The 132,500-nt window shown below is 38.9% G+C and overlaps 4 protein-coding genes and 2 long non-coding RNA genes across 6 annotated transcripts in view; 3 read left to right on the top strand and 3 right to left on the bottom strand.

Moving 5' to 3' along the window:
* Positions 1-3,919, top strand: part of LOC136832927 (serine/threonine-protein phosphatase with EF-hands pef-1-like) — a 410,969-nt gene extending 407,050 nt beyond the window's left edge. Inside the window, exon 8 of the mRNA XM_067094587.1 lies at positions 3,785-3,919. Within this exon, the coding sequence (XP_066950688.1) occupies positions 3,785-3,919 (135 nt within the window). The remainder of the gene's footprint in view (positions 1-3,784) is intronic.
* A 9,298-nt stretch (positions 3,920-13,217) lies between these two features.
* On the top strand, positions 13,218-31,980 carry LOC136832773 (protein cueball-like). The gene is made up of 8 exons (XM_067094311.1): positions 13,218-13,441; positions 20,085-20,339; positions 21,017-21,218; positions 23,320-23,449; positions 24,177-24,793; positions 24,984-25,138; positions 26,014-26,153; positions 27,890-31,980. The coding sequence occupies exons 1-8, from the start codon at positions 13,381-13,383 to the stop codon at positions 28,010-28,012; spliced, it is 1,683 nt and encodes a 560-aa protein (XP_066950412.1). The 5' UTR covers positions 13,218-13,380; the 3' UTR covers positions 28,013-31,980.
* A 2,405-nt stretch (positions 31,981-34,385) lies between these two features.
* LOC136832775 (uncharacterized) lies at positions 34,386-88,084 on the bottom strand. Its single transcript, XR_010851313.1, has 3 exons — positions 87,805-88,084; positions 74,368-74,482; positions 34,386-34,588 (listed from the first exon to the last, which is right to left on the bottom strand). It is a non-coding gene; the product is annotated as an uncharacterized lncRNA (long non-coding RNA).
* On the bottom strand, positions 66,471-71,363 carry LOC136832774 (uncharacterized). The gene is made up of 2 exons (XR_010851312.1): positions 67,952-71,363; positions 66,471-67,918 (listed from the first exon to the last, which is right to left on the bottom strand). It is a non-coding gene; the product is annotated as an uncharacterized lncRNA (long non-coding RNA).
* Positions 88,085-90,175: 2,091 nt separating the features above from the next.
* kud (oligosaccharyltransferase subunit 5 kud) lies at positions 90,176-119,989 on the bottom strand. Its single transcript, XM_067094309.1, has 4 exons — positions 119,836-119,989; positions 95,850-96,005; positions 94,955-95,067; positions 90,176-90,236 (listed from the first exon to the last, which is right to left on the bottom strand). Exons 1-3 carry the CDS (start codon positions 119,836-119,838, stop codon positions 94,984-94,986), a joined length of 243 nt encoding a protein of 80 aa, XP_066950410.1. The 5' UTR covers positions 119,839-119,989; the 3' UTR covers positions 90,176-90,236; positions 94,955-94,983.
* A 4,726-nt stretch (positions 119,990-124,715) lies between these two features.
* Positions 124,716-132,500, top strand: part of LOC136832926 (uncharacterized) — an 8,694-nt gene continuing 909 nt past the window's right edge. Inside the window, exons 1-6 of the mRNA XM_067094586.1 lie at positions 124,716-124,801; positions 126,249-126,338; positions 126,549-126,652; positions 127,157-127,348; positions 129,730-129,947; positions 131,352-131,440. Coding sequence (XP_066950687.1) covers positions 124,716-124,801; positions 126,249-126,338; positions 126,549-126,652; positions 127,157-127,348; positions 129,730-129,947; positions 131,352-131,440 — 779 coding nt within the window. The remainder of the gene's footprint in view (positions 124,802-126,248; positions 126,339-126,548; positions 126,653-127,156; positions 127,349-129,729; positions 129,948-131,351; positions 131,441-132,500) is intronic.

The following is a 132,500-nucleotide window of genomic DNA, read 5'->3' as shown; positions in this document are numbered from 1 at the left end:
AACTTTTTCTCTTTCCTTAATAAACGCTCCAAGAAGAGGTTCACTGGAGGACGGTACTGTTGGGCATATTCTCACAAAAACACCTTTCATTTTCCTACATGGAATACAACAGAGTATATATATATGTGTGTATGTGTGTGTGTATGTATGCGTATATAAATTCGTATGTATGTATACGCACGATGTTGTTTTATATTGAATTTTTAGTGTTAACGTTTTTTATTATTTAAAAATTTGCTTAAAGTAAAATTCCTATAAAACAGTGACTCATATTGTCCCACTTAAATGAAAATGAAAATATGTTTTCTCTTTATTCAAAGTGACAGGGGAACAAATAACGAAAGGGCGTGTGTATAATTCATCGGTGCTTCAATTCTAAATATTCATCAAATATGATGAGTTTTACCCACTCATATCGATATCGGATAACTAGTGTTGAAGGAACCAAGTAAAACCATTTGAATTGATATCGACTGTACTTAGATGACTATTTAAAAGTGCATTAGGTTTGTCCACGTGGCGTTGAAAAAATAAAAAATAAATGCTGATATTGGTATAGGTGTCATAAAACTTCTGTTCGTCACCGCGCACCGTAAGAATAGGGTATATAAGATAAAGTTCCACTCAAACCACCATCTCAAAAAATACGGACTATATATATCTATATATATATATATATATATATATATATATATATATATATATATATATATATATATATATATATATATATATATATATATATATATATATATGTGTGTGTGTGTGTGTGTGTGTGTGTATAAATATATGTATAAATATGTGTATATACATATATATATATAAAATATATATACGTGTATATGTTTCTATGTACGTGTGAATTTTTGTCTTGTATACACGCGTCACTTTTTATACGCACCACTATTAAGCTACAAATGTCGTTTAATATCGCCTTTACTAAACCTTGAGAATAACTTACACCCAAGGTAATCGCTTTTTCTAAATAAGGCAATGGTTCGAGTCTTGCCGGGGACGAAGCACGTATGAGTTATAATTCCCTTTGGTCTAAGTCATTCCTAAGGATGAATTCGATATTAAACGATATTGGTGACGTAATATGTGTATATATATATATATATATATATATATATATATATATATATATATATATATATATATATATATATATATATATATATATATATAATTACCTTCTGGTCACAGTATGATATGATCTTTCCTATGAAAAAATATTCCAAACAGATTCATGACGGACTTCTAAAGTGGAGGAGCTATCAATTTCGCCTGAAGGATTTTGTTTGGTATTGCAGACTCTCCTCAATGTCATGTTTAAAGAGATCCTTTATGTAATATGTAATTCGTCTCAGTCGTAATGTAAGATGCATAAATTTTTTGAAGGACGGTCTAAAGGGATTTAGGATGTTATGACAGTCACGCTTAACGCTGGTAATGTAAATATTCCCAATAAGTGCATGATGGTTTGGAGCGAACGAAATTTCGTCATTGGTGGTACTATAAAACTCTACTGATAAGATGCTTTAGGAAAGATTTTCTTAGACCTTGAGTTATGAATTTGTCTTCAGAAATCCTTTAGGTAGTTGACGACGAGCACCAGCAGAATTGCTGTGGCATTAATCTATCAACAGCTTATACGATTTTAATTCAGGAACTTCATTGTCGATTTAACAACAAGAGCAAAGTTTGTAAGCTGAAATCTCCAAAGAACTGTTTCATTTCATCTCATACTGTATAACCGAGTTCAAACATGTCAGAAGAAAAATGTCAGCAATGATTACACATACAGCGAACGTACGACTATACAGTAGTAGAGACAACAAGTTCGCTGAGTTTTCGAGATCAATAGAGTCCTTGTACAAAAAGAAGTTCGGTCTCTAAGCGCTAATGATAGTGTATAGAGCTGCTGCCAGGGTCGTCAGAAAATTCGAGTTTTGCTCTTTCATTGTTTCTTACTCTTTTATTTTCGTCCTACCCTTATAAAAATACTGACCCCTTACAAATGAATTTTTACTCAACCTCCATATTGTCGTTTGTACTGAAAACACTGAATGGAGTATTGATATGATTTATGAAATTGAGGATGTCAAGCCAAGCACTGGGCCGCTTTCGGCCATTCAGCGCTTGAGACAGTGGAGAGGGAGATGGATTGGTTGAACAGCAAGATAAAAAGACCATGGAAATAAAGGAGATGAGGTACATGAAAATAAAGGAGATGAAGTACAAGGACCTAAGGTGGAACTAGAAGAAAACCTGTAAGCCCTTTATTCATAATGTATTATTAAAAGACTAGCATAACTGTATATACATAACTGTATATACATAATGATGCTTTTGAAGGAGATTCGTATCATCAAGTATGTTCCTGAAGTGGAGAATCAGAGAGAGATGTCTCAACCCTCGGGGAATGAGCATGTCGCCCCGTGGTGCAGCCAGTGGCCTTGAGCAGTCTGCACGTCGACCAGAGCTTCACTGTTCGTAAAGTGACTCTGGGGAGTCTAGTCCTCCTTCCCGTAACATCTAGAAGACCACCACCGAGTGTTCATCGCTTATTCTGCCTTTGTCTGCGTCATGACTTCGTTCGATTTTTTCTTTCTTTTTTTATGACTTGCGGTTGCTTCTGCATCTTCCTCGTTTTTTCTACCTTCATCCAGCTCTTTCTGGTTATGAAGTGTTTGTTAACGTGAACTGCAGTCTGCGGTTTCTCAGTCTGTCTTACGTCATCATCATAATGTCGAAACTTCCGTTGCTAAACGTATGCTCGTATATCTATTATACACATACACATATTATATGTATATATACATACATACACACAACACGCACATTATATATATATATATATATATATATATATATATATATATATATATATATATATATATATATTATATGTGTGTGTTTGTGCGTGTGTAAGAGATGTTTATACTACACGTATCGTCACGAAGATGCAAGTGTAAGAGGGAAAACTTGGTCGCAGGAGGTAAAAATGTCATTCCTCGAGTAAATCAAGGATACAGATGTCATTCCTGGAAAAGCCGCCAAGGTGAAATCCGGATTTTTTATATGGGACATCGGCAGCACCATATTGCCTGTATATGCAGCTGAAAGTGAGGCAAATTGCCGGTAAACGCCTAACTTCTCGATTTGGTAATATTTTTGCATGAACATGTAACACAATTTTATATATATATAAATATATACAGTGTATATATATATATATATATATATATATATATATATATATATATATATATATATATATATATATATGAGAGAGAGAGAGAGAGAGAGAGAGAGAACGATGTTTATACCGGATGCATCGTCACTATGATGCAAGTGAATACCGGAAAACTTGGACGCAAGTCACCAGATTAAGGGATACAAATGTCTTTCCTGTAAAAGCCACAGTGATTCAGGTGAAGAGGCTGAAATCCGGAATTTTTATATAAAATATCGGCAACACCATTTTGTGACTGCTAGGCGTCCTTGACAGAAGTAGATGAGGTTATGCAGTTGCCAGCGAGGCAAATTGTTGGTGACTTCAAATTTTACAATAACTCAGTAAAGAGATCTCAAGAGTGGTTATACAGTTTTACCAGCCGATTCTGTAAAAGTAAAGATGAAATTAAAATAAAGAGAAGCCCATATTATTATCAGAATAAATGCGAAATATAACTTTTGCTGGAGATTCCGCAAATTGAGGCAAATTTTTGCAGCTTTGAGATGGGTGTATAAAAGACTAAAATGCTTTATGACAATTCAGTATATTTTAAATTACATATTGGAAAGTCTCTCGTCTGTAAAAGGCCAAGTAAAACCTCAGAGTGTAGACATTGAGAGGAAAGAGAAAAATGCTAAAAATGAGGCCATGAAAATCAACACTGAACTAAGACACTGACGTCTGATATAATATTTGGAGCTGGTTGTCTTTCTAGTTTCCTTTATCTGAGTTCCTGACGGGAAACTAGGTCACAGTAGTGTCAGATACGCCGGATTCTACACTTCAATACGTACACATACACCTGATGCGATAAGGCTCGTCATATCTAAGATGAGATTATCGGCTCTGCGGAATGTCTCTTTTATCCATCCTGGGATGTTCCCAACCCTTACGCAATCGGCTTCTTACGCACACACACTCTCTCTCTCTCTCTCTCTCTCTCTCTCTCTCTCTCTCTCTCTCTCTCTCTCTCTCTCTCTTAGCGAGAGAACTCTGATGCTTATTTTAGTTACTAAACCGTCGTTTGGCTTACGTACTAAGTTCACCTAGTTTAAAAAAGCTTTTTATAACCGAAATTTGTTCCAGATCTTTTCTCGGTCACTAGATTCATTGCCAAGAGAACCGGGCTCATTATCTGATGGAAAGGTCATCAGGTCAGCGTTGACCAACCACGGGAATCATGAGGAAAAAATCGATGTAGTAGGAAATAACCAGTATCGCGAGTCATCAGCACAAAGTAAATATTACACTGTTGCTGGGAAACAGCAAGAATATTTACCTTTCAATTGGTTAATAATCCTTGTGACTGATGAATTCAAATTTCTCTGTCTTCTGTCATGTTTTATTTTCGTCTCTCAGTTTAGGTAATTCTAGTTCAAGGACTTTAATTCACATGAGTTTTTTCATGTGAAGGGAATTTCTAGTTTGCTGAAGGTTTCGCTAAAAGTTATGGTGACCATCTCGTGGAGTATTTTTAAGATTTGATGACCATATTGTAGAATTATTATATACAGACATATTTTTTGTTGATGTGGTTTAGTATGGATGAGATTTTAGAATCACTAAGTTACTGCGCGATTCAAGGCTCTCTGCCTTAAGGAGCAAGTCTATCAAGTGAGGTGAACATGTCCAAATCTTCCAACAGACCAACACTCACCATCACCTTTGCCAGCCAAAAATGTGGACACTTCTGCTCCTGCCCTTAAACCATTAGTTTTACTCCAGTGACATCCTTTGTCCACGTAGGGTACAAGTATTGTAATCCATTTGTCTGAGGTGCAATGATGATAATTGAAAATCTTCTGGCACGTAATGATTCTTACACCAGATATACTTCTGTTAAAAACATGGGTTGAGTCCACCAAACAATAAGAAAAAGAGATCTTGAAGAGCTGCAAGGGAAATTAAATAAACTAGAGGTAGGTTTGGTAACTAAATATCTTGATCCATTGTGGCTACTAAAGAAGCTGTGTAGAACATATAGAGGATATCAACTGCTATACGGTGGCCGTTACGGTGATCTGCAAAATGCCCTTGCGCCAAGTATGGATTTAACCCCAGTACGTAATGCTAATGCAGCATTTTAAATCTAGTATCTGCTTACCGAAAAATTCCTTTTTCCAAAGAATCTGTGGCGTGGTGGGAAGAAACTCCTTTCTGAGGAACATAATTGTATTTTCTTTTTGTCATGGAAATACCAGGTCCTGCAGCTTTCCTAGAAGAGCACGTGTGTTGAGGTCCCGGTAACAAGTACAACAGGAATTGGTTGCAAGGCCTGTAGATTATTTTCCTTGTTGGGGTAGCTCTCCCGGGGATTTCAGACAGTTTACAAAAGAATTTAAAAAACATTTCATAACTACTACAGGGTTTTTTTCTACAAAAACTGCCGTATCCCGTAAATCCTTGACAGTCCTCTGGCAACTTTGAGCAGATCAGATACATGAAGCCTTCTGCTTATTTAAATCATCCTAGAGTCTTTTGGGTTCTGAAGGAGTGTTCATGACTTTTTATGTTACACGTAAGGTGTTGTTCTTTTTAGATTAGTTTGATGTTGGTTTTGCAGTCAAGAAAAAATCTCAGAAAGCTCTTTTCTCCAACAAATTATTGATCACAGTCACGTTTTCATAAGTAGAAAACTTAGTGAATTTCTCGTTTGCCAAGCCTCCGAAGCATCAACTTAAACACACGCGTGTGTGAGCGTGTATGTGTGTGTGTATATATATATATGTGTGTGTATGTAATATATATATATATATATATATATATATATATATATATATATATATATATATATATATATATATATATATATGAGAGACAGAGAGTATACATATGTGTGAGAATGAAAATACAATGGCCATGCAATAAACGCGTAACCTCGACTTAGTAATATTTTCATATACAGTACGTGTAAACACATATATACAATATGTTATATATATATATATATATATATATATATATATATATATATATATATATATATATATATATATATATATATATATATGTGTGTGTGTGTGTGTGTGTGTGTGTGTGTGTGTGTGTGTGTGTGTGTGTGTGTGAAGCGCGTCGTCACGATTAAGCAAGCGAAAAAGGAAAACTTGGATGCGGTTCGCGTGATCAAGGGGACAAAACAATGTCATCCCTCGAAAAGCCACGGCCAAGCAAGTGGAGCGGTGATATCCAGAATTTTTATTGTGAGAGGTGCCGTCTGCAACATATTGTTACTTGCTGTTTATGGTCACTTCCAATTTGACAATAACTCGATAAAACGTCACGGTAATGGTAATGCAATTTCAAGGTGCGTCCACACTTCAGTGAAACATGTCATGAACACACTATATAGCAACTTGCTGCATACGCATTACAGACAGGTTGACGACAAGTTAAGATTTACTTGCTATTCTAACCAGTACCTCATACGATTATCCTGCATTGGACAAGATTCGTTCTCCAGTTACTGTCTTGGACTTGTTTTCAACTTGCTTGTTATATGTTTGCTATATGTTATATGAATGCCGTACAGTACGCATGCAGCCATAATGCAGGAGTATAAACAAGCCCTTATCAGACGATTCCATGAAAATAAAGAAGAAATTAAAGATGAATCCGCTCTAGACCCAGAACAAACGCAAATCACAGCGTTTTCAGGAGATTCCGCAAATAAAAAAAATGGTGATGGTTATATTGGTGTACAAAGGACAAATTGCATTATGACGGCAAATATACTTTAAATAGTATATTAGAAACTGTCTTGCCAGCTGAAGGCTAAAGTGAAAACACAAAGGAAATATACTAAACCCTTGCCAAGAAATTCATCACTGAACAAAGGCACTGATATCCGAGTAGTATTTGGAGCTGGTTTCCTTACTGGTCTCCTTTGCCTGTCCTCTTCACGGGACAGTGGGTGACAGTGCTGTCAGCTACGTCTGAGTCTACACTGGAACACGTACACATACGCCTGATGCGATTACTCGTCATACCTAAGATGAGATTATCGATTCTTCGGAATCTCTCTCTCTCTCTCTCTCTCTCTCTCTCTCTCTCTCTCTCTGTAATTAAATATACCTTCAAGTTTATTAAGTATAAATGTTTTCATAGTTTTACCCGGATGATATCACGGCATGTGGAAGATTATAACCAGTTTTAATGCTACAAATGTCCTGATGCAGGAAGCTAAGTAGACCTTAGTTTAACCAGACCACTGAGCTGATTAACAGCTCTCCTAGGGCTGGCCCGAAGGATTAGATTTATTTTACGTAGCTAAGAACCAGTTGGTTACCTAGCAACGGGACCTACAGCATATTGTGGAATCCGAACCACATTATACCGAGAAATGAATTTCTATCACCAGAAATAAGTTCCTCTAATTCTTCATTGGCCGGCCGGAGAATCGAACGCGGGCCCAGCACAGTGCTAGCCGAGAACGATATCGACCGGTTGAAAGAGGAACTAAAACCACACTTCGAAGTCTCATGTCTAATACAGCAACCAAATGCTGAGCTGTAAGCCTTGCGCCTACTCGGCAGAGGAAACGAAGTTAATCTGAAAATCGGAATAGATAAATGATTAGCTCACGGGATGTTACTTGGACCGGTTATTGATTTATCTGTTCCGATTTTTAGATGAACTTAGTTTTCTCTGCCAAGCAGGCGCAAGTTCTGGTTGTTCAATATTTTGTCCCTGTATTAGACATGAGACTTTGAAATGTACCTCGTGCCTCTGGACATTTGTAACAGTAGAACTGGTTATATTCCTCCACATGCAATGATATCATCCGGGTAAGACTTTGGAAACATTTATATTTAAATAATAAACTTGAAGGCATGTTTAATATTAGAGAGAGAGTGAGACTTGTACTGCACTTGGAAAAGTACATGTTGTATTAGATGCGTCCACACAATAGTAAAACATGTAAAACACCTAAGTCAGCCACTTCAGGTAGGGAACGTATATTTGGCAAATGCTGGATAACCGTATGAAGCAGTCAGTTGTCTTGAAATATAAGTAGAAACAAAGTACGTTACGCGTTGCAGTAGAGTCGAAAATGTTGGGGTTTGCCATAGTTGGCCCCGATCATCGATTCTCTCTTTCGCATCATATTTATACATAATATGTGTATATACGTGTGTTGGGGGCCGTGAGTGTGCGTCTGTGTGTTTCCGTGACCGAAGTCGATGTCTCTTCTTTTGAAACAGTCTCGCAATAACAAGGTCTCTCTCTCTCTCTCTCTCTCTCTCTCTCTCTCTCTCTCTCTCTCTCTCTCTCTCTCTCTCTCTCTCTCATTTGTTGCATTCAGGTCATTAGAGTGTGCAGCCAACAGGATGTAAAGACTAATGGCCATCCTTTGACCCTCACAAAGATTTTCATCAACGCCACGTAGTAAAGACACTCATTCAGAATTTGGACTCTTTAATTAAAAGAAATTTTGCTGACTGACGTCAGAGTCCAGAGGAAATGTAGGTAAAAGTCGTGTAATGATTTATGACACTTTCCCACTTCATGACGGTATCCGGTTGGCGAGGAGAGAAAGGGAGGGAGGAAGGGACAGAGGGAAAATAAGTTCTTAGCTTCTGGAGATGTGCTCACTGCAGTGCACATGTAGCGTAGTCCCAGACTCCTTGATTTGGCGTTATACATAAATACCGAACTCGCGTGTTTCTGTAATGGCGTAATTTGCACATTTCAAGATCCCGCGTAACGTCTCGGTGATGTGCTTCTTTTTCATTTTTTATTCTACAGATATTAATACTTCGGATTTTTTTACAGTGCAAGTTTTGCATTTCATTACCTGCCGTCCTTCAAATATCTGATCGCCTTATCGGTTTTCCGTTAGCATCTTGCATAGTATGGGAAGAATTCTAAATAGATTTGGTCAAGGTTTGGCAAATATTATGCTGGGGGTGTTCAGTTTGTATTTGTATACCAGCACTCTGGATTGACTCTTTCTTGTAGAGTTACTTCTGTAGTAAATATGATTATTGTCGCATAAGTAAATTTTGTAGTGTTATACTCTGGCTTCCCTTTGTTTGTGTGCGTGCGTATATACATGCATACATTTTATATGTATATTTATATACATATATATATGTATGTATATATATATATATATATATATATATATATATATATATATATATATATATATACAGTATATATTTACATTCTCAAACACCAGAGCTGCAGCTCTCAAAATCATACTTGTAGGCGTCCAGGGAAAGGCACTCGATACAATTTATAATTTATTGCTAATGCCGACGGTACAGTAAATTATAAATTGTATCGAGTGCCTTTCCCTGGACGCCTACAAGTATGTGTATGTATATGTATATGTATATATATATATATGTGTGTGTGTGTGTGTGTATATATATATATATATATATATATATATATATATATATATATATATATGAAAATTTTTACGTTTGTAGAATCTTTCATAAAAGTTCTCTTCGTTGTGTTGTAGATGAAAGTATTGTGATGGGGCTTGACTGTAACCCACAGTGATCTAATGGAATTTGAAGACACCCCACAAGTAAATCAATAGCGGTTGACATCCTCCTCTTTTTTTTCTTTTTACAGTCATAAATTGCAAGGTAGTACTCTGAGAGTAGCTGATCGTATGGATCAATAACAGTGACCTTTCTTCGAGTCGAGAAGAAAGTCCACTATAGTACGTTGAGTTCACTTCTTCTTCTTTGGTGTTTGGAAAAGAGGAAACGATGAAGATGCCATCAGAAAACATCCCATTTACCTCCATCTCTACCACGTCCCCTTGCTATATGTGCTACTCTTTTAGGCGGGCATTTACAATATAACTGACGTATCGGGTGCTACAATGATCATATGTTTGATTATATCCATTACATCCAAGGTATCACCTTTTCAAGACAGTAACGTTTGTATTTTCATAATAAATATGAAACTTCCCTTCACTCTGTAGAAGTGCCAAGTCATCCAGTTGTGTTTCAGTGAAGTTTTTCAGTTGATTAAAAGCAGTTGTCTTGCCACTCGATCTATCAGCTCTTGACTGGATTGCTTATTTCATTACGTCAGCTGGATGAGCTATACATCTATTTCAGAAAATTACACAATTTTGTGTCACTGGATCGGCCGTCATTCAGGTTCGATATTATTACAATGTCGCATGTGCTGCAAGATCAAGAACATCATTGAAGCATAAATGGATAACTTAGCATTTCCAGGTAGTAAAGGAAAAGTTTTATATTTGTAATGAAATTACAAACAGTGTCTGTAGAGGGTGATCAGCTTGAATGCAACGGATACATACCAAATTTCCCGAAACAGTTACTGAACTAATTCTTCATTTTTGGGAAATCCGTTTATTAAAAGTACGAGCCTTAAGTCGCGTATTGGAAGTTTATATATTTTCCGTTTCTTCTTATCAAGTAACACTACCTTCTCTCTCTCTCTCTCTCTCTCTCTCTCTCACAGATGTTTAAGGGATCTCTACCTGATTGTAATCCACTTTCTAATGCATTTGTTCAGCTTCAGTGTAAACACGCCATTTTCTTTTCTTTTCTTTTGTGTATGTTAGCCTTAAAGAACAAAAAAATTCAGAAGGAAATCTTGAATAACCTTTTTTAATTGTTAATTCAAACTGTCTTATGAAAAAATAAAAAAAGAGAACTTCGTACACTTTCAGATCTCTGTTAAATAACAAAATGTAGATTAAGACATCAAGGGCCCACAAGCACTGAAAAGTTTATGGTCTCTCTCTCTCTCTCTCTCTCTCTCTCTCTCTCTCTCTCTCTCTCTCTCTCTCTCTCACACACACACACACACACACACACACACACACACACACACACACACACAAATGGCAGTGACGCTGGACAAGTACTGTTTGTCGCACTGAACACGTTCTAAAGCGAGTTCAGGTTGCAATCTTGGACCACGTGGTTGTTGCAAAATTCCAGTTTTGGTGTTTTCCTAAGACTGAAGTATAGTATTAACCTCTTCAGTGCTATAATAACATTAATTGTAACATTTTATTAATATTTAAATTTTTTTATACCTTTTTTTTCATTTGTTGTGGCCCCGTTTTTGTGGGCCATGGTTCAGCTGCAACATTTGCACCATGATTCATTGTAAATCTGGCACCGGAAATAAAAACTCTGTGAGGCCTTTCTTATCTTGAAGCCTAGGCTAAGGACGTGCTTATCTTGCTTAATGGTTAATCCAGAGAAAGTGTATGAAACTAATATTGAAAATATGAGACTATAATAATTTATAGATTTATAGGCATATGCCAAGCACTAGGGCAACTAAGGCCATTCAGCGCTGAAACGGAAATTGACAGTGAAAAGGTTTGAAAGGTGTAACAGGAGGAAAACCTCGTAGTTGCACTTATGAATCAATTGTCAGGAGATGGTAGACAGTAAGATGGAAGAAAGAGAATACGAACGGAGGTACAGTAAAAGCAATGAATGCAGCTGCAGCTAGGGGACGAAGAGACGCTGCAAAGAACCTTAAGTAATGCCTACATTGCACCGCATGCGGTGCACTGACGGCACTACCCCCCTACCGGGAATGAGACTATAACGAAACGGTGTGTGTGTATGTATATATATATATATATATATATATATATATATATATATATATATATATATATATATATATATATATATATATATATATTGTGTGTGTGTGAGTTGCATTTTCAACAATGTATGAATGTTGAGGCTCAACTTTACAAATGATGTGGTTCAAACAGGTTGTGAGCGCATGTATTTTGCGAAAGGTCAAGTATGCCCTTAAATTCATTAATGTAAATGATAACATTATTTTAAGGTCACAGAGAATGTTATGAAATTTGTTATCTCAATGCCTTATCTAGTAGGTGAAATATTGCATAATGGTGACTTCTGATAATTCTTATCAATTTGTATGTTGAGATTGAGCTCAATATATGAGCCAGGACGTTTTGAATAACCAAAGGATAATGAAATCTGGTAGTTGTGGCAATGACAGGTAATTGTAAATCAAAACAGTACCAAACCTTAAGATAAAATTTTGATTCGAAATGAAACAAAACTTACAGTAAGGTTTATTTACAGTAAACGTTACGCCATCAGTATTAAATTACAATAAAAAAAGTGACATTCGATTGAGAAGAGAGAGGCGACTCTAAATCCTATAAAGGGACAGTCATTTTCATTTCTTAAATATATTAGTATATATGGGGAAAACGCTGACACAAAAATTTACTGAAAAATTTTTTTTTACAGAAGTCGATGTTGTCCATATATATATATATATATATATATATATATATATATATATATATAATATATATATATATAATATATATAATACACACACATATATATATATATATATATATATATATATATATATATATATATATATATATATATATATATATATATATATATTTCATGAAGAAATATCCTTTGAATGAAATAACACCTTTTATCACATTGTTTCCTCGCTTGAAGATACGTAGCATTTTAACTTACATGGAAAAAATGCAAAATAATGTTCATTGTTGCTTGTACGTTCTCTTCTTTCTCAATTGTTAATCAGAATTTGGCAAGGGCTCCTACTGTGCAGGTTAAATTAAGCTGTTTCTTATCGAAACACAATGGCTGACCCTTTCCAAGGGCAATTGGTGAGATGAGATAAGCTAATTCTTCAAGTATCTTTTCATAAAATATGAAAAGTACTGAAAGAAATTGTCAGACAGATTAGTCAGTCAAGTGCAAATATCAATTATTTTCGCGTAGGGGCAGAATATCTCGGCACCATAGATTACCACAACACCGCGGTAACAGACCGTAGAGTACTTTTCACTCAGTGAAAGTGTTGAGATATGCTGATGGACTTGCAGGTGATATCTGAAAAGCGACGACGCTGGGTGCTTACGGCGGGAGAATAGCGCCAAGGCCAGAGAGAAAGAGAGAGAGAGATGGCGCGGTGGGGAGGTGTCGCACGTGATGGGATGGGGAGACGGACCAGCTGCCTCCTCGGCAGAGAAGCAGACGACGTAAGGGACGACACGCTGGTCGTTCATACCGAGCCGCTCACTCGCTTGCTCAGTACCCGCAGGAAAGTTGTGTGGTGTACTCTATCTGGGAAAAACGGGAATGGCTTCCACAACAAAATGGATTTTATTTGTCGCTTTATTCGCCCTCTCCTCCTGTACCGGTAAGTAATGTGCTCGTGAATGTTATTTATTTCTTCTTCTCCGGAAAGAAATTATTTTAAGGCAAAAACACTTTATATTGAGGTCGCCATTCCTCTTTTGGCGCCGGTCACGTACACCTGATTCTCTACCGCCACGTTCGAATGCAACGAATAATAGTTAGCTATAGATAGCTAAATACGTATTCCTCAGAATTTATACATTTCTCCTCCTCGTTGTGTTGATGGCGAAGATTTACGGTGCACACAGAGAAGAGACTTGATCTGTTTATTGTAGCATGATTGAATATAGGTAGCAGTACGATAGTATTAGAACTTGAATTACGTAATTTTTTACTATTTAGGTTAGGTGTTTAGTCACGGGTGGTCATCGATTCTTGTGGTTTTGCCAAAATGTATATCAGTGTGGTGAAACTTCGACGGTAAACCAGAGATGCATGAGGATTTGGGTTACGTAACTCTGTGCCTAAAATTTTATTGCGAAGATTGCTTCATCGTCCGACCGTTGTATATATAGCTATATTTTCTCTTCTCTTGGGGAGAAAGTAAATGAAAGGGAAATTACTTCACGGGCACGGCACGGTACGTAATGCGTGATAATAATCAAATAGCATATCATAAACAACAGTGAATGGCCTTATAATGTTTGTTCGTTAGAAACCATAGAAAAACGTACTTACAGCTTCAGTATGATCAAATTTTGAAGTGCTTTATTTAAAGTGGAGAAATTGTCTTTTTCGTTTAATATAAAATTTTAGTTAGTATCAGATATGCGTGGGACATATTGTTTGCGTTCGTAATATATTAACAATATATCAGAACTTTTGCATTAACCTTAGGTAAAATGAAATGGAAAAAAAGAGGAAAAACCATCGGGTGTGGAGTGATACCTCCAGTCCTCCAACCAACTTCTCATAAAAAAATTTTTATTCCACGAACGTTGAAGTTTCCTCGCCAATGTAATTAGTATTAAGTAGCTTATTGTTGTAGGTGTATGGAAATTAATAATTTAGGGGGCCGGGTTACTAGAATCTTCCCGAATGCGATTGTATCATTATTAAGAAGTTTAAGGATTTGAAAAGAGATTTAAAGTGGATCAAGGAACAGGACACCTAGTGCTATCGAGACCTATGGAGACAGGTAAGTAGGTCGAGGGAGAGTTCCTCATTGGCAGAATCGATATCGTACTCGGCTAGCACTCTGCTAGACCCGCGTTCGATTCTCCGGCCGGCCAATGAAGAATTAGAGGGATTTATTTCTGGTGATAGAAATTCATTTCTCGCTATAATGTGGTTCGGATTCCACAATAAGCTGTAGGTCCCGTTCCTAGGTAACAACTGGTTCTTAGCCACGTAAAATAAGTCTAATCCTTCGGGCCAGCCGTAGGAGAGCTGTTAATCAGCTCAGTGGTCTGCTTAAACTAAGATATACTTAACTTGAAGGTCGAGCGAGGGTAATGCAGCTGGGGTCAAAGGTACGCTGCCAAGAGTCTTTTATTACAGTCAGCAGTGAGCCACTCAAAGCATACTGTATGCTGTACATTTCTATGAAGAATGCGCATATGTTCATGTATTATTCATTTTATATTAAAATACATGAGGGGAAATATTATTGAGGGGTCTTTTGTAAATAGCCTTATTTATGCCCTTTTTTCCTCGACTTCGAGCCGTTTCCTTGAAAGGATGGTTATCAAGAAAAACAACACATTTACAAAGCACTTTAATACTTTAACCGGTAAATCGTGGATACATCGCTGTGCAGGAAGCTTCCACAACATTAGCTGTTCATACACTTACACAGAAGGCTCATTAGCAGCACATCAAACTTCCCCACACACCTTCCATTGTTCACTTTCCTCGTACATGAACTCCCAAGCTTCTGGGATATGGGGCACCCACCCACCTTTGGTTCCATTTTTCAAACCATCTGTCCAAGACACTGTAGGTCAGGGGTGGACAACCTTTGGCACTTGTGCCACGCTTACGCCAATACTGAAGGCTTCTTTCTGGCACACGAAACCTGATGCTCACGTTGAAGAATAATAAGTAGATGAATTTTCAGTTTTTCTTTTTGATGGTAAGTGAGCAAATTTCCACATTTATTCCCCCATAACAGGGTAGTGCTGTCAGTGCACCTCATGCGGTGCGCTGTAGTCATTACTTAAGGTTCTTTGCAGCGTACCTTCGACTCCTAGCTGCAACCCCTTTCGTTCCTTTTACTGTACCTCCTTTCGTATTCTCTTTCTTCCATCTTGCTGTCTTTAATCCTCTCCTAACAATTGATTCATAGTGCAACTGCGAGGTTTTCCTCCTGTGACACCTTTCAAACCTTTTACCGCCAGTTTCCGTTTCAGCGCTGAATGACCTCAAAGGTCCCAGTGCGTGGCCTTTGGCCTAAATTCTATATTCAATTCAGTCCACATTTTCTTTCTGTAGGTTTGATTTGATGTTTTATGCTAAGGTAAAGATTTGCCCCTGGCGTTGCTCGATGTAATATCTAATTTTTTAGGCAAAATGACTTCACATTTCCTGTGTGGCTTTTTTGTATTATTGATAGGCATTACTCCTTGATTTTATTATCATTTTCTTATGTTTTAGTAAAAATGATAAAACGACTGGTGTGAGATTGGACTTTGTAATGTTTTGAAAAATGTTGAAAACTAATGGCTGATTTATTTGATAAGAATGCAAGCGAAATTCTGAATTAATGGTTCGTCTTTTGTAGAACTTAAAAAAATAGTCTTTAAATTGTGTTGATGTATATATGACAACTACAAATCCTTTTAAAGGCTGAAAGAAATATATCCCAATATTTAAAGACACCAGGTATGTTCATCTTCCATTGCCTCCTCGAGTCTTAACCACTTGAGGGTACACTGATCCATCCTTTTACATACACAAACATATTTATGTAGGCTATCCACATTTCACACCCTTCTAGTCCTTTTACCACAGAACCACACCAACAGTTCATCACAAAAGCTTCAGTCTTTTCTTTTAGTTTGCATTCAGTATCCACACTTCACAGCTATGAAGGAGAGTTGGCACTGTAATACAATCCATTCGCTTATTCTAACCTTGACTTCTATAGACTTTCATAGTGCCCTCCCAATGTTTTGCACACACCATGCAATTACCTTCCTTGCTTCGCCGGTTCTGCGGCTCATCTGATTTCATATCTTATTATCATCTGTTATTTATACCCAAATAGCTTACCTATACAAATCAACAGCTTCCATTCTTCCACCCTCTACACTCATTTCTCCCACTTCTTGTTTCCATTTACTTATAACTGTCTCCTTTTGGAAATACATGTACCTCCCAACGCTTCATTCACAGTTCATTTTCTTATCACACTGTACCTGCGCCTACCGGATAGAGGTATCTGCTGAAGTGTGCTTGAAAGTGTCTCTTAACACCTCCTCAGTTGTAGTATAACCACTGGGTTTCCGGTGTTTTGGGTATATGCTATAACAAATAAGAACAATTCTTAACCTATCTGAAACTTTATATTTGAGAATGCTTGAATCTAACAGTGTTCATTCAGTTTTAGGTTCGTTTCTTTTTCGCGACATGCGTCATCAGCTGTATTACGTAAGCGTAATGAAAGTTTTTCAGTGCCTTGCATTCCTAGCAGCTCTTGAGTGCATGCGTTGAAATAGTTTTGAACAGGACGCGCAGTGTACTTACTAACAATGTTGCATAAGATACCTTCATTCACGTATTGAAGTGCGTGATGGGGGGGACTATCGTCAGTCATTTCCTGTAGTGATCTCATGAAAATTTTTATGAAGAGTTTTGCTTGGTTTGAGTTACTTTGAAAACGAAACTTGCGTCTTTTCCGCCCTAGGAGAGTAAAAGCTTGATGAAAAGGACAGTTAACTACTTTGTTATACAGATGAAAAATCAATATGATATTAAAGTGAATGCAGTTACTATGCATGATATGCAGATGCAAAATCAAGAGCAAATTATACCCGATAGTCATCTCAGACATTCGGAAATTTTAGCGCTGGCGTTAAGTTGTTAATTTATTTCCACAGCGTTCGTGCAGATGTGGATTAAATTACTTGGTTGGATGTGTGACCTTTAAAATTAATGAGCAGTCAAATAAGAGAGAGCCTAAAGTGTACCGCAAGTTAGTCAAGATTTTTAAAAAATACGGTGAATGTTTTACTCCTGTACATTGCTGCAGCGTGAGAAGACTAAACAGTAACAGGAATTTTGATAAGAAAACGTTTAAACTAGGTCAAGTCCAAATTTTTCCCAGTATGTCCAAGCCTTGTTTACATGATAATGATTTTAAGATTTTTAATTATTATCTATATGGATGGAAGACCGAGATAATCTCGCCCTTAGATTTAACGATTCTTGTTATCTTTGAATAGTAAGGGTATCTTTTTCGATAGCATTTTTATTTATCTTAGTTCTTTTGGTCTCGAATACAGAGGACAGTCATAAATTCGTGTCATTTCCAAACAACCGCAACTACAATAATAATAATAATGATAATAATAATAATAATCCCTTTCAAACTAAAGTGTATGATAATAAGAGATTTTTTAATTTTTATATTCTCTACTAGGACTATGTGCAGTTCCATCTTATATACTGTAGGTTACCTCTTGTGTTACTTGTTCACAATTCTGCATGATTACAAATGGTTCTATAAAAGGAAAGGGCTATCATTCAGTTGTTAGCTCTATGTAAAAAAAAAAAAATTTAATATATATTTGCCTCATGGACTCTACAAAAATTTCCTGATAATTTTGATTTTAGGAAAGCCCGATCAGCTTTGATAGGGAACTCAAACTTTCGATCAAGTTTGAGTAAATTGAATTCATTCCATTTAAAAAGACATGTTTCCATTAGTTATACATTTTTATGAATATATTTATTCAAAGGCCAATTCCTTTGCCTTCAGCGATTTTATTAAGTTTTTATGAGGGATCCATGTTCCAGAGCAGTAATATATATTCATGTATTTATTACCATATGCAGTTAGTTTTTATATTTATATTTATATTTTGTTCTAGATGGATGAAGATTACATTAATTGTTTTGCAAATGCACCACACAGTTTGGTCTCTTTCAACAGTATATTGGTTAGATACTATAAATGCAAACCTTATGATGGATAAAAAATTGTATATACTTATTCCCTACAGCTTGCATAATACAATCCATGGTAATCCTTCATTTTACAATCACTCCTACTTTCATTCTACATGTAAGGAAACAAAGTTGTTGAGAGTATGTGAGGAAGTGAAGGTGGAATATTCCTGAGAGGCCTTAACCCACAACCTGGTCCTAGGTCCAGGTCCACATGTTTCGTTGTAGCTTTGATGTCTCCCTTTGATTTTACTTCTTTTTCTAATTTTATTGTCCTTAAACTGTCTGCGTAATTCATCTTTCCTTTTGACATTTTATCATTTGCGCTTTTTCCTGGAATGTTTTGCATTTCATATATACACAAGCACACCTTTGCACACAACACAAAACTGCTTTGCATAACTAGGGATGGTCCAGATGAATACCTTGTGTAGGAAAATCCTCAACACCACCTGCTCCATATACCTGCAAAGAGGGCTTAGCAGCACATAGAAACCCTCCTGTACACCAGGGCTATTCGCCCATATCTTGTGTACACTGTAATGTTTCCCTAACATCAAGGCTCTTTCTTTGCAATACTGCTTTCACACCATCTATCCAATCCTTCTTGGGCCTCCATCACCGCCTTCCCCACACACTTCTGAAGTACCGGTATAGGCTACATTATCGCCAACCTGTCGTCATCCTTCCTTTTCAAATTACATGACCATCTCAAAATGTAATGATCTCTCCTTTTAACTCCACTAGTCCTTTACCTCTTCTGTATATGACAAAATTTCTCACCTTAGTTGTTCTTAAGCTGCATATACTCTGCAAATAATTCATGTCAACTACAACCTATTTTCTTTCATTTACAATCAACATACACAATTCACTTAACATAAAGGAGAGTTAATGATACATTCCCAATTTGGCTTCCATAGGTAATTCAAGTCTCTTGATATTTTGCACAAACCCCGCTGCCATTATATATTTCTTTACGTGTTCTGTGACATCTTTTCTCACATCCTCTGATCATCTATCATATTTCCTCCCAAATACCTTTATGAGTCAACAAATTTTATTCTTCGTGCTACCTATTACCATTCATTGTTCCATCTTCCTCATTTTCGTGTACCCTCATAACCCTACTCATGCTCACATTTACTCAGCTTTTCCTCTTGAAAGTACTTTCAGACTCTCAAAACTCTTTTACTATTTTCTGCAGTGTTCTTCACTAACCCCTGTCAGTACAGCATTATATGCAAGCAGTCAACCATTTACACTTCATTTAAGGGACATTTTCTTATTTAAAAAATTTGCACTTCCATGCTGCCCCTTTATCAATCAATTATTTGACCAGCATTTTCTGTGTGCATAAACGATGTACAAACTTGGAGATATGCATGAGTGATAAAAGAGTTTGTGTAAGTGAAAGGATATACTGTATCAGATTTTTTTGAGCTTATGCTGCATACAGCCTTTCCATCTTAATTTCAGATTTCACACAAAATTTTTTCAAAAGAAATACATTTTGATGACCTTATCCTTGGCAGATTTGGTAGCTGTATACAAACACGATATTCTCCTTTTGCGTGATGTGGATAAGATCCCCTTAGGCAGCCCTCCCGTCAGTTGGGAGTCTTACGTTTTGAAAGTTCCAAAGCCTTTCTCCTATCCAGTGGGATTGACTTATGATCCCAAAGGACGTCGATTGTTTGTGGCAGAAGCAATCCATGAAGACAGCAAGATTTTCTCTCTCAATCTGGATGAAGATTATATTGTGAAAAACATGCAGTCCGTTGTCCGAAGTAAGTGGGGGATATTTGTCATCTTTTCTTTATCTTTAATTGCAAGAGCCTTTGGGATATTGATACAGGATCATTGTTTTCTGTAGACTTTTAAAAATTTGCTTAAATGTAAATGAAAGTGTCCAGGCCAAGATGCTGTATACATTTTTTTTTTATCAAAAGGCACTCAAAAATTAAAATTACTTTTCATTTTTTTTTGTGCCTGTTAATGAGGAAAGTTGTATTGCAGCTTTCCTATGAGTGAAGGATGAAATAATGAAGTCAAAAAACATTTTCTGTATTGACATGCCAGAGTTGGACAGCAAACAAAGATTAATGAGCTCATAATTATATTTGGTAATTGTCTGAATTGGAAATGTCATTTCAGTAAGTGAAAATATGCAACTGGTAATAGTAAAATTAACTTGCAAAGTAAAGTCATATACTTCATTCGCCAGTGAATGATTTTACCCCTGTGATGACATGTAACCTCTTGCATCAGCACTTTTCCTTTTACCACATTGCAAAACAATTTAGTACTGATTAAATATATGGATGGGCTTGATAAAGCTGAGTACAGTAGTAGATTACGGAGGTCAGTGCATGCAGTAATACAAAATTTACAAACAGCTTACTGTAATGAGATCAGTTGAATAAGTTTTAATATTATGTTTAATTTAAACAACTTTTTCAATCAGCAACAAACAACACCATAATGGAGGGCTTGACCTACGATCCAAGAACAGAGCACTTATACTGGACTGATTCGTACAATCATGGTGTGTATAAAACACTTGTATCCAGTGAACAAAAGGAAAATCCAGCACCTAAACCTGAACCAGCTCACATGTTTGGAAATGTGATTGAACCTCGAGGAATAGCCATAGATTATTGCAATGAGTAAGTACCATACTATCTATTTTAAGTAGAATGTAATGATAATTTTAAGGCTTTCATGTTGAGTAGGTTGGGATCTTTGTCAGAATTCTGCTTTAAGCTATTTTTAAGGTACTTTTAAAATGAATTTCATGGCTTTTATTAATAGTTTTTCATTTATTTACAAGGACACTTCAACAACAGTTTCAGTGTTTACAAAGTGCAATCTTTACAATGTATTATATGCTAGAAATCTCTGGCATATAGTACATTCAAAGAATTCAGCTAAGTACTGTAATTTCATCCACAAGGAAGCAAATCAGTGAAATTATAGCGAATTGCCATGAAATAGTATAAAACCTAAAAACTTGTGCAAAGCCCTTTCCTAATTCAATCCACCCTGCATTTAAAGTTTAATGAAGTTTTGAACATTTGCTTGGAGAATTTTTTTTATCCTTGAGTATACCTTAATTAGGTATAACCATGCCATCTCCAGGGAAATGCTTTGATGCAAGTTTGTTTATATGTTGTTCATGTAAGGAGCTCCTGCACCAATATAAACCTTTTTACCTTATTTTTTGGTCAGTCAACAACTATTTGTTCTTCTAATCGTAAAGATGAATAATTTATACAGATCCAGTATTTATGGACCATTATTTGATACACCAATGCGTTTAGTTTCATGTACCTATATTTCAGAATGAGATTCTTTAATCGTTATTTGCTTCTAATATTGTATAAACTACATAGCGTACCTTTTATGTTTACCCAACACTGTCATGCTTTACTGGGGTATGTTTGTATCCTAGTGTTATATGTATGAATAAGAAAACTGTTCTTAAACACATTGGCAATGTAGGTTTTTCCGTATTATTAGTCCTCACATTCGAATTTTTCCGTATTATTAGTCCTCACATTCGAAGGCATTTTTCAGACCACATCATGTGAGCAATTCCCTTATGTTCGCAGTTGTGGTCAGAAAAGCTGCAAGTTGATCTGGGCAGTGCATTTTCTGGGAAAGTGTAAGGAGATTCTTAAAGATCAAAATGTGATCAGCCTATCTTGGGGTGAGGATAGACATGGTCTACGCCATTGTTATTCTGTAGTGGAAGTGGACTGACCAACTCTGCAGCCTAATGAGAGACAGCAGAAGGAGCTCTTAAACCCTAACCTACAGTTATTGCATAGATGATTTTGTGGAATGACTTGCTGAATCTCCTGCAGGAGCCTATATGGATGGAAATTCCCTTCCAGGAATTCCTGTCCATTGATAATTATTGAAAATTCAATACACCCTCCTATTATACATAAAATTGTCATGCTTGTGACCCTTTAAAACCATGCCTCATGGGCTGACAAGATCGCTTGCAATAATGACCAGCAACATTGCTGCCTTTCAGATAAACCAAGAAAGACCATAATCAGGCATGCTGTACAGTATGGCTCTCCATATCCTGTGTTGGCAGTGTTCCTAGATGTTATTTTGTTTTATATTTTACCCACAGATTAATTTAGTTTATACATTTTCATTGCTTAAATTCATAAACCCTGGGCTGTCTATTATCCAGAATTTTGACAGTTAATTTTTTACATTCAGCGACCTCTCCATTAAAGAACATTTTCTGTTAGACTTGTGGTTGTGAAATCAAGCATGAATCCATCGAAAGAGCCTCACCAAAGGACCTCCCATTTCCCCTTCTTGGTTTGATTAGTGAACACATCCACTTTATCTTACTATACTTGTCCTAGAATTTATTCAGGTTCATGGAACAAAGTACAAACTTGAGACTTGTTAGTCTGCTGTTGCATCCTACCTTTACAGCAACCTTTGATTTGTGAAATAATTGAAGTATTTGTACTTCATATACTATTTTTCTTCTTTCCCACTTCTCATTTTGCTCTACAAGGAAAAATTGAAGGCTTCATTATTGACTGATGGGTTTATAGAAAGGAATTTGTGAGTCAGTAGTTTGTATCGGGAGAGAATGCATTTTTATGTTTTGCAAATGTATTTATACATTAAAGTTTCTGGTAAGAGTAAAAAAAATAGTTTTATCACTTTCATCTGGTAGTCTTAGAAGTAAGTAATTCATGTACAGCATTTTGATATAAAGTTCATCTTCAGGTTAATGTATTGGAGTGAACGAGATGCATCAGGAAATGTACCAAGCAGTATTGAAGTGTGTGATCTCCAGGGCCCAACTCACACAGTCCTTATGCAAGATAAAGACCAAAAAGTGAAAATATTTTACCAGGTAAAACTACTTTTGAATATTGTTGAGTTTGGTACTTTTTTGAAGAAATTATTACAAAAGATAGCTGTCTACAGCTATCTTTTGTTATATTAACTGACGTTTGTGAATTACAGTAATACATTCATGAAAGCAGTTACACAAAACGTTAAAGATTATCTCTAGTTGCAGACTTTGTGTTTGTAGTTGATTAACTTCTTGCTGTCACTGTAGTAAAGTAACTTGTGTATTATTTCTGCTAGGGATTTCTATTAAGGAACCCATTAGTTTGGTATATTAGAACTTTAAATTCCTTGAGAATACAGAGCACATGGTTATTTTACCATTATCATTGAACCTTTAAATTAAATACAAGTCTGTAGTTTATGTAAGAAATGATATGGAAAGCTTTAAATTTTTGGAAGTATCTAAACATATCCAAGTTTGAAAGCCAGTTGATTTTAGAGGAAATTTTATCGTTGCTATTAAATCAGTATATTGTAGTAAATTAATTGTTGTATTAGTGTACAGTATACTGGAACTGGGTTGTGCTATTAGCTCAGTATATTGTAGGATATTAACTGTTGTATAATTGTACAGTATACTGGAACTGGGTTTTCCATAACTTTTCCGAATAACATATTCTAAAACAACAGACTAACTATGCATTTCTAATGTTGCATTGATATCACCCTATATGCATTCAATTTTTCTATATCAGTAAAATATTTAACAAATATTTTTCTCTTAGGGCTTAACTTACGATATTCGTGGAGGAAAGCTACTGTGGGCTGAGACAGTTGGAGATGATGTTGAACAGAGCTACTGTAGGATTATTAGTTATGAATTTGGACAAACATTACCAGAGCGAGAAGTTCTTGTTAGTCTGGAAAACTGCTATCCATTTTCTTTGACAACTGATGAAAACTTCATTTATTGGGCGGACTGGGGGCAGCAGGGAATAATGAGAGCATCTCGCAAAAATCCTGATGATGTTATAAAACTTGTCCACACTCCTCAGATTGATTCTAAATATGGAGAACACCATGGAGTTTATGGTCTTGCAATTTTAGGTGGCCTTACAGATGATTCTATACAGGAAGCTTGCAAAGGAAAAATTAACTCCCAAAGGAAAGCCAATGAAAAAGAGGTTGATTCTGGTGTATTTACACCACCCACAGTCCTAGAGCAGACAAAAGAGGAATTCGATTCAGAACAAAAATCTCATATAAAAAACAGTGAGAATAACAAATCAGACAGACAGATGGAAGGAAAGTCAGAAGGACATTTTAGTGAAGATCATCAAGAAGCTGAGGGAGGTCTATTCACAACTGATACAACCCAACAGCTAATGATGCAGTCACATATGTAAGTGATTTTCCATCCATTGATATGTATTTAATTAAAGTTGTGCTTTCAACAAAATTCACAAAAATCTTGCATTAGCATGGTATGCATAAATGTAGGCTGTTTGTTGTGACATAAAATTTCATAGTATACCTACACATTAATACTCTGTTTTTATTACTCTATTTATACAATATTTATTTATTTCCAGGTGCAGTGAAAATCAGCTGCTCATTATCGTTATCGTTTTGGGTCTCTTTTGCATTATATTCTTCTTGTCAACTCTTGCCCTTGTGTATAAACTTTGGTTCCAACGTAAAGTAACGCGCGTCAGAAAAGAGCTTCCAGTTACAGTTTCTGAAAGAGGTAAATTACTGGTCTAAAACTGTTTCTTTGTAATATAGATCCATTTATCTTAAAAACTGTATTAAGCTAACTCAGATGTACCTCCAAACTTGGTAATTTTTGCTTCATAAAAATGTCTTGAGAAGTATTTCTTTATATCTCTACACCATTGCCCCATCAAAAGAGAAAACACAAAAAGATATAAGTCCTGTGAGCAGTCTTAAATTACCTTGGAAATAAAGGCATGATATTTTGAACCATTTTTTAATTTTGGTATTTTTTAGCATGTTATCATTGACACAAAAAATATTTCTCAACTGAAAAATGGTCTCAGTTCCACTAAACAAAGTAACTGCAATACATAAATAAGAAAAAAAATGCAACATGAAGACTGAAATTTTGTCATAATCTTTATTTTCAATTAACACTATTCTAAATTTTTGAGAAAACTTTAATTTGATAAAGCAATTCTAACCTTTACTATTGATGAAGACAAATTCTTTGGGACAGTCCTTGGAGAGCTAAATACATTCCCTCAGTGATATGGTTAACCTGCTTAATATGTAGTAGTAAGAGTCTATGTACAGCCCAGTTCATCTAAATTATCATTCAAGTTTGGTCTCCACCTGGTGCAGTATGGTTACTGAAACCGCAGTTTTGTATATAGCATGAACTTCTTAATAAATTAATCAGTTCATACAGATATCATAGAATAATAATACTGTACTATTTACTATTTAGTTTGTTTCTTAAATTAAGGCAAAAACTTGCTCCATATTCGGCTTTAATGATTTTTAATTAATACTTGCACTTATGGTTATAGTACCTTGTTGTTGTATATTGGTAAATCTTAGTAACTTCTTGTTGTTTTAAAATCTTTTCATTTAATCCCTTAGCTATTGAAGCTTTACCACATCAACCAAAGCGCTTTGGACCCAAGATCAGGCCAGATTTGAGAGGAGGAGCATGCAATGCAGAACATGATGGTGTTAGCATCAACATTGAAGATTGTTGCCAAATGACACTATGTGATACTGTAAGTACTGTAAATATGTGATTCTTTACATACTTTAAATAGCCCTGTATGTTTGGTACCCTTTCATAGTTTTTGAGACAGACAAAAATTTTGTTTGGTTTGAAATGGTATCTTCCAAGCTCTTTATTAATGAACTGTATGTTCTTGCATGAAGACAAACCATAGTTTTGTGAGTGTAATTTCAAGATTTGAATTCAAAGTCAACTGTAAGAAGTGTGTTTGTAGAGAGAGCTAATACAAACAATGGGAGAGCCTCTTTTTTAACTTTTTGCACAGAAGACACTTCTCTGTTATACTTTAAAAGTAGAAATTAACATTGTGTGAGGAGTTAAGTTCTCATTCATTGCTGTCATTAGTTTTGTCACACTGCTGGCATGTCTTTCTTTGAGGAACCAAACTACTTTACAGCTCAAGCTGTCAGCCGGGAAAGAACAGCCACAAAGATCAGCTGGCATATGAAATCATACCATCAGCATTAATGTTTCAAGAACTGCTTTTCATATAAACAACTTTACTCATTGTCAATTTTCAATAAGTACACTTGTTGATTCACTGTCCTCCCCCTCCCCCGCCCTTGCTTGCCATTAGTAATTGTCATTTAATTCTTGTATCGTAAGAGCTCATTAAGTGTGCAATTCATCTTGTTTCACTTGAACTTGTGGCTATTATTGCCTTAGGATTTAGGCTGTTACACAATCTTTGTATCCAGAGGCTTTTTTAGTGCTTTGATAGTAGTTAACTAAATCTAAATGAGTAGGTTAAATAATCTTAAAGAAGATATTTGACACTGATGAAGAAAGAGTCAATGAAGGAAGTGCTAAAAAATATGCCTAATACCCATGAAACTAAAGAGGGATGGATTTTTTGTTAAGGCCCACAAAAATATGGTGGCACTCACTGAAGTCATGGTGCAGGATAAAGATGCATACTTTTCTTTATGTGTACATGTGAAATGTGAATGGAATGCAGTCAGTTTAACACAGGATACTGAAAAACAATTTCCCATATGAGAATGTTTTTGGTAATTTTTTTTCATCTCCAGAATATTGTAATGAATGTTTGCCACTTACCTAGTAACTTTCAGTCTGAATTCATAACAGAAAAAATACAAAGCCTAGTGCTTTCAAGTTATTTGCCAGAATTTATTGTAGCTTACAGAAACTGTATACAGTAATTGGAATAGTCACATTTAACTTGGAATAAATCTTGGTTAATGTTTCTCCTGACTGCTGGAATTTATATTAGTGAACAGATTACAAGACCATTTTTTAGGTAATATAGTTCATTATATAGTGATAAAATGCAATACATGGATAAAGCTTTTAGTCACCAGTACAACTGGTAAAAAACAAAATATTAGTTCTCACAATATCAATACCTGAAATTATTTTTGTAACATCAGATATTCAATACTGCATTAACCAGTGCGCTTACATATTTTATTTTGATTGTACCACTCATTCTGTCCAGTGTGCCTAGTGTCAGTAACTACTATAGTAAAAAAAAATTTGGTGGAACATAATTTTAGCATGACCATTGCCATACTTGAATAGAGAAAAGATTTTTTTTTCAACTGAAAACAGTAGTAATAGTACTCCCTAACAATTACACCATGGTTAACAGGCCGTGCTATATAAATAATGAACTTATTGGCTAGTTTTACTTCTTATTTTTTAATAGGTAATGAATCTCCTAGTAAAGTAGGAAATTAAACTCTACCTTTCTGAATATTCCAGCCGTGTTACACCACTATCAAGAAAGAAGGGCGAGGCTACAAGGTGAAGAGCATGTGCAATAAGCCCAAGACTGACGATAAAAAGGGATTACTGGATGACATGGATGACCTCTCTAATTTGTGATCTTCTTCTTGGGTAAAGTACTGAGGAAATATGGTCCAGTTTTACTCAAGTAATGTTCTTACAGATTCTTATCAAGTATGGAACTTGGTAGGAAATGGTCCTTCAAAATTTTGCCTACATGTGTCAAGTGTAGCCATAAGGTTAACTTGAATTAGTACCTGGCAAATCTGAGAGCAATTACAAGGAACCTAAGACAGCTGTTGATAAATATCTTAGCAGAATGTTGTTAAATGCATTATTTTCAATATACAAGATGCAAATGTAGTTTAAAATGCAGCAGGTGCCATACTGAACAAAAATTGAAAGTATCATTGTAATTATTTTTATTTTATTGATGAGAGACTTAATGGCAGGTCTTTTGGTATGGTGAAAGATTGTCACAAATTAATGTTATGATCGTGAAAAGGTGAATTGTTCGAAAATAGCTTTAGACTTGATCTGGATTATAAAGTCAGTTTTTTTAGTTGAAGAATATTCTGCTATACCATGATAATTTCTGAATTTTCACTTCGGGATCTTTAGTTGTTTTTGACAGGTTGTTAATGAATTTTATCCTAAAGAGCCCTGTGCAAAAATTTTTTGCTAGTCATACTTAAACCACACTAGTAGGTGTGGATCAGGAAGATCTTGAAGTACCACACAAGGAAACATAGGTACTAATGAATACCATTCTCAAAGTAAATTTTATATACTAGAGGCTGTAAATTTAATGACTGGATATTAACTGACCAGAATGTACAGTAGTTGTGATCTTTGATATCTGTTAGGCAATGATGTAATGAGTATGATGATGGAAAGCAATTTTACTCACACCTGAGTGCAGCTTGGAGATTTATTTACTTTAAATTTGTCCAAATAGACACACTCGTCCATCAAGTGTTTTTCAGCTATTGCATATTTTATGAATTGATGTTTTAACACCAATTTAAGAAGATAAATGTAGCCAGAGCTCTGTGCACCTTAAAGGTTGATGGTCATTGTTTCAATTCAGTCTGTCAGTATCCAAAGTCCTGTACTTGATACTGAAAAGGTTATGACACATCACTGTGTATCAGAATAATTTTTACTTGCAAATGTGCATTATATCTGTGAGCAGATCAAAGTTCAATTTTTTTTCCCACTAGAAAATTAAACCATTTTTGCATGGTTAAAATTAGTATTTCAGATGTTATACGGATAAATCGGGAAGGAACTGGTGGAAGGCAGAATTAAGAGAAATTAAAAGAAATAGGAATATGAATAGAAGAATACTTGGAATTATAAATTCAGTTTGAAAAGAGATAGAGAAAAATCTAAGGAAACAAATAAATATGTTAGGTGAAACGTATGTATTGAAATTGAAATACAATTAATCTGTTTCTTTTACATGCTGTGTTGCAGAGCAGCACACCTCACCTATTATTCAGAAAACTTTAGCTTGAATTAAGTTGCCGATTTTACCATGTCTGGGTGAGTTCTGTATTGCTTTGGTTAATTCTAAGTGATTTGTAGAAGAAATTGATGCATATTTTCAAGTAATACAACAATTATCATTGTAGAAATGACATAGTTAGTGTTTGAGTTTACTGCACATGTATTATTTTTTGTCAAACTGCACAAATCTAACCACGTTTTAGCCTGACTTTTTTTCTGACTTGCATTGGTAAACATTTTCACATGCTAGTCCTGTCACTTACAAAAGATAGCGTGTTATAACAGCAATTTTTAGTTGGATATTGTGTACATGTTTTACTTAACGGCATAAACATGTAGAGTCTACAGTTTTCTGTCACTTAGAAGAAGTCTTTAATCATTTCAGAACCTTAACGATTACTTTCCAGTCATCAAACAGAATTACAGTATATACAGTATCTAGTTTTCACTTCTTTTGGCCAATTGGTCTTAAATAATTAATCTTGCTCAGTGAGGTTTCCAAACAGAAGTGAGTTGCTCAAGCTCAAGTTTTAAACTCCAATCACTACTCTCAAGGGAAGTGATTTTACTCTATAATGACACATCAGGGATTTTTTTTCTGATCATATTGCTTTGAAATGGTACATTTCATCAACAAAAATTATACATTTCTGAGATTCAAAATGTGAACATTAGAGAAGCAAAGTTCTTCCAAGTTTTATTTTTACTGGTACCATGCTTTATTTGCCTACCTAATAATTATCAGCTCCTTGCAGGGGCTTCTTCTTTAAACAGTAGTGTATTCTGAACTGGACAGTATACTTAGACCATTGTGTATTTGTTTTCCTCTGTTTGAAGTACTGTAGTTTCAGTACTGCAAGATTGATAATCTTTTGTGTAAAGCCCCTTTGTAATTGTTTGTTGAGGCATTAGGACTGGCCATTTGTTGCTCGCACGTTGAAAGATAACTTTCTTACTGAATGACCTACAGTGACTGATGAAGGAATCATTTGCCTCAGATTTATCTTAAATATCTGTAGCAGTGCTGATGAGTACACATAAAGACTATTTTCATCTTGGGCTGTGATTTCTCATCTGACTTATTAGCTCTTATCTAAGTCTTTGTTAAGATTGATAGAAATAACGATAAACTTCCAAGGAACTGTTAACTCCTATTAATATTTTCAGTGATTTTAAAGACTGAAGGAAATAGGTTGATAACCTTCAAGTTAAATTAGAGTAGCAGATTTTTTAACTACTTCATTTTTTTTATTCTTTTGATTACATTACTAGGAAAATTACCCAAACACTGTAATATCTGCACAATGCTAGATAAAGTTACACATTTGCACAATACACTGGTCTGTTGGTATGCATGATTGCTAGACACATTGCAATTATCAAGTGGCACCAATTAAATAACCAAGCCTAATAGTGTGAAAGACGCTATACATGATTTGTATACAACTTTTTACTATTTCAGAAAAACTTAATATTCTTAGACTTTTCATTACTCACATGCAGTCTTTCAGTGGATCATTTGCAAGCAACAAGAATGATCAATTGTCATGGTTCAGTATAATGGATGTATAGTAATAGGAAGTCTTCCTTTACTTACCTAAGTTAATTTATACAGTATTCCCAATTAAAAGTGTGGTTTCTAGTTTCCATTGTAGTAGGTCCTGAATGCAAAATGGTTTTATTAGAATGAATCTCAAGGTTTTTAAGTTTGTATGCGGAGTTGAGTGTAGGATAAGTACCAGAAGTGTGTGGTGTCAAGTGTGTATGTACCAAGCGTTATAAAAGGAATGAAGTGCATCAAATGGAAAACAAAAACTGCAATAATGAATCACTTTGTATGTGTAATGACTCATTTATCTGTTCATAAAACATTTTATGGAAGCTATTTTAAGTATTGCAGTGTGTACATCTTGTGTGCTCTGAGCAACTAATTGTGGTCATTGTTCACATAAAATCATGAGTAATTTCATTTTGACCGTCCATTTATTTTGAGTAGACAGAGTTTGTGTATTTTTATTATGTATATCATTATAATTTTGGGTGTCTGTGATTATGGTTTTATGACCCTAAGATGGGGTATAAACCATTAGGGTACAATTAATTTTAGTAAGTTAAATAATTCGTAAGTGTGCATTGTGTTCTTATCCTGGGGTAATGATAACTACTGTATCTTGTGTTATATACAAAAATGTATTCATAAAGTTAAAAGTTCAAGTGGATAACTCAACACATATTCACAAGATATGAATACTACTTATTGGTTAATGTTAGCAGTAACTTTCGTATGTGTACTATTAAAAGTAGATTGCAATGCATTCGTGAGTCAATTGACTTGTATTCATATGGAAAACAAAATATTATCTTATTAGAGCCCATGACTTTCATATGAAGAGACAAGCAAGTAATAATTCATGAGGTCTTGTTCTTCTAAGGAGTGAGAGTTTTGTTTTTGGCTTGTGTTGGGTTTGTGCCCACATTTTGAGTCTTGGTATTCTTCCAGGAATTTGCTTTTCCTGCAGCTGAAATCCCTGTAGACTACACCTTCAATTGCAAAATAGCATTAACACATGTGTTATGTAAAAAAAAAAAAAAACTATGTATATTCTGTGCTATACTGTATTGTATGAAAAAACATCAGTCCATCCTTTATTGCACATAATGAATAGGCATTTAATCTCATAGCCTACATTGAGATTACATGTTTGCATATGACTCAGTTATTTTACATTCTGTATTTTATGAATAGTACTTGTTACTTAGTCAAATTTGTGAATAATTTAATATTGGATGTTTGTTTTTATAGAAGACAGAAAGTGCATGGCTTCTCATGCTCTCCTCACTACTACCCTTTCCCTCTGTCTCTCTCACTCATTCTTATTATTAAGTAGGTTTTAATGAGGCTCTGATAGACTTGCTGTAAATCTCATGATTGCACATCCTCTGCATCGTCAACTCCTCTTACACCTGAATGACATTCATGGCCTGTTTAACTCCAGATCATTACTTCACTCACTCCCCTTAATTCATAACTGCGCATGACAATGGAACTCAGAAGGTCATCCTCCTCTCATGATTCTTTGTATATGTCTCAATTTACCCCTTTAAATAAGCTTAAGCTCTCATTTCAGAAGATAGAACATTTGGTCACATTTTACTGAAAACAGCATCTTATCCTACTGTAAGTTATGCAACAATGATTTTTTTCTGACAGAGCTATTAGATGCCCTATCTTCTTCTGCCCTATCATACCCAACAAATTCTCCATCCTTCAATAGTACATGGCTGAAACAGGTGGCGTTCACTGGCTGTTAGTGATTAAGGGATTCTCTTCTCTTTGCCAGCATACTCTTACTATTGAAGTTCATCACTTCTAGAAAACATGTCAGAGACCTCAGAATTGTCCCTCCCAAGTCGTCCTCTCACAGCATGCTTGGATATTCAACTAAATAAAGTCGGAATTTTTCCATAAATTTTGACAAAAACCTTTGCCCTCAAGAGGATTGCCTCACTCCCCTCCTAATGGCCTGGCCTGGTAACCATCAACCTGAGGGTTTAACTTCATACTGAATAAGATACTCATAGAGATACAGATACCTTACTTGGGAATATCTCCACTTAGAAGAACAAACAAACCGTGGTAAATTCGAGTTGGCCATAGAAGTAAAGTCATTGGCTCTATTAAGGTAATGATTGGTACAGCATCTGTAAAACAGTAAATGTTTAAATTATTTTCTTGTCTCGTGCCTGCTAGTTGGTAACAATGCAATGGCAAAGTGTCACCAAGTTTAATATGCACAGAATTTAGCAGTACTTCACAGCTTTGTTATTTTTGCATTTCTCATATAATGAAAAGCCAGAAAACATTTTTGCAGTAAGCACAAGTAAAATTTTAGTGTGCAAAATCCTTGTAGTTTGAAGGCAATTTCAAATATGCCATAGCTAGCTTGTTTTTCATTTTAAAAATTGTCATAAATGCAATAAAAATTTACTTGGCACTCTCCTGTAGTCATTTGTACTGTAGCTTTCACAGTACAAAATTACAATGTTAATGAATTATGGTTTGCTGTTATTCTTGCCATATTATTAGAAAACTCAGTGTTTTGCTTTAATAATTAAACTTTAAAAAGAAAATTCACACTTCAAGGTAGAATTTAAAGTCTTTTAGGTGCTTGCCTCCAACTTCCACAAGCAGTACAGGCAGAAAATGTTTTTTCATGTTTTTATTTTCAATTGCATTGTTGAGAAGTTAATTTTTGCATTGTATCTAGCTCTGTCATCAAGATTATCAGGTGCAGTGCAATATGATGTTAAATCTAGTCGTTACTCTGGCTAGTAGAAAAGTATTTTAATATGCAGTACTTGCATTTGTTTATGATTTGGTCCCTGTGGTTATAGAACACATTTCTAAGTTTAAACTTTGTGATTAAAGAAAATACCAATGTAAAGAGAGATATTACAGAATGAGGCAATATTGACATTGCAAAAATGTATTGGCTATAATTAAAAACCTTTTTGGCATGTTAGCAAATTTCTCTCAAAAGCATTTGTATTTGCTTTGAAAGTATTAGTTCTATACCAAAATAATGGTGCAATTTTAAAATGATTAATAGTAGATTGTTCTTTCTACTCTGGATAGTTGTATCTTCACAAAGTAAGACCGTTGTGCAATTATATTAAAATACATTGTCATTGTCAACATGTAAACTTGCTTTCCTTTGTAAAGTTACAACTCATCCTAAATAATGCCTTACCTCGCTCATCCTAAGAAAGGATAGTGATATTTTTTTATGCAAATGTGTACAGAGATTTTTAAACGTGGGTTGGGGTCTTCCGTGGATACCGAGATGGATCACTTAAGACTCTATAGTCAATTGTTACCTATTTGTGGGCTCTTAAAGGGAGACATAATAGGAAATTTATTTATTTATTAGCAAAAATAAAATTACAAAAAAATATGTGTTTTACTTCAGAACTTTACTGACAATTCTGCTCTTGCATAGGAATTACTCTTGCTTCAAAGCAAATGTTGTGCTATGTTCAAGACTGCCTACATCATTTGAACTTTTTCTAGAACATTTTAATCCACAGAGGCTTACATCTATTTAATAGCTCTTGGTTATGGTGGGCCTGGGGACTCCGAAAGCATGAGAGATGACTGGATGACTGAAAAATAAAAATGTCCAATTACTATAGTTGAGAAGGAGCAAAGACCTATGATAGTTACATGAGGCTTGTATTTTATGCAAGAGAAGCATGGGTAGTTGCAAGAAAATGGAGGTTTTGGAAAGGTAAAACCATAGAATGTTACGATTCATGGCCAGATTGTGTCTTAAATTTCTTGCATTCATTTATTCTTGGTTGGAATGTCCCCTTGGGGGGGATAGTGTTGTCAGTGCACCTCAAGTGGTGCACTGTAGGCAGCACTTAAGGTTCTTTGCAGTATCCCTTTGGCCCCTAGCTGCAACCCCTTTCATTCCGTTTTCTGTACCTCCTTTCATATTCTCTTTCTTCCATCTGACTTTCCACCCTCCTAATAATTGATTCATAGTGCAATTGCAAGGGTTTCCTCCTGTAACACCTTTCAAACCTTTTATTGTCAATTTCCGTTTCAGCACTGAATGACCTCATAGGTCACAGTGCTCGGCCTTTGGTCTAAACTCCATATATCCAATTCAGTTCAGTTGGAAGGTCATATAAATGAGGAATTGGTAGAGATGAGGTATTAAGAAGCTAACAAGAAGAATGAGATCCCAAAGATTGAAATGGTTTGGACTTGTGATGAGAAAGGATGTGGAGCAGTTGGCCAGAAAAGCAGTAGATTTGGAAACAGCAGGACAAAGACCTGAAGGAAATCATGGGGAAGAGGATAGATGAGAGCTTGGGCAGGAAGAGCACAGGACACAGTAGACTGAAGAGAACTCCCTTTGTAAGTCTAACCTCATGAAGGGAAAAACAGAATGTAAAAATTTTTATGATAATGTCTATGCATCGCCAGACAATTTTACAACTTGATTTCTACATTACATCACCAGAAAGCTTTTCAGCTCGTCAAGGACTTGTCACAAGGTCTGAATCTTTGTAAGTAATGTCAATAACTCTCCCAGCAAGTCTTTATCTCGGATCTCTCTGTTCTCAAAAAAAAAAAATTAAATTACAAAAAAGTTTTTCGGTTACAGCCAAATCATTCTGGGTTATTCAGTATCAACTAAGTTATTGCTTTTAATGAGTAAAAGACCTTCCTCTTGAGCAAAAGTCCTTAAGTAATTAGATCATGAGCATCATTCTTACTTCAGCAAGCTGTAATAACCCTGAGAAGAATCCACTCACCTCTATCTAGTCAAAATACATTTGGTATCCTGTCAAAAGGTTTAAACCGTGAGGTGTTGTGGGACAGCATGAAGCTGAATTACTGTACCAAGATTATGGTACATCACCTGTAGGGCCAGAGTGTAATAACAGTGCAAAAATGGTGATGTAGCTTGCTGAAGATCAACCTCACCTAGCCAGCTTCACTGTACACGATATGAAGATATAGTGAAAGCTTAGCAATGAAGTACAGTATGGCAAAAGTTGAGGCATGTCCTCATCATGTAAAATGCATAATGGATGAATTCATGATAATACTTAGACCCATGAGACCTGACTTTAAAGGTATAGCTGTCATACAATGTGAATTTCATTGGTTTCAAAGATAATTTTTATTAAATTATTGCCCTCACAACTAAAGCTGCAAGCAAGCAGTACACTGAGCACACATTGTCTGATCACCTGGTTCTTGCAGAAAAAAAAAACGGGCTGAAATACTGAGACAAGCATGAAATGAGGCCTTATAGTAAATGAAAAGTCATAGGACCCTCTAGTGTTGTATTTCCCATCTAGGATACAATTTTCCTTTTCACAGAATCCCTTTCCTGGTTTGCAAGGCAAAGAAACAAATAAAAATATAAAAATTTTATAGGCATGCTTTTTTAAAATGCACTAAAAAGTAAAAAATAATTTTTTTAAACCAGATTTTCTTATAATTAATCATGTCTAAAAAATTAAAGCATGGGCCCCAAATATGGAAGGGATTGCTATAAGAAATAAAAAACCTATTTCTTTTTTTGTAGCATATCCTTCCATGTTTGGGGTCCATGATTTTATTTTTGTAGACATGATTAATAATTGTAAAAAATCCTGGTGTCTCAAAAAATTATTTTTCACTTTTTAGTGCATTTTAATAAAAGCATGTCTACAAAATTTTTATATTTTTTTTTTATTTTATAATTAGTTTTGACAGAAATTGCAACCAGTTTATGATTGTAGTTAACGAAACTGATATCCATTTACGTAGTATGGTGAGGGAAGGTAGGGGGAGTAGAAAGGGGAAATGGGAGGGGAGGGGAGGAAAATGGGAAGGAGATAGAGGGGAGGGTTAGTGTGAGGGGTGGGGAAGGGGAAGAGGAGAACACAGAAAAATTAACACTTGATCGTGTTCTGGAAGGGGTTACGGGAGGGAGGAGGTGGAAGTGGAGGGGGAGGACACAGCTAAATTAACACTTGATTGTGTGCTCTGGAAGGGGGATGGAAGAGGGAAGGGGAGGAGGACACAGCTAAATTACATTTGATCGTGTGCTCCGGAAGGGGGAGGGGGAAGCGGATGGAAGAGGGAAGGGGAGGGGAGGACACAGCTAAATTAACACTTGAGTGTGTGCTTCGGAAGGGAGAAGGGGGGGAGGGTGATGGAAGAGGGAAGGGGAGGGGAGGACCAGCTAAATTAACATTTGATCGTATGCACCGGAAGGAGGAAGGGGAAGGGGAGGCCACAGCTAAATTAGCTCTTGATCTTGGGCTTCGGATGGGGGAGGGGGAAGTGGATGGAAGAAGGAAGGAAGGAAGGGGGAGGACACAGCTAAATTACCACTTGATCGTGTGCTGGGAAGGGGTGGGATGAAAGAGGGAAAGGAGGGGGGGGCAGCTAAATTACCACTTGATCATGTGCTGGAAAGGGGAAGGATGAAAGAGGGAAGGAAGGGGGAGGACATAGCTAAATTAACACTTGATCGTGTGCTGGGAAGGGGGAGGGGGATGGAAGAGGGGAGGACACAGTTACATTAACACTTGATTGTGTGCTTCGGAAGGGAGGGGGGAAGGGGATGGGGAGGACAGCTAAATTAACACTTGATCATATGCTGGGGAAGGGTTATGGAAAAGGGAAGGGGATGGAAGAGGGAAGGGGAAGGGTTTTGTGGAAGATAGATTCTACCGAGTCAAAGAAGTGAGAGGTCACTGTAGGGTCACTAGAGGTCACTGCTGACCTGCTGATCATGTAAGGTTGTATTGTAACCGGGATTTAGTAACCATGCAAAATTGCAAGTCCATCGAACGAAGGGAACAGGTCGAAAATTGAGTTACAAGATTTGAAGACAGACAGACAGAAGTCAAGTAAAATATAAGCATGTAAAAAAAATCACTCTGCCTAGAGGAGGATCCCAAAGGCTGTGCCGTATAAATTCCCGACTCAGATCTCACTAATTTCAGTGATGATGATGTCTCTGAAGAACTAGAATGCGGTTCGATGAATATCCGGTAGTTGTAGTTAGAACACCAATTTGATACATGCCAGTTCAGATTCAATTAGCTAAAACAAGTTGTTCTCAAATCCTAAAAATATTACAGGTTCTTTGCAGTATCCCTTCAGTTTGTCCCCCTACTTAACTTTCTTAACTTCTCTGCCTTGTCCCATTTAGAACAAATCCTTTCCGCAAGCCCCGGGATTCTAGTTACCTGACCGACTCTGTTATCTCATTAAGCTGCTTAGTAATAATAATAATAATAATAATAATAATAATAATAATAATAATAATAATAATAATAATGCTTACACATATACTGTCCTGTCTGCATGAAAAAATTTATACTGACTGCTTGCAAGCCGACTTAGCTAGTTTGAAACCAGCTGCATTACGGACGACACACTGATTGGTTTAGAACCAACCTCCTCGCATTTTGAGGCGACTGAAACTCGCTGCTCAACTATATAGCAGTGCTGGTCGAGTCTCGAGTTACTCCTTTCCCAGCTGCATTGTCGACTAGTTGCGGCTAGGGAGTCCTGTGTAGTTGTCTGTAAGCGACTGGAATACACTTAGTGTGTCCTATGTGGCAACACTGGCTAGGGTACTTCAATTCCTCCAAGTGCAAGGTCCATGAATGCTACTTGAAGTTCAAGGGTGCGTGACAAGTAAGCCAGAGACATTAAATTTGTACGAGAAATGGGAAAAATTCCTGTGCTTTTACAGGCAAGGCTGCTACAGGAAAGCATTGCTCAAGTGGTAAATGAAATAGAAGGTATAGGTATGTGGCATTTTATTATTTTCGTAAACAAAGTAGCAATGAAATAGACCTGCATGTATCGTGCATCATTTCCTGCATAAACATAGACATAAATGAACACAGATTCAGAACAGCATGTACGCCATCAACTTCTTTAGTATATTCATCTTTGAGCCTCTCCTTCATGACCATTATGTTTGACGTTTGGGTACACCAATTAATATGCAAAGTATAAAGCATTCACTTGTTATTTTGCTTATATTTGTAAAGCTCCTTGTAAAAGTTGCCTTTTTTCAGTAGATAGTTGCAAGCCAAGTTAATGTCGTTCTTTGAACATTTTGAATTTGTATATTATGTTTTCACCCTTTAGTTATTATCACTGTAAACATCGATTGGTATAATATATGCAATGATATTTTAAAGTCCATTAAATTTAGTCGGATATACGTTTTTTCTGTCGCAGCCATCGTTTACTTCCTTGGATGGTTCCAATACGCATTTAAGAAAATATCGTGTTTTTATTTTGCATTAATCAAATGAAAAGGCATAAAAATGCTTGTAATCAAAACATTGTTTATTTTATAAATTGTAATTTCTTGTGCATGCGAGGAGCACACTAACTACTCACATGCTTTTAAGCAAAAGAAAAAAAGTTAAATAAAATTAAAAAGTAAATCTTGGCAAGTTTCCCACGTCATGTTGAACTAAGAAGCCGGCGCAAAAACCTGCCGGACTGTAGGTAAGTGACCTTAACATATGGCAAATATAGTTTTTAATTTAATAATATTTTAACTCCATAATTGTCGGTAAGCTGTGTCATGTAAGCCCTGTTTGGCCAAATAAAGCAGTGTCATCAAGTTGGAGTAAGAACTGAGGGAAAATGTCCTCTGTGAGCAGTTGAATCTTAGACTTGGGTATGGCCAAGAGGTCTGCCAAGGTCAAGGTTAGTCTTGGCCATATATTAAAGACGAATTTAGCCAAAGGCTTAGCCAGATATGTAAGTTCTGTTAAGATAGTCATTTTAAATTGCAACAACCCAGCTTGGGCTCGTTGTCTTTGACGACAACTCTGCCAATGGTTATAATAGCCTACCCGGGACATTCATTTTGGTAATAGTTTAGTAGGTATAGGGATAGGCCACGGGACCCCTCCCCCTTGGGCTTATTTCCTACAGTTTATCTACGGGAACCACAGTGTTTTTCGGGGGAGTGGGGGAAACAATGAAAACCGTGAAGGTAATTCTATATATTAGCCCCGCGCCAGTTTTTACCTTTTCAGCTGGTTTTTTCTACACTTTTAGGGGTTCTGATACTGGCGGTGCATCTGTTTGTTGTCGGCCAAAGGGAATGTCCCTTCGCCGTGTTTAATACTGGCCCCGGGGGTGTGTTGGGTACCCATATGTTAACAAGTTATTGCACTTGCCGAATGGGATATGAACCGTTCGAAATAGACGTACCTGTGCTCTGTCTTATGAAGATCGCTTATGGAAACCCCTTGTTGGATGGACTTCTCGGGTTAATTATGGGTTAATTACATGCGTGCAACCTGCTAAAACTCTTACGTCAGCTGCCGGGAATTTAACGTTTGTTGTCAGGCAATTATGAGATGTTAATTCAGCTCCATCAAGATCACGGCCCTTTAAAAAAAAACACGGGGGGGGTGAATTTTAGCCCCTGGTGCGGTAGTGGTTGGAGGCTCGGGGTCCCTAAAGTAAGTTTATTGGGGCTTCTTGTCTTAGTGCCAAATTTTTTTTTTTTTTTCCCACATTATTTTATGAGTTTGGAACTATTAAGTAGATCTCAGTGCCAGTTTTTACCTTGGAAACTTTTTTTTTTTTTTTACACTTAGGGCTGCTGGTAAAGGAGGTGAAGCTTTATTTTCGTCGGTCACATGTTCTTTGTCCCCTTGCCCGTTCCCAGCCTGTGTTGCGTCCCCCTTTCTTTGCTGCCCACTCTTGTTCCCATCTTGTTCTGCGTTTGTGCATTCCTCCTCCCACCCCACATGCGCCATTCCTCCCACCCCCACCCCCCCGTTGGGGCACATGAACTTTCTCCTTCCCTGCCCCCAGTTACCTCCCTCCCTTTCAGCCACTCCCTCCTATCAGTGGATGGCTCCCTGGTGTTTTCCTCCTCTAGGGGACACTTCCACAATGTAAACATGTCCGCTCCTTTTCTGCGCTTTCCCCACCCAAAACCCCAAATTCCCACAGTCCCCCTTTACTGTTGAGTAGAGTTAAGAGGCAAATAACAGTTGGCCCACAATAAAGAACCTAACCTAGGCCTAAACCTGGAGGCTGGGTCCTTATCCAGCTATGGGGCTTTGCCCTCCTGGACCCCTTACCTAACGAATCAAGGGTGCTGAGGCCTTACCTAGCCAGGGTCCCCCCCCCCCGGACCCCCTATCTGTCCCAATCAGGGCATTGGTATTTTATCCTAATCCTTCGGGCCAATCCTATAAGAGCTGAAAGTCAGCTCATTGGTCTGGTTGAACTACTTTAATACTACTACTATGTCCTTACTAAGCACATATGTCCCTTTAAAACCTCAAATAAACCTTACCTTAATCATAATCTGCAGAAGTATCATGGACATAATTAGAATACACCCTGTATTTTATTCTTTTTTTTGTTGTCCCCCTCTCAGAAAACTAAAGTTTCCCACTGAGGTCCCCATGACTGTCGAATGTGAGGGGGCCAGTATCTCTAAAACTAGGTGTAGCCTACTTATTTGCAACCAAAATGAATGTCAGAAACATGTTGGAGTTATGTTGTGTTCAGCAGTTAATGGCAGTAAAGATAATGGTAGTACTCATTCAGTTAATATGTCAACTCATGCCAATGAGGATGTCGGTAAAACTTAATCAGTTGATGATTATGAGAAAGAATGCAAATGAACATTGCATGATTGCTGTATTCAAATTATATATGATAGTATTACTTGAACATAATCGGATACAGTATGTAAAACAGGTTTAAAGTTATCATTATTTTAAATACAACTGTACTATATGACTCTAAGAAATTAATACTGCCAGTGTAACAACCTAACTGGGCCCAACAGTGTACACACATTTTTGGTGGCTCACCTGACAAGTCTTGCTTCATTACACCCAGGTGAATTGGAGTAACTTAGATCAGCTGTTGGCAAGCCAAACGAACCGTATGACTGACACTCTACCCTTCACAAAACAATATAAGTTTTTAGAGCTTTTTGGTTGTAAAATTATTGGTTAAATGATTGTCAACCTGTACGCTAAAAACTTTAATTGGATATGCACTGCTGAAATGTGGGGGTGTTACATGCTGTCAAATACAGTCTGCACCAGGATATCCTCATGCATAGCAGCGGAAATAGTAGACCAAGTTAATTTTTTTCGATGGCATCAGGCACAGGCAGAGTAATGTAATGTTGTTTGTTCCTATACAAATACAAACCCTCAGTCTTTACATATGGAAATATCTTCAGCACAGCTGGAAACTGGCCATTCAGTTCTTACCAAGGCAGTTGGGTAGTTAACTACTGGCAGTAGGGTGGGGGAGTCCCACCCTTCCACCCAGCAATGGATTCACTTAGCTTCTGGTTGCTGGAGGAGAAGCTTGTATCTCGCTCGCCTCTGCCCAATAAACTAGTTTTCCTTCAACTCGCCTCTACGATCAAGGTTTTTCTGTGTGATTGTTGTTTGTTATATTAGTGTATATTGTGTGTTTTGTGATTCCATATAGATATGCAAACCTATGACTCAGTTCAGCCTAAGGGGGAGGGGGAAAGCCTTGTGCAATGTGGCATTGCCCAGGCACAGGGAATGTCCCTTGCAATCGCTTCCTATCCCCTCTCCCCTCGTGAAATTGATCCTCACACCCTATGCACTCACTGCTGCTGGCATGAATGCAACCCAAGTAGCCCTTGTGATGAGTGTCATGACTGGCCTTCAGAGCAACGGGTGCAGTTCGCTCAGAAAAGGAAATGCAAGAGGAAGCTGCTTCTACGCCATTGGAGGGTTACATGCCCCTGGTGATGCCGAAGGTTATGAACTCATCCAGTTCCTTTGTTCCACAGTTGAAACTGCCTCTTGTTGCTACTTCTCCTCAGGGAGAGGTTATATCCTATTGCTCCGTCAATAGACAGTCCGAGGGGCTGGGACGATGGACCAGGATGACAACTCGCAGGCGTTCTCTGTTCGTTCAGGGAATGTGGGGGGGAATCCCCCAGAGAGCAAAGGGATACAGCCTCAACTAACCCAACTTTTTCAGGTTTGGGGGAAAGACAACATATGTTAGGGGAACTCGGGGAGCTTTGGCCCTCCCTAGGTATCTCCGGGGAGCCTTCAGTCCGGGGGTTGATCTCCTACCTTAGTGCCTCTATGACTACTACATTTGAACTTTTTTAAACCGGCATTCTGTGGTCTGGAAACTCCCATGGTTCAGCTAGATTTTGAATTGGCCACCATTGCTTCATTGAGCGGCCACAAGGGCAGCGCTTCGTATTATTTACAACTTTCATCTCAACTGTATATACTGCACTGTATACACCCTTTTCAGCTGTGTAGCCAAAGAATTATATTAAAATGATATCTTCGTGCAGCCGTCTCATTTACATTTTTTACATTTACCAAACTTTGTTGGGAAGCATTAATTATTGTACAATACGTACAATATTTCCAGTTTGAGCTGCAGGTTCAATATAGGCCTACTACAGCACAGTATGTATATATAATTTTTTGGTTTAAGGCTACCTTAGCCTTTATATTGCATTAAAGAATAAATACCTTGTTTAAAAGCATTAATGATTGATTTATATCCTGTTTCAAGCTTTGTTTTTCTTTGGTGTTTGTGATCCCGAATTGACTCCCTTTAGTGAATGTTTAATATTCATTTTCCTCATTAGATGGCATTGTGCTTTGTTTGCTTTTTTGACAGCGAAGCATCAAGTGCACCGAGTGATCCCCGAAATTCCTTCTTTATTTTTGTTATCTCATTACCCTCTACAATCAAAATAAATGACAAAACTAATTGCAATAATTATGAAGATCGCGAGTTTAGGTGGTGAAATTCACTGATAATTTTTTACAAATTCTGAGAAAAGTTCAGTAGTTGACGTATAGCTAGGCTAACTTGGGATTGTAGGCTAAATGTGTTTTATAAAGTACACTATGAAGAAAGAGTCCAAAGATATAAAATATATAAGCATTATAAAATAGTGATAATATATAAGTAAAAATGATAAAAAGCAGTGTCAGAACTTGGCCAAGTCGGCAACTAGGTTATTTGTATGTGGAATTAGCTTGCGAGACTATTTACATAGGGGTTTCATTTTTTTGGGGTGTACAGTATTCTATTTTCCGGGATTTTCTGTGGTCCAGCAGCGGCCTGGCCCCAAGGTTCCCGCATATAAGAGGTTGGTCTGTACTGCGACTGCTGCCTCTGTAAGTGTGACTACGGCCACGGTTACAATGTCAGGTGGGACCACGGCCCTATCTCTTCATGGATGGAGACTATCCAGCATCTCTTGCGAGCAAAAGGCTTTTCTTGTCGAGAAGCAACAATGATGTCTGGATACCTTTGCAAGTCCTCTGCGGCTGTGTACCAGAGGAAATGGGCCGTCTTTTTTGGTTGGTGTCATAGAAGGGGTATCTGTCTGGTTGGAGCTACTATTCAGCAGGTAGTGGACTTTGTCTTACTTCCGCTGAGAGAAGCTTCTCTCTTTCTCAGCTGTTGATGGCTACAGGGTCGCCCGGCCTAGTCCTACGCCTGAAAGGCGTTGATCTCTCCTCCTCATGGGAAATCTCTATGTTCCCCTCCCAGGGAACTCAAGCCCCCTGAGTGGGATGTGACTGTTGTTCTTCGGAGCCTGACTCATGCACAGTACGAGCCCCTACGAGAGTAGTCAGACAGCGATCTGATCCTCAAAACTGTCTTCTTGCTTGCCCTGTCATTGGTGAAGAGAGCAGGCAAACAACATGGCCTTTCTTTTGACATTAAAGCACTCGAGGGGATGGGGATCTGTCTTGCTCGAAACTGTCCCGGAATTCATAGTAAAGACTCGGAATCTGTTGGTTCCTGATGCCGGATTAGAGTCCTGCTCGATCCCCTCCCTAGAGGACTTTGCTGGTAATGATCCAAACAATATACTGGTGTGTCCAGTTAAGCGCTGCGGTACTACCTTAAGAGAGGTACTACCTTAAGAAGACTCAACAGCCCAGGCCTGGGTGTCGACGACTTTGTTAGTACTGGCTCGACCAAGAAAGACGTGTCCAAGAACACCATTTCTTTCTTGCCTCGTGAGACGATCAAACTTGTGCACTCTGTGCCTGACGAAGTAGGTGACAGTACGTTCCAGGCCAGAGCTCATGAGGTCAGGGGCATTGGTCTGTCCCTCGCATTCAGGAAAAACCTGTTGGTTCATTGGGTACTGACAGCAGGAGTGTGGTCGCAACAGACCACATTCACCTCCTACCTACGGGATGTTGCCCATAGCTCCTTGGACACCTTTTCCTTGGGTCCTGTGGTGGCTGCTCAACAAGTTGTGTAGCTTATCCAGCTTCCCTAGCTTGACAGGTAGCATCTCACCTAAGATGTAAGGTTGCGAAAGAGAGTGAGTGTGTGTGTGACTGGCCTCCTCCCTATCTCTTTTATACCCCTCCTTTCCCCGTGGCCAGAGGATCGGTTGGCGAGCTGTCATGTGCTGGAACAGGCTTGATGCAGGTGAGTTACATTTCTGAGCACCCTTTCTATTATCTAATGTACTTAGATTGATAGGAGTAAGTCCTACCCTCTCTCTAGTAGGGGGAGAGAGAGCCTGGCAATAAACAAACCCGTTGGTTATCTTTAGCTTAATTGTGTCTGACACTATAGGTTCACCCAGACCTTTTTCAAATCAGTGATGCTGCTTAAATACCTACTAATTTAAAAGGCCCAGAAGTCTGGCAGTTGAACACACATACATGTATATTCAACAGGTCATAGGAATGGGACTCCGTACTTTGCTCTACACAACCAGAAAGAGAGGTCCAGGTAATGTGAACCACCTGTCAGTTCAGAAGCTTACTCAGAATCCTTCCTCCAAAAATTAAGTCTTCCATATGTAAAGACTGAGGGTTTGTATTCGTGTAGGAACAAATGACAAATTTTTAGGAAATTTTTATTTTTCGTAACGTACAAACCTTAGGTCTTTACATAAACTCATTTTGATACTTGGGCCAGAAGGTAAGTGAATGCATTGCCAGGTGGAAGCATGGGACTCCCCAGCCTACCACCAGTAGTTAACTACCAATTGCCTTGTTAAGAATTGAACGGCCGGTTTCCAGCTGTTCTGAAGGTAATTCCATATGGAAAGACCTCAGGTTTGTGGTATGAAAAATACAAATTACTTTAAAATTTGTCATTTTTCATCAGGAGGCCAGACATTTTTTATTCATCTAATAAATGGTAAGCCTATGGTGCTGTTGCATTGAGAGGGGCGGTTGTGCCCAGCGATAATTACCCAGACATTCATCTTCCTAAATTCACAGCTCATATGTACCATGGTACTGATTGATAGATTTTCTGTCATGTACTGGAGATGAAGAATTGTCTATTATGCAATATTGATGGGTCCAGATCTTCATCAGACTTGGGATTTGTAGCCATATCACGCAACAGAACACACTAATTTTCCTTGTCTAACAATGCATCTCTCTTCAGTATAGATATGGGGAGTTGGATCAACCATTTTAATCATTCAAGATGTACCATAACAGAAATTTATAATTTTCACTAATTCTAGAAGTGCTGTAGAAACCCTTCAGAATTGTAATCCAAAAAATCCCCCACGCAGGAAATTAAATTTTCATTTCACAAATAAATATAATAAAAATGTATAAATATGTTGAATTTCAGCCCATGTAGCAGTAAAAGAAATGAAGCCAATACAGCAGCCTAAATTACTGTGACAAGATTATATGGAATATGTAATGATCAAGCCCAGTATTGGAGTATGAAATTCATTATGTAAAAAAAAAAAGAATAAGTATTTTTTGCCTGACTTGTAGCGGTCACTCTCATTTGACCCATAGGTATTTGACAAATAGCACACGATACAATCTTACATGTACATAATATAGAGTAACACTAACAGTTCAACATTTTTTATGTGGTTGTACAGTTTTGAAAATGAAGAAATTTTGTTAAACCAGTGAACCCCATTATAACATTTTTAGCAAGTTGTAATTTCATAAAAAACAAATTACAGTATTATTATGTAAGACAGATCATTTGGGCTAACCCTGTGAGAGTTATATGAAAAAGTTTTGTCCTAAGACAGTTGACTTTGTTTCCTGCCACTCATCAGTTAACTACATTATCAAGTTTCAACATCTGTGTCCAACTTACACAGAGTACTGTATGTAGTATATAAGCTCTGGTTTATATGTCTATGAATGATACAATATATAAATATCATATATTCTAAGATTACAAGCTTGTATTGTATCTAATACTAAACTAGATTTGCATTCCAGGTTCCCAGGTTCATCACGGAGTTTTCTTGGATTCAAGGCACAGAAGCATTTAGAAATTAAATTACATCACTTCTGAAATACGGAGATGGGAATCATCAGCATTTTTCCACTACCTTTTTTATTTTTCATACAGTAGATTCTCTCTCTTGGTCCACTTAGTAACTGTTGAAAGCTTTTGTTTTTACTTGTGCCTTAGTTTTCAGTAGAGAGAGACCCCTCCCCCATTAGTGGACGTCCCTTATTGCTCTCGCTCTTGTCCTCTGACCCTTGCACCCTTGACCTGATTTCCTGATTGTATTCTTCCTCTCCTCACTGACCATCTTAAAGGGTTCTTTAAGTTGGCACTTTTCAATGTTATGAGGATTTATTATTGACATTTCATTTTCAAAGTGTGTGTGCATGTTGGTAAAAGTGGTGTTTCTAAACTGATAGGTCTTCAGTTACACAGAATGGAGTATATTTTCTTGTCAGCCAGTTTCTAGGATGAGTTCATGGTTTAAAACACACTACTGATGTATTTTTTTCAATTCTTTCAGTGTTTTGGTGAAGGAATGCATCAGTGTGTAATAGTTAATATTCATCAGAGATCAGTTTGTAACCTTATTGTAGTACAGTACTAAAGTATCTCGATAACAAACTACTGCCACTAATTGTGGCCAGATGGTGGATTTTATCTGCAATAAGAAACACCATTCCATTAGGAAAGGGAACAGTTAATTATTGTATTGCAATACACTCCCTGAACACCTGAATTAGCCCTGGTCACTGACCAGCCCAAACTACTGTATATCCCCATAATTTTACCCACAAAGTGGGAAATTAACTGTCAGCGTTACCAGTGCTACAGGAAAAATCTTGTCAAATGAGGTATGACAACGCTGCTGCAAATACCGGCTGACGGGCCGACATCCCCAATTGTTATTTGTTCGCTGTGCTGTGTGGGTGTGTCCCACATCAGGCGAACTTTTGGTCATTTAGCCCGACCCCCATTTAAAGAATTTGGACATCAGATTACGATTTTGTACTGTTTTCAACGCCTTTTCTCCTGGATATATACTTTATTGACTGGATTTGGAACTTCTCTCCTGGTTTTAACTTTGGATCGGTACTTTGGACTCGATTGGGCAAGTCAGACAAGAAGACGTCGTCGTCTACTAGCGCCGCTGCTTCCACTTTGTCTACATCTTCGACAACCAAGGCTTCTACTGCTGGAGATGCTGCCGCTCATCGGTCCTGCACGTCATGCAAGCGTAGGATGAGTACCCTCAAACATGATCAACATTCTGTTTTTATTTTATGTTGGAAGGTTCAGTGTAGTATCAGTCAGAGATGTGACGAGTATAAGTCTTGGTCAGTAGATCAAATGGAGAATTATTTGAAACACAGAAAATCCTTTCCCTCGAAGAGTAAGCGTAGGTCAGGGTCAGCTGTAGGGTTACAGACAGTAGATAAGGAAGCGTTAGATTCAGAGTTATTCAAGAAGTTAGAGGACAGTTTATCATCCAGTATGCCTAGCCTATTTCTAGCCTGATGAGTAAGTTAACAGAGAATAGAGATAGTGATAGTAGTAGCTTAGTTGATTCTAAGTGTAGTAGTAGCTTAGTTGATTCTAATAGTTCTTTTTCAGCCCCCCTGTCTGTTCCAGAACCAGCCCTAATGGGTGCCGGGGGTCATGGAGAACCGCAAACCTCAAAGGTAGGTTCTGCCGCCGCCCCCGGCACGGAGCAGGCAGTGTTGGCAGCAGATTTCCCCCTTCCCACTCAAGGTATAAGTTCTGAGGTTGATGTAGAGGTAGGTAAGACACAGACGAGTAGGGAAAATGGGTTAGGGAGTGTTCAGGAAGAGAAGTGGAAGGTGCAGTCTTCTTCGGGTTCGGGTTCAGTTGGGGTTTCTAGTGTGACGACTTCATCTTGGATCCATCTTTGGTTTTATTTTCTGCTTCGAGTTCTTTACAACAGAGGGTTTCTAAGCCTGTGGTTCGTTGTTCGGATGTGGTTTTGCGTTTGTCGGGTTCTGTAGTGTAGGAGAATGCTCCTTCGTCCTCAAAGGTTCCTTTTCCTTCTGTGGATGAGTTTGGTTCATCTTGCGGTGGTGATAATTCCGGGTTTGTCGCAGGGTTATAGATTACTAGTGAGGCAATGTTTTTAATTTTGGGTTTTCCAGTGTTCACGACCATGTCTTTTAGAATTTTCCTGAGTTTGCTAGTGATATCTGCCAAGATTATCAAGGGGGAACAGAGTCAGTCTAGTTTCTTTCTCTAAAAAAAAAAAAAAAAAAATGGCCTCTTCTGCTGCTTCTGAGTTTTCCTTTTTCCCTGATTTCTTCTAAGCCTTCTTCCAGTGTCTTTACACAATCTTCTTTATCGGGTCAGTCTTCAGAGTCTTCTCTCACTCATCCTGTTTTCTTTGCCATTAAGTCATCATAGCAAAGAATTTTCATTGGTGTAATCCTGTAGTGTTGGAGTTTTCAGCAGCTCCCTCTCTCTTTTCGGGGGTGAGGTAAGGTGTACAGCCAGCAGATTTACATTAAATGTAAATCTGAACTGGATATGATGGTCTTTGAATTGTGGGAGTGAGACGATGGCAGGCGCACGCACCGAGCTGCTAGATGTTGTCACACGTATTTTAACAACACGGATTTTCGAATTACACTTCATTAACACAGGAATTGTACACTTCCTCTACCATAACTGTTTTCGAACAACACACTTAGCTAACTGTTCACGTCTAACACATGCAATAAATCCCTGGCAAAGCACTTCCTAATTCCTAAATATCAGTCCTCTGGCATCACAACACAGCTGCTATTCTTCTCATGATGCGAAATTTCGCAGGCAGTTATTCTGCGTCGCTAAATTAAGAACATTTTTTGCGCTCTGGCCTTCTTTGGCGGGGCTGTCTTCTTTAGCACCTTACACGGGTCCTGTAGTTTTCTCAGCCTTCTGGTCTGTAGATGCTTCACAGGTGGTTGCGGAGTCTTCCTTAACTCCGTATTTTCTTCCGTTACTGAGTTTAAAACGTAATGTGTCCACCGCGGTTCTTGTGATGCTACAGCATTTTGCGTTTCGTCTGTGTCATCATTGAGTGTATCAGTACCGACGGTGTCCTCAGCCTCTCCTTTACACTAGAGTAGCTGGTAATTTTCCTTCTTCGGTCCCCATTGGTTACGCAGCTCGTAGCTTGTCCTGAGAAACACCTTTGAGTACTGGACCAGTTGGTATGTTCTCCACCTGCCCAACATCAGCGGTAGGTAGGTGTTCCGGTGGTTGTTCCGAGTGTGGCTGCTTTCTTTTCTCTCCTTCTACTTGTTTCTCAACTTTTCCTGCGACTATTTCTGTTCCTCCTTCTAAGGTGTTCAGTGTGGGTTCGGCTTTGGTTCCGGGTCATCAGGGAGTTCTTTCTCCCTCTCCCTTAATCAGTGTGAATTGAGCTCCGGATACCTGTCCTGGTGCGGCATTGGGTGGATCAGGTGTTGCGGACTCTCCGCTCGAGGGGTGGGCACTTGTCACGCAGGCGTTACGTCATCGTTGCTGGGTGGTGCGGGGATTGCACAGTCGAGTGCGTCTGACTCGAGTTTTGTCATCGGTTTTAGTTGGTACAGGGTTTGCAAAACCGGGTTACGGTTGGCTCAGGTATGATGGGGTCAGGTGTGTCACATGTTGGTCTCACACATCCTGGTGTAGCGAGTTGCGGGTTATCGGGTGCAGTTCATGCAGGTGGTCAGTCTGTCTCTTTTCCTATCCCAGTTCGGTCGGACCAGTCTGACAGAGAATGCTCTTTTGAAGAAGAGGAGCCAGTACCAGACATAGGTTTTTTCTCCAGCGAAGGAAAGTGAGTATAAGCAGATGGTGGACTTTATCCATTCTCTATTGGCAGTCCAGGCTCCTGAGGAACCTACACAACCAAACCAAGCAATGTTTGAATCGTTGTATGCAACTAAACCAGTAGTCTCCCAAACATCAAGTAAACCCGTCTGGTTTGGCTGAGTCGGGCGGATGTTGAGGGAGGCAGACTCTAGGTTATCTTCTCTTATTGGGTCGGGTAGACAGGATTCAACCTTGCTTCCTAATCAGAAGGGGTTCTATAGGGTAGCAGGTAACCCTTCTGCCGGTGTCAGAGTTCCTCTCAATGAATCTGTTGAGGCTCTTCTCTCTTGGGTTCCTTCGTCGAATCGTTTGGTAGCAGTTACATCTCGTGAGGTTTGTATTTTGGAGGACACTTTATGCAGCCAGTCTGAGGCCTTGTCCCACTCTTTGTGGATGTTGTCTGGGTTGATTGGGTTTTCTCAAACAAGTTGGATATACTCCCTCCAATCCAGTGCTGTTTGACAACCTCATCACTTCGGTTTTGATGGGGCTGGCATACCAGGCTAGCATTTCAGCTGGCTGTACAATGTTCTTTGGCAAGAAGAGGAGGGACTTCTTTTTAAATCATCTTCCGCCTCACTATCCGGACATACAGTACATAAGAGGGTTCTGTTGAGGGTGCGTTTTTGTGCTCTGCAACAGTCTTCTTAGAGAAGAGGATGTCTCCTCCATGGTCAATTTCGTGTTGTCGTCGTCAGCAGTAGCGTCACAGGTGGCTATGATTCGTGTGGCTGCTCAGGGTTCAGGTGATGTGGCCAGTCTGACGATTTATTTGCTTCTAACTCATGTCTCCGGTGTCGGCAGTTATGCACCATCGAGGGTACAGAATGTTGAAGTATCTAGCCCTTGGCTGACCCGTGCCTCCTCTTTAGATGAGCTAGTAACGGCGAGGGACTTCTTACTGAATCTATGCAAGATACTAAGAATTTGTTTAATCTTTGCCAAGAGTTGCCTGGTCCCAACACAATCTATAATTTTTCAGGGATGAGGATTCTCTCTCTTCCTTTGAGTTTTTTTTTTCCCAACCCTGGAGAGGATTCAGTCGGTCCTCCAGCAAGTAGAGGTGTTCCTGTCCAACAGGGAACAGCCGGTACCAGTTTGGAGAAGCCTCTTAGGGAGAATGTCTTCTCTCTCTTTTAATTCCAGGGTCTCATCTCCGGATGCATTTCTCTTCAGGTGAGATTCAGGAATCGCTGGGACTTCCGCAACGAGGATGCAGTTATAGTCTGGAGCAATTCTTGCCTGTCGGATCTTCTCTGGTGTTCAGAAGAAGTGCATCTGACACCTGGAAGGTCTATAGACTCCTGTCTTCACGACGTTCACCTGTACTCAGATGCATCAGATCAAGGTTGGGAAGCAACCTTGCAGGAAGCCCAGGCTTCGGGCCTCTGGAGGGATCGGGAAGGAGAGGAGTCAATAATCTTTGGGAACTCAGGGCTGTAAAGAAAGCCCTCAGGTGTTTTTCAGTCCTAGTGCGCAACAGAGTAGTGGCTCTGTTTTGCAACAACGTAACTCCGTGTCGTATCTGAAAAACTCCGGGGGGGGGGGGGGGGATCAAGATCAACAGAACTCGATACTATACTATAACACATAGAGTCCTGAGAAGGTGCGAAGAATGGAAAGTGTCTCTTCATCCCCATCTTGTATTGAGGAGTCTCAGCGTACTGGCTGACTCATTAAGTCACTCTTGTCAGGTATTTGGGGGAGTGTGGACTTTGGCTCAGGAAGTAGTAGGTCAGGTTCGGAAGTGGCCAGCATCTGTGGACTTTTTCGTGACGAGATTAAACCATCGTCTTCCGGTTTATTTCTCACCAGTGGTGGACCCCATGTTGATAGGCACCGTTGCGATGTTACAAAATTGGAATCACATGCAGGTGTATGCTTTCTGCCATTCAGTCTCATTCATCAGGTAATCAGGAAATTGCGGGAGAGTGACATCTATGACTCTAATAGCTCCTTGTTGGCCCTATGTCCTTGGGTTCCGGAACTCTTAAGCTCCTTACAGAAGTTCCGATGTTCCTTTTCATGCAGATCTTCTCAGACAACCGCTTTTTCACCATTATCATCCAACCCTCGCATGCTGTACCTAGTTGCAAGGCAACTTCCGAGCAAGCATCTAGACAGACTGGACTCTCTAAAGCTGTGTCTAGACAGCTTTCTTTCAGCTTGAGAAAGTCAACCCATAAGGTTTACCAGGTCAGCTGGACAATGTATACAGGTAGATGTAGGTGTCATAAGGAAGGTCATCCCATCTCTAGACCTTCCATAGCCAAAATAGCCGATTTTCTTTTTTCTTTTATTCCTTCGGAAAGTCAAGGTTCTTTCGTATTCGGCGATTGCTGGCTACCGCTTAACACTTAGCAGTACATGCAGTTTCCATCTTCCCGAAAATTTCTAGTAGTAAGATCACCCATGATTTATTATGTTCCTTTAAGATTAAACGTCCTGTCTTGCCGACTTGGGCTCCTCCGTGGGATTTGTCGGAAGTTCTAACGTGAAGACAATTGATTAAGGGGTTTTTTCTTACGGCTTTAACTACAGCTAGAAAGGTGGGCGAGCTTCAGGCAGTTTCTAGGCTGGTATCCATGGCAGGAAATGATATGTATTGGTCTCTTCTGGAATTCGTGGCGAAGTCGGAGTCAGAGGCTAACTCTGCCTCGTTCGTTTAAGATTCTTTATCGGCAAGAGTTCATTACTGGCAATCCAGCGGAGATGCCCTTATGTCCGGTGCGAGCATTAAAAGTCTAATTATCAAAGGTTGAGAAACCCCGTCTGCATCTGCGTATACTTCTCGTCTCTCCGCGGAATCCTTCCGCTGTCAGAGAATGAAATTTAGTTACTTTCTGAGGGAAATGATCAGGGAGATGATTTCCCAGGTTTCTCAAGGTTCTTCATCGTCTTCATGCTCTGTATTACCCTGAGCGCACAGTATTCAGAGTATGGCCACTTCATCTTCCTTTCTAAGGAATTGTTCAGTGTCTTCCATTCTGGAGGTGGTTACTTGGAAGTCCGTCTCAATGTTTACTTACTTTTACTTAAGACGTTCAGTTCGCCTTTTCGGTGGGTTATTCTCTTAGTCCGTGCGTAGCGGCTAACTCTATTATCTAGGGTGCGTTCATTTAGCTGAGGTGGTATTCTCTTAGTGCGGAGGTTCTTAGGTTAGCCAGATAGAGGAATTCCTTTCAGTCTTTAGAATCGTAGGCAGCAGTAATAGTATAATCACATGAACTTAGGTTTAGTACGTTTTTAAGTATCTTAGTTTTTGATAATATACCTACGAGAGTCCAAGGAGATTCTCTAGTAGGCTAGGCTCTTTTGTCGGCACCGAGATACTTATTCGCTCATTGATCATCGGGCCTTATCCAGAGGATCAGCGGCTCGGCACACTACTTCATTCCCCTCCATACATGAGAGGCTCTGAATAGCCACATGGGAGGTTCATCATACTCCTCCATTCATGAGAGGTTCTGAAGAGCCACATGGGAGGTCGACGGACTGAGACGGTACTGACCTGACTGACGATCAAAGCACTCTCTAGCATGTCTCTTCACCGAAAGCATTGATTGATATGGTGAGTGTATGACTAAACAGATATCCTATGCAGAGCAGATCAGTGAGCTACCATTTCTGCGGTTGGAAAAAGGGGCGTGCTGCAACCTAGTTGGGTCTCCCTCCAGCATGTGTCTTCACCGAAAGCATCGATTGATATGGTGACATACATTTATACATAGTAGGTTGATAATGAGTTACCTGCTTATTCTCCGTTGACAGGTCGGGCTGAATTAGATTGATCCAACCTCCATTAAAATTTTGTTAATGGGGCTAATTCAGGTGTTCAGGGAGTGTACATGTATTGCAATATGAAGTTTTCATAATAAAACTAGTATTGTAATACTTACCTGAATGATTCCCTCCCTCCTCCCCACTTCATTTTTTGATAGTGAGTGACTCAATTGGGGATGTCGGCCTCTGTCAGCTGGTATTTACAGCAGCGTTGACAAGATTTTTCTTGTAGCATTGGTAATGCTGATAGTTAATTACCCCTTTGTGGGTAAAATTATGGGGATATAGTTCGGGCTGGTCAGTGACCAGGGCTAATTCAGGTGTTCAGGTATTACAACATTAGTTTTACTGTATTATGAAAACTTCATACTAAGGAATAGCAAAATCTATGGCTCTGTACGTCGGTGATTGGCTAGCTTTCGAAAGGGAAATGAAGTCACACTAACAGTCCATATGATTACCAGTACGAATTTGACTCCGTTCGATCATGTTGAGCTCCGTGCATGAATGATGACACCACAGATTGGAGTTCCCGGAGTTGTGAAGTATGCATATCTCCTATAAAGGTACAATATATTAAGTTATATATATCATTATGAGGATCTTGAATCATTCTGTTATCTTTTTTTATTTTGATCATGTGCGGCCTAAATGCACAAGCATCTTGCCTTTTTTTCTTTTGTTTTTTGGTGTTAGCCAACATAAGTGGTTCCACATAGACCACATTAATTGAACTGAGCATAGATTCATGCAGCTAGTTCTGATATTAGGGAATTAATTCATCATAACCTTGCATGTCAGATGTTAATATCGTTGTGAGATTAGACCTACATATCAAATTCTTATATTTTGAGGCAATGACAGGGCGTAGATAGTCCTACTCGCCAATTTCTTATATTTTGAGGTAATGATAGGGCAGAGGCCTACGCATCAAATTCTTACATTTTGAGGCAATGACACATCAGTTCTTATTGCAAATAGTTTTCTACCCATATCTGTTAGAAGTAGAGTAGCTTTTAATTAACATAGTAGCTTCAACTCCAAGATATACAATGGATGCAAGCGTCAATTGCCATAGTAATTGTAATGCCACTTATACCACAGAGAATAAAAGTAAAACTTGTGAGCATGTAGCCAATGACACACAGACTGGTCGTAGGGCTGTCTCAGACTTACACATAACTATCGAACTGCTCTCAGTAAATTATATAAGTTAAGTATACCTTAGTTTAACCAGACCACTGAGCTGATTAACAGATCTCCTAGGGCTGGCCCGAAGGATTAGACTTATTTTACATGGCTAAGAACCGATTGGTTACCTAGCAACGGGACCTACAGTTTATTGTGGAATCTGAACCACATTATACTGAGAAATGAATTTTATCACCAGAAATAAATTCCTCTAATTCTTCATTGACCGGTCGGAGACTCGAACTCAGGCCCAGCAGGGTGCTAGCCACGAACTCTACCAACTTGTCCAACGAGGAACTAGTAAATTATATAGAAAATATATTTACGAAAGGGCTAACATTTTAAATGTAAGGCTGCTGTATCATTTCTATGAAAATGAAGACTATGGTAGGAAGGCATCATAAGATACATTTCGAAATAAAATTTAAAAAAAAAAACTGAAAAAGACATATATGAGATGACCGAAGCCAGTCTGTGAGTAACCCATGATTCATTTGATTTTGGCGGCATTCTTGTTGGACAAAACGATACATAAATGACATTAAATTCTCTCTCTCTCTTGTTAGGAGAATATTCTAGCGGAAACTATATTCATAAGGTCTCGATTACTTTTAATTAACACAAATGACTAAATTTAAATTAACGATAGTAGGCAGGTAATTCTTTACACTAGTACTTTTAATTAACACAAATGACTAAATTTAAATTAACGATAGTAGGCAGGTAATTCTTTACACTAGTATTTTATGAATAGTTCTACGTTTATCCTGCTATGTTAGGTCACCATATAAAAAGTGTTCGAAGACACTACAAGAACCATAACAGCAACAACAAAAACAAGACTAACCACAAAACGGTTGAATGTAAGGTAGGCCTATAATCCAAACATCATAAGCTGCATAAACTGATAAAAAGACATTGAGTATTATAGGTCTATGTCATTTTTTATGATCTTATTATTTCAAAAGGAATTAATGTCCCTAAGAAAATTCTCAGCATATTATATCCAGTATGAATTACATCCTATTATACTATAACTTCAAGCTATACATAGACATACTCTGGTTTTGTAGAGTGCAGTCACTGCTTGTTGTCTCATCAAATGTGTACACGAATTCAGTGAAATCAATGTATGATTATTAAAATACTGTATAGTAAATTTTCCTTAAATCAGTATGAAATACCATTCTGCAATACCAGTCTGCACAGCTCCATGACAGTCTGTGTTGAAATTTAGAATGGCAAACATGCTTGACAATATCAGCCGGTAAATATCATTGTCCTGTAATTCAATTCCACTGATTCGAACGCAGACATACCCTGTGCCACCTCCGTGGTCAGATGAACCTCACTCACGAAAAACAACATTGCAGCATAGCTGAACACTCCTGACTTCGAGCATTATTATTTTTTTTTTTTAGGGAGATGTGTATCACGATTTTATTTTGGGGGATAATACAACATTTCCTTTTGATAATCAACAGAACTTATTTTAGCTCGGTAAGACAACCATTGCCAAACTAATGAAGATGAAAAGAACCACGGATTAACCAGCTTTCCAAAACCATTGCCAACCAATCGGCTTCAGGAAATGGTCGTGACCTGGGCAGTTGGCAGGGCTTAGCTGCAAAGAATCATGGATTTTGCTATAGTCATTCACACTGACATTTGATGTTACTATGTGTTGACATTTAATATGGTTTTCAACTCAGTGGTTTACATTTCTCTCCTGTATCCATTCTGATAAGCTCTCTGTTTTGAGCTTGTGATCACAGTGTGCAGTATCTCATACATCCTTCTAGTTATCATCATTCCCTTTGTTGCCCTTGTACAATTTTTCATTTTGTTTATTTTTAACTTTTTGCCAAATTTGTCCAAACAAAATGTAAGCTTTTCTTTTATTTTACTGTACATAAAAATAGGGTATTATGCAGTTGCATTGAAATTCGTTAAAAGGTTGAAAAAGGTTCAAATCTGGGGTCTGTGGGATTGTTCATCATTGCAAGGCACTAAACAGTGGTGTGTGTGTATGGTCGCTCAAAAAACTGATGAATAAATTTGAATATAAGTTGTGTGTTATTAGTAAATATAATTTCAAGTATTAAAGGAGATTGTGATTAATTTTTCGAGTATATAAAAAATTTTGATTTTCCTGTTCATTTTCAACGTACCCTATATGTAAATCATATTTCCTAAACATGTTGTAAAAGGCAGAATGAATGTGAAAAGCTCTCCTTCATGGGTTTCCTTCCTTCATGATCAGAAGAGTGTTAATTTTACTAGAGATTTTGTTGGTGGAAATAAAGGAAAAAAGTTGATTATTCCTTGTGCATTTTGGTTGTAAGTGTAAGGTATTGTACAGTTTATTCTTTTTTATTTCATGTGCATCATGGTTACAGTATTGATTGTACTTAGATATTTTAGTTTTTTTTTTTTATAAAGTTCAGTGTTTCTCTCTCGTCATACTGGAACAAACCTGTCATTTTTTAAATGCTTTAGTTGTTATTTTATACAAAATCCTTATTTCTTTTGGTTCCATCTTTCATCTAAGTTTTGTCATAACTGCCGATTGATTTTCAGCTTCTCTGTGATGTTTTTGCATAACTTGTATACTATTGATGAGAATGTTATTTATGTGAAGTCTTCCTGTCCCTCGGTGAAAGAATGTCTCCCATTCTTTAATCCCTACTTTTAAGTCTGCCAGTCTGTTTTTTGTTTTTATTAATATATTGACCAAAGTTGTTCACTCGATTTTATCAATAATTATATTTTCTTGGTTGCACTCAATGGATAATTTTGGTTAGTTTAGTATATAGTATTCACCCTAGTAGTATTCTATCACGACTGTAATTTATCCTCAGAGCTCAGTTGGCTTTGTAATGAGCCTGTTTTAATTACTCAGGACTAACCTGGTACTCCACTTGATTAGTTGACCATCATTATAATGGAGTCAACTGTGGTATGTTTTTCATCCCTGAATTTTCTTGTTTAAGGACTAGTTGTATCAGATTTCTCTTTCTAAGAGTCTGTTCTTTTCAAGTTCTGCACTGAATCTGGTGGTCAAGTACATGATTTATATTTCATTCATGTAAATAGAAGTCTGAGATACAGAAGCAGATAGAGGGCGTGAGCCATTGATAAACTCATTACTTCACCTGAATCCTACTCCTTTTCCTCAGTGCACTTCATGTGGTGCACCTTTTCCTCAGTGCACTTCATGTGGTGCACTGTAGGCATTACTGAAGGTTCTTTGCAGTGTTCCTTGGCAACTAACTGCAACCCTTTTCTTTCCTGTCATTATACCTCCATTCACATCTTTCTTCCATCTTACTGTCTACACTCTCCTAACAATTTTTTCAAAGTGCAGTTGTGAAATTTTCCTCCAATTACACGTTTAAAACCTTTTTACACTCAGTTTTCCTTTCAGCGCTGAACAACCTCATAGGTCCCAGCATGTGGCCTTTGGCATAAATTTTACAGTATATTCCATTCCATTCCATTCTTCTGCTTTGTTTACCCTTAGAAATGAGATGGTGAATCAAGTTTTCTTTCCTAAAATATTGGGAAGATATTGAAGGATCTCTTCCTGTTATATCTCAGACCATTTCTAACCTATTGCTTCTGTTTTCTTTTGCTCCTCTTGCTTTTGAAACTGTTTCTTCGGGTCTTTTCCTCCATTCAGTTATGATTTTGGAATCTTATTCCTTGTCACCCAGTTATTTTAAGAATTGTTCACTCTTAATGCTGAGGAAAGAACTGTACAGTGATCCCAGTAGTTGTTAGTTTTATTATTCCTTAGGTTAACAATGTATGGAATAAAGCTCCCTGATGAAGAGACCAGGTTGATGGGAAGTTGTCCCTGTACCCCAGTCATTTTGAATACAGCAGTATACCCTGAGGATAGGCACCAGGTCTGGTTAAACAAATCATTTATAACTAACTAACTAACTTCAAGTCTCAAGTGATAATGAGCCAAGTTGAAAAGATATTAGTTTCACTTGTCTTAATTTAGTCTTAATTTAAGTGTAGTAATGCAAAACCCACCTGTTTTAGGTGAACAGACTGGAGATGACCGAGTGATATTCCATGGTATTTCCCAATTTGTAGTATAAGTTAAAAAACTCTTTTCCCTGTTGCCAACCTTCCTGTCTTTCTTGTTGATGGCATTTTGACTGCTTCAGTTAGTACTGATAACTTTCATTTAATTTTCTTCATCTTCCTGTAATTTATCTTTTTCCACCTCTGTGTTTGGAATATTGCTTGATTTGCTTCCCTTGTGATCTCATTGTCCTTGATAAAAGTTGTGGTGTTTGGTGCCTCAGTGAGTTTAAGAAGAGTCTACTGCCCTTCATGAAAATGTCATTATTGAGCGTCTCAATACTTGTCAGACCATCCCCACCCTTATTTACTCTAATGGAATTGGTAATCCTTTGGTGTACTATTTTATGAAAGTTTCCTCTAGCTGAGCTGTCAAATTCTTTTTCTGCTACTTTTCCCTGGAATCTTATATTTGGCCTTCAAAAGGGAGATCTGTTGTCGCCTTGGAAGTGGCCTACCCAGTCTTCTCCAGGACTACAAGAAAGCAGCTGGAGGCCTCTCCCAAATCTTGCTTTCTGTTTAAGTATGTACTGTATTTGGCTTTATGAAGACCATAAATAGCATGTCGTACATCAGCCTTTTTGAATGTTATGTCAAGGCCACCCCTCTCCATTGTGATATGGTCCAAGAGTTTGTCTGTGGATCACCCTCTAGCAGGGTCTTTTCCTCTCATTCTGATCGAGTCATGATCGTTTGGTGTTCATTAGAAGTCAAGATTGGTTGTGCTGTCTGCAAACCTTTGTTGATAGGTTACTTTTTGTTTTGCTTGTCAGTGTTTCAATATCTCCACTAATTAGACTTTTTTTTTTTTTCCTCCCCTATGATTTTCCATTTTTTTTTGTCTGTTGGCCACCTCTTTACAATCTTCTCAGTTACTACATACCATTACAGTACTTGTGATTTAAATGCACTCACATTGAAATCTCCCTTAACAAATTCCTCCTTAGCTTGATCAATTATCCATTTTTAGTTTTTTCTAGCTTATTCATTATGGATGTAGTATTAATGCTCAATATACACCTGTTGTTTAATGTAACCTTGTTAATGTTTTGTCTTACTCTTTCAATGATATCTGGAGTTGTTACAGTACTTGTGTATATCAGTGCCTGTAATTGTTGTAAAATTGCATTGGAAGTTGTCTGTAACAGACTGCCTCCCACCTCTAATTTATTTTACAATACACCGTTCATCAGTTGCTTGGTTAACGATAAACCCAGGTGGTTTCACACACTTTTTGTTGTATCTGTACCAAGTACTTGCATGCAGTGTCATCAGACAGACTAGACTGTGGCTGCCGTGGTTAATCACTCACCATTATTCTCACTGAGAATTGGTTGTTGATTGATTGATTTATAGATTTTAGGCAAACATGCCAAGCACTGGGGCAGCCAAGGCCATTCGGCACTAATTGGTTGTTGGCCCAGTTCATGATCCTATCATTTTTAGTTTTTGGTGTTTAAGGTATTCATGTCACCTCTTCATGCAAATTGTTGCTAACAAACTGAACTGTGCACCTGTTGGTGGTACTTTTTGTGATTTCCAGTTTAGTTATGGCTCTGTGATAAACTGTCTTATTGTACAATTGTAACTAACACTATCCAGTGATTCTGAAGTTAGGGATCTTTTGGGTTCCTGAGTATTTTTGTACCTTATCCCCTTTTATACCCTTGTGGTCTTTGCCCTTCATACATTTTGTCAAAGTATGATTGAATCTTGAATCTTTTCTGTGTAAATAAGCTCTTCTAGAAGCTCCAAACAGCTCTCCAGCTTTGAAATGAGGTTTTTGCTCTAGTCCATGGCCTTGGACATTTCTGTATGATCTTCCTACACCTTGGTTTCCCGTTCCCTAACTGTGCTGGTCTTCATATTTGTTTTTAGTCTGCCAGCTCTTCTGTTGAAGTCCAAAACAGTTATCAGTCCTTGTTTATTCCAGTTACTCCTGAAACTTACCAACTCCTCTTTTCTCTTATAAAATACGTACAGTAGTTTTCCCGATTTGTAACTTCCACTCACACTCTGGTCAGTTACTTACCTCACTTTCATTGCCTTGTTTCCAACATTGCCATGGCCTCACTCCTTTGTTTATAAGTTCTTGCTGATTTATCACCCAAGTTACATGCTCTGTTCCAAGCAAATCTTATTTGTTGCACAAAAGTTTTCTTTTCATTACATCTACCTTCCCAACTTTTTCTTTAACCCATCAATTCTGTTCATTTATTGTACCTACCCAGAATTAAATCTGTTGTCTGACTTTGCACCGTCACTTCTATTCATTCTTTGTTGCCTTCAACCCCATGTTTTTAAACTATGAAACCCCTTCCTCCATCCATCCCTCCCTCCCCCCCCCCCTTTCCAAGTGCATAACATCACTGGAATGTCCTTTTTTATTTATCCTTTTTGATGGTCTCATTAGGGTAGTCTAAACCATCGTTTAAAGTAGATTCCCATAACTGTCTACTAGTACCTTCTTGAGAACACCAGTCATGATCACAACCAGGAAGTGTCATCATACCAAGTTATTTTATACTATTTTTTTTTTTTTACATTCTCTTGTCTCGTGCTCATTTTCAGACACCCATCCCCCTCATGTTTGACATTTCTTTCTGTGTAAGGCTTTAAAACCCAATTTTTAGAAATTTGTCAGGTGCCTTCTCCAGATTTTAGAATTTCATATTTCCTCACACTGTGTAATAGGTCTGTCACCTTTGTTCTCTTTATAATATGTATTAAGTCATTTCTTTCCCCTTTAACTGGTGAATATGTATTATGTTCGTATGCATTATACGGTGTACTGGTCTGATACATCATGTATCCTCTCTTTTGATTTTAGTTCATTAGCTTTTGTCTTTTTCCATTTTCTCCTCATGCATGATGGTGTAAACTAATAACCATAATCTCTAGCCATGCATGAGTTTCATTCTTACATTTGTTATGCTTCTCCTACAGCTTTCACATTGCTTATGACTGTGCTTTCGTCATTGCTCTTTTGACTACTGTCCATTCCTGTGCCTCTCTTCTGCTTGAACTTAATGTATTTATTTTCATACCTTTAAATTACTTTCCACCACCAGTACTTTTTTAGGGCCTACCTCATCATCCACTGGTATGTTTCCTCTGTAGGTCTTGCAGCTTTTCAACACCAGCAGTGTATACTGCAATTTCATCTCTTGTAAACTTCACTCTTTCTGCATGATTGCTAACCTATTCTTTGTAGTGTGGTTCACCTGATGTTCTATTGATGTTTTTCTACTCAGGGTTTCCTACAATTTTTGTCATGAACCACACACGTCATCTTTTAAGTGTTTCGTTGCAAACACCTGCTAGTACAAGGTTCAATGAGGTGTTAGCCTTGCTAGTCTCATTTGACTTGCTGAAGAGTAAGTACAAGGTAAATTTGTTGAAATTACTTTAATACCAGTTTTTGGATGATTGTAGTACTTCGAATGTGAAGATAAAATGTAGGAAAATGGCAATAAATTCATCTATAAGCAGTGGAAGAACCTCTTTTCAAAGCTTCCTAAAATAAAGCTATTACCATTAACAATACTCCATAAATGCCAAACTTCAACCGCAAGAAAATGTCCCAAATCCAGATTCTGGTGGTCTGCCCAGATATTTTAACCAAAGAGATATTTCCAGGATAAATCCCTCTCTGATACTTCAGGAGATGAAGCAGATATTTCTGCTATAATTTTTTTTTTTTTTTTTTTCAGTGTATAAAAAATTTTTATTTTTTCCTAATACATTTATTACATCACAATTTTAATGACAAATTTTTTATTTATCACATCATTCATTAAACTTCATATCTTTATTTATTGGTCACATTTCATTTTATTAATCATTTCCTTCATTAATTATAAAAAATTCACTTACATTAAAATTTATTTTCTCTTCATTTCAGAGCTGAATGGCCTTCTTCGTCCCCATGCCTGGGCTTTTGCCCTAAATATCATACATCCATCCATCCTAAACTTCATATCTGCAAGGGGCTTCCTGAATGTCACTACTCTGACCTTTTGAACTTGGAAAACATCTACACAAAACCACTGTCATATTGAACAGGTCAACTCCACATCCACATAAAATTAACATAATTCACAACATATCTTTTTAACTAACAAAATTCACAATATACATCTTGACCCGTGCCCTTTATCAAGTTACCCAAAATCAGGCATATTAACAATAAAATCAGTTGTCATGCCACTTACTTTAAATTACCATGAGTCAGTAAGGACTGTCAAGACAAATTGTAGAAAGGAAAAAGCTAAACCAGTTAATGTAAATATCTACTACACAGCTAGAAAATCAGATCTCAAATCACATACAGTAGTGTACTGTAATTGTAACCATGCAACTACTCAAAACAGTACCAAAACTACATAAACAGAACACATCAAGGATATGTAAAGTTGACAACTTCGACAGTTCACCATTACAACACTTTTACTTTTAATTGGCCTTCAGAGAAACCAGCTAACACCTGAAACGGATGAACCTCATTGGTGTAACCAAGGCTTTCATGGAAATTACTTCGTATCAGTTAAACCTTCAATCAGCAAGTTAACTTTCCTTGAATGACAGGGAAACAATTTACAATTCATGTTTGGCATTCAGTGAAGTCTGGATATTATAACACTGCGCAACATAACTACCAGCATACCCTTACCTATGGTACAGGTGATAGTACAGTCATCTTTCACAGCAAAAACATCATTAATAGACATTATCTTGGCACACTTGTTCAATAAGTTTCTGTCAAACATATTGCCCAAAATTTCTATCAATTTATACACCCATTTTTGTCTAATTAATGACAATGTTTTCAATTTGCAATTCGCAAGGTTTTTCAAATACTCTAAAAATGGCCATTATGGTGATTTATCTTTCCTAGCTTTGTCAGATACACGAATGAAATTTCAGGTCAAGACGAAATGGTGTTTAAGCCCCAAGCTGGTACCCCCTTCTGAAACAACTGTGTGTGTCCAAAATATATGTAATTAAAAGTATTGTCGCAAACTTTCAATTATCCAAATGCTCTAATATATCTATTTAATACCCTTCTTAGACCTATCTTGCAGGATATTTACTATGTTCAGTATTTACATAATATTTAGTCAATTAAATCCTACATCAGCAAAAATTATAAATTCTGCCCAATAAAATAAGCTTGAAATCTGAGTAAATGATACTCTACAAGTTGGAATTTTCCATATTACTTCACCAGATTTACTTGTTTACATAATAGTATTCTGAACGGTGGGTCCGTAAATTAAGTTAACTTTTGAGTAAAATGTGACAAATCAGAATAAAAATACCCCAGAAATAAGAATTTTCTAAGAAAATAATGAAAGAAATTCAAGTTATGCATTCAGTATTTTTGTTCTAAATACAAATGAATCAATCAATGAAAATAAGTCATCTCATACATAAATGTCTTTGAAGACAGGTCAGACGATCTTTTCCATAAACGTTTACAAGTACATTTATACACAGAGCTCTACAGAAAGAAATGTCAACTAAAACCCCAAGTATACAATGGGTGACACATTAAAAAATACAGTACAGTACATACATACATTACCATGTCCTTTAATTATCGTTTTTCATTTTCTGAGATTAAATGCAAGACTCAAGATGTGGAAGGAAATCCTACATGAAACCTTCAAAAATACCAAAACCAGAATGTCAAAATGTATAACACCCACAGATTTTCTTACTTGCTATTCATGGAAAAAATGAACAGATCATAAGACACTACATGTTAAAGCAAGCATTTGCCTAAGACACTACATGCTAAAGCAAGCATTTGCCCATGTATAAATACACACCTATAAGAATGAACATACAATATGCCTTGTCTCAGTACTAACCTTGCAACCACCTTCTTGGGCTCCCTCTACATAAGTTTTCTTTTAAGTGAGAGCAGAAGTGGATATACTTATGGGAAAGCAAAAGGGCTTTTAACATCTTGGTAATCAACTGTCAGCATGGAAAATAGCCTTTTGCGCTGGCTTCAAGGCTTGTTGTACCTCCAATGGAGGACATTCCTTCCTTACGGAATTGCAATGCCAATGCCAGGAAGTCCTTTATTTTTTACCAAACCTATATGAGGACTTCCCCTATATGAGGACTTCCATGCTTCAACTTATGTCATTTTAATGTTTGAGCAATAGTTAATACAGCTTTCTTCCAATTGTTCAGGCAAACAGATTAATGCATACAGACTGCTCTAGCTCTCACTTTGTCCTTTGTATTGAAAGAATATTCCCAAAATTAAGATAAGGTGAAACTCACAGCTTCAATTATGGCACAATGTATTAACTACTCAAAATTTATGACAAAGCTGGAGTATTCACGTAAATATTTGGTGACAAAAGAATAACTTTACATCCATATATTTACCATAATTTCAATCCCTGACAAACCAAAATCCAAACATCACTGTTCAGTTGATCACTGATCAACTAAACACCAGTAAACATTGAGTAAGAACTTGGATGTGAGAATGATGAATGAGGTAATCCCTGTGCCTGGAAGTAATCCTTAATGGTGTGAAGCGTGTGTTGGAAGGTTTAACCCTTAAGGGACGGCATAATTTATCTGTGTGCAGCACCCCAGACCGGGGAAACTTTGACGTCGGCAAAACAAAAACAAAAAAATCACATCAATGGAAAGAGAATGACACATACATTCACACTGTATAAATAAAAAAATTCTAAAAAATTTTCCCTACCTTCCACGAGAAGTTGAAAATGACTATTTACAACCCCTTGTGGAGCCTCATTTACAAGACAATCGTAAATTTTACCAACTTACATGTTTTTTATAATAAGTTTTTTGGATTTTGTAAAATTATTATTACTGCTCACACAATATCAAAACAGATAAGAAATAAAAGCAGTAACAAATTTTTTGCATATTTGTTGTAAAATATTCACGTAAATTTACGAGAAGGAAGATTCATTAACTTATTTTTTACTTACATGTTTTTTTTTAATATTTCTTTGCAATTTTCTTTGTAAAATTACATTTACAACTGACATACCATCGTAAAAGACAAAAACAAAAAACAACAGCAACCCCTTCGGATATTTACAAGCAAATTTACAAAAAGACTCGTGAGAGAGATGCAGTACCTTCCCCCTTGAAGTCACAAGCATTACTGATACTGGCCTAACTCTGTCTGTATAAAAGTTGCCATTAGTGAATTTATAGCACATAGAAGTATTGGCACCTTTGTTTCGAATCATTATTACCATAACAGTGGTGCGTAATTCTGCTTCACACTGAAGCTCAATCTGTCCACCTCCCCAAACCTGTTTTACTTCACACTGAAGCTCAATCCGTCCACTAAGGGTTAAAGACTGTCAAATGCACAGTGATACTAGGCAGCTTCAAAGTATGTGGTGTGAAATTAAGCTTTAAGGAACCATGTAAAGACTTTGGCTCAGTACAGAACATGTAGACTACTTCACTCAAGTAATAACGACTATTTCAGCAGAAAAAAATAAGAGGGGGGAGAGAGACTTCATTCAAGCATGATGTCCAGAGGAAAGACATTCTATTATGAACCTAAACAGGAGACCAAACTATAAACTGGAGGCAAAACCTAATCCATTATTATGTTAAGGAGGCATGTCATGTGGTACTTTGCATCAATTTGTCTGTTGGAAGCATTACAGAAAGAGAGTGAGCAAGTTAAAGTGACCAGACATGCTTCTGCCAAGCATTAAAAGTGAGCAGACCTGCTTCTGGCCAAGTGATAGAAGTGGGCAGACCTGCTTCTGTTAAGTGAAAAGAACTGATTCTACAGAGTGAAATTGACCATACCTGTTCTTAAAATGCAAAAGTGTGCAATTAAACAGCTTCCAAGATGTGTTATGAATCTGCAGTGTTTATATGTCATGGCATGTCCAGTGTGTTCCTATTCCTTTGCAAAGAAAGGCAGGTAAGAATGGAAGGGTGAGAGGGAGAAGCAAGAAAAATTTCTAAATTACACTCAAAATATCTCATTCCCCATTTCTATGGCACTGCTAAGGATTACTGCTGCTTCAGATTTTTGCAGACTTTGGCCAATGGGGCATGTACTATACAGTTTCAAGTCCCCACATTTAAAATTTCCAAAGCTAGAGTGTAAAGGTCACATGGCAGACCATTAGATTTAATTACGATTTTTAATTATCTGGTGCCATTGATTCTTTAATAGTTTTTTGGCTGTCACTGTTGTGCTAAGACTGCCTAGTGCCGTAGTTGCTTACCCATGTCCAATAAATGTTAAAAGACTTAATGAGAACTGAGCAATACAGCTGAAATACAGAAGTTCTTGTGCAACAAACTCAAGGTACAATTTGGCATTATTTAGATTTGAAGTTCAATTTATAACAGCTATCCTGAACCTTGATTAGATCATATAACTGAAATCAATGGAAATGGCATGGAATATTTCACATATAAGGAGTTATACCTTAAACTAAAAAACAATAAGAAACAAAAAAGGAATCTCCATATGTCAAGAATCTCCGTATGTCAAGGCACCGCAAAGCATCGGAGATTTCTCAACATACAATAAATATGCTGCAAGCACCTACAATTTTCCTTATTAGAACAATTACAAACACTGACTAGTGATTTTGCTTCTGAAAACTGACAGAACTCATCTGTTAAAGCCGAATTTCAGATAACTATTCAGATTTACGTGAAATCCTCAGATTACTGATAAATTATATGGCCAATTGCTTACAGGGCTCCATATTGTGTAATTCTTAAGGAGTGTATATGGCATAAATATAATATATCTTTCCTTTACTTTCCATCATTTCTCTTTATTCTCTTACACTTAGTAATTCAACTTCTGTGACTCAATCTTAGTCCAATTTTTCTCATGTATTCACTGAAAGACAAGTCTTTAGTGAGAATCCTACAAAAAAAATATACTGTATTCAAGTTGGACTGTCTTGTGAAATATTATTATTATTATTAATAATTACTGTAGTATAACTAAATGCAAACTATCCAAGTAGCTATGAAATCCACTTGGAGGTTGAAGTTAATTTCAATCGTACACAGTTCTCTGAGTCAGTTTATTTGCTCGTACAAGATTAAAACCTGTATCAACTTAAATCTCCCCTTAAGAAAGGACTTATGAGCTTGATCATTAATTCATATATATCTAAAGCCTTTATTAACTTCAGAAAACAAAAATAAGAAGAACTGTAATCTGAGTTTACTTACCGATTCATATACTGTACAATACCAGGATCAGAAATGTAAAACTCCCTTTGAAGTAACCCTATCAATATCAAAATTTTAATCAACTTGTATTTTTCCTAACATACAAACCTTCAGCCTTTACGTTGGGAGTCGCCCTACAGCCGTGACAATTGGATTCAGACTTCGTTAGGTGTGGACCGAGTCTTTCTTTAGATCAATTTAAGGGGGACAGCACTTCTTTTACCTTCCAGAAGGTAGCACCTATGGAGGCTTCGGCTTCTATAGCCTTACAAGCAATGTCTTGGCTAGACTTGTGGTCTACGGCAGTAGGCAAGATTTCTACAACTGCCTTCTCGAAGGATTCTAAGGAGTGTGCACCCTTCTTTCATCTTCTTCAGTCTGGGGGCAAGACCATTTCTTTTCTGACCCACCTATCGGCGAATATGTGGGCTTGCTGGCTACTGAAGAGGAGGAGCTCCACCTTTCTAGTGTGTCTAGAAATATCAGCCCGAGTCCATGCTGGCATTAAGGAATGGAACCTTATTAGAATCTTCTTCCCTGCTCCCAAAGGATCTGGTTCAGGCTGCAATTGATAGGCGAAAAGCTGACAACAACGACCACCTGGTTCTGCAAGCTGTGTCTACTCGTTGGGCCTGCTTGTCCCAATACAGCTAAAGCGAGACAGCCTGCTTTGCAAAGGAAGCCTCAGACTTCAATGGGTCCTCATAGGGAGCGACATTCGTCTCCTAAGACTGCTAAGATCTCCTCTCGGCAGCGTCCCTTTCAGCTGCAACCATCTAGAGGCATACGGGGAGGCAGAGGTGGAGCTATAGGAAGGAAGTGCTAGAGAGGGCGCCCCTCCCCATCCGCTGTCTTTGGTTGGGGGGTCCCTGGCTAGCCATTGGGCAACTTGGCAGCAGCTGAGAGTGGAAGGTTGGGTAGTACGGTAGATGTTCTTCGGGTAGAATATCTACTCCCTTTCAACTTTTCGTTCTCATCTCACAGATCGTACTCTCCGTCAGGTGTTCACAAGGGTGTCCACTCTGGTTTTGACTTGAGCTCATTCTCAAGGGATTTGCATTCTCAGATACCTTGACAACTGGCTGGTACCGTACTAGCAAGTTCTCGGGTGAAGCTGATCCAGGACAGAAATCATCATCTTCAACATTGCCTCAACCTGGGTATGTTGATAGACACAGTCATGTCGAGGGTCTTTCCCCCAAGTTCAAGACGGTTGTGAGGTTATTCTTATCAAAACAGAAACAGCCTGCAGGTCAGTGGAAAGTCGTCCTAGGTCACCTGTCATCTTTGGAAAAGCTTGGTCCTCACGGCCAACTTCACCTCCGCTCTTTTCAGTGGAAACTGGAAAAGAGTTTTGATCCCCAGCAAGGGATTCTAGAGACTTGAACTCGGGCCTAGCAGAGTGCTAGCTGAGAACTCTACTGACTCGTCCAACAAGGAACTAGAGAGGCTTCAAGTTCAAGAGCATGCCATAATGGAAGCAAAAAGAAACTGTCAGTAATCATTGGTAATTGAAATACATATTAACTGCCCTAAAACATTAGCGCTTTGCTGGCCTTAGGTCACTAAACTATCCCTGCCTACAACAAAAAATGGTTCTAAAACATCAACAAAACCAATTCATGATGAACTATCTGGTACAGTATTCAGTGGATATGAAATTTGGGGAAAACTACTGCAACTAATCAGAGTAACCACCTATTACTGAATTACTGACCTTGTACACATGATGGTAATAATCTAAAACTGATAAATGAACAACCTGATATTGCTAAAACTTAAAATTTTGGTAGATCACCCTGAAGCTTTAAATTATCTTACTTATTTTTATGGTACTGATATACTGTGTACCAAACATACTGACTACTTGGTACATGACAGCTTAATATTCAACAGCTGAGAATTCTGTGCAACAGTACCTTGTACAAAACCCTGAAACATACCTAGTCACCTGATAGGAGGTTACAGGAGTCATTGCATCCACAACTTGTATTTGTGATCAGGAGCATGGTATTTGGGGATGGGATTTGACTCGAATAAGGTCAGAGATAACACTAATGGAGTAAGCGTCCTATATAAAAGGTGATGAATTGCATTTCTGTAGGAACAGATAGCAAATTTTATAAATAATTTGTATTTTATGTGTGTATATATATATATATATATATATATATATATATATATATATATATATATATATATATATATATATATATATATATATATATATATATATATATATATATATATATATATATATATATATATATATATATATATATATATATATATATATATATATATATATATATATATATATATATATATATATATATATATATATATATATATATATATATATATATATATATATATATATATATATATATATATATATATATATATATATATATATATATATATATATATATATATATATATATATATATATATATATATATATATATATATATATATATATATATATATATATATATATATATATATATATATATATATATATATATATATATATATATATATATATATATATATATATATATATATATATATATATATATATATATATATATATATATATATATATATATATATATATATATATATATATATATATATATATATATATATATATATATATATATATATATATATATATATATATATATATATATATATATATATATATATATATATATATATATATATATATATATATATATATATATATATATATATATATATATATATATATATATATATATATATATATATATATATATATATATATATATATATATATATATATATATATATATATATATATATATATATATATATATATATATATATATATATATATATATATATATATATATATATATATATATATATATATATATATATATATATATATATATATATATATATATATATATATATATATATATATATATATATATATATATATATATATATATATATATATATATATATATATATATATATATATATATATATATATATATATATATATATATATATATATATATATATATATATATATATATATATATATATATATATATATATATATATATATATATATATATATATATATATATATATATATATATATATATATATATATATATATATATATATATATATATATATATATATATATATATATATATATATATATATATATATATATATATATATATATATATATATATATATATATATATATATATATATATATATATATATATATATATATATATATATATATATATATATATATATATATATATATATATATATATATATATATATATATATATATATACACACATAAAATACAAATTATTTATAAAATTTAGCTATCTGTTCCTACAGAAATGCAATTCATCACCTTTATATAGGACGCTACTCCATTAGTGTTATCTCTGACCTTATTCGAGTCAAATCCCATCCCCAAATACCATGCTCCTGATCACAAATACAAGTTGTGGATGCAATGACTCCTGTAACCTCCTACTTAATCTGCCATATGGGATAATAAAGCATTAGGAGCCTGGGTGCACTGAATAATCCTGATGGGTTCCGGCCCTTGGTCTTCCAAGACCCAAATTTCATAATCAATTAATCAGTAGAGCCCTAGGTCTGAGTGAGATTCTGACAAGAACAAAATAAAGAAATTAGGCCAAAAGCCAAGCGCTGGGAGGAAAACCTAGCATTTGTACTTTGAAACAATTGTTAAAGAGGGTGGAAAGTGAGATGGAAGAAAGAATATGAAGAGAGGTACAGTACAAGGAATGAAAAGAGGTTCCAGCTAGGGCCCTAAGGGACGCTGCAAAGAACCTTAAGTAATGCCTACAGGGTGAGATTCTGACAAGGGGAGAAACTTGCTCAAGTAGGGAAAGGGTTGAACCATGAAACCCCTCAATTATGGAATTCAGTGATGGGTTCAGAATATAGCTGTATAAATGCTCCCGGCCACCACACCCCATTACAGCCATACTTTAAAACTGGGTGGTCAAAGTGCTGTTAACTGTATCCAGTCTGATTTCAGCAGAATCACCATGCATTTGGTCTGAAAACATATTGAAGTCCCTCTACACTGCTTCACGATGGAATATGATTAAAAAGTATGAATCAACTAATGTTCCATTTGACATATTAACACAGTAGTTACAATAAAACTGAAACTGTAACAGTATGCTGTATACTGACTTATAATATGGCTACAAAATAAACATGAGTGCACTGGAAAAAAGAAATCAGAAGACTGCTTGTAATTTTCAATTTTATACTGAGGTAACTGCATGAGGGAGGCCTGTGTCCTCAACAGCAAGGCTATTTGACACCAACATTTAAGCATTATATTTTCAAAGCCTTACAATGCTACAACTATCTGGGTTTAATGCTGAGTATCCCTACATAACTAACTTGCACACTGGTTAAAACTTATATAAAGAGTGACCAGATTTTAGACCCTTCAATCACAAATTGCATCCCCCTGTAAAAAATCTAACATATATTTATGCAATCTCAAGTAACACTTTTTCATATTTCCCACAAGCACTGATCGTTTCATTTCCATGCATGAGGATTAAAAAATCTATTTTTACAAATTTTATCAAGAGGGTCTTTGTAACTTACCCATGACTCCCTGAACAGTACACTGCCCTCTTCCACTCAAAATGGTAGGAACACTTCTGCTTCCCTGGTTTAATATTATTCTTACCAGAAACCTTTAGTTAGAAGCACCTCTTAAATCACAATTTAAAGCCAACATAAAGCTTTATAAAGAAATGCATTTGTGCAGCGCACTTAAAGACTGCGCTAAGTTTTGTATAACATCAAAGACAGTCTCTGAGAGGTCTAACGTTAATACCTAATTAGTAGAACAGTTCTAGTTTCATTAAAGCCTTACCTTTACAAGTTGTACATCCAGAGGACAAACAGTTCTTGGTATAATTCACTACATGATAAACCTGTTTTTTCCCTTCAGCCCCTTGTGCTGACTGCCATTCTTGAAGCTGATAAGTCTGAAATAAAAAACAATTAGTTCATGATAAGGTATTTTTCAATCACTGTTCTCCTCAAGGTTTCAAACTCCTCGGACTTCCTGCTGAATTGAACATCTAAATCTCTTAAGTAAAGTTTTCTGATGCTGTATATGAAACTGAGTAACATTAGATCCTAATTTTTTAAATTACATCACTACCTAGTTAACAACCCTTCAAACCAACAATAATGATTGAAAACACTTGAAACTCTGGAGAGAACCAGAGTCTGCTTAGAAGTGTATGAAACAGCTGCTAAGAAACTGAGATTAATGTGACAGTGACTACTTTATCACAAGACACTAATCCACTTGTAAAGACTGTGTATAATGTAGATTACATGTACATCTAAGCTACTTTTACATCTGGATTATCCAAACTCTGAGTGCTTTTCACAAATAACCTAGCTTTATGTACAATTAGCCAAGTAAACTTTCATCCTTTGCAATTCCTTAAAAGTGATGTTACATCATTCCAAGTAAGGCTCAAATTTTCCCTCTTTTTAAACAGTTTTGATAAACACCAATGGCATCTTTAGTAGACCACTTTAGTCTTCCTATGAATCTGTTTGATCACACAAGAGATACTGTAGTTATAAAGGAAATTAGGACCCTTATGAGGGAGAACATTGGATTTCTTTTGCAAAATTACGGAATGTAGTCATGAGAGAGAATACCCAAATATTTGAGAAACCAATATACTGTACATCTGAGTAACTGATGTACATTGTACTGTAATGTCATACTCTTTGAGTAACCCATATCCATAATCAAATCACAATTGCATCAATCTTCAGCTTTTTCATTACCTTCAAATTCTACATTCCTCTCATCTCAGAAATTCAATGCACACTGTTTCTGTTGTACAGTTAATATACTGTACTGTTTTTAAATTCCTGATTCTTTTAGCGACACTATCTGGTCTACCCTAGTACCCTAATTATCTATGTAATTTGCACATTCATGTTAAAAATAATGTTTTATGTAAATAACTTACCCAGTAATTATATTGCTGTAGTTTCTACTCGACGGCAGCTTGAATTTTGAAATTCGTGGTTGAACTACTCTTCTGTCTGAGTCAGTGACTAGGCACTGCCCACTTTCTGGGAAGGAGGGGAACAACTCCTGAAAAGATCCTCAATTTGTTTCTGCCGTCCTAGAGCTCACACGGTTATAGGAGAGCAGCCTGTTTTTTGGATTCACCTTGCATTTTCATGGTGAAGTATTTTGCCTATTTTCCTTTGGGCACAGATATTATCCGTTATCTTGTGGTATTTTTTCCCTTATATTGATTTTTCTCTGAATTTGAACTTAGTTGGATGTACGAACCAGCGTTCTCTTAGCAGGAATTGCTGATTGTCATTCTTGCATTGTTCGGTTGTTTTTCAGTAGGAATTACCTTATGCTCTGTTTTCGATCAGTACTTTCCTTGGGGAATTTCACAGTTTAGACTTTTGTATTTTTGTGACTATCATTAATTATATCTGATACTAGCACAACTAGTTTCCAATATTGCAGTAAAGGTTGCAATACCAGGCTTACCAAAGCTTCATATGATTCACACACTATTTGCTTGTCTTGCAGAGGTCAGATATGTTCAATTGATCTTATGTATAGTGAATGTGCTAACTGGGATGAAAAGACTTGGAAAACTTTGTTCTCTCACCTGGCTAAGTTAGAAAAGGACAAGAAGAGGAAGGCAGCTTCGGGGGCCGAGAGTAAGGCTTCAGGTAGTAATTCGACTCCTAAGCCGGTAAGTATTGATGTACCGGTTGTTACCTCACCTGTATCAAATGTGTCTCTTGTGTCAAACCTGTGCCACCCACTCCCAGCTCCCACGCTTCCAAACCCAACCATTTCACTGCCCTCAAGAACAGGATTGACCATAAATTCAATCTTATGGTGAATGCAGTGACCCGTTTAGGAGATTCTGTGCATTTTCTTATGGAAAATATCACTGATAAAAGTGCCAGTGCAGTGAGAGTGGAGGAGGTGGCTACCTGTCCCGCCACTCTCCTAGGCAAAGGTCTGGTAAAACTAAGATATACTTAACTTTTAGGCAAAGGTCACTGCCAGACTCCCCTAACACTGGGAGGAGGCATACTGGAGGCCCAAGGGAGGTTGGCGGGGTCTGCCCATAGGTAGTTGCCCCCCCTCAGCCGAGCCTGTCGCATCCCACACTGCAACAGAGGGACGTTGGAGAGACGTCTCAGTTCCCTAGAATGGTGTTGCAAAGGACTTCAAGAGACATTCAGCTATATCCGTTGCCGCTCAGCGAGAAAGCCTATGCTTGCAAGGAAAGCTGAAAGGTCTCCCAGTCCTGAACACACAGGGATGTGCTGTACTGCCTGAAGAACCACTTCTTGTGTAGCTGCTACAGGAGGTTGGGTCAAGGAGAACTCTTCTTGATGCCTCGGAAGCAGAGCTATCAGTCTGGTGAAAGGTGTAGTCTTCCAGCATTTGTCTGTAACTCGGGGTGAGCAATGCTTGTGAACACCTAGCAAAACAGAAAAATACAGAGGGAAAAATGTAGATATCGATGTTTCCCAAAAAGACAGCATGCCTCACCGTAGCAGCCCCTGGGTCTGGTACAAAGGAGCGAGAAAACAACCCACTTTGTTGTGCTGGGAGACTAACAGAAAGACTGTAGGGATCTCTCGAGTCTCTTCATGGAATCTTCGTGAAAAAAGAGTGATGAGCATGTTCCGTCCCGATCACTCAAACCCGAGGCCAAGCTCGCCTACCAATACGTCGCCACCAGGAATGTATCTGGCTAACTGAGCTATCGAGTGCATTATAGAACACTTGAATACCTGCAAATGTCGACAGATGGAACAGGAGGGGGGGAAAAAAAAAGACAATTCCCTCGTTTGTCGACGTATGCCACTACTGTGGTTTTGCTGTTCAACGAAACCACTGAGTGTTGCAAAACTCATCCTGAATTCTCGAAAGGCCAAAAGGCTGCCTTGAGTTCAGGATGTTGATGAGAAGGTATATACTAATCATCTCTGTCACACACCTTCAATACAAAGTCTTACAGGTGGGGACCTATTCCTCAATTGGTGAATCCGGAGTAGACACACAATGTGAGGAGAATATGCAAGCATATTCGAAGGTTCCTTCAATCAAGCATTAGCCTAACTCTTTCCTCATACTTCACTCTTTCCTCATACTTCAAAGAGGAAAGGAGGATGGAGCACTGGAAGCACACCTCTTTCATTCACCTTGGGGAATCTTCTTCAAGGTGACAGGATACCAAGATGATTAGCTCTAGCCGGGCTGGCATTTCCCGAATCGGGAGCACGGGAGAGGAAGTGGGATGAAAGTTTGATGAAAAGAATTGCTGAGACCCAAGGGAAATAGATACTTCTCCTGAAGGAATCCATTCCCAGGTCTCGGCAATGTTGCTGCCAGGTCCAGAGACTCGATAAGTATCAATCATCCAGGCATCTGCAGTAGGAGAACTTCTGCCAGTTGATACGTCTTTCTCTCTTCCCTTCTGCCTTCCTTCCTTAAAGAAAAGAGGGTGGAAAGAGACATAGTTATGCGCACTTTCCCAGAAGGGAAGAAGAGGGCTGTGTGCTTCCACGATCTTCTTCCGAAGCCTGGGACTTCTTAGGAGTTGAGGAGGGCTGACTTGAACTTAAGGTTGAGCTGAGATGACTAAGACCCAAAGGTCTTGGCCTTTGTCCAAAGGATACGGCAGTGCCCCGGTACGAACCTTGATTACCGCAGTCCGGCAAATCTCCGAAAGAGAAAGGCAGAGCCGAGTAGAGGCTAGTTCCTAAGGGTTGAGCCAACTCAGGAATTATGAAACCGGAGATCTGAATTATGACAAAATCCCAGACAGGACCAGTCTCCAGAAGGCAGGGTTTTCTCCAGGAATGGTCGTATTCGAGGAGAGAAAGTCTAAAAGTGAAGGATTGTGGATCCAGCAGGTGTCCTCCAAGATTGCCACCTCTTGGTGCAGAAGAGAATACCCTTCATGGCAAGAAGAAGAAGAGAGAGAACCCAGTCCGGAGAAAGCAGAGTCAGAACAACCTGCAGTCGGTAATACCTCTCCGAGGCAAGAAGAATTCATAATCTGTCTAGGCAGGGGAGGAGCTTGGCGTCTCGACCTGAATGAACTCCTTGTCCAAAGAAAAGTATTCATCTGGTCGAGAACTCTCTCGCAATCAAGGACTGCGGCAGCCCCCAAAACTCTCGGCCCCTTCGGGAACTGCAAGGGTTGTGAGTGATGAAGATTATTCATTGCAGAAGCCGTGGTCCTGTCCCAGAGATCCTTGCGCTGACAAATTGGCGCAAAGTTCTCCGAGAAACGAGGGTAATTGCAACTTGAAGAGGAAGACCCTCGCTGCTTCCGAAGCGTGAAACTCCTGTACATCTCTCCCTGGAGGGAGATCTTGACAGATCCCAAGAAACCCTCCTCAGCTACCTGGTTGTACTACGATACAATCGGGGGACTGACACCAAAAGCACGCCAGGTAGCTGAACTCCGACGAAGAAAGACAAATTCAACGGAGCTTTCTCTGTCCGTCTTGCACCTCTCAGAACAACTTAGAGGAAAAGAGAACAGGTGAAGAGAAAGAGTGCCCCTACCTGTCCTGCCAGTAAGGCCAGCCGGAGGCGACCTGTGAGCGATAATCGACCGAAGGAGATTATTGCCACATGGGGAAAGAAGAGCACTTGTGCTGTGGCAAAGCGTTTTCCTGGGAAGAGCAGAAAGTTCACTTGAACCGTGCCGAGAACCTGATTTGGAAAAACTGAGCAGGGCCAAGCCGAGCCACACCGAACTGAGCCGATCACACAAATGCAATCCAGACTGGGTGGTAAGCGGTGGACTGGGTGGCAAGCGGGGCAAGCCGAGCTGAGCAAGAACCAAGCTGAGCCGATTGCGCAAACACAATTGGAACTGGACAGGGCGGAACTCATCTGCCATGAACTAACGCTAATTTCCCGCACTCTAAACTCCTTCAAGGCCGAGGCCCCTTGAGAAGAAGGTTTAAAGGGGAATTCCATGTCTGCTAATCCTGCATGCTCGAACCCTAAGGTTCAAGACACGAGGATGAAACCCGGCCAAGCAACCGAAGCAGCTGGCGGGCAGTATCAAGACACCTGGGCGTCTCGGCACCTTTTCTCGTCCTGTGCCTCTTGCCAGGAGAGAGCTCGTGATTCACAGAATTAGAGCGACCTATGAGACTCCCAAAAATCGGGAGCGGCTGCTTTCGGTTTCCTAAGAAATCGAAAAGAGCCAGGCACAGAACCAGTCTTAAATGCAGACTTCTAAGACTGGCAATGAGGGTGTGGCTTCTCAAGGCCATGCTCTTGCAGCCCCTGAAACACGAGACCCCAGAGAAGAATGCGAATTGGTTCTCGCCCGAGGGCAGGAAGAGCCAACAGGAGAAACTTGCCTACCAGAAGAGAGTCAGTCCCTTAGAAGTCCCTCAGGACTCCCAAAAGGAACCTCTTTCCTGCTTCTTCTGGTGTTTGAACTGATAGGATCGAGACACCTGGGTGCCTCAGCCCTTTCTTTCGCACTGCTCCCCAACTGAGCTGGGGAGAGTAGTCTCCAGACCAGATCAGGATACTCGATACTCCACAGAATCTCAAGCACTTGGAGCGGCTCATGAATGAGCGCCTGAAGCAGCACCCATTTGGAGGTTGAACCTCCAGGACTGGGAACGGGAGTGCAAACCGAGGTCTGCGCAGCCTCAGCTTCCAAAACACAAAACCCATGGGTATGCGAATCTGCTCCCAAACCCGAAAGTCAGGAAGAGCCAACGAGAGACCCACTGCCTCTTTGGAAGGAGGCAGTTCCTAGATGTCCAAAGGACATCAAGGTGGAAGATGCAGCTTTCCTCTCCTTAGGCCGACTGAGGCCTATCAGGTTCCCAGGACCCCCTCAAACCTCGGGGAGGAAGGGAAGAGGCAGCAGAAGACAAAATCGAAGATGAAGCTGAAGAAGATGGCGGCTATCTCCACAGGGTGACTTCCTTCACTTTCACTCCGACATCTACAGGATGGTGGACATGAAACATCGTAACCTCCAGGCCAGCTAGGCAGGATCACAACGGAAGCGGCCCAGGACACGACCACCAGGAGAAGCAGCAGGCACGATCAGGACAGCTGATGCAGGAGCTACAGCAGCAGTTTGGAAGGCAGGAGCTACAGCAATGCCCAGGAATGTCACCAGCAACGACGGGACCAGGAGTCACCCGGAGAATGTTGCCGAGTCAACAGGAGCAATAACACTAGAAACACAGCAGGAGCAGACGGACCACAGATACGCCAGAGGCAGTGCCACAGCATACATGAAGGCCAACAATAAGTGATTGATTCACACTGGCGGGAACAGAGATGGAATGATCCCGACATGGATCTATGCCATTCCAAACAGGTACTGTGGTCGATCATGAAGCAAACACTGCATGAATGTCGGACTCCTTCAGGCAAAGATATCCTGAGATATCCAGCCAACTACTGCTGTGCCTATGATGCTCACTGTCAACCTGAAAGAAAAAACAATGATGATTAGTAGAGGAAGACTCCTCTCACTCCGAGGGGAACTGCCTACATAGCGAGAGGAGGCCCCTGAGAAGAGGTTGCCCGACCGACCCGCCCCCTCCCCCTTGCAGTCTTCGCCCAATGCACGAGCAAAGAAGGCAAAATTAGAGATAAGGAAGAACCTACAGGGAGACAGAAGGAAGGAGAGGAGGCCACCAAGGGCCCCATGGAAGCGAAACTTACCGATAATGCCTGCAACCTCCCCTCAGCAACTCTACATAGCGCAAGCGGTGAAAACAACAATCAGCACAAGAAGAAAGGTAGTAGTCATGGAGGGTGGGAGCCCATGAAGTGGAGCGAACTTGTTACGTCCCAATCGATGAAGGGGGAGCAAAGATATTACGTCCCAACCTAATTTATCCGAACATACAGGGAAATGCCTTCAGTATTCAAATAAAGGGCTACTGGAAGAGAAGCATTACCACTTGGTTATGCCCCTCTAAATACGCCTTTGGCAGTCAAACCCAAGACACAGACATAGGAAAACGACAGCCTATGCAAGGTTATCACAAATCGTGGGTTTGTATATTAATAAATATCAAATGCGTAATATACACACAAAATACAGAAAGATCCCACAGGGATAATAAAGAGCTTAACGACAGTCAGGCAAAGAGATCCGAAAACATGTCTGCAACGCATGATGGCCAAAAGCAAACTGGAATGTTTACATCTGGGGAGGTGGGTATTCCTGCCTAACTGACAGTAGTTACTGCCTAAGCACCTTGTTTAAGAGTTTAATGGATGTGCCCAGCTTCGCTGTAATTCCTAATGTAAAGGACCGATGGTCTGTATACTGTGTCAGAACAAATACTGGACATAATTGTCCTCCGAAAAGGGGACCTCTCTATAGCCTACACAAGCTAATGCTCTCCGTATGGTGCACAGATGCGGGAAACTGATACTGGAGAATTGGTGCCAGGTTATCGGGAACTGGCGCCTGTCACTTGAAAAACCAGAGCCAGGCACTCAGTTGGGAACTGGCATTCAAGAAAGAACAACAGCGTTTTAAAAAATTGTCTGTGAGCGGGTGGTAAATGTTCACAGGCAGAGTCACGTACTGGATAGATACTGAAGCTCTGGAGTAGGCACCGAGTGTTCTGGAATCAGCGCTGAGCATCTGGGAATCGGCGTAAGGCACTCAGTTGGCACCAAACTTTTGGCAACCAGTGCCAAGCGCGCAGAGGTAGACAGCAGGCACTCAGGAGCAGGCGCTGTGACTGTCATATGTCGCCAGGAGAAGAATCTCTAGCCTGTTGAAACATAATAGTCTCGTTGTCACTACATCTCTTCAAGGGTCGGGACGTGCAGTGAAAAACACCTAGAACACCTCTTGTCAGGGCTAATTTTAGTCTGACAATAACTGGTGGGCATTAAAAGGGACACCCTTCCAACAGCAGTCTGAGGGTCTTTCACTACACAAACTTTGAATGACAGGTTCTACTAAGGAGGTGACTTCTGGTGGGCAAACCCCACCAACCTCCTTTGGACCTTTGGTACGGTATATCTTCTTCCTTCCATCTAGGAGTGTCCGGGGAAGTTCAGAGGACAAGCACCATGGACTTCCAAACCAGAATCAATATCACTAAAACACATCCTTTCGGACGCCTTTTCAATGGTTGTCCGCCGATGCCTGGGACCTGACAACAGGTTTGACTGCTGGGGGTAAAACCCCTAGGACTCCCTTGGACCGCAAGTATGTCTTCTCCCAGGTTTAGGGGAGCAGGACAGTGACTTTTGGTCTAGGAGATCAGACAGGCCAGATAGTCACCTCCCCTACACTTCCCGTAAGACGCCTTTTCAGTGGCTGTCTGTCGCAAACCTGAGGCCATACAACAGGTTCGACTGAGGGGTCAATTACCCGGAGAACTTCCCATCAGCCTCCACTGGACTTTCAGTATGACTTCTCCCAAGTTCAGGGGAGTATGACAGTGACTTAGGTCTAGGAGAACTGACGGGCCAGATAATCACCTCCTCCACTGCACAACACTACACTATCACAAGGTTAACTTCTGTTAACCAACTGCACAAGACTGGCAAAGGCACCGTAAGGAAGCAATGGAGCCAGGCATGGAAGGAGATAAGAGGGCTAGTAGCCGGAGAGAAAAAATTAATGTGGGAAATGTTGGCACCAAGCGATCGGGAGCTGGCACTGGGTGCTCTCAGGATGTGAATGGCATCAGGTGTAGCTGGGCGCCAGGCAAGCTAGTATCCCCGGAAGTTAGTGAGCACTCCTGGGCGCTCAGCACCGAAGCTAGCGGGTGCTGCTGAGTGCTCAGAGCTGATTCTCGGCTGTCGCTGAGTGCTCAGAGCTGATTCTCGGCTGTCAAGAAAGTCTATTTATCCGAAAGCCCTTTGCCGCCCATATAAGTAATTTCTCTCCTTACTACGTTCTGCCCTTATATTTTTCAGTTCTCTGCAAAGGAAAGTGTAATAAGAAAATGTTCTAAATCAATTCTTTACTGACAATCGTTTTGAAGTACACAAAGTACCATCACAAAAAACATATCTCAATTACTTATCAAACATTATTTGAGACTTGCCGCTATGTATTTGCCACCAAAAATATCGGTTCAGTAGCGAACACGATATTTTCCTTTTAATATACTACTCAGTAAAGGAGAGTTAATCAACTGATTGCAAAATTGCTGTAGCGAAATATGAGACCTGAATCACATCTTAATAACAAAACAATAAAATACTGATCCCAAAAGCTATAGGCTTGAAGGCTACTCGAAATCAGCAATAATATTTCACAGAAATCTGGCTATCTAATCAGTGAATGATAAACAAAGCTGCTGCAAACAACCGATGTTTACAGCGAGAGTGGCAGAAAGAGAATGAGGTTGTCAGCTAAATCATTCCTAGTATTCCTGTTAGTGGGCAGGACTGGTCACCTGCACTAAACAATCGGAGCGCTCCGCCAGATTTTAGAATTTAAGCTGCCGCACGAGTGGAAAGTATAGCTATGTAATTACTTCATAAGTTACACATATGAAAAAATTTATTTGTCCTTAAGGAAATACAAAATACATTTTATAGGAGACTCACTACTTAAGTGGGATGTTGTGTGTCAACTGAGAGAAGTTGAAAACCCTCCCAGAAACCTCATGATACTAGTCACCATATGAGCAAAGGGTAAGTGATGACTCCTGCAACCTCCTATATGGTCTGGCATAGGGTTGCCACTCTGCCAGAACAGTTAAGCTCCGAACCTGAAAGAGGGTGTCTAGAACCTCATTCAAGCTAGCCTTACAAAATTATCAGAGAATCATGCATTAACCCCATACACGTTGAAAAAGTCAGAAGGCAACTATATCTGGCTAATATTACTGATGTGCTCAAATTATAGCTCTACCATCCATTCCTCCCTCCCATCGTAAAAAGTAAGGGCAATGGGAGTCTCATTCCATCTGTTGAAGCTGTAATACATTGTTCAATTGAGTAAGCCCCTTATACATGCATCCCATCCAAAATGTATCCAGGCCAAGTTGCTGCTTCAGAGAAGGAGGGTGAGGAGGAGGAAGGCAGAATAGAGAGGGAAGGAAGAGGAAGGCAGAATAGAGAGGGAAGGAAGAGGAAGGCAGAATAGAGAGGGAAGGAAGAGGAAGGCAGAATAGAGAGGGAAGGAAGAGGAAGGCAAAATAGAGAGAACCTAGTCACTGTACCATTCAACCTCAGCATTTTGCTTTTCTGTCCAAGCAGGAGAACTGGTCAAGGCTTGGTTTGTCACTGTTATTGTCAAAGGAGCTGTGGCTGATACTGCTAAGGCACCTTACAGGGCAGTAGGAAAACCTCTGATATAAAAGTCAGACTCTTAACCTGACCCAAAGTGCCACAAGCAAGCCTCGACCACATCAGCTGGAACAACTGCCTTACCTGAAGGAACCATAAAGAATGCTCCACTAACAATAGGGTTCAACAACAACGCAGTGGTTACGCCCCTCACATCATTAAACTCAAAGAGCCAATTATCACTGTCCCAACTCTGCTGAAGGGGGGTTTGAAATGAGAAAATAAAACTTCCAAGTTTGAACAGATTTCCTGATGCAATTGTTGGATTCTCTCCCCAAGCACAGTCCTACTGAACTCTCTTGGACTATGAACATGGACAATCAGGCCTAGCAGTTCACCCACAACTTCATTTTTCCTTTAAAATGTAATAAGCAATATCAGTACTTTATTTGCCATATGATCAAAACCTTTTAGATTATTTACTTTCATTTGGCTTCAATTACATTTTCCTACAACAAAATTAACAAAGTCGTGTTCAAGTATTGAGCAGTAGGCTACACTACTCTGTTGTCCATTGCTACTAATCATTACTGTGAATTTCACAACTTACATGATCTACTTCCACTACAGTATAACTTAACCATTTGATGATATTGTTAAGATCAAGATATGCCCAGCCTATGCCACATTTTAGTAAACTTACATTCTAATTTTACTCAAAATAAACTGTACTACCACGCCATAAATTTCCATACTCATAGATGAGAATGCACTGCTGTATCTAAATTCATACTATTAGTAGCAATAACAGACTATTACTATAGTTTTACCCAGCATCAATGCATGTTCTGTTAATTTTACATTTAAAACACCTTCCCTGCTTCATCAACACCAGTCTGTCTCCTGAGTTTCTCTAGTTCTGCTAAACTCATAACAATTTTCACTAGGCCACATTTTATACCTAAACCTTCACCTAATATATGCTTTATCATCTTTGAATTCTTTTATAGCCTATATTATGGGAAGGTCTTTAACCACAATGAGCACTCATCAAATCTCACTAATCTGTTTTAATGTCTAATTTATTTATTGTTAAGACTGAAGACCACTACTGCACCCCACTGGCTCGGTAAGTACCAGTTTGTGTGCAATATGGGTGCTGTGTTAAGTACCATCCCCTTGGGGATGAGTGTAAAACAAACAAAATACAGCAAATACCATAAACATACTCAAATGATATAAACAAACAAAAACAAAGAAAAGGCAGCAACTAACACAGTTAGCAACTGGCGGAAACCAGGCCATGACAGTAGTCTTCCGTTTTACACATTTATTCTCATGCTTAGGCTAACCCCCAAGATTCTGTCCAGCATTTCCCTTAGGCGAATAAGTATCTTGCAACTTTGTAGCAGACTACAATTGCCAGTTGTGGCCTACTCTATACTCACATGAATTCTGAGTCTTCAATCGTAACCAGCATCAGAAGAGTAGCCTAACCTAAGGACAGAACTGATTCATACTTGCAGCACTGCTGGTGATTCACAGACAACAGGTCAAAACCTAGGCGGGTAGAACTAGGCCTATGGGGTTGCTCCACATTGGGTATTACCTTGGACATTGTATTTCCTATAGTACTTCGGTTGCTTATTAAAAATTTACCACTATCTTTTGACAGTCGACTGTAATATACAGCATAACTTATATATTTTGGTAGATCTAAGCCGGCTGTCCGCGGTGGGCTAGGTTATGGCAGTTGACATTTTTCTATAGAACTTTGCTTGCTGAACAAGAATTTAAAGTAATATTTTGTCGCTCGGCTGCAGTTAAGGTCAAGGAAAGTCATCAGTCAGTACTTGACTTCACCAGAGTGAAGAACAGGGAAACTCTCAACCCGGATTAAGACGCTCTTCACCTGGTCAGTCCCAGGATTAATATATAGCACAAAATTTAAACAGATTTTTCCTATCCTTTTTTACGCTGAATGACGTGGGTTGCTAATAACAGTTAAGACTGTCATCAAAGTATATATCTATATATATATAATACATATATATATATATATATATATATATATATATATATATATATATATATATATATATATATATATTATATATATATATATATATATATATATATATATATATATATATATATATATATATTATATATATATATATATATATAGTGTACTAGTTACAATTTTGCCGTACTAGCTATGGAGGAGGGGGGGGGGCTGGTATTGTCTTACCTTATAAGTCTTAATTTGATGTAGAGCTCTTTTCAAAAATGTGGGTTACAATTTCATATCGTGTATTGGCAACTTATAAAATAATACCCAGGATTATATCAATACAGTACTTTAATTCAGCAGTACCTGGAGATTGACGGGGACCTTCTTACCCAAGGTTGTGAGAGACAGAATGCACGTGGGCAAACAATTACCATGGTGACCCTTCACTTCCTTGGTTTTCTTCTACGATGCATACCAGTGACGTCACAAACATGGGCAGAAACACCGAGACGGTCTAACCCTTTACTCTATTAATCCTGGGTTAGGTTAGTATAGCTCCTTTTATAATAGGTTTCTTTAGCCATTCCCTTCTTGAACACATCACTCCCTAATGACTTGCGCATGCGCGGACAATAAACCACACCAGTGACACCACCAGCTTCATCAGCAATAATGAAAGCATAAGAAAAATCCGTGCCGGGTTGCTCTGTAGTTTTATCCCTAGGTAAATCTAAATTTTCACAAGAATGTTCCTAAAGATGCAAGATAACAGCTGGATACTTTAGCAGCAGAGCTTCGATATCATGACAGCTTAACACAATAAGTAGACAATGGTAACGTCGTAGGCAATGCTGATGTCTTAAGGCAAGTTGCCTCTAGGGTATTGTCCAGTTCAAAGCGCACTATCGGAAGCACTTCCCTGTGAATAATACACTTTTTCCGCGATCACGTTTCTGCGTTATTCTAACAAATACACATTGATATCTATGTACCTGAACAAGGTATTCACTGACTATGTAGCACAATTGGCACAGGGGTTGACAGCTGACAGTGACAAGCAACCGTGGCCGGCGAGTCAACTCTCAGTGACTTGGGTTCCAATATTATCCTAACAATTTGAACATTTCAGAAAATTTCTCGTTAGTTTTAATCAATCTTAAGATATAGTATTGAACGACATGGTGGCATAATACCATATATGATATCTGTCGTTATATCTGGACTATTCTTTCGGCAAAAGCAAAGCTACTACACAAATTTAAGACACCAACACTTTCGTTGTCTACTCGGGAAAACGTAAAACAAGCGCAAATGAAACATTACAGTTTATTAGTTTTTATACCATTGAACTGTTCAAGTACTGTATATATTATAAGTTCACAGTCATCGCTACATTCATTATCGAAAGTCGGAACTATTTAACCATTCCAGGGGGAAGCGCCGCTAAGGACATCTATTGAGATTTAAAGTAACTATAAAAATATAAGTAATAAATAGTAACTGGCAACTTTAATTACAACGAAGACCTAACCTTTGATTTTACATAATGGAAATTTTACCAAAGCGATAATTAATAATGAACTCTTGGTTTAACTTATTCTATAGATTATATTGATTGCCATGGTAATTTTTTAAAGATAAATCTAAACAAAAATATTAACTAGCAACTAGTATTTTAGGCTTCTACAAGAAATAACTTAAAGTTTTAAAACCAAGAGATAAATTTAGTTAAAAATACGAACAAAATATTTTTATTTATATCATCAGCTATAATTTAGTATAGATCAGTATTATTAAATATATATTTATTTAAAAAGAAGAAATTTTAAAAGTACTCTGGTCTGTTTGGTAAAACATACAAATTTATAAACTTGACTCATGTTTTGAAGTAAACCATGACGTAATATTAAAAATCCTTACATAACAATGTAGAGGCAATTAATTGAATTAGAATTAATATTTGTACGTTTTTAAGCTAATAAGTTAAATTTTATTAAATAACTCGATATACAGGGAACTTACTTGAAGTCGTTCTGTAAACAATAATACAGACTTCATTCAAAATGGGAAACAGAACTAGAGTAAACACTAGACCAGTGGTTCTCAATCTTTTTTTTGAGTGATAGCACCCTAACAAATGTAATCATTACCGTGGCACCCCTTCTTCACCATCCCACCATATCGCATGAATCAACTTATTTAATGAATAAAATTATTTTCCATATTACACATATATATAATATATAGTTAACTTTATCACATACACAATTGTTCTGTGCATTAGTAGAATTACTAAAAGGACCTCATTCAAACTGGATGGTATTTAATGGAGTTTTTATTCAAAAAGTTACAAGCTTTCTTGGACAAACAGTCCACATTATCAAGTATCCGTATGGATACTTGATAATGTGGACTGTTTGTCCAAGAAAGCTTGTAACTTTTTGAATAAAAACTCCATTAAATACCATCCAGTTTGAATGAGGTCCTTTTAGTAATATAATATATAGTGTGTGAACGTATTGGAGTAGACACACTGATAATAATTATGTGAAGATTTCTGCAAACTTTTTATTTTTTTTGCAAATGTCCACTGAGATGATCTAGCCAAGACAAAACTCATGACAATCTTGCGGCACTGTCTGTGGCAAACCAAGGTGCCACGGCACCCAGTTTGAGAATCACTGCACTAGACACTGAATTGTCACAAGAAATTGCCTTTGATTGAATGGAAATGGGTATTTCTAAAAGGACATTTTATTTATTCTACGACTGCATAAAGGAGTCGGAACTAATTCATTTAAAATCTTTGCGTAAACTTTGTAAAACCATGTCTATGAATTTAATAATGTATGAAATTTCTACTTTTTTCAATATGCAGTACTGTATTAATAAAGAAATAATAGAGACTCATAGCCAATTAATTCTATAAGTGGACTTACATAGAGATTTTTTTCTTTGATGAATGGCAATTCTAGGAAATGACAAATTGAATGTAGTTGATATACGATGTTTTGGGACAAATATTTCATCCTAAAGCAAGTTAAACATAAATATACTAAATTCTCAAAATTTACTGAAAATATATATTTCTATTATTTTAATGGTTTCATTCCACTAGCAAATCTTTACCTCAGCAGTAACATCAAACTTGAATAAAAGGCCTCAACATTTTTCCATGACAAGATTTTCCTGTACAGCAGTATCTTAATGACTAAAATTGTTTCCCCCTCACAAATTTCCTCTACAATCTGTCCTTACACAATTCAATCCTACTAAACTTCTGCAAATAATGTGAAAGGAGGCCAAGAGAATTCACTTAATAATATGCTTGACATATGGAAGAGGGAAAGAAAAAAAAAGACATTAAATATCACGTTTTATATTTCAAAATACAATACAAATGTGATGGAATGAAGTAATGAATCTGAAAAAAAAAAGAAGTCTATTAGACAATTGAAATCTTGTGCTTTAATATTTATAGACTGATATTTTTTTATGTTTTTATTCAATGGAAAATAAGATGATGATATTCATCTCTGCTTAAGATGCTTTGTATGCTTCAGGATACAAAACATAATTTAAAAAGAAAATTGTAAAGTTTATGTAAAATGAAATCTCCATCTGGTGTTGCCAACTTCCTGGTCTGGTATATGGTCAGGGGATGAAGGTGAACTGTAACCTACTTTGCAGTCTGGCATGTTCAATGTGGGAGGCTGATCTGGAATAGTGAAATCATTTTCCCACCTGAACCCATCAGCAGAACCAGATCTACCGAAGTTAGTACTGGACTTATATTACCAAGAATATTTGCAACCATGGCCATGCACACCAGTGACTGATCTGGTTGGAATGGGATTTGCATTACACAGTTATGAGCAATTCCAAAGAACCAAGACTGTTGAAACCACAGGGAATGCAAACTCTTGCCACATTTCTGGAGGAGTACAAAGAGGGTGCAAAAAAAATACAGTTGGACCTCCCTCTAAAAACACTGAAGAATAATGACGGGTCATGAGCATGTTTACGTATGGGTCATCAGCCCTTCATCCTTCAAGTTTTTCCTTATATCAAATGGTTGATCTACACGCACCCTTTTTCATGAGTTTTTCCATTGTTGCTTTGTGTTCACCAGGCTGTCCTTTGTTATATTCTTGTTTCCATTGCAGAGCTCAATAAAACTTGTATTACATCTGGACACGTCATCATGTGTGTCTTGTTTATTCCTATGAACTTTTGTTGAACTAAGTACTGGTGACAGGTTATTTTGATCCGTTTCTTTTTCTTTTGGTATATCTTTATTTCGAGATAGGGCCTCTATTCACTTGGTTGTTATTTGTGATGTTGATGGACTAATTTGTGTCTTGATATCAATTATCTCTTCTTATTTTTGATTTAGGTTTGACATATGGATTACTTATGTCACTAGTACTTTCCCCTTTATTTATAAGGTGAGTTTTCTTATGGTTTTTTAATATCCAGAAGTTCGGATACATTAGTTTGGTTGTCTTCTAATTCTTCTATGATGCTTTGGTCAATTTCTTTCAGTGCTCTATGTGATAGTACATCATACGTTTTTGAATCTTTGATGCTCCATTCTTTTGGATTGTATTTCCTTCATCTACTGTTAGTTGTAATATTTACATCTTGTGCATTGTTTGTTTGTTCTACTTTCTATAATTATCTTAGTTCTAATTAATTTTTTGCTGGATCATTAAAACTTATTTTCAGTTCCAGTTTAGCTCTCTTATGGCCATTCCAGTTCTGTGAAGTATTTCAAATTCCGTGTCTTTCTGTAATGAGCATGTACTATAGATTTTGCAAGGTGATTCTGACCACATTTATGCAAGTTAGTTCACCCTAGTTCCACTTTGTAGTGTGACCATTTGATCCACATTATATGTAACTGTAATTGCTATAGTATGTACGGCATGTTTTTGTTGTGTCCTTACTGCATTTTTTGCATTGTAAGGGTTTCAGTGCATTTGGTCCTCTCTATTTTGATCCAAAATTTTACTTTTCAATGGGAGGGCTTTTCGTTTAGAATAAAATAAAGAATTTAGGCCAAAGGCCAAGTGCAGAGACCTATGAAGTCATTCAGCACTGAAACAGAAATTGAGAGTAAAAAGGTCTGAAAGGTGTAACTGGAGGAAAACCTCACAGTTGCATTATGAAACAATTGTTAGGAGGGTGGAAAGTAAGATGGAAGAAAAATATGAATGGAGGCACAGTAAGAAGAATGAAAGGGGTTGCGAAGAACTAAGTAATCTACTGTGCACCACTTGAGGTGCACTGCTGGCATTACGCCCCCTACAGGGAGTTTGTTGCTCAAACCTTATTTTGGCTACTTTAGCAGAGGTCTTTATTTTTACCTCAAATCAACCATGTTTGTTTTTTTATCTAAAAGGCATTTCACTTGCAGAATGTCTATTTCAAAGGTAGTTTTCAAGTCTCAGCGATGATATTTGGTTTTCATCTTTTAGTATCAAGTACAATGACCAGTTCTTATCTATAAACTCAGAATCGAAATGGTTCAAGGCTGGATCCTATTTGAATTTAGTTTTTCTTACTGTTTTTGTTATTTCAAAAAGTTCTTTTCTAGTTGATTGGAAGAATCCATAGGGAGGATCGAGGACATGCCATTTGTCATATGTACTGTATTAAATTTAAAATACAAGAACATTAAAACTCCTGCAGGATGGCTCTCCCCCATTTGAAGGGCCTATTTTGCTACCTTTAAGGCCCGTCCAGATGATCGAGCACTGCCTGTGTGCACAAGTGAGCAGTTTGCCTGTTAACAAGTTTACCGCTTGCGCCTGCTAAAACACAGGAAAAGTTCCTGTGTTGGTTGTTTAGCAAAAACACCACACACTGGCCGTGGCCAGTAATATGATGTCACTGCCAGACACATGAGGCTTCCTATGGAGGCAAGGGACAGAAGTTGTCATTGTTCACTCGAGTGTTTGACAGGCTATGGATCAGTGGTTGAGACCTCATGTTCTGGAATGTAAAATTGAACACATGCACACAGCAATTATTATGCTAAATATACATGGAGCTTTCTTCCAATTCTTCTTGGTGACAAGCATACTGGTAGTTATCGTACTACACACAGTCTGCAGGTCCTTACACGCTCTGGCTGTGCCCAGGTTTGACTGGACCAGCTCGGCACTGTGTGGACAACACTCCAGTTGTACCGGTGGGCTTTGATTGTTTGCGGGCAGTGTCCGTCGAGGTGTGCTCAATCATCTGGACGGGCCTTTAAAATAGCAGATGCCCTAGGACACAAACCTCTCAGTGCCATTAGGGTGGTCAGTCCATTGAGATCAGACCCAATACTGAGGGCATGGTCTGACATGTTTTACCTCACTCTGCCATGTCAGATACTTGAGTTTTACAAGTGGCGAGGCATGCTATCCAACTAAATTTTAGTCTTCCTCATGAAATCTGCTTTGGAAAAAAAAAAAAAAAAAAAAATTCTTATATTAAGTCAGCAGCCAAGATATCACGGGCATCATCAGAGCACTAGTACATTGCTTCTAAGCTGCCATCTTCTATGGCCACCCAAGGACAGCAATGGGTCTTATCTGAGGGTGGGTGTTTGTTCCACTCCACATAATGTGTAGGCGGTTAGAGTAACTGCTTGGTATTTCTGTTTCTTTTTCATAAGATCATTAATTTCTTTACTATATATATGCTCTGCCTAAAAGTTCATGCATATTAATACTTGTTTCTTACATAGCACACAAACTTTAATTTAAATCTAAGTGCAAAGTTGTTCATGTATAACAGTGATGTAAATGTTTACTCAATAGCCAGCTGATTGGACTTGTACGAAGGGTTACTTATAATACAATACACTGCGCTGTTTATACACAGAAAGTGCGCATAAATGTAAAGAACAGGACAAACTCCTGTAATGTGGTGCAATATGCTTTGAGGTTATTCAGGTTTTTTTTTTTTTATTGTTACTTGTACAAAGCACTTACTGCACAAACACACAATGTGTTATATACATACAATATAAATGGACTGCTTGTGTGTGATGATACAGTTACTTGAATTTCAGTACTGTACATAGTTTGGTAGGCTAGTCTATTTGAATTATGTCTTGTGTACGACATTTAACTAGCTACATTAATATATATACTGTACACATATCTTGATTCTGTATGCTTTTATATTATCGAAAATTTTCTAAGGCAATCATATTTTGGGCATGACTACACACCTCTTAAGACCTATTAAACAATGGGTTACTGTATACTGAAAGTCCCGATATTTCATGCTGATGTGAAATAAGGAAAAACTGAACAAAATCCAACATTCACCATTTGAATCAAAGACAATTTCACAGAACCTGAAGAATGAGGAACAGACCAACTGAACTCATCCTTCAAACCAAGTATAAAGCAGTATACTGGGCAGCTACTGAAAAAATTGAAAGCAAAATTGCAATATACTGCAACTTGCTCAGCAGCCAGATTGTCATAATTAAAGTAAAATATCTAACTACATTGCTGAGTCACATTTCTTGAATCTTGTAGACTGCCTTATGAAGTAGTTTTCAGATGAGGTGAAAACTAGAACTTGCTAAAAAAATAGAACAGCTAAAGGTCCGAAGCCAAAGAGAATGGCTGAAATGCAACATACTGAAAGCGACATATCTGAGGCCAATGAGACACGAATCTTTCATACCAAATAGTGTGTGCTGTCAGAGGAAACACCTAAAGGAAGCAGCATCCAGAGATAATGGGCTCTGTCCCCAATTACTTCACTAGTAATCAAAGCCATTTTGCAATGGTTTCCTTCAACTAGTATGTTTGTGTACAGACATTCAGCATAGGATACAAACCAACAGTAAGCAAATGTTACTGAAAATATGTACTTTGATAAAGATGATACATTTTTTTTTCAAACAAAAAACTAGTACAATATATTTTACATGGATAATCAATTATTACAATGAAAATTAACCTTTGCTTTTGGTAAAAAATCTCAAACAGCTAAAAAAAATTACATTTTTCATGTTTGGTACTGATACTTAAATTATATGAACACTTAAAAAAAAAAAAACTTGACCAATAATTCATTGTAGCATCTATACCTTTAATCTCTAACATTGTTTACAATATAAAAACTTACTAAAGTGGTGTTGAACTGATGCTTATTCATCATACATAGATTCCAACCCACAGCAACAAGAAGAGAATACCAAATCCCATAAACACTGATGCAACTAAAGCTATCAAACACTCCTGCAAAAGAAAATCACAATATCAACAAAAGGCCATCTACATGATAAAGAGTTTATGACAAAAAGAAGCATGTAATTCTTGATTATCAACTCAAAAAATTTCCAGAGATAATTTGTATCTTACACATTTAAACATACATTTATATGTCTTTTCAGAAAACTTGTGGAGATATATTATCAAATACAAATTACCAATACATGCTCAATACTATATTAGAGGAATAACTGTAAAATTCTAATTTAATTAAGTATGGCTGTAATGGACATCCTTGCATCCCAGGAGAGGAGTAAAAGTATCTAAGACAAGAATTCTGCCAATGCTATTCCAAGAAAGTTTTCTGGAAACAAAATGTTTATTCACAAAATGGTATGTAAGGGTTATACTTATATCCAGGCTTCTTAACATTTCTTAGGCTATGTTAGGATTACAGTAATATCCAGGCTTCTTAACACTTCTTAGGCTGTCTTTAGGTACTTAAACCAGTATGTTGATTTTATTGCCCAGAATGTTAACACCCAGATTTAAACTGACACAGAACACAATTTCAAACATTACTTAAAGAAAAACAATATAAACTTCACAGCATTTAGCTTACTTTCAGAAATCAAGCAGACAAGGTACAGAAATCTACATGGTGGGTTAAGTACCTAAACATACCATTTTGTGATTAAATTTTTGTCTAAATGACTTTCATGTAATACCACTGACCACATCCTGATCATTACTCTCCCAGAATGCAGATTGCCAATTGCATAGATAATGACATTCACTTTTCTACATACCTTAAAGAAATCACGTGTTAATTTTGTTGATGTGACTTCATACACGAAAAACCAAGCTGTGAAGAACACTCCTATGGTCATCAACACAAGGGTGAGATGAGGATATATTGCTGGATTAACTGGTGAAACATATCTTGACATAGATTCTATTCCAATCTGAAATAAATTGTCAAAATCAATAACTATAGGTACCATACATACTGTAAAAAAAAAAAAATAAATAAAATTTAAAAAATAGGTACAGTATTAGTATATAATGATAATACATACTTCAACAAAAACCTAAGGCTAAAAATAAAATTTCAAAAACGTTTCTGTCAAGCAAAGCCCCTCCACATGCATTACTTTATCTGATTCATAAGCAATAAGTGCAAGCTGCTAAATCCTCAATCATTTGATATTTTGTAATCAGAACAGGTCCAGCCTTCTGGAATGGTGGCAAAAACAGAAAATTCAATGAGGTTGGTTTCATGATTAAGTTCATTGTCACCGTCAAAAGCATCGTGTTAGCTTTTTCCTCTGTCGGAAAAGTTGTGCTCTTTTTGCCTGCACTATTAGGTTTGTGTATTCAACTAGCCTATTTTTTCATGATTTTCTGGACCAGTATGCCTTTCTTTCTTTCTTCTTCTGACATTACTATTGACCCATCTCTCCTGATAGGCATTTTCCTATTTTTATTTTCACCCAGAGATGCTGTATATATTAGTTATTTTATGGGAGACACTAACACCAATGCCACTCCCAGTAGACATGGCTTGTCAACATCATCAGCCTGTTTGCCCAAATATACTGTATGCTACTTTGTGATTTTCATCACCACCATGAAATCTGTCTACAAGTACCTTTTGGTTTTGTCTATCCTTTATTGTATCCCGGGTCTTACACTATATCCAAGGTTCTGCCTCATAATAAAAAAAGGTAAAAATGATATTTTATACTGAAATAAAGTTTATACTTACCAAGTAATTACATAGCTATTAGTTTCATTTATTCGCAGTAGCTTAAATTCAAATTTCGCGGTAGCAACACCGATGTTCTGTGTACGTGACTAGTCTCGCCCACTAATGAGAGGGTTAGGAATGACTTAGCAGATAATCCTCAGTCTGTTTATGCTTATGTCCATCAGAGGGGAGGAGGGCGGGCTCCAATCATGTAATTAATTGGGAAGTACATATAAAACTTTATTATAAAAATGATATTTTCATAATAAAATAAATTTTTGAACATACTTACCTGGTAGTTATATATATAGCTTAAGTCCCTGCCGTCACGGCAGAATTTCAAAAACTCGCGGCAATCGCCGATCGGTAGTCAGGTGAACCACCTGTGCGCCCTCTACCCAGGTACCTGGAACCATTCCAACTATTCCTCAGATCTTCCATGCCCCTAGTCTCTAGAGGGGAGGAGGGTGGGAATTTAATTATATATAACTACCAGGTAAGTATGTTCAAAAATTTATTTTATTATGAAAATATCATTTTTAAACATCTAACTTACCTGGTAGTTATATATATAGCTGATTGACACCTTTGGTGGAGGGTCAGAGACAGCCAACATCGTTGGAATTTGCTTAAGGGTTAATAAACCAACTTAAGGTCCTTACCTGGATTAAGGAAGCTGACTTCAATGAACTCCCTCATTTTGTCTGCTTTCCTTAAGAGGTCCAGCGATCCACTCAGGGGCTGAAGACCTCTAGGAGCTGCCAACCGGTGTACCAACCTCTATGTGACAGACAACCTATAATACCCTTGTTCGGGCGCCACCAAGGAACAAAAATGATCATTTGACTAAAATTAATGATTGTGGAAGACTGCATTCAATCTTCACAAACAACCATAAAATTTCAACCATTCCAAGGTAAGAACAAAGGGTATTGTTTTATGGAATTGGATTAAGGAAGCTGAGTCCAATGAACTCCGCCTCATTATGTCTGTATTCCTTAAGAGGTCCAGCGATCCACTCAGGGGCTGAAGACCTCTAGGAGCTGCCAACCGTGCACCAACCTCTATGTGACAGACAACCTATAATACCCTTGTTCCGGGCGTCACCAAGGAACAAAATGATCATCTGACTAAAATCAATGATTGTGGAAGACTGCGTTCAATCTTCACAAACAACCATCAAATTTCAACCATTCCAAGGCAAGAACAAAGAGTATTATTTTATAGGATTGGGTTAAGGAAGCTGACTTCAATAAACTCCCTCTCATTATGTCTGCATTCCTTAAGAGATCCAGCGATCCACCCAGGGGGCTGAAAATCTCTAGGGGCTGTCAACCGGTGTATAACCTCTATGTGACTAGACCTCCTCTCAATACCCTTGTTCCGGGCTCTACCAAGGAACTTTCATCCCAATGATTGCGGAAGACTGCGTCCAGTCTTCACAAACAACCATAAAAATTCTCAATTCCAAGGTAAGAAAAAGGGTATTGGTTTATGGGATTGTAGGGGTATTCCCCTCTCCCATTACTGAATTAGATGCTATAAACGGGCACAGCGTATAGCAATCTTCGCATAATGTCTTGACTTGTTTTAGATAGTGAGAGGCAAATACTAACTTGCTTCTCCAGAAGGTCGTGTCCAAGATACTCTGCAGGGACCTGTTCTGTTTAAGAGCTACAGAGGTTGCTACTGCCCTGACCTCGTGCGTCTTTACTTTCAGAATCTTGTAGTCTATCTCTCTACATTCCATATTTGCTTCTTTTATCAACTGTCTGATAAAATAAAACAGAGCATTCTTCGACATCTATACAGAGAGCTTTTTGACTGAGCACCAAAGCCCTTCTGTATTCCTTCTAAAGTCCTTTGTCCTACCCAGGTAGAGCCTTAGAGCCCTTACCGGGAATAGGACTCTCTCTCTCTCCTCCCCTGTTATGTCCGTTAGGTTCGGAATCTCGAACGTTCTGGGCTAGGGTTGTGATGAGTATTCATTTTTTGCAAGGAAGCCTAGTTGCAGTGAGCAGATTGCCTTGCCTTGTATAAAATCTATATTCTTGCTGAGAGCATGTATCTCACTAACTCTTTTTAAGCTGTTTAAACTGACCAAGAAAAGAGTTTTCATGGTGAGGTCCTTTAAAGATGCCCTCTGCAAGGGATCGAACCTACTCCCCATGAGGAACCTCAGGACCACGTCTAGGTTCCATGCTGGTGAGTTCTCTATATACAAATTTGGGTTACAGAAATATTGGAAGAGGACACATGGTTGTCCTTGCACCATCCTCTAAATACCTCCCACTTGGATTGGTATACCTTAATGGTGGATAACTTCCCTAATTTGCGATAGCGCCAACTGCCTCCTTCGAAAAACTTCTGGCTCTTGTGAGTTTTCCGATAGTCCGAAAGCAGTTACTAGTAGCGCTTGTAGGTTTTGGTAATATCTTTCCAAGTGAGGTTGTTTGAGTAGATCTACTCTCTGAGGTAGGCTACTCGGAATGTCCACCATCCAATCCAGTACTTCTGGGAACCAATCTCTTGTCGTTTAGTAAGGGGCCACAAGGGTCACTGCGGTCCTCTCATGTGACACAAATTTTTTCAGTACCCTGTGTATTATCTTGAAATAGGGAAATGCATACACGTCCAAGTTGGACCAGTCCACCAGGAACGCGTCTATGTATATAGCCCCGGGATCTGGTACTGGAGAGCAGTAAGTGTCCAACCTCTTCGTTTGCGCTGTGGCTAAGAGATCTATGCAAGGACGTCCCCAAAGTCCTGATGTAGCGTTCATTCTTTTGAGAGGACTTTATTTCCTGCTCAGAATGTCCGCCTCACATTTTTCTCCCCTTGGATAAAATGGGTTACTAGTTTTACATTCTCCTCCTTTGCCCAAAGAAGAGATTCTCTTATTGTCTCGTATAGAGACCTGGAGTGAGTGCCCCCTTGTTTGCTGATGTAGGCCAAGCGCTGCCGTGTTGTCGGTGTTGACCTGCACCTCTTTGTTCCCCACTGTGTTCGAACTCCTGAGAGCTAGAAGGATTGCAGTTAATTCCTTCTAATTGATGTTTAACTCCTCCTGCTCTCTGTTCCAGGAGCCCGAGACTTTTTATTTCCCTCGTGTTGCTCCCCATACTGAGTCCGGCGCGTCCGGATAACAACACTAGGTCTGGGTTCCTCTAATATAGAGAAGGACCTCCTGGAGCTTGACGGGACGTTCCACCACTACAAATACGTTCTTATTGGTTCCGAAATGGGGATGCACTTGGTCTCCAGTTCTATTTCCTTGTCCCAGTTCCGATTTAGATGAAACTGTAACGGGCATAGAATTAACCTCTCAAAGGAGACAAACCGTTCCAGCGAGAAAAGGGTTCCCAGCAGACTCATCCATTCCTTTGCCAAGCATGACTGTCTCTTTATAAAGTTCTGAAATTTTCTTGAGGCTTGTCCTGTCTTTGCAATAAACGGAAAAGCCCGAAAATCCTGACTCTGAATCTTCATCCTAAGGCATAGAACCTCTTGGGATGGGAACGGCTGAGATTTCTATCTGTTTATCAGTAGACCTAATTCTTTGTTAGATGCTTGATGCCAGTGCATCTTGCGTCCTGAGCTAACTCCACGTCTTGGCTTCCAATATCTTGAAGCCTGACGCCCTGACGTCAATGCCTTGACGCTTGATATTTCGTCTTGGGTTCATTGACGCTTGTCATCATGGTATTTCACTCCTAGATGCTTGACGCCACTGCATCCAGCGTCTAGAGTTTCATTCACTCGTTCAGCGTCTTAAACTTCTGGGCGTCTAGAAGCTTTAGTTGGACGTCTATTATCCTTCTTCTGTTTTCCTGGTTGTCACGCTTGCAGCTGGGAAGACAAAGTCTGCTGCATATTTTATAGTAAAGCTATATCGGGCTTCCTGCTGTTGGGGACAGGCTGGGAAGCCTCAACTCGGCAATTATTTCCTTCTCATCGTCAATAATGGACCGTGGAGGGTTCCGCAGACGAGTACCAATCCGAAGGAGGAAGAGGAGGATGTACGGAAGGCAGCACAGTGTCCGCCACGCTCTTGCAGCCCGGTATCCTGACTGAATAGAACTGTCTATGTTTGTTCTTAGTAGGAGAGCTACCCTTGGGGCTGGAAGGGAAGAGCTCCGGCTGCTGCTGTGGCTACAATCTGTAGTCTATGAAGTGTTATCATAACGTCCCTCAATATTGGGTAACTTGCTCTTGAGAGGTCTCGGCTCCAGAGCCAGACGTCAACCTTGTCTGTTTAGGCCGAAAGAGAGAGACCAAAACTATAAAACCTTTCCCGTGGACGAACTTCAGAAAATTCTTGGAGATCGGGTGCATGGGGGCGTGAAAATCGCATCCTGGAGGTCCAGTGAGGCCATCCAGTCATGCTGTCTGACCGCTGCTAGAACCGATTTTGTCGTTTCTATAGCGACCTTTGTTTATTGCACAAAAAAAGTTGAGTGCAATCCCGTCTAATCCAGTCTCTAACCCCCCAAGTATTTGGGGATCAGGAATAACCGAATGTAGAATCCTGGGAATTCGGATCCTGAACTCTCTGTCTGGTCTCCTTTTGCAACATCATAGACACTTGTTGCTGTAGAACCTTTGCCTTGGTTCTGTCGTTGCAATTGGCAGAAAGGTCAATTGTCTTGTTACTAGAGGGGGCCTACTCAGGCTGGACAGTCCGGCTCCTACCGCAGTCTGCAGGAGAAGAAAGGCAGGTCCTTCTTCTTCCCTGTGTAGAGCCTCTTCGCGTTGTCATTCATCTACCCGCCCTAGAGGAACCTCTATCAGAGGGCCGACCATGAAAGAGCTGAAATACCTGAAACACAGGAACCTCAGCCTTACTCTTTTTAGCGATGAAAGTCGTAGGTAGGACTTTTCTTGCTGTTTTAGATCTTAAATCTTACGTGGTTTTCTGGGCCAAAGATGAAAAGGCCTCTATACCAAACCTTGAGAGAAGGGGTGAGAGGAAAAAAGAGGTATAAATCAATTCTGATTTTGATTGGACGTGACCCCATTAGCCAGGAAAGAGCAAAGATGGGCCCTTTTCTTCAGGAGTCCTGCTGAGAAAGGTGCAGTTGATTCGTTGGAACTATCTCCGAGTCCTTTATCCATACACGACATCAGATATATGAGGAAAAACAAAGGCTGTCTTTCATTGTTTCTCCTTCTTCAGTATCCATTCTTTCTTAAGTAAATGCTGCCCTCTTAGACGCCTTCACAAGAGTAAATTCTGAAGGCGGGGCGGGAGCGAGGAGCAGTCAGGATAAATTTCTCTGGGAAAAATTTCCGAAAATATCTTCATAAGCCTTTTCAAGTCTGATAAAAGCTGATGGCCTTTTATATTGTCTTCGTCAGAAATCTCTACAATAGGATTCACAGGAGAATGCGAGATATTATCATTCTCTTCTTCCGATTTTACGAAGACGGAAGTAGCGACGTCTTTCAAAATATCATCTTGACGCCTGGCGTCCAGTCTCTTGACGCCTGGCGTGTTGGCGTCCATTTTCTTGAAGCTTAATGTCTTGGCGTCCAGCTTCATGACGCCTGACGTCCTGGCGTCTAACTTCTCGACACTTGACGTCCAGGCGTCCAGCTTCTCTACGTCTGACATCCTGGCGTCCAGCTTCTCGACGCTCGACGTCCTGGCGTCCAGCTTCTCGACGCCCGACGTCCTGGCGTCCATACTTCTAACTTTCGCTGTCCCGTCAAACCTAGAGGTTACTTGAGAACTGGCCGCCTGTGCGACATCGGTCAAAAGCTTCCTCCAGTTGACGTACAGCAACCAATGGACGAAAAACACTTTAACCTCGCCTTTCCTATGGCGGTGAGCGTCCTGGGAAACGTCAACAGGTGCGCTCGAGGGGACGACTGCTCGGTAGCTAAAGCCTCTTGCCTCCCTTAGTCTGTCGACTTTCCTTCTCACAGGGGTTGGTGAGCTTGGAAGAGGTCTAGGACTAGGAGCACAACAGGACCGAGCGGTCGCACCCTCCATTGCACTTGCACTAACAACATATTAACACTTTTATTTTTTAGATCTCTTATTATCGATCACATATTATCCCTGTCTTCTGAGAGGGATTTTACCTGTTGGGCCAGTGTCTGAATGGCAGCCAACAAATAATTAAGTATTGGGTCCTTACCTGTTTCAGTAGGGGGTTCAGAGACTACCACTACAGGAGAAGGATCAATAGGATAGTTATCAAGGGAAAAGAATTAACTATTCCTGGTTATAACAAGAAGAGTGAGAAACAGTACTCTTGGCTCTTCTGAGCCGGTCTTTCATTCCCGTTCTTCAGACATACTAAGTGGGGATCCAAGGAGACTTTAGCAAGCCGCTTGCATCTCCACACATACATTTTCACACTCGATGAAGTCAGATATGTTATAAGAAAATCCAAAAGCGAACAAGCGAAAGCCAAGCCAAAGTGTACTTCACCAAAATAAGTTGCGAAAAAACACGGGCTCTGGCGAAATTCCATCGATGTTACCGACACAGCGGCAGGGAAGATCTGAGGAATAGTTGGAATGGTTCCAGGTACCTGGGTAGAGGGCGCACAGGTGGTTCACCTGACTACCGATCGGCGATTGCCGCGAGTTTTTGAAATTCTGCCGTGACGTCAGGGACTTAAGCTATATATATAACTACCAGGTAAGTTAGATGTTTAAAAATGGTATTTTCATTATAAAATAAGTTTTTAAATATACTTACCTGGTAGTTACATATATATAGCTTTATCCCGCCGATTCGTCGCGCACACGGCAGAAATTCAAAATTCGCGGCAATCGCCGATAGATGGTCAGGTGGCCATACCTGAGCGCCCTCTACCAGGTACTTAGAACCATTCCCAATTGTCCTCAGAAATTCCATGCCCCTGTTCTCTGAGGGGAGGAGGGAGGGACCTTTTATATATGTAACTACCAGGTAAGTATATTTAAAAACTTATTTTATAATGAAAATACCATTTTTAAATATCTAACTTCCCTGGTAGTTACATATATTTAGCTGATTGACACCATTGGTGGTGGGTTAGAGAACCAAAACACCGTTGGGAATTCGTATAATTACTAAACACTAAATATTAGCTGTAAACATACTCTGGTTCTTACCTGATAAGGAAGCTGGCTTCATAATTATCCTGCCTCATTCGCCTGCATTCCTTGAGAGACCCAGCGACCCATCCAGGGGGCTGTAGAAAGTCTCTATGGGGCTGTCACACGGTCCTCAACCTTAACATGACTAGACCACCACCCTTGCTATCCTGGCATAGCCATGGACAAAGAGCTGACCACCTGACCCACTAAAATCACTAAATAACACACTCCATAAAACCTAACTTAGACTTGCAACCCCAGACTGTGGAAGGTTGCAACAACCTTCTGACAACCTGTGAGTTCAAATCAAGAAAAAGGCAAGGGTATAATACAAAAAAAAAAAAAAAAAAGGTTATAGGGTAGAGGCAGTAGTACCCTCTCCAACTACGGCGCGGAGGCAACGTGCGGACCCAGGAACAGCAATCCTCATATTGGGTCTGTACTTCTTTCAGGTAACAATCTGCGAAGATAGATTTGCTTTGCCAAAAAGTCGCTTCCAAAATCGATTTCATAGACCTGTTGTGTCTATAAGCCATCGAAGTCGCCACAGCTCTTACTTCGTGCGCTTTGACTTTGAGGATTGGGAAGCTTTTCTCGTCACATTCTTGGTGAGCTTCCTTATTAAGTCCTTGATAAAGAACGCCAGTGCATTCTTTGATAAGGGTAACGAAGGTTTCTTCACTGAGCACCAGAGGTGATCTGTCTGACCTCTCATGTTTCTGGTCCTCTGTAGATAAAATTTTAGGGCCCCTAACTGGACAAAGGCCTCTCTCTTTTTCCTGTCCTACTAAATGAGACAGCCCTGGTATGGAAAAGATCTGGGCCATGGTTGAGAAGGGTTCTCGTTTTTAGCGAGAAAACCAAGTTGATGTGAGCAGACTGCATTTTCCCCATTGAAGCCTACTTTCTTGCTAAAGGCTTGTAGTTCTCCTACCTCTTGGCTGTAGCCAAAGCGACCAGGAAAAGGGTCTTCTTAGTGAGATCCTTCCATGAAGCCTTGTCGAGAGGTTCAAACCTGTTCGAGGTTAAAAATTTTAGGACTACGTCCAAATTCCAAGAGGGGTCAAGGTTGTCCTTCCTCTTAACTGTCTCAAAAGACCTTATGAGATCCGTGAGGTCCTTGTCTCCCGACACATCAATATTTCTGTGACGGAAGACGGAAGCAAGCATGCTGCGGTATCCCTTGATGGTAGATACTGCTAGGTTTCCTTGGGTTTTCAAATGCAGAAGAAAATCTGCCAGTTGAGTTAGAGAGGTACTGGAAGAGGAAATGTTATTTTTCCTGCACCATTCCCTGAATATGTCCCACTTTGATTGGTACACCTTGAGTGTGGACGTTCTCCTCGCTCTCGCGATGGCTCTTGCAGCTTCCCTTGAAAAGCCCTTCGCTCTTGCCAGTTTTTTGATAGTCGAAAGGCAGTTAGGTTGAGAGCGAGGAGATTTTGATAGTCTCTCTCTATATGTGGCTGTCTGAGTAGATCGTTCCGACAAGGTAACGATCTGGGGGTGTCTACTAGCCACTCCATCACCTCCGTGATCCATGGTCTCATGGGCCAAAATGGAGCTATCAGGGTCATGCGGGCGTCGGTCGCCTCTCTGAACTTCTTCATGACTCTGTCTAGGATCTTGAATGGAGGAAAAGCGTACATGTCTAGTCCCTCCCAATTCATGAGGAAGGCTTCCACTGCCACTGCTTCCTGGTCTGGGACTGGAGAGCAGTAGACTGGTAACCTCTTCGTTCTCTGTATCGCAAAGAGGTCTATTGACGGTTCTCCCCACAGATTCCAAAGCCTGTTGCACACATCGTGATGTAAGGTCCATTCTGTCGTGAGAACCTGTCTTCCTCTGCTGAGAAGATCCGCTCTGACGTTCTTCTCTCCCTCTATGAAGCGGGTGATCAGAGTTAAGTTGTTCGTTTCTGCCCACAGCAGGAGATCTTTTGCTGCCTCGTAAAGGGAAACCGGCGAGTGCCACCCTGTTTCCTGATGTAGGCCAACGCTGTGGTGTTGTCTGCGTTGACCTGTACAATCTTGTTCTGGACCTTCTCCTGAAAGTGGACTAGTGCAAGATGAATGGCCACCAGTTCCTTGACATTTATATGCCATTTCTTCTGATGGTTTTCCCATAGACCTGAGATCTTGCCCTTCCCCAGCGTTGCACCCCATCCCATGTCCGATGCGTCTGAATACAACACTAGGTCGGGGTTCTTTTGTTGAAGTTCGAGGCCTAATTGAAGTTTTTGGGGTCGTTCCACCAACTCAAATGATTTTTGATTCCCAGAGGATCGGAATCCACGTCTCAGATCTTGGCCTCTTTTCCAATAGCTTGACAGATGGAACTGAAGTGGACGTAGATGTAGTCTTCCCAGGGAGACGAATTGTTCGATCGAGGAGAGGGTCCCAGCAGACTCATCCACTCCCTCGCCGAACAGGTCCATCTCCCTAGAAAGAGCTTCACCTTTTCTAAGCAATCTAGAATGCGTTTCGGGGCTGGAAAAGCCCGAAAAACCACTGACTGAATCCTCATCCCCATGTAGATGATGTCCGCGTCAAATTCATTGTAACTTGTAGATCCTCCAGACACTTTGCTTGCGATCTGGCTCTGATTAGCCAATCGTCCAGGTACATCGAAATCCGTATCCCTTTTAGATGTAACCAGTGAGCTACGTTCGATGCCACTCGAGAAAAAACGTAAGGAGCCGTGCTTAGTCCAAAACAAAGTGCTCTGAACTGATAGGTTGTCCCGAGATGCACAAACCTCAGATATTTTCTGTAGTTCGGGTGAATTGTGCACGTGAAAATCGGCGTCCTGTAGGTCTATCGAAACCATCCAGTCTTCCTGTCTGGTGCCTGCTAGGACTGACGCCAGATGTCTCCATGGCAAACTTGACTTTGCTTACGTGCTTGTTCAGTGGACTTACGTCCAGAACTGGTCTCAACCCCGAGTTCTTGGGTACCAGAAAAAGTCTGTTGTAAAAACCCTCTGACGAGAGGTCCTTTACCTCTTCTATTGCTGCTTTTGATAGCATCTGGGTCACCTGTTCTTGAAGAGCTGCTGCTTTGCTCCCGAGTAAGTAGCTGTCAACTATAACGGTTCTTGTGAAAGAGGGGCTTCCTTAGGAAGGGAATCTTGTATCCTTCCTTCAAAACTTCCGACTGTCCATACGTCCGCTCCCCTTTGGCTCCACTCTTGCCAAAAGTGGGATAACCTGGCTCCCACTTGTGTCTGGAGGTTGTTGTGATCATTTCTTGGATTTGGGTTGCTGCTTGGGGTTCTTACGAAGTTGTCCTCCAGCAGCCATTCTCTGACTTCCTCTCGAAAGGGCTCTCCCACGAAAGGGCTGGCCGCGTAGGAGAGGAGCTTCCTTGTCCTTCCTGGCTAAAAAGTTTGCGGAAGAACTTTCCTAGCAGTCCTTGTGATCAGATCTTGCGTTGATTGTTGCGCAAGGGCTGCTGATAAATCCTAACCAGCTCTGAAGGGAAGAGCTGTTTAGATAAGGGAGCATACAACAGTTCAGATTTCTGAGCTATAGTCACTCAAGAAGACAAGAAACGAACACAGCATAGCTCGTTTCTTGATAACACCTGCTGTGAAAAGGGCAGAAAGTTCGACCGACCCGTCCCTCACAGCTTTATCGAGACAGGCAATAAGGTGCATTTGCGTGTCATTCTTCTGATCTGAAACCTCTGCAAGAGCTGCAAGAGTCCAGTCCATCAAGCTGAAGACTTCAATAGTTCTGAAGGCGCCTTTCAGCAAATGATCCAACTCAAGTGGACCACAGAACCTTGGCTTTTGTCATGGCTGTTCTCCGTGAAGAGTCAACGAGTCTGGAGAAGTCCCCTTGGGAGGAGGCAGGAACTCCCAAACCGAGAGCTTCCCCAGTCTCGTACCACACGCTGGATCTAGAAGCCAATCTTGTCGGGGGAAAGGAAAAAGTTGTCTTTCCTTGTTCCTTCTTCTTCAAAATCCAATCATTCAGTGTCGAAAAGGCTCTCTTCACTGATTTGGCCAACACTGTCTTCTTGAATGAGGAAGACTTCTGGGGTCTACCCATCAAATATTGCGAGGAGGACTCCGAGTGCGGCCTGTTGAAAATCGTTAGGAAATAAGTCCGCCAAAAGAGTAAGAAGTCTTTTCAGATCAGCGGCATGAAGAGTTTCTTGAGTTTCCTCTTCGAGATCTCTTCCAAAGGATCCGCTATTTCCGATGTCGAACGAGTGGGGAAACGTGTGAATCGTGCTGCTTGCGTGCATCACGCATGCGTCCAACTTGCTGCGAGGAGCTTCACGATCCTTGTTCCTCCGTCACTCGTGCGGCTTGTTGCGGGAAGCGTTTATGAGCGCTGCAACTTGCCGCGAGTTTGCGTCTTGCTGGCTGTTAGCGTCTTGTTGTTCTGATTCTTGCCTTACCCTCTTCTTGGGTCTGTTGGCGTCCTTAGATTCCTTCTTGTGTGTTTCTTCTCTTAGTCCTTGCGACTTGTAAGAGTCAAAAAGAGACGCAAGGACTGCTGGACTTCCGACAAGAACTTTGCTTGAGGTGCCACTTGCTGCTGGGAAACAACTGGAGATGGCACTGCACAAGCTTCCACAACCGGAGACTCTAGCTGGGATCTTTTGATGAAGAGGTGGTGACGCAGCTTGCGACCACGTCCCATTCTGGGGCGGGGAGAAGCGTGAACTGAAGTCATGTATCGTCTTCTTCCTCCGACGAGATATCGTCTTACGCCTCTGTTTAGGCGCAGAAACGCCGTCTTCTTCCGACAGGAATCTCTCTGGAGAGCTCCATTTGCTGCAAGAGGTTGTTGGAGCGGGAAGGGGACCTGCGTCTCTTGATAGGTCTAGATTCTTGTGACTGGCGCCAACCACGTCTGGGTCTTGCGTCATCCGAGGAAGACGAACACGTCCTCATCTCGCCTTTCTTGCGGCGAGGGAATGTCCTGGGATGCGTCAACAGGATCGCTCGAGGGGCGTCCGCTCGTTGTTCAACGTCTCTCACCTCCCTTAGCCTGTCGACGTTCCTTCTCCCAGGGGTTGGGGAGCATGGAAGAGGTCTAGGGCTAGGAGCGTGACAGAACACGAACGGACGCACCCTCCACTGCACTAACACTGTCACCGAACTTTTGTTGCAAACTATGCACTGCCCCCACATCACTTCCTATCCGAAGAAAGGGATTGCACAGAAACTCCTATGGCCGAAATAGCAGCCATTATATCCTTTAATGACGGATTACTTACTCCCGACTCCGCAGGGAGGATCGGGTACTATAACCTTAGGGTTAGGATCAGGAATATTAGTATCAGACAAGTTAGAAAGGACTTGACTATCAGAAGACCTAGCTGAAAGGACACTGGAAGATCTAGCTCTCTAATTCTGTCCTTTTCCAATCGCCTCACATAGCGATCATACTCTCTCCACTCTTTCTCGGACAAACTTTCACACTCCTTGCATCTATCATCAAGTGCACACACATGATCTCTGCATTTCTTACAAACTGTGTGGGGATCAAGAGCAGCCTTGGGAAGCCGGTTCTTGCATCCCCTAACACACATTCTAACAACAGGGTCAGCCATCTTGAAAAGCAAGTACAAAGAACAATTGTAACAGTCAGAAACCGACCAAATAGGCTAACAATGAGAAAAGAAAAATCCAAAATCAGCGATAGCCATCAACGAAAACCAAACAAGTAATGGGTACTTCACCAATTGTAGTAAAGCAAACCAAAGTAGAGCGAATTTCCAACGTGTTGATAGAGCGACGGCAGGGAATTTCTGAGGACAATTGGGAATGGTTCTAAGTACCTGGTAGAGGGCGCTCAGGTATGGCCACCTGACCATCTATCGGCGATTGCCGTGAATTTTGAATTTCTGCCGTCTTGTACGACGAATCAGCGGGATAAAGCTATATATATGTAACTACCAGGGAAGTTAGATATTTAAAAATGTCATTTTTCTATAAGTAACTTACCGAGTCATTACATAGCTGAATCCCACATTGACGGGAGGTGGGATACATGGACATATTCTACTCTAAAACATTAAGTCATGTAATAAATTTGAAACTGAAAAGTTGCTAGCACTGAAAACAATGCTTGTCATTCCTCGTTAGTTGGGAGAGCCTGTAGTATAAACTGCCCCTAGCTGGTGCTCAACTTAACCTGTAGTGGCACGGCAGCACAGCAAAGGGTTGCCTTTACTAAAGAGGGAGCTATGTAGCGAAGGAGTACTCCAGTCACTACCAAAACATCAGTGGAAGTTATGCAGTCAAGGAATTATCCTATGGCTAGCAGAACTTTAAAGGTGCCCTTGCCCTGAGTGCAGTACCATAATAAAAACAACCAGATTATGTTGTCATCTACACTGAAGTAAAACCACAACCCATCCACTAAGAGTGCCAGGTGCTCCGGGCATACTGTACATGGTGAAGAAGAAGTACGAGAAAATCCTATGCTTCTTTCTGTGATACCATGATTAATTAAACTCCCCCAAAAGTTATGAGAAATGAAGAACAATCATACTACCAGTGGGTTAATTGTCGAAGGGATATATAGTGTTTGAAAGCTGATGAGGTAGAGGCTGTTCTGACATCTTTAGCTTTCACTAGGAGGAAAATGCTTCTCCTAAATCTGTGTGTGTCTCAGAAGATAAAGTCCATTAGGATAAAGGGCAAGATGTTCTAATCAGAGAACGAGATGGGCTCTTGCCCTAACTCCCTGGGTTATGGATGGCCTGGGACTTCAGGCTTTTTAGCCAATACCATACTATCCAGCTGGGCAGAGAGCTCTCTATTCCTCCTCATAGCCAGTGAGCGCTTCTGGCTCTCAGAGAATGAGCTGGCACCAGGTTGCAGTTGCCGCCAGGAGTTCTGATCAGAGGAAGAAAGTAGTTCTTGCCATTACACCATAGGTTCTGGATGGCCTTTGAACCTGAACATTCAAACTGGATGGAAAACTTTTAGTCTTTCTCAGAGCTAGTGAGCGCTACTGGGCGCTAAGAGCAAAAGCCAACGTCCACAGCCAAAGCTGGTGCTGGGCTATTGTTGGCGCCCAGAGAGCAGAGCACCAGAAAAAGGAACACTTATGTCTCGCAGAGGAGATGTAGGGCCTGAGACACTAGCTTCAGAAAGTCGATCCCCAGGTCTGGAAGACGAGAGAAGACTGACTTCTACGTCTTGCAATGGTCTCTGCAGTAAATCTAAAAAAGACTTTCAACTGATAATCCTCCGGACAGCCTGGAGTCTGTTGGGGAAAGATTTGCGTAACTTGGTAGATCTCTTGAAGGGAGGTTGTCCGAGAAGACACCGTGGGGGATGATCCTGTAGAGTCCGCCCACAACCCAGCAGGTTCAGGGACCATGATACATGCCAGAATAGGGCTAAGCAGACAATGTAACTTGGAGTCAGCCTGAAGATTGTGTCACTCCTTGACCATGATGAAGGGTGTGAAGAGAGGTGGTCTGATGAACCTGTCTATAGCATGGGGTCTGTTGCACATGCTATAGGGATGGTAGTATGGATCACAAAAGGAGGAAAACGAAGATTCCTTGAAGAGGCGAACAGGTACAAGACAGGTCTGCCCCATAAATTCCACAGATCTCAGCAGCCAGGGAATCAATGGTCCGCTTCTGACGTCTCAGTACGTCTGACAGGGCTTTGGTTCTATGAACCGATCAAGTGACTAGAAGACCTGATTGATCTGTCCACAGAAACAGGGTTCTTCCTATAGAGGTTGGGAGATGTGGGGTAGATCCTTGCTTACATAAAACATTAGAACTGTGGTCTAGTCTGATTGGTTACCATAGTCTAGGAGTGCACTAAGGTCACAAAACATTGAAGTTACGTGAAGAAACTTCCAGCTCTATGGGAAGGAAGTGAAGGATCTGTCTTTCTGGGAACCATGCCCCAGAATAAAAATCCAGTTCCTTAAGAAGGCTCCTCAACCCGTAACCGAAGTGTTGAAAAGAAATTCAGGACTAGGTTCGTGGATGAAGGAACTTCCTTTCCAAAAGACTAAGTTCAGACCACTATAAGCATTTAAATAAAAGAGGAACAAGGACTCCAGAAAAAACTTGTGCTGTCAGGAGGCCGACATCTAGCAAAGGCATGGAAGGGTGCTTCCTGCATCTCCAAAATCCATTCAATGGCCATGAAGATTGAAGGAGGAGGCTGTCTGGTTCGTCCTCTATCCACTGTGGGCATGCCTCGCATGGATGATCATGCAGACTCGCAGCCAAAAGAGCAAACTCGTAGACGGACTTGCAGAATCACAGACAACTGTGCAAGCTAGCTGCCAACTCTGCAGACTTTATGACAGCCAAGTGAAAATGTTGAAATCCATGCAGATTCGACAAAAACTGAACTTATAACAATTAGTGCGGACTCAACAATACCCTTGTACAGAACAAAGACATGCAGAATTGTACACAGAGAAAAATTCTGAAAAGTTATAACGGCTTAAAAAATTCCACAACTGTACGAACCTGGGCCTCATGGCCTTACGCCAGGCGTACGGAGTGGCCGCCAAATCCTAAAGATATAATGATGAGCACTCTAGCGCAGGTGCCAGGCGGTCGGATGAATGCACCATGCACTAGGAAGTGGGGCCAGGAGCTTGGGAAAGGGTCCAGGTAAACGGGAATTGGCGCCTTACAGAAAAGGTTGTTCAACAAAGAATGAAACTGCAATAAGACAGTGAAAAAAAGGTAGCTTTTACCGTTGACAGGAAGCAGAGAACAACTGTCAATGTAAATCTTCGGCGGAACAAAGAGCCAAGAAGCTCAAGTGTTCAGTCTTCGCCCGAAACCTTGGAACTGAAGGAAAACTGGAGGACACACTGCAAGTCCTATTAGGTTTGTCCAATCTGGCCAACGTCTCGTGGGCACCAGAGGTAGAGTAGGCTCATTACTAATGTTCCAGGCATGAAGGGCGGAAAGAGGGCAAAACTCTTGGGCTGTCTGAAAGCAGAGATTCTTGGCAAACAAAAAAATCCGAAAATCTGAGAGATGAGACTGAAAGTTGATAGGAGGACTCTGGCCAGTGCTTCTGATGTCATTCCAGAAAATTAGGACTTCCAACAATCTTGACAAGAAAGTCTAGATCCTACAAGGCACCTTAACAAGAAAGTCTAGATCCTACAAGGCACTAGAGTGAGGGAAGACAAAAGGCAATTGTCTTGCTCCTATTAAATGAAAGCCAAGTTTCCAACCTTGACAGATGCTTGGATGACTAGGAAATTGCCCAAAAGAGGGAGCTTCCTTCAGCAACTCAACAACTCTGACCCAAAAGTCTTGTCCAGAGGTAGACTTGGTCCCTGTTCAATGGGTACTGGTGCACAAGACAGAACAACAGCTTGTTCTTAAAATTCAGGTGCCGAACAAAAGAGGAACTGGCGCCGGACACAGCAGGCTGGCGCTCAGATCCCTGTGATCCCACTACATGCTTGGATCCCTCAGATCCCACTGGCTGCTTGGATCCATTGGATCCCACCAGACAGCTGGATCCATCAGAGCCCACACGACACTTGGATCCATCAGATCCCACTGGACACTTGGGTCCATCAGATCCCACTGGACACTTGGATCCATCAGATCCCACTGGACACTTGGATCCATCAGATCCCACTGGACACTTGGATCCATCAGATCCCACTGGACACTTGGATCCATCAGATCCCACTGGACACTTGGATCCATCAGATCCCACTGGACACTTGGATCCATCAGATCCCACTGGACACTTGGATCCATCTGATTCCACTGGACACATGGATCCATCAGATCCCACTGTACACTTGGATTCCTCGTATCCCATGGGGCGCTTGGATCCAACAGATCCCACCGGGCACTTGGATCCAACGGATCCCACCGGACACTTGGATCCATCAGATCCCACCAGACACTTGGATCCATCAGATCCCACTGGACACTTGGATCCATCAGATCCCACTGGATGCTTGGATCCATCAGATCCCTCTGGATGCTTTGATCCCATGGGACGATCTGCTCCCTTTGGATGTCTGGGATCCGATTGGCGTTTAGAGGCCATTGGGTGCTTGGGAACCACTGGGAGCTCAGCATCCACTGGGAGCTCTGCATCGTCTCAAAAACTACAAGAGAGCTCCTGGTCCCTATGGTGCTTACAAGGGATTGATGGAGCCTGATCCTCCATCGCGATCCTTTTCAATGGCCTGGAAGAATCCTGAAAACACCAGCTGCACCCTTTAGAATCGTTGAGAGTCTGATCCACTAGAAGGTAAGGTGTGAGGGTCCACTTGCACACCTTTTCAGCGGTTATCCATCGATACCTAGGAAGTAGTGACAAGTTTGGCTGAGGGAACAACTATCCGTGGGCAAAAACCCATTCAGACTCCCAAGGACTGACAGTATGACTCCCCCCCCCCCAACAGATTTAGGGGAGTCTGGCAGGGACTGGGTTTAGGAGATCTGATAGGGTCAGATAGCCACGTCCTCCACTACACATCCAGTAAAATGCCTTTCCAGTAGCTGTCTGTTGATACCTGGGACCAGCAACAGGCTCGACTGAGGGAGCGACTACCCGTGTGTAACCCCCGACCTCCCTTGGACTTCCAGCATGCCTCCTCCCAGGGATTTTCTGTCTAGAAGCACGTTAAAAGAAGAAGAAGAAGAAGAAGAGCATCGGGGGATGAGCAGACACGTCCTCCACTGCACAGCACTTCACTATTACGAGGTTAACTTCTGTTAACCCAAACACAAGACTGGCAACAGCACCAGAAGGAAGCGAGGGAGGTAGGTGCGGGAGCAAGAAGAAAAAAATTTAGAGGGCTAGTAGCAGGAGAGAAAAAATTGGATGCGGGGAGAGTAGGTGCTGGGAACAGGGTGTTCCCAGGTGTAGATGGCGCCAGGCAACTGGGCATCCAGCGAGCTAGTAGCTTGTAAGCTAAGAAATCAGGAGCTGGTGAGCGCTCCTGGGCATTTGGAGCTGATCCTCGGCTGTCAAGAACGTCAATTCTTCCAAAAGCCCAGCACAACCAAAATAAGCATAATTTCTCTCCTTACTATGTTCTGCCCTTACACTTTTTCAGTTCTCTGCAAAGCAAAGTGTAATAAGATGATGTTTAATTATTTCTTTGAAGTAAACAGAGTACCATCATACAGACAAATCTCAACTCCTAACAAACATTATTTGAGACTTGCGGAGATACAGTATATCATTACTGAAAATATCGGTCCTGTAGCGAACGCAATGTTTACATTTTATTACACCACTTGATAAAGATGGTAGCGAGTGCAAAGTTTACTTTATCATGTTACTTTGCAACACTTTACATTATTACATTACTCATTATAAAAGTGAGTTAAACCAAGGATTGTAAATTCACTACTGTAGCAGTATTCATTATCGAAAAAATCAGTTCAGTAGTGAACATAAATATCAGTTCGACAACGAACCTATATTTACGTTATAGTAAGCCACTCAGCAAGGGAGAGTAAAACAATTAACTGCAATTTTCTCTGTAAAAGCGAACATTTGATATACTAGACTCCGTTTAGGAACAACAAAACAAGGTAAAAACTCATCCTGAAAGCTTTCGGCTGAAGCTACTCGACTATCGGCTTGAACACCGAAGTCCGGTTAAATAACAGGCAAAAAGAAAAGCTGCTGCCGACACCCGATGTTAACACCAGATGTTGCAGAAACAGACTGAGGATTATGTGCCAAGTCGTTCCTAACTCTCTCGTTAGCGGGCGAGACTAGTCACCTACACAGAACATAGGTGTCGATACTGCGAAATTTGAATTTAAGGTACTGCGAATAAATGAAACTAATAGCTATGTAATTACTTGTTTAAGTTACTTATATGAAAAAAATATTTATCATTTGACAACAAATGCAAAATAGTTCAAAGGCAAGCAATTTGGCATCATCTCAAACCTCATCAGGTAAGAGATGGTATGATAGTCTCAGCATAAGAAAGATCAGGTAAAGAATAGCAAGTACGTTAAATGAATCTGGATGAAGATTAAAGTACACAGATGACTAGCAGTAACCCCAAACCATTTTTCTTAGTATCTGATGATACCTTTTGTTCCAGCAAGCCCCAGAGTAGAGCAGAAAGTGAGTCCCCTTATAGAGCTTCTGTATATAAATTACCTGGTTTTAACACAGTACAGGAAGGTCTAAAAAATGTTCAATAAACTTCAGTTTTCCAAGATTAATTCCTACTTCCTAGATACACAAACAACTGATCTTTAATTAGATATTACCTTGGTACAAGTTAGTCTGGTGTTCAAAGTTTCTTAGAAAGATAGTCAAACGGTAGCAGATAGGTGTGGGTACCAATGGCCCAACCAACAATTACCTCTAACTTTTTACTTTGGCAACCATACCTAATGCAAGGATGGTTAAAGATAGAATTTTGATTACAGACTACAAGTTTGCCTACAGCATTTAGGAAAATGCAGTTCATCTTAAAAACTGAGTTGTTCCAAGAACAACACACCACAAACCTTCGTCTTTTATACGTATTCACTCCTCCATATCAAACTGTTGCCATTAGACAGGGGCTAAGCTGTACTGCATATCTTAATTACATCAACCAGACAAGCATAAACATGGCTTGGACTGCCAAGAGCTAAGAAGGGTAAGACACAAGACATCAGTATTTGTGATGTCTGCTTTGCCAACCCAAGCCCAGCCATGAACCTTAAATGACACTCTATCCTGTCCAAAAGATGCTAGAGTAGCTAAACAATGAACTGAGCCACCATTACACAGACAGGGAAATGAGTCCAAGGGCCTATATGGAAAGAAGCCACCTGTCTCTCCCAACCTATTTACCTGAAACATATAGTTCTGCTTGAACATGGGTTGGGTGCAACTAAGAACTGTATGATAAACAAGCAGAATTCAAGTGTTTTCCCTTGTTAGCTGATAGGAGTGCCTGCACAGAAGGTACCAAGACCACCTTTTACCTGGCAGGTTCTGAGTTGACGAATCAGCACTCCTACAGACAGAGCAACCTGGCAGATCTCTCTCTAGGTTGGAGAGCAACTGAACCACACTCAAGCCTCATGACTGAATAAGTGAGGAAGTGGTAGTTGTAAACCCTGCAAAAAGGCGATCTCAGTGTTGCTTTTGAAAGAGTTGTTCATGATCTTCTAAATGATTTACATTCCACTGGTATTACTGAAACAGCTTTTGTGCATTTGAATGACAACCTGTGTGGTAAATATTGTGTCGAGTGGGAACTTTTGTCTTACGAAACATTAAAAAAAAGGAGCACCATAAACAAGTGTATTATGTCTAATTTTATTTTGTTTATATACTACTGGATTGTCAAACACACTACAGGGACATGGGGTAAGGTTCAAGCCATTTGTGGATGAAACCCAATTTATATTCACATAAACCATATCAAAGATACAAATGACTTTAAATGATGTACTTACCAGTGTCAAGGTTTGGATGACACTTAAGCAGTTAATTCTAAAAGAAAATAAATCATAATTCATGTTGGCAGGAAGGAAAAATTATTTTAGAAATCTTGACATTTGGCTAGATAAAAATAGTAACATGGTTCTGATCACTGACAAAGTACATGCCATAGGTGTACTATTAGACTGTAATTTCTCTCTTAGTGCTCCAACTGAAAATACATGGGTTAATGGCCATCTTCTTGGAAATACTGCCATTGTTAAAAAAACTTCTGACGGCGTCATAAACAGTGTGGCCTATTGCAACTCTACCTATCATAATCTGCCCGAGACGAACCTTAGGAAGAAGCAAAATGCACTAAAGAGTAGCAAGATTAATAAAGGGTGTGGCACTTCAAGACAGGATTACACCTGTATTACAAGAGTTGCATTGGCTTCCCATCATATCAAGAATGTTGCTATCAAGAGTGGGTGTCCAAAATAACTGAATGACTTGCTGAGTATAATATAGACAAGGGATGAAATCAACAAAAGAATGGCTAGAGATGGTCAAGTTATTTGAGCCAAGATGCAATTTAAATATAAGCTTTAGAGCCCTTAAATTTGCAGCTCCAAGCTATAAAAAAAAACTTTCACTTTATATCAGGGCTGAAAATGTATAGTTGTTCAAGAAAAATTAACTTTTTTTTTTCTTAGTGCAATGATAGTGTGGATTTGACAATTAATATGAAGTACACCGCACAAAAAAAAAAAAAAAAAGGTAAAATCTCAGAATATGGCTACATTTTAATGCATGCGATTAATGGAGTTTGCAGGTCTCATAGAGTGCCTTTGGTGAAGTAGGACCCTTAGGCAAAAGTAACAGTAAAAACTGAATAACTGCAACAATACTACTGTACTTCACAAAAGGAAGGGGGGAAGGATGTTTGCATGTCACAACCACCAGCAAGGCTTCATTACAAACTGGTATCCAATCAGATAAGCAGGCATTAACCCCTAACCCTCCAAATATGGAAGTTTATATTCACACTTATCTAACAATATATAAAATGAGTTAAACCTGTGGGAGTAGTGTTACTCACGGCTGATTCAAGATATGACTTATCTATCAATTTTCATCTGGAACTAAGCTATAGCACATAATGGCAACATAGATATAATGCAAAATGATTTTAAAACATTCAAAAGGAAATTATCATAGTAGGCTATTTACCAATATCATATGTTACACAGTGCTCCACGTCAGGTTAGGTTTGGTGTGTACAGGAGGGCCTGGCATCCTAGGCTATGATCGGCTAGTGGCCGTCAAGTAATGATATATCAGTGTGATATCCATCCCTATAATTTATTTTTTTCCCTCAACCTCCAAAACCCCCGATTCATACTAAGGTCCCCCAGAAGTATTACCTGTAGATATAGCCTAAGGCACGATAACGAGTTAATGAAACATTGGTAATTCTATATATTAGCTCCGCGCCTGTTTTTACCTTTTTAACTGGTTTTTTCTACACTTTTAGGGGTTCTGATACTGGCGGTGCATCTGTTTGTTGTTGGCCAAATGGAATGTCCCTTCTCCATGTTTAGTACTGGCCCGGGGGGGGGTACCCATACGTTAACAAGTTATTGCACTTGCCGGATGGGATATGAACTGTTCAAAACAGACGTACTTGTGCTCTGCCTTGAGAAGATTGTGTATGGAAACCCCTTGTTGGATGGACTTGGGGGGGTCAATTTCAGGTTAATTAGACTCGAGCGCCAAAAATTAAAGGTAAATTCATAATCAGCAACCAAAAAACTGTAGAAAAAGTCACGTTATAGTGCCGTCGGCGACCAGAGCTACCCTATAGTTCTACCGAAACATTTCCAACCAAAATGCCCAAAATGTTCCAAACACATCGAACACTACTGCACCAAGAAACCAACATATCTATGCTAGGAGTATGCTGATTTCAATTATGGCTAACTTGTAAGATTCTACCTGCCTAACCTAGGCCTATCTCAAATTATAACTTTGCACAGGCTATTCTTTGGTAAATTCTTGTTCAACGCCTAACGAACACAATCGCCATACAAATCTCCCAACACTGTAAATCTGAATTTCCACCTACTGTGCTTGGCCAATTAGCTTATGTTGCCTATGTGGGGGTGTTTCCGTAGACATAAAGGTAGCCTAAAGCCTGGCAAGTATGAAGGCAGCATAGGCTAGCGTACCGGTAGGATACAGCAAGCACAGACTGGGATAAAGAACAAAGAAGTTTTAGCTCAGAGAATATATGATGAATAGAAGTTGTCTGCATATGCAAGGGGACAAAACTACCCTAACCGCAAATGGAATGAAAGTCAGACTCCCCCTTCGTTTAGGGTCCGGCAAGCCTAAGGTACATTGACAAGAGGTAACCCTAACGAGCCACTAAACATTGATAATGCCGCGAATGTCTTCGTAATTTGTGTTCTCTACATTCGAAAAACATGTTGGGTATCTGATGTAGAGTCTGACAGTTAATAATATACCGAAAATACATGAAAACAGAATAAGTTTACCATTGTGGCCGTAATCTCTTTCGTCCAGCGTCGTAAGCCAATAGCACGTTGACAGCGGTTATGACGTCACGAATGTCTACGCAAGATCTCTGACAACACTATCAAGAGATGGACCACTCTTCTCTCACGCGAGTTCCTTTATGGCCGCGGCCCCTGAGCCAGCTTTTCTTTGCATAGAAATAGTTATACGCAAGAAATTTTTTTCTACGTAAGGAGATGATGGATTCCATGCCTAACTCAGTAATCAAGACAAATATTTAGGAAGATAAAAAGATGAGAGGAAAAGGAATGAGAAGGAAAAAACACGCTTTAATGCATTCGGTAAACCTCCCACTTGACGCCCTTTAAATTCTTATCTTGTCTAATGGTACGCAAGCGGTAATAGTAATGATTTTTCATAACTATTGGGTCTGGGTGTTTGAATCATAAGAAAAACGTGTTTATAGGAAAAGAAAGAAGCGTCATGTACTATATTACTAAACATGGAAAAGCTGTCAATTTTATTTTACCTGAATTTAGAGCTTACAGATTGTGGCCGCCAAGGGGCTGAAATGAGGTGATAAGTCACAGGCAAACTCTTATTGCCAACTGGAAAACTACCTTTAACTATCAGCTGCAACAGTAAATTTAAATAGTCCTGTTTTCTGTCTACTGGTGTCACTGGAGATTAGTAGTGCCTTTTTTAAGATTTTTAGACAGGTTTACGGCTATTAATATCATATGAATAACCACTAAATATTTTAAATATCCTTGGACATTTGGATGATACTTTGACACTTCTGACGACTTATGACGCTAATATAAAAGCTACCTTGATACAACACTCAAAGAACTAATTTCAAAATTAAATAACGTGAATGTCACATTTACCAGACATAGCACAATGAACTGGATTCAAGGAACCGCAATTTTCTAAAAATGTATTGTTGAAGAAGAGTTAATTAACAAAAATGCCGTGCTTGGTTTAAAGAAAAATAAAGCCATAACAATGTAAAAAAAAAAAAACCTGGAAATCTACTGCATCCCAAGCAGGAAAAGAAATACATGTCATTGAACATTGCAAAAATAAAACTCTTCGAACAAAACAGAGAAATACGACATCATCGAGGCAACTCAAAATATGGTTACTACAAAACGGGCAACAAAGACCCAACACTTGCTTAAAATGGATCAAGTGACGTAATGATCAACACAGATGAAATCCAAAACAAAACTGATAACGTTGATAAAGATGTCAAGACCATGACAAACATGGACAAAACTTATGCTGAATCACTCAAGACAAAAAACGTGCTGCTGATCAAATCTACAAACGAAGAGAGCACAGCAGCTAATGAAAAGAGACAAATTATGAGTAAAATAACGGCGCCAGTTGAACAGGTTAAAACAACAAGATATGGACACTTATTTGTAAGATTTCCAGACAGGAAAAACTTAGAAAAGGCAAAAATGGAGATTCAGAATACCAACAAAATATCAGTAAATGAGAAGGGTAAACTTAAACCAAAAATAAAAGTAGTCTATGTTCCGAAGGATGAAGATGACATTGTCAATAACATTGTAAAGAAAAATTCATAGACAGGTAGCCTCATTTCTGAAAATGACGACCTGAACATTGTAAAGGAAATGATAGCCAAAGATGAAAAATATAAACATTGTATCATCAAATGCACACCACAAATAGGAAAGGCTATCTATGATAGAGGTGACAAATTGTGTACACTATATAGCCGCTGCAAAGTATTCGACTGTTACATGCCCTATCAATGCTATAAATGTCAGGAATTTGGTCACAGCGCAACAAATTGTAGAAGTGACCAAGCTTGCCCTAGATGTGGTGAAAATCACAAATCAAGTGAGTGTGCTAGCAACATCTTCAAGTGTAAAAACTGTGTAAAGAAAGGTCATAGTAATACTAAACATAAACATATGATGGCAACAAGTGCATAGTATATAAAGAATATGTCAAAGGTGAAAAATAATACGGATCATGGCTTTGATTAATAATCTTCTCTGCAATTTAATAAGAAGAAAGCAAATTTAAAAAAAGAACTAAAGACTCTCCTATCACGCAGGAGCTACGACAATGACGAGAAAACACAGAAAGACAATTATAAAATATATAAGCACCTTATTTTGAAAACGTACAGGGGCCCGCCAGAGAGGGAATTATCCCTGTGGAGGGCTGTACATAAAACCAAACAAAATGAAACAAAGTGAAATGACCACACAGTTACTGTATGTGGAATTCTGGAACACCAAATGCATGAACTGAGGTCAGAATCACCATGCAAGATCTAAGGAATATTTGTTATATGTCATCATTGCCTTTAATGCCGCATGGCGCAAAGGGCCCATATGAAATTCCACCAATTATGTCTTTACATTACTTTATCCTCTACAGATTACTATTCACAAGAAGCATCTCTTTTCGTAGTTCTCATCCATGTAAGCCTGGGTCTTCCAACTCTTATGGTGTCCACAGAAGCCTAGCTATCACTATCATGCACCATTCTCCCTGGAGTTGTGCCAATGCCATGTCCAAGACATCTCCATTTCATCATTATCTCAGCTACGTATAGAACTTCCGTAGCTTCCTTTATCGTATCATTTTTCACTCTATCCTGCCATCTGACCCCTAACATTCTTCTTAAAGCATTATCATCACATCGACAGAATCTTTTAGATATAGTCTCATTGCTATACCATGCTACATGTGTATAGCAATACAGGTCGTACTGGAATTATGTAAAATCTTAATTTCTTAGACAATTTCTATTTGACTCCAAATCTTTTTCAGCCTAGCCAATGTTTGATTGCCCTTGTTTAGTCTTTCACTAAATTACATCTCAAGAGAAGCTGCATTGGAGATCATTGTTCCTAAATATTTAGAAGATTCAACCTTATTAAACCCTTTTTCCATCTGTTACTTTATCCCTTTTTGCATACTCTGTCCTCATTACTTCGGATTTTCTTAGATTTTTTTTCATTCCCAGCTCCCTACATATATGATGCTTGTTCTTCAGCAAGCTTTGTAAATCTTGTAGCATCTGAATGATTAAAACTGCATCATTTGCATATTTTAAATCTGCTGAATGGTAATTCTATTACAGTTGGTTGCGAGAATTCATGATTAAGCTCGATCCAGTACTTCCAGCTGTGTGTGAACGTTCCATTGGAATCAATGCACTTAAACTCAAGACTGGGCCTGTTTTTACCTGCACCTGCCTGTGCGGACCCAGCCTCAAACCAGAATGGGCCTTTACCCCTAGGTCTAAGTGTCGTGAGCCGAAATGAAACATCCTACTCCCTCCTAAGTTGGTTTTGTCTACCTGACTGGATAAATACCACTGCTTCAACTCGGTCTGGAATTAATCATAGCTAAATCAGATCTGTGAAGTTTTTTCTAAGTTATTTAAACTAAACACCTTGCACTTCTGTCCTTTTCACTCGTATATTTATTCTCCTTTTCAAGTAATACGTTGAAAAAACAAACCATACTAAGATTTTTTCCACGATTCTATATTCCCTACTCACCATCTTTACAATGTTATATCGACTTCACAACTTATTCATCTTCAAAAAAAATATTTTCTAAGACTTGATTTCAGAGAGAGAGAGAGAGAGAGAGAGAGAGAGAGAGAGAGAGAGAGAGAGAGAGAGAGAGAGAGAGAGAGAGAGAACGATGGTAACAATTATCACCGGCGTAATAGTCTGAGCAGTTACCATGACAACGAGGACGCTATGCTCAAACCTCAGCAGACAGTATTCGCTCATGTGCTTTTATCCAGCCTAAACATTTCTATACTTCCTGCTCACACACGTAAGTCCTGTTAATGTACTGCAGATTCTACTACCAGCTTAACAGTCACGCGAAGCTGTAAACAAGAGAAACAAGTCATGAATGCTATTTCCAAAATCGTTCTTTTTTGTCACCATTAACTATTATAGTAAGGGCTAATCCTCGTTCGTTACCTGAAACCGACAATCAGTCACGCCTCCACCATGCGTTGGAACTTCAGGTATACATAAGTTTTGGATTTAGGTTTTATTTTAGACTTTGTTCTTCCTTATAAAATTTATCCTAACAGAGGCACTGATAGCAAGATGGTTGACATCTCACAGGCCTTGTTTTCAAAGTAGAAAGAAGCAAAAATAGAATTATGACAATTTATAAACTAAATTAAACTGGAAAAAATATATATAAACGTATATATATATATATATATATATATATATATATATATATATATATATATATATATATGCACACATACATACATACATACACGCATATCAATATGTGTGTGTATGTATTATGTATGCGTATATATATATATATATATATATATATATATATATATATATATATATATAAACACACACAAATCCAGCATTGTACTGACTTACACATGAGGAAACCCAGAGTGGATGCCTTCCTTGCAGGAACTAGCATCAGCCTCAGTCCCTTCAATAGTTTGATAATAATAGTGGAGAGAGAGTGCCGATGGTAATAGAGAAACCATTCCCTAATATTCAAATTTCAGTGGATTATATCTGGCTATCACCAGGCCCTGATAAGTTTCACAAGAAAACACAATACAGGCATAGGATAGCTTAGTTACCCGCCCCCCAACACCAATGATGAACATCAGATACTAACAGCGAGTGCCGTTTGTTCTGAAAAAGTTACAGTGTTGTGTGTAAACTACAATCAAATTTATTGAATGTAATAGTGTTGCGTTTACAAGATATCTCCAAACATTGAATTGGATAAAAATAAAACTAAGGCTTACAATTTTTATAATACAACATTATGAAGAACTAAAAAGACCATATAAAAAACGGTAATAATAAGCGAGTCCCTGATTTTCCAGATAATGGCGGGCCAACCAGCGCCAAGAATTCGGCTGAGCAGAGCGAGCACCAGCGTATCAGAAGACGATCACCAAACTTATCATGACAGGTCAGTAACCAATCGCCCAACAACATTTAGCTACGCGTACCATCTATTTTCACTTTATTTACAAAAGACAAAAGCGGTTACAATTCACTAATGGGCAAATCTACAATTTACTCACAGTGTGTTACACAGAAAAATGCTTAATTCTAAATAAAGATTTCTTGGAAGTTCGAAGACATCTCTTTAAATACTAGGAATGAGAAAGCATTAAGATACCGCAGCGTAATGCTTGCTCAGCATACCAATAGTTACTGAACCAATTTACAGAGCGGAATACAAGCCGACGAAACTTACCCTACCAAGAATACAACATTTTATCAAGCTATGAGGACGAACTGTTATGTTCAAAGTGGAGTGAATATTAACTTTTAATTTTCCCACATAACCTACACTGGGATGATTCCATGAATGCCTTCATTCTCCTTTGATGTGGAAAATTTATCAAAAGAAGGAAAACAATCACTGCGAAGAAATGGTTTAGCTTTTATGATACACAATTAATGAAACCTATTAGCATTAACTGATATTTTAACGATGTAAAATCATACATACTAAGAAAAACTCTTTGGTGTGAATGAGTTGCTGCAGTTTTTCTTTGGGAGTTTTAATGGTTCGATTTTAATGGTTTGAGTTTTTTTTTACAACACTTTCGTCGAAACATAGGTACTGATAAATGATTTATTATTAATATATACAAGCTATATTAGACATTTATAAGACTGCTTTTCTTAGAATGCTCTTGACAATGGGCCCCAATTAAAGCAAAATTTAACGGCCACAGTGCTGTACATTTTTCCACGACATTAAGATTCCATAAACATGGTAACTCCCGTTACCTTATTAAGTAGTATTGTTCTATATTGCGCTCTCAGAAACAACTGGCTTTACAGCTACTTCCGAGCACTAGATATGATAACAGTCGCGGCTCTTTCACTGAGGTACGTAGCTGTGAAAAGAATCTTATGTACTGTATAGACACACTTTCGAGAAAGTTCCCGCTTGAGACATAAAAAAAAACAGTAGTAGAAGACGGTTACCAGACTAATTGACAATTATAAAGACTCTTCATGAGGGACAAATTTTTAAGTAGCTGGTAATCTTGTTGAATTTATTGTTCCAAAGAGTAAACATTAATATACACCTTTTCATTAGCAGAAACTTCAGCCAGGGTATTCATTTTGACAAGGAATAATACATCCGATGTCACAATCTGATATATTTTCTACTGCTTGTTTTCCTCTGTGTTTTCTCTTCTTTATCTTCCTGCCTGCCTGTCCATTTATTAACTTTTCAAGAGAAATATTTCTGTATGATGAAGGTATAAACCAAGGGCTTTTTCTCCCCCAGCAACCAACAGTCACCACGTAATGTATTATCTACGAAAACAATGTCTGGTTATTTTCGTAATAACACCGAACTGGTTAGCCTTTGACTAATGCCTGTTTTTCAGATCTGAAGTTACAGCCACTGAAGAGGAGCTTTGGTCAGCTATGACACCCGAGCACCTTATGATGTTGAGACGCCACTTCATTCAGCCCAGGTACTGATTTCAATCGTGACTTGAAAACTGCTACAAATGAACTGCACTTTCACAAGATGTTAGTAAAATTCTTCATGCGCCTTTAGTCCCTTTTACCTTCTTTATCAGTCTAGCCCATCACACCTTTCTTAATAACAGAAATTAATTTGCTTTTTACGACCATCACCTATTGGACCGCTGATCCTGTTTTCTGACTCTTCCTCACAACAGAGGGTGGCCAGGGAGAGCTTCCCTGTCAGTCAGTGGGGAGGATGAAGAAGAGACGAGACTCCTAACTCGCCCTCAGTTCATCGATGCCATTACAGCATTGCTTGGTAAGGAAAAAATATTTAAAAAATGGTTTAGATTGTGCTTATAAATATGCATATAGTGGAAAAATCATTGATGGTTAAGTTACTCTAACATTTCCTATTGCATGACCATGCTGAAATCTTGTTTACATACTATATATATACATATACAGTATAACATATATATATATATATATATATATATATATATATATATATATATATATATATATATATATATTTTCATTTTAAATCACGGAAAGGTAAAAACGTGATGATTATACGAACAAAATTACAGCCATGAAGGAAAACTTTTTCTTCGTGGCTGCAACTTTGTTTGTGAAAGTGTCCGTATTTTATTCTTTCTAACGTACAGCTAGTTTCAGAAGTAAGCGTTTCCTTAATACCATGTTTTATATATCTAACGAAGGGCTTATTAATGTTATCGTCATATAAAATCAAAAGAGTACTGGAAACATTTTGTTTGAAAATGCATTTCAAAACAATGGCACATTTATCATCTTTCAGACACAGAGCGTTTTGAAGGAGCTTGTGGATTAATATTCGATGCTATTGTTGCTACCACGGCAACCTCTGCCTCTCTTGTGACATCTTCTTCTAGTGGCCCTCCAGGAACCCATATTAGTAGCAGCAGCAGTAACATGAGCAGTAGTAGCAGCAGTTATGGGTATGTGATCACCATTGTTACTGCCTTCAAAAGTATGTTTTTTTTTTCTCATACACATAGAAAAATAGAAGCTTCCAAGGCAGTAAAAGTTGCCAAGCAAAATGGGACTGTTGAGCCGAATCTCATTTGTTGCACTGAAGTGTGGCTGCTGAATGCAGATGAGGAAAACTAATAAAAGCAGTTTTTGAGATATAGTGTTGGTATAAAATGTGCGAAGTAAGAACGGTGTGAGAAATGCAATTACGCGATGGTACTGTTAGTGAACATGTGGAATGACCCAAAACTTCACAGGGAAAGCATAATTGAAAAATCACTTTCAGTTACATGACTCTAATATTCTAACTGATGGTAGACAAATGGATCAAGTCAGTATAGTAGAACATTAGGTAAATGTATGATAAGAAGTGCCGATGCAAAGGAATTACCTCCAAACCGAACTGAAACAAATGGAGGACATACAAAGAAAATGGGACCTCTCTACCCACAGAGAAAACGCATTTTCATTCAAGGGGGTCTGTTGCAGACGCTGTATCACAACACTATAAACTGTAAATCCAGTGAAACAACGGGTAATTTCAAGAAGAAAACGGAATATGCAGAAAGCGTGTTACAAGCAGTATTAATGACAGTGATACACTGCAACCAGTTTCTTTAAGTGAATAAAAATTTAATTTCGAGGTTGACATAGGAGCCCTAAATATTTTTTTGTCTGAAAGAATCATGGGAGAGCTCCATAAGATAAGGCAAAGAACATATTTCAGTTATTTTATTCCGCTACCAGTGACGAGGTACTTATCCCTGGACAATTCAAGGTAAAAGTAATCTTAGATAACCACATAACTCGGGCAAATTTGACAACAACATCTCGCAGTACCAAATATTAAATCTTCTTTGAGGATGTGCAGTTCAGATATTGAAACGACGGAAAAAGAATACAGTCCAAGGAGCTTTCTGCCACATTTAAGTACGACCTTGAAACATCTTAGCTTTTTTAGTTTTCTGTAAAAGAAAACTATTGGGCCGGCTTTGTCTGTCCGTCCGCCCCCAGATCCTAACAACTACTGCCGCTAGAGTGCTGCAAATTGGCATGTTGATCATCCACCCTCCAATCATCAAACATACCAAATTACAGCCTGTAGCCTCAGTAGTTTTTATTTTATTTAAGGTTAAAGTTACCCATAATTGTACATCTGGAGACGATATAGGACAGGCCACCACCGGGCCGTGGCTCATACAGCAATATACCAAGACCACCGTAAGATAGATCTATTTTCGGTGGCCTTGATTATACGCTATACTGAAAACTCGATTGCGCTGAAGAAACTTCGGCGCATTTTTTCCTTGTTTTTTATCAGCACGGAATATATGAGTAATTCATGATTCGCAGTTTTCTCTGATTAATTGTGCACTTCACAGGTTAACTGATCTCTGAAGAAAAAGAAAGTAATCTGCATGTCACGTCGAACACTGACACTCAAAAAGCATATTAAAAGAGGTCAGATTCAGAAGGCATAGCTGTTTGTCTTAACAATGTATTAGTGGGCAATGCAAACACGGAAACATAAACAATCTAAGGCGCTATTGCCTCGGGATAATTGCCAAGAGAAACGCAAAGATAGGGCTTTTGCTTAGTCATTCATACGGTAAACAATCCAAGGAAGATACGAAGTTCAGACGAGGGTACTTCTTGCTACACGTAAAATTGTAGACCTGGACAGTCTTGCTGAATTCCCGCACTTTTCACAAATGCAATCGGTTCTTACAAAGTGAATGCATACATCTTCTAAAGATAACCAACCTGGCATCATTGCATCAACCAGCGTTGTCATTGTTTCAGAAACACCCAAACAATGATGTGTCAGACAACCAACTGTACTTGGCAAACGAATGAGGAAATGCAACCTTAAAAGATTTGACAGAATTCACTTACAGCTACCTGTAACTCAAAGCTAGCGGGAAAGGTCTTACAGTACTGTGCAACTGATGCCTGGCCCCAAGAAGATTCAAAACTATGTGGAAACTCATATTGCCACCAAACTGACACCTGGCTCACATGGGATTGGAATTCTGTCCGTGTACTATTCAAACTCCGACCTGTCTAACATCAAACAACGATTCTGTATCCTGGACTTTACTTATATATACATAAGTCTTGCATATATTGTAGGTCTCTGTAACTAATCCATTTTTCTCTCCGCAATCCAGTTGCTGCCTGCACAAATAAATAATATTAACGTTTATGCCCTAGGGTTCTTTCAACACCTGAAACATTACAAACTAAAGTAGCAAAACCTCGAACAGACACAACAAGTATACATGAAGTGAAAAATTTACCCATTATCCCGTCACTGAGCATAAACTGCGTCAGAACTTACTGAGTAAATCTTAATACTTATGCATCTCATTTTTTTTTTTTTTTTTTGTAATTTGTCCCTTTTTTCAACTTCAGCATCCGAGACTTTATTATTTATTTATTTTGTATTTTCAAGGGGAAGCACCAGTACTGTGGGGATAAGCTGGGGCGGTCTCATAACTTACTTAGCCAATGGCGTGGGAGCAAGAGGAAGAGATGTTTCACAGGAAAAGTTATTTACTCCAACGCCCAAATATATTCTCCTTACACATACCAAGGTAAGCTGAAGAGAACTTTGAAATGCAACAATTAGGATTTGTTCTAATTATTAGCAAAAATTTGATTCTGGATATTTTATTTTTAAAAATTTATCATTGAAAGCAAATAACCAATAGCAAAGAGAAATTGAGGAAAAATATCCTAGTAGACGGCTACATGAATATCGCCCTCGTAATTCTCACAAGCCCCGTCTCTCTTTCAGGCATATTGCTGACATCTTCGTTTATTATGTTAAAGCCCACAGTTTATTATGTTATAGCCCATACTGATATTTTTTTTATATCACATATTGATGAAATATCCTTGCAATGGGCAGTCATAATTTTTCATATATACTTCTTTTCTTGCGACAGGGTACAAATCGATATCAATATTTTAAAGTCCGTCCTCAACAACACTATTATTTAATCACGCAGCTTTACACCAAAAATAACTAGAATAAACGAACAGATAAATAGATAAATTAAAAAATTAAATCATATTTATATTGAACATTAATGCTCTTGGTGTGTGTGCAAACCGGCTGCCTTTGAAGGATCGAATGCGATCGTCATCCCTCTTCCAAACAAGTGACCATCACAGTGAGAACTCTAATATGCCTATCTAGGCACGCTCCTTGGAGACCAATAATTGCCATGGATTATCAAGTCCCCGTTGAGATGGAACAACCTCCATCAAAGGCAAAAATAAGTCAGGGCAGCTAGGAAGTGCGGCCACTCCACCTTCTCTGGGAAGGATTTGGAATCCTATACTGTCTGGGGAGGTCCCTCAGCCTTTGATTAGTCTTCCACAGGGCAGTGGAGCTACATACTTGCCCAGGGCTGATCTGGAGTAACTGTAATACAAAGCAACACCATCATTCTATCCCTCGACGAAGCTTTGCAACCAGATACAGTCTATCTTTTCATACAAGAGATAGGGAGATATGCGGGAGAAAAACAAGCATCCCTGACTTCCTCCTAAACATTTATAATGAAAATACTGTACCAAACATTAAGGTTTACTTACGGGAATGTTTGTTTTAAACTAAATTCCTTTGCTTATCACTGAAATATGTTTGGGTTTACTTATGGGAATGTTTGTTTTAAACTAAATTCCTTTGCTTATCACTGAAATATGTTTGTTATATGACATCTCAAATGTAATTAGTAACCATTCCTTTCATGTAAGTAACTGTTCCGCGTGGCAGATTCTTAAGGAGGCTCCGAACTATGGTAAATGTTTCATGAAATGTCTTGTTTTAGAGAAAAAAAATCCGGACAGGTTGCTATAGGTTTCCAATCGCATAGGCAAGAGACCAGAAAAAGGTTCTCCAAAATATAATTTCCTAATAGATACTGTTCCTTTTAATTGTTTTGATAATTCAAAAGCTTCATTTTTTCTATCATTTACTTCGGGAACAGAGAGAACCTGTAGCAGGCGTGACAGTATGTGGTCGCAAAAAACTGCTGATCGTCGGAGCAAGGGGTACCATCACTAAGACGATGCAAAGGTAAGGTAAATTTTGGGGATCTTCAACTTTCCATTAATGCTCTCGTAAATGAACTTAGCTATATATCAGAAAGTATTCCATATATCCTTTAAAAATAATTATGTCTTAGGAACACAGTAACATGAGACCAGTATGGCTCTGTAAATGAACTCTTGTTGTTAATCATTAGGACCAAGGATAGGCTTAATGTCCCAGCCTTGTAACACAACATTGTTACTGAAACGTGCAACAAACCTTAACAGCCTGCTGCAATGAGCCTTATGACATAAGTTAAGTATACCTTAGTTTTACCAAACCACTGAGCGGATTAACAGCTCTCCTAGGGCTGGCCCGAAGGATTAGACTTATTTTACGTGGCTAAGAACCATTTGGTTACTTGGCAACGGGACCTACAGCTTATTGTGGAATCCGAACCATATTATAGCGTGAAGTGAATTTCTGTCACCAGAAATAAATTCCTCTAATTCTTCATTAGCCGGCCGGAGACTCGAACTCGGGCCTAGCGAGTGCTAGCCCACAACCCTACCGACTCTCCCAACGAGGAACTGCCTTATGCCTTATGACATAACGAGGGCATAAAACCAACTCAGTAAATACTGAATAATTATTCAATAGAATAGAAGAATAGACCAAAGGATTTAGGTCAGAGGCCAAGGGCTGGGACCTAAGTGTTAATTCAGCGCAGAAACGGAAACTGACAGTAAAAAGGTTGAAACGGAGTGACAAGAGGAAAACCTTGCAGTTTCAGTATGAATCAACTGTTAGGAGAGGGTGGAAAGGAAGATGGAAGAAAGAGAATATGAATGGAGGTACAGTAAAAGAAATGAAAGGGGTTGTAGCTAGGGGCCGAAGGAAAGCTGCAAAGAGCCTTAAGTAATGCCTACAGTGCACCGCATGTGCACTGACGGCCCTACCCCTCAATGAGGGAGTAATTAATAAAGAATGCCTCAAAATGCCTTCGAAAGTAGAACTGAGCAGCAATAAGTTTGAAAAGAAAATAAAAAATTTTAAGATTGATATAGCTGCTTTTGAAGTCAGTTATTCAGTATAATTACAAATT

Source organism: Macrobrachium rosenbergii, chromosome 50 (assembly GCF_040412425.1).
Source record: "Macrobrachium rosenbergii isolate ZJJX-2024 chromosome 50, ASM4041242v1, whole genome shotgun sequence".
Taxonomy (NCBI): Eukaryota; Metazoa; Arthropoda; class Malacostraca; order Decapoda; family Palaemonidae; genus Macrobrachium; species Macrobrachium rosenbergii.
Note: the sequence above shows the minus strand (reverse complement) of the source record. Positions and strands in the feature narration are given on the sequence as shown.

What these genes read in the sequence shown, in the direction of transcription:
- LOC136832773 (XM_067094311.1), top strand. Translation starts at nt 13,381, where the DNA reads ATGGCTTCCACAACAAAATGGATTTTATTTGTCGCTTTATTCGCCCTC. An exon ending in CGCCCTCTCCTCCTGTACCG is followed by an intron (nt 13,442 to 20,084) that starts GTAAGTAATGTG and finishes TATCCTTGGCAG; the next exon opens with ATTTGGTAGCTGTATACAAA. An exon ending in AAATGACACTATGTGATACT is followed by an intron (nt 26,154 to 27,889) that starts GTAAGTACTGTA and finishes TGAATATTCCAG; the next exon opens with CCGTGTTACACCACTATCAA.
- kud (XM_067094309.1), bottom strand. An exon ending in TAACACGTGATTTCTTTAAG is followed by an intron (nt 95,068 to 95,849) that starts GTATGTAGAAAA and finishes TTTCTTTTGCAG; the next exon opens with GAGTGTTTGATAGCTTTAGT.